Source organism: Myotis nattereri (assembly GCF_964212035.1).
Source record: "Myotis nattereri genome assembly, chromosome: 2".
NCBI classification, from domain to species: Eukaryota; Metazoa; Chordata; class Mammalia; order Chiroptera; family Vespertilionidae; genus Myotis; species Myotis nattereri.
In genome coordinates, this window is record NC_138076.1 from 123568305 (window position 1) to 123712483 (window position 144179).

Consider the following 144179-nt stretch of genomic DNA (forward strand, 5'->3'; position numbering starts at 1 on the left):
TGGGTATTTTTTTCTACCTTGTCTTCTAGCTCGCTGATACGGTCCTCTGCTTCTTCTAGTCTACTGTTGATGCTTTCTATTGAGTTCTTTATGGCAGTGATGTCGTTTTTCATTTCTTCTTGGTTTCTCTTCATTTCCTCTTGGTTCTTCTTCATTTCCTCTTGGTTCCTACACATATTGTTGAATTGGTCTTCCATTCTTTTCATCCACCTTATGACCATTACTCTGAATTCTTTCTCTGACAGGTTGCTTGCCTCCATTGCCTCTATTTCGTTTACTTCCTTTTCTGATGATGCCTGTTTTTCTTTCATATTTGGGTTGGTTCTTTGTTTCACCATGATTTCTCTTCTCAAGGTGTTTGGTTATGTAGATCTCTCTCTGTTGCGCTGATTCAAAGGCACAAAATACAACACAACAAGGCACAACGTACAAGGCACCAAACTAAATGCATTCACGATATTAATAACCCCAAATAAAAGTGACCCCCCCCCCCCCGAGCGAAGAGAATTAGGGGATAAAGAAGAAAAAAGAGAAAAATATTAGAGAGAAAAATAAAAAACAAAAAGGAGTGCCGAAATGAGATTGGGAAAAGGGAGAGAAAAAAAACAACTCAAAAAGACCAAAAAAAAACCACAAAAAAACACAACAACAACAAAAACAAAAAAAAATTAAGAGAATGAAATAGAGGTGGGGAAGAGGCTATTTGTATGGGGAGAGTGAGGGATTGGAAATTAGATATATAAGTAGGGTGAAATTTAGACAGTGGGTAGAAAGAAGGAATAGGTAAAATCCAAAGCAGGAATAGGGTAAGAGAAACAGGACAACAAAAGGGGGAAAGTGAGGAAGAGAGTTTTGGCTTAAGGGTAAATGTGAGATAGAGAGAAATGATGCTAAAGGAACGATGAAAATAGAGTGTAGAACACTAATCCCAAAATAAAATAAAGAAAAATAATAAAAAATAAAATGACCCTTGAAAAAATGGTAAAAGGATAGCAATAATACTGGTTAAAAAATGTAGTAATTAAAAAGGTAAAATCAGGTGATGAAAAAAAATAAATAAAATAGGTTCTTAATGAAATGGTGAAAAAAGAATTAAAAATATATATATATAAAAATATTCGGAAGTGAAGGTGCTTCAGATCTTCCACTCTTCTTTTTGGCACGCCTCAGTCCTGCCAGGCATTCAGGGGAGTGTTGAACTTCCCTGCAATACACTGTCCCTCCGTGTAGTAAACCACAGACCTGATTTTAAGGCAGGTTGTATTTTTTTACCAGACTGCCTTTATTTGTGATCGCAAAAGAGACAGTTCGTGGCTCTGCCTCTGGGTGGCAGTGTGTCTGGATTTACCTCCGAGGCTCTAAGTCCTCTCTATCAGTAGGGTTTTGTCCTCTATGGTATTTGGAACTGATTCTGGAAAGACCACTGCCCAGAGCTGGTTCCTTGCCACTGTCCGCTGTTTCCCAGGCTCCCCAAAAAGAACTTTCCCCTACAGGCTCTGCGAATGTCCCCAACTGGGGAATCCCATGCGCTGGGTTTAATAATCAAATGCACGGATCTAAGGGGAACTGTAACAAGAGCCTGATAGTTGTGCGAATTCGCAAGCCTCCACCTTCCAGGTCTGCGCACAGTCTCCGCGCGCAGTCTCCGCGCGCCCACTCGCCCCTGGCACCAAGCAGCCAGCAGATTGGCAAAGTCCAAGGCTGCTCCTTTACATCCAGTCCAGCTATGGGCTCATTTTTCACGTTCCCTTCTGCCAGCAGCCCTGTGGGGCCCCTTCCCCACTCGCGGGTCACGCTGGTCCCAACGGCTGCGGACTCTGTGGGGCGCAGATTCCGCCCCGCGCGCTCGCGAGCTCGGTCCTCCCTCCAACCCGAACTGCAAACCGCACCTTTAGGGGATGTCCAACCTTTCCATGAGAAGAAGCAGTGTTCCTCTGAGTTCACGCAGTCACGCTGCTTGAGATCCCTTGTTTCCAGGTTAGTAGCTGGTCTCTGGATGCCAGCAACAACCACCCAAGATGGCGCAGTCTCCGCTGCTTAGCTGGCACACCAGGAGAGGCTTCAGCCGCAGTCTCCAACCGTCCTTTTTTTTCCCCTGGGGGGTTCTCAGTCTTTCCTAGCTGCAGACAATCTCTCAGCTGAAAATCCTCTACCTATTCGGGCTGAATGTTACCCGTTTCAGCTGCTCACCCTTATCTGCTCCAGGACAAGGCACAGGACACGTCCGCTTATACCTCCGCCATTTTCCCTCCTTGACATTTCAATTTTTAATTTTTATTATTATTGTTTTGTTAGCTTTTTTTTTTTTTGCTTTTTTTTTGTTCTCCTTTTTATTTTTTAAAATATATTTTATTGATTTTTTTACAGAGAGGAAGGGAGATAGAGAGTTAGAAACATCGATGAGAGAGAAACATCAATCAGCTGCCTCCTGCACATCTACTGGGGATGTGCCCGTAACCCAGGTACATGCCCTTGACCAGAATCGAACCTGGGACCTTTCAGTCCGCAGGCCGACGCTCTATCCACTGAGCCAAACCGGTTTCGGCCTTTGTTCTCCTTTTTTTGGTGCTTTATTTTCTACTTCTTTTCACATTATTTTTTCATCATTCAATATTATTTTATTTTTACTTGTTATTTTCTATTTTTATACCATTTTTTAAAATCTTTTTTTGTAAATATATTATTTTATTCCCCTTCTCCCTTCTTATCTACTCATCCCTTTTCTACTTCCTCTATACTGAAGTGAGGTCCTCCCCATATTTATCCAATTCTTAACCTTATTTCCTGTATATTAGCTTAGCCTCTATAGATTCTGCCCACACCCTCTTTACTGGGTGTTTGGTGTTTGTATTTGTTTGGTTTTTCTATTGGTCCTCAGGTGTTTTCTCCATATATACATATATATATACATATATACATGTATGTATGTGTGTATATATATTTTTTCTCCTTTTTCTTTTCTCTCCTATCTTCTCTCTCTCTCTCTCTCTCTCTCTCTCTCTCTCTCTCTCTCTCTTATATCATTTGTGCTCTTTTTTTCTCTCCCCTAATTCTCTTTTCTCAGGTGGTCACTTATATTGGGGTTATCGGTGTCATGGGTACATTCATGCTTTGTTCCCTATTGGTCATACCTTGTTAAGGTGAATTTTATCCTGTCTGGCTAAAGTGCTAGAGAGCAAGCCACATAATCAGACACGTGGAGAGGAAACTTTAGTAACAAAGGGGTCAATTACACCCTAGACCCAGCTACAGCCGCAGGAAGAAGGCGGCAGTGAGGGTGCAAAAGAGTGTGTGTGTGTGTGTGTGTGTGTGTGTGTGTGTGTGACTGAGGCACAGTTAGACCCCGCAGGACCTTCGGGGGCAGGCTAACCGGGCTCGCCTAACTAGGTAGCCGCTGCTACCATTGCAAACAGGACCAGGAGGCCAGCTCTTCCTCAGAGGCCTCACCTTTTCAAAGGGGAGAGCTGATGTAACTGGGAGTCCAGCCTCACCTCCACCCAGGGTCCCCTCAGGTAACACCTGGGACTCTACAGCCACCCCTGCCAGGGACCTGATACTCTGGCTGTGGTCCCACAGTCACCAAGTCTCCAGCCACCCCTGGCACAGGTTCCTGTGAGTTCTGAACACGGTCCCCACTGACCAGCCCAACGCTTTAGTCCAGGGCACTGCAACCACGTGAGCAGCAGACACGTGAGCAGCACGCTCCTGTCCAAGGAGCATCAGCCCCGTGAGCAACCTGCTCAGGTCTAAGAGCATCAGCTTCCTGTGGCCTGCCCCTGTCCAAGGAGCAGCAGCTGTGTGAGTGGACCGCTCCCCTGTCCATGGAGCAGCAACCACGCGAGCAGCTGACCTGTCCAAGGGGCAGCAGCCGCACGAGCAGCCTTTCCAATCCGAGGAACAGCAGCTGTGTGAGCAGCCCGTCCCCATTCAAGGAGCAGCAGTTCTGCGAGCACCCTGTCCCCACTCGAGGTGCAGCAGCATCCCACCTCGGTCTGAGGAGCAGCAGCCACACGATCAGACTGCCCACGTTCGAGGAGCGGCAGCCCTGCGCAGCACACACTGGTCCGAGGAACGGAGCCACACACAGCCTGCACCTGTCCGATGAGCTGCAGCTGGATGAGTAGCCCGTTCCTGTCCAACGAGGAGCAGCCACGCATGCAGCTCACTCCCATCCAAAGAGCAGAAGCCGAGCAAGTAGCCCACCCCGATCCGAGGAGCAGCAGACTTGCAATCAACCAGTCCAACTCCAAGGAGCAGTAGCACCACAAGCATCCCACCACATCAGAGGAACAACAGCAGTGTGCAGCCAGCCCCCATTCAAGGAACAGCAGCCACATGAGCAGTCCGCCCCACTTCAAGGAGTAGCAGTTGGGTGTGTAGCCCGCCCCCATCCAAGGATCAGCAGCCTCGTGATCAGCACACCCTCTGTCTGAGGAACAGCAGGTGTGTGAGAAGCCTCTCCCCAACAGCCAGAGGAGCCACCACAGCTGTGAACAGCACCCACCAGAGAAGCTGCTGCCAACTGAGGAGCAGCTGCTACCACACCTGCCTGAGGAGCAACCGCAGACTGAGGAGCCACTGCCACCCAAGGAGCAGCCCCTGAAGGACTCAACATTAAAATTTGTTGGTGAGATCAAACATGGGTAGACAAAGAAACCCCCAAAAGGAAAGAAAAGGAGGACTCACCAGAAAAGCAGCTAGGTGAAACAAGGGATGCAACATGTCAGAAAAAGAATTCAGATTAAGGGTCCTAGAGTGCATTAACCGGATGGAGGAAAAAATCAACAACTTATGCAAGAATCAAGAAGAAACGGCTGAAAAAAAAATCAACAATTTATGTAAGAATCAAAAAGAAATGGATGAAAAAAATCAATAACTTATGTAAGAAGCAAGAAGAAATGAAGAGTGATATAGCTGCAATAAAAAAACACCATTGAAAGTTTCAACAGTAGACTAGGAGAAGCAGAGGACCAAATTAGCGAATTAGAAGACAGGGAAGCAAAACACACACAAACTGAACTGCAATTGGAGAAAAAAATTAAAAGACAGGAGGAGATCCTAAGGGAGCGATGGGACAACATGAAACGAAACAACATACAAATAATAGGGGTGCCAGAACAACAGAAAGAGGAACAAGAGTTAGACAACCTATTTGAAGAAATAATATCAGAAAACGTCCCTGAGATGGGAAAGAAAAAAGTCACACAAGCACAGAGAGTCCCAAACAAGATGAACCCGAAAAGACCCACGCCAAGACACAGCATAATTACCATGGCCAATGTTCAGGACAAAGAGAGAATCTTAAAGGCTGCAAGAGAGAAACGGAAAGTTACATACAGGGATCTCCCATTAGATTATGAAATGATTTCTCAACAGAAACACATCAGGCCAGAAAAGAATGGACGGAAATTTACAAAGTGATGCAAAGCAAACGACTGAATCCAAGAATACTCTATCCAGCAAGGCTATCATTCAAAATTGAAGGGGAAATAAGAAGCCTCACAGACAAAATAGGCTAAGGGAGTTCATCACCAAGTCAGCAATGCAAGAAATGCTAAAGGGACTGGTGTAAAAAGAAGAAATAAAAAGGTAAGAAAGAACACAGGCACAAAAAATAGAAATGGCTACAAACAAGTACATTTCAATAATACCTTAAAATGTAAATGGACTAAGTGCTCCAATCAAAAGACATCGAGTGGCTGAATGGACACAAAAAAAACATGACCCATATATTTGCTGTCTACAACAGACACACCTCAGAATAAGGGACTCACACAGACTAAAAGTGAAGGGATGAAAAAATATCTTTCAAGCAAATGGAAATTAAAAAAAAATAGCTGGGGTACCAATACTTATATTGGACAAAATAGACCTCAAAGTGAAGGCCATAACACGAGATAAGGAAGGCCACTTCATAATACTAAAGGGATTGATACAACAAGAAGATATAACCCTGATAAACACATATACACGCAATGCAGGAGCACCCAAATACATAAAAAAAAACCTCCTGGAAGATATCAAGGGAGACACCGACAACAAAACAACCATAGTAGGGGACTTTAATACACCACTGACATCACTGGATAAATCCTCTAGACAAAAATCAGCAAAGACACAGCAATCCTAAATGACTCACTAAATCAGATGGACTTAATTGACATCTTCAGAACATTTCACACCAAAGCCAAAGAATATACGTTCTTCTCAAGTGCACATGGGACATTTTCAAAAATAGACCACATACTGGGTCACAAGAAAAGTCTTCCCAAATTCAAGAAGATTGAAATCATACCAAGCATCTTCTCATACCACAATGGCATAATATTAGAAAAAAACTGAAATAAAAACATTCCAAAACACTCAAACACTTGGAAGCTGAATAGCATGTTATTAAATATTGATTGGGTTACCAATGAGATCAAAGAAGAAATTAAAAACATCCTGGAAACTAATGACAATGAAAACACAACAATCCAAAACCTTTGGGACACAATGAAAGCAGTCCTGAGAGAAAAGTTTATACCTCTACAGGCCAAACTCAAAAAAAAAAAAAAGAAAGAAAGAAAAAATGGTAGTAATCATCTAACTCTACATCTCAAAGAATTGGAAAGAGAACAACAAGAAAAGCCCAGAGTGAGCAGAAGGGAGGAAATAATAAACATTAGAGCAGAAATAAATGACATAGAGAACAAAAAAACAATACAGAAAATCAATGAAACAAAGAGCTGGTTCTTTGAAAGGATACACAAGATTAATGAACCTCTAGCCAGGCTCATCAAGAAGCAAAGAGAGAGAACCCAAATAAACAAAATCAGAAATTATAGAGGTGAAATACAAGAGACCCCACAGAAATATAAATGATTGTTAAAAATTACTATGGACAACGCTACTCCAACAAACAAGACTACCTGGAAGAAATAGACATATTCCTAGAAAAATACAACATTCCAAAACTCAATCAGGAAGAATCTAAAAATCTCAACAGGCCAATAACTATGGAAGTAATTGAAGGAGTCATCAAAAAGCTTCCAGCAAACAAAAGCCCAGGGCCAGACGCCTTCACAGGGGAGTTTTACCAAACATTCAAGGAAGAAATAAAACCTATCCTCCTCAGACTATTCCAAAGAATTCAAGAGGAAAGAACACTTGCAAGCTCATTCTATGAAGCCAGCATCACCCTAATACCAAAACCATACAAAGACAACACAATGAAAGAGAATTACAGGCCAAAATCCCTCATGAATATAGACGCCAAAAACCTCAACAGAATCTTAGCAAATCAGACCCAGCAGTACATCAGAAAGATCATACACCATGACCAAGTAGGATTTATCCCAGGGATACAAGGATGGTACAATATTTGCAAATCGATAAACGTGATATATCACATAAACAAATTGAGTGATAAAAACCACATAGTCATATCAATTCATGCAGAAAAAGCATTTGACAAAATCCAACACCCATTTTTGATAAAAACTCTCATCAAGGTGAGAATAGAAGGATCATACCTCAACATAGTAAAAGCCATATATGAAAGACCACAGCCAACATCATAATCAATGGGCAAAAACTAAAACCATTTCCCCTAAGAATAGGAACAAAACAGGGATGCCAACTCTCACCACTCCTGTCCGACATTGTACTGGAAGTATTAGCCATTGAAATTAGACAAGAAGAAATAAAAGGCATACAAATTGGAAAAGAAGAAGTAAAACTGTCCTTATTCGCAGATGACATGATATTATACATAAAAAACCTAAGGACTCCATCAAAAACCTATTAGACTTAATAAATGAACTCGGCAATGTAGCAGGATACAAAATTAACGCCAAGAAATCTATGGCACTTCTATACACCAATAGTGAACTCACAGAAAGAGAGACTAAAAAAGCAATCCCATTTACCATCGCACCAAAAAAATTAAGGTACCTAGTAATAAACTTTACTAAAGAGGTAAAAGACCTCCACTCAGAAAACTACAGGATGTTGAAAACAGAGGTAGAGGAAGACATAAACAGATGGAAGAACATACCATGTTCATGGATTGGTAGAATCAACATCATTAAAATGTCCATACTACCCAAAGCAATCTATAAATTCAACGCACTTCCCATTAAAATACCAACGGCATATTTCACAGACCTAGAAGGAACTCTCCAAAAATTCAACTGGAATAAAAAAAGACCCTGAAGCTGCAGCGATTTTGAGAAAGAACAACAAAGTAGGTGGGATCTCAATACCTGATAGCAAGCTGTACTACAACGCCACTGTTCTCAAAACTGCCTGGTATTGATTGGCACAAGAACAGACATATAGATCAATGGAATAGAATAGAGAGCCCAGAAATCGACTCAAACCAATATGCTCAATTAATATTTGACAAAGGAGGCAAGAACATACAAGGGAGTCAAGACACTCTCTTCAGTAAATGGTGTTGGGAAAATTGGACAGATACATGCAGAAAAATGAAACTAGACCACCAACTTACACCATACACAAAAATAAACTCAAAATGGATAAAGGACTTAAATGTAAGACGGGAAACCATAAAAATACTAGAGGAATCCAAAGGCAACAAAATCTCAGACATATGCCAAAGCAATTTCTTCACCAATACAGCTCCTAGGGCATTGGAAACTAAAGAGAAAATAAACAAATGGGACTACATCAAAATAAAAAGCTTTTGCACGGCAAAAGAAACCATCAACAAAACAATAAGACAGCCCCTGCATGGGAGAACATATTGGCCAATGTTATCACTGATAAGGGTTTAATCTCCAACATTTATAAGGAACTCATACAACTTAACAAAAGGAAGACAAAAAATCCAATCAGAAAATGGGCAAAGGACCTAAATAGACACTTTTCAAAAGAGGACATTTAGAAAGCCAAGAGACATATGACAACAGGCTCAAAGTCACTACTTATCTGAGAGATGCAAATCAAAACAACAGTGAGGTACCATCTCATACCTGTCAGACTGGCTATCATCAACAAATCAACAAATGACAAGTGCTGGAGAGGATGTGGAGAAAAAGGAACACTTGTGCACTGCTGGTGGGAATGCAGACTGGTGCAGCCACTGTGGAAGACAGTATGGAGTGTCCTCAAAAAGTTAAAAATGGAACTCCCATTTGACCCAATGATCCCACTTCTAGGAATATATCCCAAGAAACCAGAAATACCAATCAGAAAAGATATATGCACCCCTATGTTCATAGCAGCACAATTCACCATAGCTAAGCTCTGGAAATAGCCTAAGTGCCCATCAGCAGATGAATGGATTAGAAAACTGTGGTACATCTACACTATGGAATACTATGCTGCTGTAAAAAAGAAGGAACTCTTACCATTTGCAACAGCATGGATGGAACTGGAGAGCATTATGCTAATTGAAATAAGCCAGTCAATGAAAGAAAAATACCACATGATATCACTCATTTATGGATAATTAAGACCATTATAAACTGATGAGCAAAAATAAATACAGAGGCAGAGCAACATCGAGCAGACTGTCAAACTACAGCGGGAAGTCCGGGGAGGGTTGGGGTGGGTGGGTAAGAGATCAACCGAAGGACTTGTATGCAAGCACATAAGCATAACCAATGGACACAAGACACTGGGGGGTATGGGAGTCTAGAGGAAGGTCATGGGGAGAAAAAAAAAGGAGACATATATAATACTCTTTGTAATACTTTAAGCAATAAAACAATTTTAAAAAAAAGAAATATTCAAAGTGATGAAAAGGAAGAATCTACAACCAAGATTACTCTACCCAGCAAAGCTATCATGTAGAATTGAAGGTCAGATAAAGAGCCTCACAGACAAGAAAAAACTAAAGAACTTCACCACCACCAAACCAGGATTATATGAAATGCTGAAGTGTATTCTTTATGAAGAGTAGGAAGAAGATGATGAACAGAATAAACTGGTGAATATAATAGAAGCAGGGGCACAGAAAAGGAGTGGACTGACAATTCTCGGGGGGAAGGGGGTTTGAGGGGTGCAGGAAGAGATCGGACAGAAATACACCTATGGATGAGTACAGTGGTGGGGGGCAAAAGCATGGGGTGGGGTGGGAACCAGGTGGAGGGGAGCTATGAGGGGAAAAAAGAGGAACATCTGTAATAATCTGAACAATAAATATTTATTTAAAAAAGAAGCAAAAAAGGGCCCATATTTTTCTTAATGGTTAGAGCCTTGGCCCATGGACCAGAAGGGTCCGAGTTTGATTCCCGGTCAAGGACATATATTTGGGTTTCAGGCGTCACCAACCTAAGTTGGGACCTGTGCAGCAGGCAACTGGTCCATGTATCTCTCATATCAATGTTTCTCTCTTGTGGCCCCTCCCTCCCTTCTACACTATCTAAAAATCAATGGGGAGCTAGCCATTTTGGCTCTTTGGATAGAGCATTGGCCTGTAGACCTAAGGGTCCCAGATTTGATTCTGGGTCAGGGCACTTGCCCAGGTTGTGGGTGTGGGTTGTGGGAGGCATGCAGGAGGCAGCCAATCAATGATCCTCTCTCATCATTGCTGTTTCTCTCTCTCTTTCCCTCTCCCTGCCTCTCTAAAATCAATAAAAATATATTTATTTAGCCCTAGCTGGTTTGGCTCAGTGCATAGAGGGTTGGCCTGTGGACTGAAGCGTCTCAGATTTGATTGTGGTAAAAGGCACATGTCTGGGGTTCATATTCAAAAATATGTATATATTTACTTTTTAAAAAAATCAATGTGAAAATAATATCCTCGGGTGAGGATTAACCAAAAAATAAATAAATAAATAAATAAATAAATAAAAGAGGTTAGAGGGGCTTATAATCGAGATGGCAGCACAGGAAACACGGTACTCGCATCCTCCCACAACCACATCAAAATTATAACTAAACTACAAGACAATCATCATTCAGAATTATGCAAGAAAAAACTGGAAGGATATACATCAACATGGTAACATATCCACATGGTGCAGTATTCACACCTAGTAGTACATATACTATTCTGGACATTTCATATAAATGAAAGTTTGCAATATGTGTTCTTTTGTTTCTGGCTTCTTTCATGGAACACACATTTTCAAGGTCCATCATTATTGTAGTATGTATTAGTACTTCCTTATTATGGTTGAATAGTATTTCATTATATATACATACTACACTTAGGTTACTCTTTCATCACTTGATGTGGTTTTGGTTGTTGCCACAGTTTGGCTCTTGGGGTTAGCGCTTCTATGAATATTTAATACAATTCTTCGCACTTCTATAAAAAATCAATTGACTATAAATGTTATGGACCAATGTTCGTGATTGTAAGACCACCAACTCCAATTAAGTCTTAAGCAGCAAGTGAGGATTTATTGAAAGCTGGCCAGCGACTGCCGTAGGAGTGTTTTCCTATGACTGCGCCTACCCTGGTTCTGGGCCAGCCTTTTATTCCCCAAAACCATACAACGGTTGGCTAAACACACACAAAGTTACCTGGGATACATTAATAAACACTGCCCCGTTACCAAGGTATTCATTAATCAACTTGCCCCGTTTCTCTAGCTACTAATATCAACTTGCCCCATTGCCCCGACTACTAATATTAACTTGCCCTGTTGCCCCAACTACTAATATTAACTTGTCCTGTACCCTAGACCCTCGACCACAGTTGGTTCCATTTCCCCACTACAAGAGGGGCTTAACTGTAACATAAATATAAGGTTCAAATTTTTTTAATTTATTTATTTGAGAAGGAGAGAAATATCAAATTGTTGTTCCATTTATTTATGCATTCATTGATTGATTCTTGTATGTGTCCTGATGAGGAATCGAAGCCACAACCTGTGGCTTATTAGGGCAATGCTCTAAACAACTGAGATACCCAACCAGGAGCCAGGAGGAGGGGGGGCCCTCCCCTTCCTCTCCCCCCCCCCACCACCATCACCTTTCCCCCAGGACACTACTGGCCCAACCTATTGTTAAACAGACAGCAACCAGCAGCCCGCAGGTCCTGATCACCCAATCAGGTCTGGGCTGTAGGCTGACATGGGAAATTGGGGGTGGGTGGCAGCAACCAACTTCCCAAGGTACCTGAGCTGGGGGCTTCGACCTCTCACAGGCAGGGTGAGAGGGACAGAGGTGTGGTGAGAATGCGGGGTGTAGGCCAAACTTGCTCTCACTCCCTTTGCTACCCTCCCCAGGATGCCAGGGTTCACGCACTGGGGAAGCCCCTGCACTAAGGTGCCTGGTGCCTGCTCCACACCCGTGAGGCCTCTTCTGGGTGAGCCGGGACTCAAGCGCCGGGACCACTGGGGCCCGTCGGGCTCCCTGTGGGTTCATGCAGGAGCTGGTCTGTGAGGCCGGCCAGGAGAGCGTGTGCTGCCTTCCCAGCTTCTGTGTGGCACCGCTGGCAGCCTAGAGGCCCACGCTGTGCCCTGGCCTGCGGTGTCCAGCTGCACTCAGCACATCTCCACGTGGGGACTCGGGCACTGTGACTCAGCAGAGGGGGACGCGTGAGGGCCCAGGAGGCCCAGGTGCAGCCCATGGCCCACAGGTCACCTGGGACCCGTCCTTCCATGCCAGACACTTGTGCTTCAATCTCTGGCCAGGTCTAAGGACCGCACGCATGCAAGAATTTCTTGCACCGGGTCTCTACTTAAAGAATGAATGTGTGATCATGATACTCTGTTAGGTTTTTTTGAAGCAACTTTATCTTTTACAGATATATACTGAAGTGTTTATGAATGAAATTATATGAGACCTAGGATTTGCTTCAAAATAGTAAGAAAGGGGGGAACAGGATGGAGTATGTGTGACACATGATTGATTCTGAGTTAATAAATGGTGAGATTTGGTAATGAATACAAAAGGCTTACTATGCTATTCTCTTGACTTCTGCATATGTGTAAAATTTTCCACAAAAGAAAATTTTCCTAAAAATGTACTTCATAGGTTTGTAATGAGTATTATAAGAAAATGAATAGAATGTTTATCACCATGGCTTACAGTCCCCATTGTTTTCTATTGTTATACTAGAGGCCTGATTCACAAAATCCATGCAAGGGGCTCGTCCCTGCTGCCACTGTGGCTGCCTCTGCCTCAGCCCCTGCCACTGCGGCTTTGTCCAGAAGGTCACCTGGAAGGACATCTGGTCTAACTGGCATATGACACTTTTATTATTATAGATTTTCTTTCAATTAATCACACCTAGAAGAAGTACATTATTTAGACCGTGAGCCATGGCCCACATGACTTTGTCCACCTAGTAGAAATTTATTAAAACTTCAAGTTTAGAATTAGGAAATGCCAACCTATCATGCAACAGCAATCAACAATTTCAAAAGCCTCCCTACCACTTCTAGTAAATAGGATTGTCTTCTTATCACCTTGTAGAAATATTTGAGATCATTAAATCATTATTTTTCAGTCATTTATCATGAGTAGGTTCTGAGGGTGCAAATATTAACACAGTGGACCCTTGACTGATTGAATGTATTTCAAGTGCCAAATGAATTCAATAAAAAGTGCTAAGCAACTATTATTGATACATAACTCAGTAATCATTAACTCCCCTCCTAAAAGCTTTTTGATGTGCTTTTTGAGTGAGAGTTAGAGTTATTGCTGCTCCACTGTATGTAACCCGAAGCACGCCTTTTATGCTTTAACCTGAAATCTGAATACACCCGTGGAAATGTGTCAAACATGTGAATTTCCTGCAACCTGTACAGAGGTGGGGGAAAGACTGAAAACTAGGTGCCCTGTGATTCTACCACCCTGCTCCTCCCTTTTGCCATTTGAAACTTTACCTGAAGGTAGAAGGAACTGCTTCCAGAGCTGTTGCTGCCACTCAGGTTTACCCCCTAACCCCCAAACTAGGATGGAAGCCATTTTGTTTAGGATGAAAAAATAACGTTTATTTACAAATGTATATACTGATAGCTCACAGTACCCTAGGGGAGATAAAGAACAAGGACTATACTATCTCTTCTAAGATCAAAACTACCTATTTGGGGTTAAACCAAAGTTGCCCATCCAGTTGGAGAAAAAGTGGGAGAGACCACGGCAGAGTCCAGCACTGACTCTGAATAAACAACTGGAAAAGGCTTCAGCCACCGGCTCTAAATGTTCACAGTGGCTCAGGAGCAACTTGTTTCGGATTCAATTCAGTTTCCTCAGGGGGACTTTCAGACTCTGGTGCTTGTGACTGTGTTGACTTTTCTAAGTTGCCTACTAGAAGGGGAGTATTTTTTACCCTCCCTTGCACCAGCTGCACAGTAAATTTAGAGGGCCTAGGAGCCAATTCCTGGGCCGATCAGTATCATTATCTCCTTCCCGTCTGACAGTCTTAAATAGGTGCCTCTTTCTTTTTTGGGCTTTCCTGGCACATAATCCGAAGAAGCGAGTACTTATAATGGAAGTGGAGCTGTCCTCGGGATTAACATATTCCTCAATATTTTGAAGAAGAGTAGTCACCAGAATCTGGATAGATTCCACAGGATCATTCCTCATACTTTCTAGAGCTGAAACCAGAAAGGAAGTCAACTCAGATTCGCAATCTCCAAAAACTGTTTACCCAAACTCCATTGTTTTCCACCCCACATGTCACATTATGACTTCATTTAGAATACTTTTTTGTCATTGTAAAAGTGCTATTGTTTGATTATAGAAAATGTTTAAATACAAATTGTTTTTTAAAAAGGAAAGGAAGAAAAAGCACTCAACCCAGCAAAATATATATATTTTCATACCTGTCCTTGCAGTATTTCTTTAATATCTAACATAGACACTTTGTTTTACAAAAATAGGATTAACATTTTTCTCCCCATAAAATATTTCCCCATATAACTTAATATCCAATCACATGATTCTATCATAATTTCTTTGATGAACACCTTATTAGTAAACAATAAGGCTGCTTGCAATTTTTCACTGTTATAAACAATGATCAACAACTCTTAATTGAGATTTACAGTACTATCATCATGCACTGTGCTATAAACAAAGACTATATATCCCATCCTCCCTTGCAGCTAGGTGCGGTCATATAACTAAGTTCTGACCAAGTGGGTGTAAGGGAAAGTGGCATATGCAACTTCCTAGAGATATAGTAGTGAATAAGAAAGACAGATTCCCCACAGTCAAGAACATTCTAGCCCAGCCGGTATAGCTCAGTAGTTTAGCATCAACTTATGAATCTGGAGGTCACGGTTCGATTCCTGGTCAGGGCACCTACCCGGGTTTCAGGTTCAATCCCCAGTGTGGGGCATGCAGGAGGCAGCCGATCAATGATTCTCATCATTGATGTTTCTATCTCTCTCTCCCTCTCCCTTCCCCTTCCTCTCTGAAATCAATACAAAGAGATATTTTTAAAAATAGAACTTAATATTCTAGTGGAGAAAAAAAAGTAAACATAAATTAAGTGCAAAGAAGGAAATTTAACAGTATGATGAGAACACCTAACTGGGAAGGACCCCTTTAGATAGGCCAGTCAGGGAATGCCTCTCTGAGAAGGTGACATTTGAGCTGGGATGCAAAGAATGGGAGCCAGCCTCCAAGGCAGTCCCATGAAGATCAAGGGCAGAAAATGTCCCAGTGGAGTCAGGGATCGCGTCATCCTGCAGAAAATAGCCAGTGTGAGCTGCCCCTTCTAGTGAGGGGGACATGATGTAGGCTAAGGGTAGAGAGAAGTCAGAAGACATACTTTTCAGGGCCTGTGACCCAGGGTAAGGGACCAAACTTTGACCCAAAGAGCAGTGGAGAGCCACTGAAGGGGTTTAAGCAAAGGCGTGCCATGATCCAGTGTACATGTTTCAAGGAGATCCTGGCTGCTGCATGGAGAGTAGTGTAGAGAGAGGAACCGCATGTCAGGAGCTGACAAAGTGGTCCAGTTAAGGAATAGGGGTGCATAGTTCAGAGTTGAGTGGGAACAGAGGGATGGAGACAGGAAATTACTTACTAGTATTGCAAAGGAGAAAAGGGACAGGAAGAATGTGGGCTCAACAAATCTAAAAGCCAACCAGGCCATCAAAGTCTACAGCTTCACGTTGATCTCATTTAGAATAGAAAAAAAGAGAGTTGGGCTTGCACTATATAGAAAAATATACAATCCTTTAAAGAACCACTTCTCAACCACAGGTTTGCTCAGCACTAGACATGGGTGGAAGTGTAATTAGAAGTATTTGTGGGAAGCTGATATAGGGTTAAGCCTCAGACTGACCTGTGGGTAAAGTCACAAACAATTCCCAGCTTAGAGGGCACAGTCCTCTTAGCATAATTAGGCTTGACCTTATAACACTCTCTAGATCTTATCTGGGAAGCTAAGGGGCTGAGGAAGTGCAGGAAGTGTAACCATGGTCAAAACAAGTGAAACTCACAAGAACTGTGTAACTATGGTAACCACTACCTTGTTTACCTCTCACTATAAAAAGCTTGGTGAGACCTGAGCACAGTGGAAGTCCTTCTCCTTGAGTTGGACTTGCTCGCCTGGCCCCCAATATTCCCAAATTATCTCTTGTCTTTTCTATTTCATTTGTTGTGCGGCTCCTTTTCCAGACCCGAACCCTGAACCACGCAGGACTTGGAGGGAAACACGACAAGTATTTTCCTTTGGAAAAATGTCCTCCTATCTAGGTATTTGGGCATCTTTCTAGGAGGCTGGGTGGGAAGAGGAAGGCAAGGGGAATTCAATGATAGACATAGGAGTCCAACATTTCCATTCTGGATATACTTTCCCTGAAATTGAACTATGGTAGCTGGAATAGGTGTCTACTATTTAGTAGAAACCTCAACTGTAAAACGTAAGAGAAGGCAGCCAGCATACAAAATGTCAGAGCCAGAAATAAAGCCAGGGTCAAGCCCTCAGAGGGCAGATGCTACCAGCTGATGGATAATGTGCTAGCAGTAGCATGGTTTCTCTCTGGGAAGCAACAAATACAGTCCCTTACCTACAAAGATACTCCCTACCTGCCCTCCCACTACCACCCCTCCCCTGGCCTAGAAGCCTGAGTCAGTTCAACACGGATGTTTTGTGGGACATCTATGTGCCCAGCAAAGCTCAGTGCTTCCCATGTTTTGTGTTCAATCTTCAAAACAATGTTCAAGATCAGCACTATTATCCTCATGATGCCAATGGAGAAACTGAGGCACCCCAAGTTCACATGGCTCATTATCAAGAGATCTAGTATGTGACAGTGGTCTGAGTAATGCAGACTTTGTGGAAGAAAGTACCCTTAGAAGTCATTTACCATTTTACTCTCTGGACAAAGAGCTGTAAAGACAAGGACTTGTCTCTCTCCAGTTGTCTGCTAGGTATTTCCTCTTAGACACGATTCCACCACTACCTCACAAACAGCATCCCTCAAATATTACCTCACAGCAGGCACCAGGAAACTTTAACTGGGCTCAAAGTAGAGGGCAAAGCCCCTGAGGATAGGCATCTGCAACACCAGAACAGCAAGCCTGTGGCATTCATGCCAGGACTTTCAGACAAACACATAACACTCTCAACTACAAAAGGGCTGAGACATAGAAACAGGAGCTAGAAAAGCAAACATTCTCTTCATCTTGCCTCTACATCAAGGAAGGAAACTGTGGTATGAAAAATAGTGAAGAATAAGTAATTCAAAAATCCTTTCCATTTGGTCCTGGAATGAATTATACCACTCACCATTGATCACAAGCAACCTAAACTCTTCCCAGTGTCCATTAGCAGAGTTAAGAACTGTGTTCCATGCTGCACCCTACACTCAAGTAAAACCCTAAATCTTTACCATGGCTAAAGGCCGCATCAACATGGCCCCACTGCTGTTCTCTGATCTCATCACCTCCTGCCCGTCCTTTTGCTCACTCCATGCCATCACATTGCTCTTCTTGTTCTTCCTTGAACATGCCAAGTGCTTATCCCTCAAAGAGTCATAGGGTTCACTCCCTCATTTCCTCCGGCTGTCTTCTTAAATGTCCCATAGCGGAGGGGTACCCCGGACCCCACTCCGGCCCTTCTTACCCCTTGCCTTATGGAGATAGTGACCTCCACAGTGCTTATCTAACATCTACGTATTTGTTGAGGGGGTATTCCTCCCTTCCCGACTAGAATGTAAACTGCATGAAGGATAGGTTATCAATTTTGTTCACTGCAGTATCTCATGCTTAGAATAGGACATAGTATACAGTAGGTTTTCAATAATTAACAAATGTAATTACTAGAGAACAATGGCAGGGAGTCAGCAGAAGTACATCCTATATAAAACATAGGTGTGGCTCTTCAGGGACTGAAGGGAGCAAAGGGTTTTGAAAGGTGAGGTAAAACTTTCTCTTCTGATGGACATTGGGAATAGCAGCTCCTCTTTCTCCACACTACCAACTTCCATTCCTACCTCTTTTTTAGGACTTTGGTAAGATTAAAAATAATGGAGACCTGGCCAACATGGCTCAGTAGTTCAGCATAGACTCATGAACCAGGGGGTTACTGTTCGATTCCTGGTCAGGCCACATGCCTGGTTGTGAGCTCAATCCTCAGTAGGGGGCGTGCAGGAGGCAGCCGATTGATAATTCTCATCATTGATGTTTCTATCTCCCTCTCCCTCTCTCTCTCTCCCTCTCTATTCCTCTTTCTGAAATAAAAAACAACAACAACAGCAAACCACATATCTTTTAAAAAAGAAAAGGTGACCATGAATTGCTACTTGCTGAAATTGGAGTATGGGAACCTGGTTACTATATTACTAGAGGCCCAGTGAAAGAAAATTCATGCACTGGATGAGGCTCCTCTCACAGTCCAGGAGCCCTCAGGTGTGGGAGGTGACCCAGCAATCAGGGGCAGGCAACACCCCATCACACCTCTGCTGCTGCCCCTGCCGGCAGCATAAGCATCGGCTAGCCCTAATTCTTAGTCTCAGGCTGGACCTGGGCAGCTGAGGGGCTTAGTGGAGTGGGAGTCTCCGGAAGCAGGCAAGTGGAGCAGCTGTGCCCACTGGGGGCAGGCTCGGCCTTGCTGCGTACCTGCCGCCCTGGGGGGGGCTGAGGGGACTGGGCACCGCCATCTTGTGACTGTGGGTGCGGCCATCTTTGAGGGCGGGGCAGTCAATTAGCATATTCCCTCCTTATTGGCTGTGGACACTGCCATATTTGTGCTGGAATAAGGGTCAATTAGCATATTTCCTCTTTATTAGATAGATTCTCTATATTTTTAAATAACATTTTAAAAAATCTTAAAACAGCCACAGGAAAAGGAGAGATTACCTACAATGGAAAAAAAAACTAGAATAGTAGGCTTCTAGTTAGCAACAAAGAAAGCCAGGAAATAATAGCACAATGTCTTCAAAATGCTGAGAGAAATTAATTGTTGGTGTAGAATTTTAAAACTAGTAAAGCTATCTTGCAAGGATGAGGGTAAGAAGAAATTCTTACAAACAAAATCTAAGACAGTATATTATCAAGATACCAGCACTAAAATGCAATAACTTAATCAATAAAAATATTAATAAAAAGTGTGCAAAAAAAAGATACCAGCACTAGCCCTGGCCAGGTGGCTCAGTTGGTTGGAGTGTCATTCCCTACACCAAAAGGTTGCAGGTTCCATCCCCTATAGGGCACGTACAGGAGGCAACCGATGGATCTCTCTCTCTCTCTCTCTCTCTCTCTCTCTCTCTCTCTCTCTCTCTCTCTCTTTCTCTCTCTCCTACTCTCCCTTCTCAAGGCAATAAACATATCTTCCAGTGAGGATTTTTGAAAAAGATACCAGTACTAAAGAAACTTCTAAAAGGATGGAGAAAAATGACCCCTGAGGGATGGTCAGAGATATAAAAAGGAATGGTGAGCATATAACACTTTGTAAATCTATAGTTTGTATACAATAACAATAATCATAGCATATAAATTATGATTTTACAAAAGGAACTAAAATATTGGTTAATAAAAGTCTGTAATTGGGAAAGGCGGTGATTGAAATTCATGTCAACATAGTAGGAAAGATTAAAATGTTGTACTTTAAACTCGGTTAAGTTCAACATGCATAATAAAAGTCTACTTTTTAGTACCTAGTCTGGAGTAAGAATTACACTTGCATATAAGGAGGCATATATAAGAATGTTCATGGTAGCATTGTTTGAATAGCAAAAAAATTGAAATAACTTAAATATTAATATATCAAGGGCTCTATAAGTATAAATTAATTTTAAAATATTTTAAGGCAGTAAAAAAGAACACAAAACTGCATGTTCTTCGGGGGAAAAGGAACCATGTCTGCCTTACACACCTCTGCAGGGTCAGCCCAGAGCACAGGACAGAGGAGCAGTGACAAGAACGTGTTGTTAGCAGAGCTTTTATCTAACTGGTATGATGACAAATAATCTTATCTTTCTCTTACTTCTCTTCACTTAAACTTTTAGATATAACATTCATACTGGTAAGAGTAAACTTTTAAAATAATGGCATATGTACATCAGGAATTGCCCCTTCCTAATTTCTATCTTGCCCCATCCCCTTATGTAACCCAGAACCCAGGTGCGAGGCCCAGACTCACCATTTCGTAACAGCTGCACATCATCCTCATGTATGGAATGCAGGTTTATCTTCTTAGCTATTAATGCTAAAGACAGAACAGATGTAAAGTCTATCCAGAATTCCTTAGCCTTTGGGCCATCCCTTTCCCCAGGCTCGGTAGTGAACAAGGAAATTTATAAAATGATTTTAGCAAGGAATGTATGTAAGAGATGCCTTGCTGGCTACATGTCAGTGACCTAGTGAAAGAACAGCCCTCAGAGCAGCTGTGACCCAGCTGATAAGTGGAGCCTGCACCAAGGATGTTAAACTTCATGGGGCTCCTACTCCAACAGAAGGATGGACAGGGGGCACTAGGCAATAATTTGCAAAAATAAAATATGGATGGGCAATAAACAGGACAAAATACATAACCTAGCTGTTGATTAAAAAAAAATAATAATAACCAAAACAACAAGCTTCTTTGTTTTCACCTAGCAAATTGGTAATGATTTTAAAAACTTATTACCTAGTGTTGCCAAATGTTTGGCGAAATGGATACTCATATACATACTGGTGACAAGAGAAAATGAATCTAACTTTTTAGAGGGCAGTTCCAAATCCTTAAAATTCTGCATACCCTTTGGGTCCAGAAACTCTACTTGTGTGTGTGTGTGTGTGTGTGTGTGTTTGTTTTGTTTTGTTTTTTCTTTTTTTTTCTTCTTTTTTATTGCTTCAAGTATTACAAAGGGTATTACATATGTGTCCATTTTATCCCCCCGCCCTAGACAGTCCCCTAGCCTCCCCTATTCCCCAGTGTCTTATGTCCATTGGTTATGCTTATATGCATGCATACAAGTCCTTTAGTTGATCTCTTACCCCCCTACCTCCTGCCCCCCAACCCTCCCCGGCCTTCCCAATGCAGTTTGACAATCTGTTTGAGGCAGCTCTGCCTCTGTATCTATTATTGTTCAAAAGTTTATAATGGTCTCTATTATCCATGAATGAGTGAGATCATGTGCTGTTTTTCCTTCACTGACTGGCTTATTTTACTTAGCATAATGCTCTCCAGTTCCATCCATGATGTTGCAAATGGGAAGAGTCAGGAACTCTACTTTTAAGCAATGTATCTTAAAAAAATAATCATGATGACATGCAGAGATTTAACCACTATGTCCCTGTCTATAAAAACAAAAGATAACACAGTCTCAATATTCAAAAATAAGGACTGGTTTCATAAATCCATCTATACAATAAAATTAATATCATGTAGTCATTAAATAAAATGTTGATGAGTATGTAATGCATGTATTTGTGATAGAGCTATGTACCAAAGTTTACTTTTAAAAAGTTTGCCCTAACTTTTTGCTCCCAGGTTCCATTCTGGTCAAGGGCATGTACCTTGGTTGTGGGCACATCCCCAGTAGGGAGTGTGCAGGAGGCAGCTGATCAATGTTTCTCTCTCATTTTTTTTCTAAATCTCTATCCCTCTCCCTTCCTCTCTGTAAAAAATCAATAAAAATATTTAAAATAATCAAATAAATGGAAGTTCTATAGTTCTGCTCCAGTGGGTCAGTGATTGAGCATCGGTCAAGGACCCAAGATATTATGGTTCAATTCCCAGTCAAGGCACCTACCTGGCTTGTGGGCTCAATATCCAGTAGGGGGAATGCAGGGGGCAGCCAATCAATGATTCTCTCTCTCCCTTCTTCTCTCTCTAAAATCAATTAAAAACATATATTTTTTAAAGTGCTATATATATGTGTGTGTGTGCATGTGCATGTGTGTGTGTGTATGTGTGTGTGTGTGTAGCATATTTTTAAGAAAAATAATTCTATGGTGTTAGTAGTGGTTAAATCCAAATGATGTAAGTTCTGGCATTACTCATTGTCTTCTTTCAGCCAGTCTGAATATTTTATGCTTTCTAACATAAACACATACAGTTATAGTTTAAAACAAAAAATATTTTGAGAAATCCATGGGGTTCCAGTTGAAGCAACAGTTTTTTCCTTCCAAATGCATACATTTCTCTTCCTCACAAAGCAGCATGCTGACAAAGTGTGTAGATGCACACAGAGCCAGGACAAAGGCAGATAGCTTACTACTCCTCCCCAGGCTTTTCTAACACAAATTTTGGATTCTGACAGCATATCTCAAATCAGGTCAGAGCTAGGAAAGGATGTAACCAACTTCTTCATGCCATGGTTCTGGCTTAGCCCTTTAGTGAAAGGTCAAGGAGGGCTTTCCTGCTGGAGAGAAGGGAGGAATTGACAGGAGGGACCCCTTACCTATGAAATGGAGTGCAGCTGTCCGTAGGAAGGACTCGGAGCTCTTCAGGAAGCTGAAGCTCTGAAACAGTAACTCCCCCACTAATTGTCTTTTGCATGTATTCACCTGTGAAGTCAAAGAGGTGTAATGCTGACAAGGAGAGGGGGGCTGCTGGGAACTCTACTGAAGACCGTCTTGCAGCCTTGGCCCTCTCACCTTGTCCACAAGCAGCAGCATTTTCTGTCTTCAGTCCGCTTAAACGATGTGAACCTAGACACTCAGACACCCCCACCCCAGCAACAGTGCAGACTCAGCAGGAAGTTCAAAAAGAGAATTTTGCCCCTAGGAACCAACATGATAAGGGAGACAACAACTGATGTAGAGCCAGGAGACGCATGTTTGAATACTGGTCCTGACACTGGCCTCAGCTTTTTCATCTGAAGTGTTGAAATAAAACCTGCCGAACCTACCAGTGGCTCCAATGGGATAATGGATGTTAAAGTGTACAGGGTAAAGTGCTCTATCTATGTAAAACATTCAAATTCATAATATTAGAATTAATCATTTAGTTCCTAACCTACTTGCGTAGCCCTTAAATGTTTACTTTTCAACAAGGATTCCTGCTCTATGGCCTGTTCTTGACTTCACTGAAGTCACTGAAGCTACAGACCGTTACCACCATGATTGGTGATCTCAAGCCCTGAGGAATCCTGTCTATACTTCTTCCTCTAACCAGAAGGCTTCTATCCCATTGGCATCTATTCACCTTGCATGATGTCCCTAGCCTCTGAGGCAGTTTGGGATGCTAAGAGGATCAAATATGGAGATCCAGGGACTGGCATCCCAAATGTGGGTTCTCAGAGTTTGCTGATGAGAAAGAATGAGAATCAAGGAAAGGAAAGAATACATCTTCTGTCAGCCTTCTCCTCTTTGCCCACCAAGCCTGCCAGTGAGTCCATAGCATGCATATTGCAACCGGCTTCCTCAGAGACTCTCACTCACCAAATGGTTGCATGTTTCTTCCAACACCTGCATGTGATCACTGAGGGTGGTATGCTGAAACATCTGTGTGAAGGACGACCAGCCAATCACCTTAGTCCACTCAGTCAGGGCTGCTCCACAGGCCTATGGGATGGAGACAAGGAAATCCTAAGTCTCACTCCTATAATTCTAGAGAGCCAGGCCTGACCATGAAACTAGCCCACAAGGGGTTTGGTTGGGATTAGTTGCTGGGATCAGGGGCCTTGATCGTGTGAAAAGATGTAAATAACTTCAGGGAGGAGTACCATATCTGTCTAAGACTGATGGCACCCAGTAGAGGGTAAAAGTGCTCAGATTCAGCCCAGAAGATGATACCAAAGAGGTGTAGAGCAGCGGTTCTCAACCTGTGGGTCGTGACCCCTTTGGCTGTCGAACGACCCTTTCACAGGAGTCGCCGAAGACCATCCTTCATATCAGATATTTATATTACGATTCATAACAGTAGCAACATTACAGTTATGTAGCAGCAACGAAAATAATTTTATGGTTGGGTCACAACATGAGGAACTGTATTTAAATGGCCAGAAGGTTGAGAACCACTGGTGTAGAGTGAATGTAGATCCCAGACCAGGCTCATGAAAGAGGACTAAAGGGAAGGGGCTGTGCTCTAGCAGACAGGGGTTGTATCAGGCTGAGTTTGGCAGGACAGAGATCACCCATACCTTGACCACCTCTGTGTTGTCGTTCTCTAAGCTAAGCAGCAGCGGGACTAAAAAACTGTACAGATGTTTCTTGATGGCATATCCAGGCCTGAATTTGTTGACTCGATGTAGCATGTGCCCAAAGGCAGAGGTGGCTGTGATCCTCACCTGGTCCCTCTCCTGCCATGAAGAGCAAAACGGAGAATGAGGAAGCTATGGTTTCCCTCTGACCCTGCCTGGCTTGGCTTTCATACACCCACATTTCATTTTTCATGTCCAAAGGATGCTGCTTTTACATACTGGAAAGGCAACATGATTTGTGTAGCTGAGTAAATCTCTTAGCCCCCTAGAGCTAATAAGCCTCCTAGGGTTATGGCACTGTGCTAGGGAAACTAAGATTATAATTTCAGTTCTGCTCTGGATCATATCTACAACCTATCACTTTATTCTCTTCTGGGGATTTAGCTCAAGAATGCCAAATTTAAAAAAAATTTAATTGTCCCGGTTATGCTGTAATTGTTTAAATCTATATTAGCTTGTGTTAATTAGCAAGGATCACAAACAGCTAAACTTTATACACTTTCAAGAGTATAGTATATATTAACTGTACAAATATTTTTTAAGCACCTATTATGAGCTAGGCACTTACTAAATAGCAGACATGATGGGACAAGACAGTTCCTCAATTTGTAGGATATGGAAAACAGATATTTTAACAAGTTGAATTATATTTTGCACAAAGCACATAATGGCTATACAGAGGGATGATTCAATGTTAGTATTTTAATTAAAAAAAAACCCAACAGGATCCAATACAGTGGTGGAGTAGGTGGAAGTTACACTCACCTCCTCCCAGGATCAAACCAGAAGTACAACTAAATTTTAGAACAATCAACCTAAGTAACCAATTGAAGTCCAGCTGAACAGAAGTCTTATGACCAAGGATTTACAGAAGCAGCCACATGGAGACTGGTAGGATGGACTGAGGCTCAAAAAGAGGTGGCCCCACATGTGCAGCAGTAGAGAATCTGGAGAGATATTTCACCTACGAAGTCCTCTGTCAGGAGCAACGGGCTCAACGCAACACAGGCTCCTCAGCCTGGAGCACCACAAAAGGAAGAGAAACCCACCTAATTCCTGGCTGTGAAAGTCATCAGAGATTCCATCTATTAGGGAGAGAAGGGAGTCTGCTGGAATCCCAGGAGCCCCCTTAAAAAGTCAGTGCAGAAAATGTTCTTTGCAGCCTCTCGCCATGGACTCCAGCACAGGGAAGGTGGCTCAGGGCAGACTGGAGTCATACAGGGAGAGACTGGGTTGTGTGGCTTCAGGGAGAGAGCTAAAGGGACAGCCAGCAAGGTCCTTGTGTTGAATCCCTCTCCCACCACAGTCCACAGATGCCGTATTTCTTGGGTTGAGCATTCCCCTCCACAGGGCATCAGCCTGGTGGAATGTATTAGTACTCTCTCCCAAATACCTGTTTCCCTGCCCTGCCAAGCTCCCACCAGCCAGCCTGAGCTGGCAGTGCAGACTTTCTTGGAGGGATCTTTAGGATGTGTAGGCAGACAAACGGGATGTCAGATACTGAGTTCTGTGGCTTTAGGGTGAGGGTCATTTTCCCCCTCACATGCTGACTGGAGCCACCATTGCTGTGCAAAGCTCTCTATCCACATGACCAAATATTGGTCTGTTTTAGCCCTATAAACTCTGCTGGCCTCACCCTGATGACTCCCTTAAAAACCCACCCCACCACAAATGTCTGTAGGCCCAATGCAGGTGGCAGCTGGCAGCTGGGCCTGGTGTACAATGAGACATTTGCTGAACGGCCTCAGAAGTAGTACTGGCTTCAGGTTTGTATATGTATCAACCTGGTGAATACCACTGGCCCTAACATGAGAACCTACTTCAATTTGCATATTGCCAGAGGCAATTCCAGTGATTTGGTCTAACAGGAAGCCAGCAGGAAAGGCATATCTTGGAGTGCCTTGGGACTTCTGCTGACCCCTCCCATGGGTTTGGTGCTAGTGGAGCCTGGCCTTGGCATGCACTTTGGCTCCTCCCATATGCACCCCTGTCTTGCAGAGGCTTCCACAAAATGTGGATCTTTTGTAGCTCCTGACAGGTAGCCCAGGGCCAGTCACAGGCAGCATCTGATATTCACCAGCACCAGAGTCCCTCCCAAGAGGCCTCAGGACCTGGTGGCAGGCTTCAGACCACATTAGAGCACAACGCAATTAGCCCCACAAGTGGCACATTGAAAGGAAGATTTTGGCAGATACCAGACCCTGGTGGGGTGAATTCTACTTCATGGGGTTAGTCCCTGCCCAGCAGCTCATACAGTGAGATCAGGGTCAATCCTCATATTCAGCCAGCCTGAAGGTAAACCCCACCCATGGATGCACCAACATCAATAAGGGTCAACTACAGCCCTGGCTAGTGTGCTTCAGTAGGTTGGTTGTCTTCCTGTGCACTGAAAGATTGCCAGTTCAATTCTTGGTCAGGCCACATGCCCAGATTGTGGGCTCTATCCCTATTAAGGGAGAGTGCAGAAGGCAGCTGATCAATGTTGCTCTCATACTGATGTTTCTCTCTCTCTTTCTCCCTTCTTTTCTCTCTAAAAATAAATAAACATTCTTTTTCAAAAAGACCCTACTACAACAAGAGGGCTCACATAACACACTCCCAGAATACCTTGCTCTAGTGATCAGGGAGACAGCACTACCAAGCCCCGCAGGACACCTACGAAATAAATACCAAGATGGGGAGACATAGCAGATCTACCTAATACAATAAAGCAAATACAGAGAGGTACCCAACGTGAGAATACAAGGAAACACGCCCCAAATATAATAAGAGACAAATCCCCAGGAAAGGAACTAAAAACAATTAAGGCAAGCAATCTACTAAATACAGAGTTCAAAACAATGGTTAAAAGGATGCTCCATAAACGTATGGAAGAACGGATGAACTCAGTGAAAACAAGAAAAGATAGTAATAGAACACAGAAACTATAAAAAAGAACCAGTGAAAAATACAGAATACACTAGAAGGAACCAACTATAGACTAAATGAAGCAAAGGATTGAATTTGCAATTTGGAAGATAAGGTAGCATAGAATAGCAAATCAGAGCAGTGAAAAAAAAAGAGAGAGAGAGAATTCTTCTTGTTGTTAATCTTCATCCGAGGATATTTTATCTAGTAATTTTTAGAGAGAGTTGGAAGGGACTGGGAGAGACAGAGGGAGAGAAACATTGATGTGAGAGAGACACATGGATTGGTTGCGTCCCGCACACTCCCCAACCAGGGCCAGGTATTGAACCTTTGACCAGAATTGACCCTGTGACCCTTCTGTCCATGGGCCTATGCTCTAAACACTCAGTGAACGAGCCAGGGCTAAAAGAGAATTTTAAAAAATGATAATGCCATAAGGGGCCTCTGGGACAACATCAAGTATACCAATGTCTGCATTATCGGGGGCACCACAAGGACCAGAAAGCAAGCAAGGGATTAAAAACCTATTTGAAGAAATAATGATGGAAAACTTTCCTAACTTTATGAAGGAAAAAGACACACATGTCCAGGAAGTGCAGAGAGTCCTCTACAAGATAATCCCAAAGAGAACCACGCCAAGACACATCAAAATTATGATTTTAAAAAAACTCTCAGCAAAGAAGAAATAGAGAGAACATACCGTAACATAATAAAGGCCATCTATCACAAACATGCAACTAACATCAAACTCAACAGGGAAAAACTAAAAGATCAGAAACAAGACAGAGATGTCCATTTCCACCACTCTTAGGCAACATAGTTCTGCAATGAGACAAGAAGAAGAAATAAAAGGCATCAAAACTGGAAAGAAATAAAACTGTCATTATTTGCATATGACATGATACTGTATATTGAGAACACTAAAGATTCCAACAAAATAGACTACTAGAATTGATAAATTAATTCAGTAAAGTATCAGGATACAAAATAAATATTCAGAAATCCATTGCATTTTTTTCCTTTTTTTCCTTTGCAGTTGCATTTGTAAAAACCAATAATAAACTACCAGAAAGTAAACCTAAGAGAACAATCTCATTTACAACTGCATCAAAAATGATATAAAATAGCCGAAACCAGTTTGGCTCAGTGGATAGAGCGTCGGCCTGTGGACTGAAGGGTCCCAGGTTCGATTCCCGTCAAGGGCATGTACCAGGGTTGCAGGCACATCCCCAGTAGGAGATGTGCAGGAGGCAGCTGATCGATGTTTCTCTCGCATCGATGTTTCTAACTCTCTATCTCTCTCCCTTCCTCTCTGTAAAAAATCAATAGAATATATGAAAAAAATATATATAAAATAAAATACCTAGGAATAAATTTAACCAAGGAGATAGAAGAACCATTCTCAGAAAACTATGGAAGACATTAAAGAAATACACTGAAGAAGATACAAATAAATGGAAGATTATACTGGATAGGAAAAATTAACATAGTCAAAATATCCATACTACCTAAAACAATCTATACATTTAATATAATTCCTATCAAAATATCAATGTTTTATTTCCCAGAACTAGAACAAATAATCCACAAATTTATCTAGAACCACAAAAGACCCCAAATAGCCAATAACAATCTTGAGAAAGAAATACAAAGTTGGAGGTATCATGTTACCTGATATCAAAGGCCATAGTAATCAAAACAGCATGGTACTGGCAAAACCCCTCCCCGCCCCCCCCCCCCAAAAAAAAAATCAACAGAACAAAATGGAGAGTCCAGAAATAAACCCTCGCCTATATGGTCAAAGGAGGCAAGAACATACAATGGGGTAAAGACAGTCCATTCAATAAATGGTGTTGAAAAAATTGGACAGACACATGCAAAAAAAGAGAAAGAAACTAGACCACCTTCTTACACCATACACAAGAATAAACTGAAAATGGACTAAAGACTTAAACCCATAAAACTTCTAGATGACAATAGAGTAAAATCTCTGACACTTCTCTTAGCAATATTTTCCTTTCTGATATATCTCTTTGGACAAAGGAATCAAGAAAAAATAAACAAATGTGACTACATCAATCTAAAAAGTTTCTGTACAGCAAAGAAAACCATCAACAAAGTGAAAAGTCAGTCCAGCCGGCATGGCTCAGTGGTTGAGCATCAACCTATGAACCAGGTAGTCATAGTTCGATTCCCATTCAGGGCACATGCGTGGGTTGCAGGCATGTAGACATGCAGGAGGCAGCTTAACAATGACTCTCTCATCACTGATGTTTCTATTTCTCTCTCCCTCTTGCTTCCACTCTTAAATCAATAAGAAAATATTTTTTAAAAAGACAACCTACTGAATAGGAGAACATGTTCGCCAATGGGTTAACATATTCTGATAAAGGGTTAATATACAAAATTTATAAAGAATTTATACAGCTCAACACCAGGGGGGAAAACTGATTTAAACACTTCTCCAAAGAGGGCATACAGATGGAAAATAGACATGAAAAAATGCTCGTCACTAATCATCAGGGAAATGCAAATTAAAACCACACTGAAATATCACCTCACACAGTCAGAATGACTATCATCAATAAGTAACAATTATTGGCATGGAGAAAAAAGAATTTTCACGCACTGTTGGTGGGAATGTAGATTGGTGCATGGGAGTGGAAAAGAGTATGGAGATTCTCTCTTTGGCCCTGACTGGGTAGCCCAGTTGGATAGAGTGTTGCTGACTATGGCAAGGTTGTGGATTGATCTCTAGTCAGGGCACCTACAAGAACCAACCAATGAATCCATGAAGAAGGGGAACAACAAAACGGTTTTTCCCTCTCTCCCTTCTCTCTCTCTCTCTCTCTCTCTCTCTCTCTCTCTCTCTCTCACCAATGCTTCTCTTTTTTTAAAGGTTCTCCATTTTTAATCTTTTGCATTTTAATTATGTATTTTGGTGTGGGCTTCTTTGGGTTCATCTTATTTGGGCCTCTCTGCATTTTCAGGACTTGTATGTCTGTTTCCTTCCTAGGTCAGGGAAGTTTTCTGGTTTTTTCAAATAGATTTTCAATTCTTTGCTCTCTTTCTTCTAGTACCTGAATGATACAAAGGTTGGTACACTTGATATCACAGAGGCCCCTTAAACTATCCTCAACTTTCTGTGGATTCTTTTTTCTTTTTGCTGTGTTGAGGGGGTGTGGTCTGCTCCCTTATCTGCGAAATCACTGATTTGATCCACTACTTCATTCAATCTACTGCTAACTACTTCTAATGTATTTCTTTATTTTTCAAAGATTTTTAAATTTATTTTTAGACAGAGAGGAAGGGAGAGGGAGAGAGAAGCATTCATGTGAGAGCGAGGCATTGATTGGCTGCCTCCTGCATGCTCTCTACCGGGTATCAATCCTGCAAACCGGGCATGTGCCCTGAGTAGGAATTGAACCTACAACCTTTAGGTGTACAGGACACCATCCAATCAACTGAGCAACACCAGTCAGGGCTCTAATGTATTTCTTTGTTATTGTATGTTCATTTCCAAATAGTTCTTTTTTTATATTTTCTATCTTCATGGTTTTTGAAAATATATTTTTATTGATTTCAGAGAGAAAGGAAGAGGGGGAGAAAGATAGAAACATCAATGTCAGAGACAATCAGTGATTGGCTGCCTCCTGAATGTCCCCCAATGGGGATGGAGCTCACAAATGGGGCATGTGCCCTGACCAGTAATTGAACTGTGACCTCCTAGTTCATAGGTCAATGCTCAACCACTGAGTCATGGGGGTCAGGCTCTACCTTTGATTTTAGATTTCTTCTGCATTAAAGTTCTCACTGAGACCATTTAGCATCCTAATAACCTGTGTTTGGAATTCTGCATCTGGTAGATTGCTTGTCTCCATTTTATTTAGTAACTTTTCTGGAATTTTGTTCTGTTATTTCATTGGAACATGATTCTTTGTCTCCTTATTTTGGCTGTCTCCTTGTGTTTATTTCTATGTATTAGGGAGAGCTGCTACATCCCTCACTCTGGTAGAGTCGTCTTATGTAGTAGGTGTCCTATGGGGCCCAGTGACACAGTCTCCCTGTTCACCTGAGCTGGGTGCTCTAGGTATGTCCCTTCTGTATGTTTGTGTGCCTTCTTATTGTAGTTGAGCCTTGATTGCTGTTGCCACATCAATGGCAGAGATTGACCTTCAGGCAGATTGGGTGTGAGGACTGGTCATGACTCCAGTGGAGGAGCTATTGTGCAGGAGTGAACCTACAGAGCAGAATTTGCTTTAGCAGGACTCTGGTACCATGTGAGTCTGCCCTTTGAGTGTGTCATTATGGATGGAGTTGGGTGCTGCTCTGGTGTAGTCTGCATCTGACTACTGGGCGTGTTGGTTCTGGGGCCTATTGAGAGGTGCAGGTGAAGGTTATCTGTGGCTTGTGACCTGCCTGGGGCCACCTTGTATTAGTTACAAAGTTTGCCGCTTGTGGTGGACTGGGAGGTGCCGGGGAGAGGCTAAGATGCAAACTGAGGCCAGATGCTGCTAGTGCCAGGCTTGGAGCTGCTTGGGAAGTGGGGCAAGGCATGCCAGGGCCAGATGCTGCTTTTTTGGGGTTTGTGAACCTTTGAGATATTTCTAGGAATATTGGCATATGCCAAGACAAGCTTTTTGTATGGAACAGTGTTATCGAGGTTAGTGGAGACTCAGATTTGATGCTTGCCTATACATGCATGGGGAGGGCTTAGCAAAGGAACAGTAGCTTCTGCTAGCACTTCCTCTGGGAGACAGCTGCCCTTCCAGCCTTTCCTTGAAGCCAGATAAGTCAGTTCTACCTCTGGCATCCTTTGAGGTACTGCCCCAGGGCTGGAGATCAGAGCAAGTAAACCCATCAGCGAGTAATTCCATGCAAAAGCCCTTTAAGAGGAATGCTTGGGATTCCAGGAGCCTCACCCCCTCCACCTGCCAACCCCCTAACCCCCGCCTCACTGAGCCACCATCTCTACTGTTTTTCTTAGTCAGAAGTTAGGGACTTCTCTTGCCAGCACTGGAACTGGAGAGCCTGGTGTGGGGCTGGGACTCCTACTCCACACTGGGAGACTTCACAGCTGAGATCTCTCTCCCAATTTTAACCAGTACATGTGGGTGTGGGACCAGCTCATTCCAGGCCTCTGCCCCTCCTACTAGCCTTGATGTGGCTTCTTCTGTATATCCTTAGCTATAGGGCTTTTGTTCAGCTAGAGTTCAGGCAGGTATCAATGATGGTTGCTCGGAAGTTTAGTTGTTGTGGTCATGGGAAAAGGGGAGTACAGTGTTTACCGATGCTGCCATCTTGACTGGGAGCGAAAACTACAGAGTCTTAACCAAGTAAATGTATATGACTAGGTCAATGTTAAAGGAGCACCTAGAACCCAAATTTCACAGCCCTTGCCTTTCAGTTTCTAGGTTGCCATTGTGTATATAATGGCCATTTACTATTTTTCAGTTAGACAATAAATCTTGACTTCCCACTCCAGCAATATGGAAGATAACCTGAGAACCTTCCCATTATAGACATCTTAAAATGCAAAAGAAAATATACTAAGAAATATTTAAATAATTACAATTTCAAGAAAGGGAAATTCCCAGGGCCAAAGATAAAGAGGCTGCTGACACTCCAGCGCCCATGGGGTAGAGGGATATCACTGGTTTCTATGACCTAGGGGCCTGGCTTTTCCTGTCGATTGGTCTCCCCAACCTGCCCAGAAGGCAACCAGAAACTGGGAAGGAAACACCATAGGCTGACAGAATGCTCCAAGAGAAGTCGTCTAGTTAATCTCAAAGAGCCAGAAAGGGAACTCACACTGCTCAAAGAGAGGGGAAACCCCTCAGTTCTTTTTCTCCTACTGTTCTCTCATGCCACAGCCCCCACACAAACCTGGGGGAACCTATAGGAGGCAACACTCTGAGGGAGGGAAACCTTACTTTCCTTTTGAAGGAGCTGAGGCCCCAAGAGGATGGGCAACCCCCCATTTCTTTATTTCCTCTCTCTGCCTTCATGCCACTTGGCCCAAACATAGGCACAGTCACAGAAGTCCCTGGCATTGCAGGCTAACTAAAGCCTCAGCTTTGTGGCCGGGGAACCCCAGGGAACTGTAAAATCAGGGAGGTCACAGAGAGGGAGGACCTAGGGAAAGTGAACATTCAAGGGGGCAATGGCTGGCAATTCAGACTGACATGGAAATCACACTGTGCACACAGAAGGCTAGTCAGAACTTGCAGCCTGAAGTTAAATAGGCCAGTTGCCTTCTAAAGCAAAACTATAAACATCCTCCATAGGATTTCAATGAGACTCAGAGTCACATAACTTAATATTTATAAAGATACGATCAAAAATCACTCTGGCCAGTTTTTCTCAATGATTAGAGCATCAGCCTGTGGACCAAAGGGTCACAGGATCAATTCCTGGTCAAGGGCATGTACCTCCATTACAGGTTCGGTCCTCTGCAGGAGCAGGAGGCAACCAATCTACGTGTCTTTCTCATATCCATGTTTCTCTCTCTCTCTCTCTCTTTCTCCTCTCTCCCCCTTCCACTCTCTTTTATAAAAAAAATCAATAGAAAAATTATCCTCAGGTGAAGATTAAAAAAAAATCACTCTGTATATGAAGAGCCCAGAAAATCTTGACTCACATGGGAAAAGCCAATTGAGATGAAACAGTTAAGATGAAACGGATACCAGTTAAGATGAAACAAATGTTGGAATTATCTGATGTAAACCTTCAAGGAGTTATGATAGAAAATACTCCAAAAACAACACTGAATAACCTTGTAATCAATTCAGAAATATAAACCTCAGCAAAGAAGAAGACAAGATAAAGAAAAATGGGAAATATTTAAACTGATAAATACAAATTAGCAAAACACAGGTGTCAGAGGAAAGACACAGTGAACTTGAAGACAGATCAATAAAAATTTTCCAATCTGAACAAAAAAGAGAAAAATTATTGAAAATGAACTGAATCTTGGGACCGAGGGACAAGAGGAAAAGGTCCAACATTTCTGTCATCAGATTTCTAAAAGGAGAGGAACACGAATGTGCCGAAAATGTTTTGGAGAAATAATGGCTACACACTTTTAAAGTATGGTAAAAGACATAAACATAGAGATTTCCAAAAATTCAGGCTAAATCTCAAGAAATTCATGCCAACACATCCTAAACTGTTAAAAACTAAAGACAAATGTGAGACAAAATAAAGACATTTTCAGACCCGGACTGAAAACATTTGCTATTAACAGCCCCTCACTGATGAAGCCACAAAGAAAAAAGAAGAAAATGATTCTAGAAGGGAGGAGAGAGCTATAAGAAGGAAAGGTAAATGAAGAAATGTGTAAGCAACATATGGGAAAATCTAAATGAGTATTGACTGTATAACATAACACCAATGGTGGTGATTATGTTAAAGACCACATTTGGGGATTTTAAAAGAATGTGAAACTAAACTACTAGACAATATTAATTAATAAAACGGGGGCGGTGTAATCAAGCTTCTAAGGTTCTTATATTGTTTGGATGAAGGGTAAAGATTATTTTTAGGCTTTGTCAAGTCAAATATACATGTTGGGTTTTAAAAGTAACTGAAAAATGGATGAATCATGGAGTGAGTGTCCAGGCTCTTCGAGATTATGAGGCCGATACAAAAATAATTGAAATCCAAGGTTCAAATATTAAAAATTGATAGATCCCAGAACAGGAATACTGTTAAGTAAGCATACACTCAAATGTGAAGTCCCTTCAACTCAAAATGGCTCTGATCTGTAAAGAGGCTGAGACATGGAGTGGGCTGTTACTGGCCTGGGAAGTTCAGATTTCTGATCCTTTGGGTATTGTAACAAGGCTCCTAGCATTCTAGGGTCCCTGTGCTGTTGGGAAGGAGGGTAGAAGTTATGAGTTCTTCCCCCACTCTTTAAGTTTGCAGGAGAAGATCGTTGGAGTCAGAACCAATTTTACATCAGTATGTCACATTTTCCCCTTCAGTGGCTCCTTCAGGAAAGTTGTGGTAAGAGAGTAAGTGGATGAGTGCTACATCTGTATGGAATAGGGAATGAATTTTGCACCTGTCTAATGCACTGCTTCAAGTAGCCAAGTCTCCTTTTTTCTGCCCCTCAGTGATTTTAGCCTTCCACCAAGTCCCATAGCTCTGCCCCAGGGCCCTAAATTCAGCTTCCAGGGTTCACCTTCAGCCCCAGCCCATACTGTTCCCAACTAATCCTAGGGACTTAGGCCCATACATCATTGATGAGTGGACGCAGATGCTTGGAGATGCTGCAGAACATCACCTTGACCTCTTCTCCATACCCATGTACAACGATGTTCCGTAGGGCCTTCACTGCCTGAACTGTCACTCGTGCCTCACTCTTCAGGAAGTCTCGCAAGGATGGAAACACGTTCTTCACAGACTCTGACTGTTTGAAAGAAGGCAGAGATCACTTTCCACCTGGGCATCATGCAACACTTTAGGGATAGGGTTTTGAGAAAACAAGTGGTGCCTAAAAGAAACAGACGTAGGGAATCTAGGGGCTGGATGTGCAGAGGAAGTGGAAGGCTGGTGCTCAGGGTGTTTGGGAGGCCAGATGGCCAGGCTATGTAAGTCTATAAACTGGATGTTGTACTGCCCTAGGATGAGGGGTTGGGAAATTTACTAAGCTCTGAGTAATTAAGAGACCCCAAGGGAAATAAATTAAGTGGTCCAGAGACTAACATTTGATTCCCATTGGGCCCCCCCACTTTTACTTGACTTTCATGCAGTGCCAGGTTACTGATTCCACGGAGTCCAATTTCTTTCATGATGAGGTTGGGCTCCTTGGTCCACTTCATTAGATTGCCCACAAAGTCTTGTCCCAGAGTCTGAGCCACTGATTGATGCCAGAGGAGCTGTGGAAACAAGGTGACTATAACCATGGATGGAGAAAAGGTCATGGGTACCTGGTGCTTCCCTAGCTCCCCTCAGGCCCCATACTCAGGTAAGAACTGTGACCAGTTGAGAGCAGTAGATCTATGCACATGGGGTAGAGTCTACGGCAATGGTGGATAGCGCTGATAACGTTAGCATTTTGGGCCAGATCCTGGGATCCTAAAATCATTCTGGGAGGACTAATGCCGCTGATCCCCTCCCCAGGCTTTCCCTGCCTTTTTTATTTTAAAAAAAATATATTTTATTGATTTTTTACAGAGAGGAAGGGTGAGGGATGAAGAGTTAGAAATATCGATGAGAGAGAAACATTGATCAGCTACCTCCTTCACATGCCCTACTGGGGATGTGCCCGCAACCAAGGTACATGCCCTTGATTGGAATCGAACAGGGAACCCTTTAGTCCACAGGCCAACGCTCTATCCATTGAGACAAACTGGTTAGGGCTTCACCTGTCTTTTTTAAACCAGGCTCTGAAGTGGCAGGGAAGCAATCCCACTCAATTCTATTCTTTCCACTTTCTGGGGCAAGTTATTTAACATTTCTGTTAAATGTTCCTCAGCTACAGGAAATGAATGGCTAGGGCTGTGGTCCTCCCTCCAGGCTTTCACCTGTGCATAGACGGCCCTGGCCAAGATCTTCCGATGATTATCTCCGCTGTCAAGGAAGGTCTTGGCAAGCTTCATAATTCGGTGCAGCATGACTACTTCACAGTTCTTCACAATGCCACTGGGGTGGGGCAGAGGAAGCCAAGAGTTGCTGGGTGGGGAGTGGGCAGTGGTGGAGGGGAGGTGGCAAGGGAACAGTATGCACAGAACAGGGAAAATGTGAAGGCTGAGGTCTGGGAGATGAGCAAGGGAGGGTTAAAGTCTGCTGTATTTGAAAATTGGGATTGGGGGCTAGAGTGGTATTGGGCATGCTGGGGAAATGGTCCCACCTTGTCAGGTCCATGATGCCTATGTAGTAAAATTTAGAGGAGGACAGATGATCCCAGCACTTATGCTCATCTGCATAGACCACCACTCCATCATATGCGGCTGCGAACAACACAAGCTTCACCACCTCCAGGGCACAACTGAAGGCCCGTCGTCACGAGGTTTGTGAAAAGAAAGGAACAGAAGGATGGACAAGGTGTTATGCCCTAGTTTGCATCCTTGTCCTGGCAAGCCAGGAGACAGTTCTCTAATCTGGATCTGGTGCATAGCTGGATCCTGCTTTCCAGCTGATGAAAACCCATGGCTCTCTGAAACCCATCTCCAATTGTGTCTGCTCACCCCTTCAACCTTGGTGCTCATCCAACCACAGAGTCTTGTAAAAGAGACTATAGAGATGTGCTAGTGCCACAGCTTTCAAATTCAGCTCTCCAGAGTGTAGCAGGGTTAGGATACCTCTTCACCTCCACACCCACCTAACCAGAATGTCTCTGGTTACTGGTTTTATTTTTTTACTGTAAGATTTCACTTGAATAGAATACCCTGAGGTTTTTTAAAAAGGTCTGACAACCGCTTACTTAGGAGTTCAACACCCTAAACTGCAGTAGTAACTTCCATGAGATGGCGCAGTTAGTGACAAAGCTAAGCCAGAGGTGATCCAGATTCGAATGGCCACAGCTGCATGGAGAGAATTGAATCTTTCATGGGCCGAGTCATGAACAGAGACCTGAACCGCTGGGTGAAGCAGAGGAGTGCATGCAAGGAAAAGGATAACGAGAAACTTCAAAACACGTGGGAACATTCCAGCACGTGATGTTGGGGCACCCACACCGACATTCCAGCTCTGTGCTGCTGTCAGTCTCTTCTTCAGCTTCCCTAGGGGATTGGCATCCAGTTGTCCAGGGCCCTCTGGAGTTGACTAGTCTCATTTCTCCATCACACCAGGGTTAGGCTTACCTACTGGAGTCAAAGGCCTTGCCTAAGCCCCCATCCTTCCTGTAGACCACCACCTTCTGGGGGGTATTTTGTTCAATCACCCAGAAGAGATGACATAGCACAGCCAGCAATAGCCGGGGGTAGAGTTCCAGGATGGCCTCCCGGCACAGAGTCCCGGATAGCATCTCACACAAGGCACACGCCGCCTGGGGAGGACACGTGGAAAGGAGGAAGCAGAATTGACTAGGTCTGGTAAAGACAGAAATGGTCCCACAATCCCACACACTGCCCCTCCCTGTCACTGCCCATAGGTCACAGTGCACTCTGACTGAGGTTTCTAAGAAGCACTCAAAGACTGAATGCCCACAGCTCAATCCTGGGGAAATGAGGGGCCACACACATGTAATCTGCTCTCTCTTTATTGACAAACATTAAAAACAAAAAGGGAACCAACTCTAATTTTTCAGCAGAAAATAAATTGGGCCACCCAATTTCAGACAACCAAACTTCATCCTCTGCCCCAGCACCGCATGCCCCTGGCCAGGCCCCAGAAATATGGGCGCCAGACACAAACTCAGGAGATAGAAAAGCTGATTAACACTGAACATCAGTTTCCTTGTCTATGAAATGGGATTGATTCCTGCACTTTCTACATCATGCAGTTCTTGGATGTACAAAGTTAAAGTACTAAACGTATGTGCAGTATTCATGAGTCCAGTGTTAACAGTCTCCTCTTCACTGCTCCCTAACAACTGCTCGCACCTGACAGGTGCCCTTTAATCTTCGCCTCTGCACGCAAGTCCCAGACATAAGTCCTCCGCCCCCCGCCCGCCCTTCCCATGCTGACCTCCACGGGCTGCAGGGCTTGCTCCGTCGTGCCCTCTGTGGAGTGGTTTTCCAGGATGCCTATCAGCAGCTGCAGGACGTTGATTGTGGTCTCTCGCTCGGTGCCGAACACCTTCCACACGGCCAGAATGGTTCTGCAGGAGCCAGGGACAGCTATGTCATGGGCCCTGGTAATCATATTCTAGTACCAATCTGGTCTTGAGCCTATGAAAGGCCAGTTCTCCGGTTCTAGAGGGAGTGAGGCCCAAGAGGACTTGGCCAAAGAATATGAAGTTTGATTGGCATCAAGAAGAATGCATCGTTGTGCAGTGATTTTTAACATGGGCTTGGCTTGGAGCAGGGGAGGGTTTACTGGGATGGAGTGTGCTCCTGGGTGTGGGAGAGGTACCTATCCCAAGGGAGGGGCCTGTTGAGCAGCAGGGGCACAACGCTGTGGGTGCTGTTGCCTGCCAGCAAGCACAGGGCCCGAAGGGTCTCCTCCTTTGTGTTGGGATCCAGCTGCAATTTGAGCCTTTCCAGGATGCCCGCCACAATTTCCTCCACCTGCAGGGGAGAGCCAGAACACCCCGTCAGTCCTTCTTTACTTCCTTCCTTCCTCCTCCCTCTCTACTGAGTCCTCAAACTCAAGAGGCATAGTTGCAATCCTGTCCCTGACTCTCTTCTCAAGGAAGAGTTGCGGGGTGCCAAAGGCCAGAGCAGCAGGGCCCAAAAAGGGAGCTCGGGCCAGGCCCACTAGAGCAAATGCCTGTCCAGAGCCCCAATGTCCAGAGAGGTGGTCTGAGGTTGCTCAGGAGACAGAAGACCCTCCAGAAAGAAAGCCAAAGCCCTGGAGGCACTCAGGCCTTTCCCCCCAGCTAAGGTCAACTTCCAGTCCTGAAACTGCAGGGACAGTGGCACTGGATGTGGAAAGACCACAGGGTTCTCATCTGGTGCTCAGAGCTCTAAACTATGGACCTCTGGGAAGTCCATTTCATTGTAATATCTCAAGGACTGTCATGGTGCCCGCCCATTTCTGGTACCTAGGCCACGGCAGTCACATAAATGAGTGAAGGCAACCGGTGTCTGGGGATTCATAGAGAGAAGGGGGTGGACAGCCCATGACAGGGGATGATGGCCACTCAGTACTATGTGACCCGATTTTAAAGTTGTTTTTTTCTTAGTGATGTGAGGAACAGATTTCTAAATGCTAGGCCTTCCCATATTTATGCTAGCTTAAAAGAACATTTATGCATAGGTCAGTCATTCTGTGAACTTCCTTGTTTCCAATCCACAGCCTTACCCCTTCACAGAAGTCTAAGCTCCAGACACCCCAGCAGGTTGGGGTGAGTCCCCCAACAATGCCTACACCCCTGCACATGGCTGTCATTACTGAGGAATCGGCCGCCCAGATAGGAGGCACTGCAGTTACAAGCTCAGGATTACAAATGTCGGAGCTCAGTGGGACCACAGAGGAAATGTAGTGCAAGACTACATTTTAGAAGTGAATGAATTAAAGCCAGTAGAGGAGAGGGACTTGGCTACAGCCCTTTGGCTGCTTGGTAACAGAGCCAGGACATGAGCCAGTGCTCCTGACATTCAGGCCAGAGCTCCCACCCAGCACCATACTACCTTTATCAAATCTGAGCCCCGCTTTTTCATGACAGCGCTCATCAACTGGGCTGCAGCCAGAGACACGTTAGCCCTGCTGCCCGTCAGCTCCTCCATGGATGTCAGCACCAGGTTGGTGAGCTGCCTCTGGGTGAAGTACTCTGCAAAGGCCTGCAACAGGGTGGGATCACATGGTGCGATGAGTCTGGATGCAGGGCTCCCCCTGCCCGAGACAGCCTGTGCCATTCCTCCTGGTGAGGGAGGGCTTCTCTTGGGAGCTTCTGTGCTTCTGTCCTAGGCTTGTGCTGTCTGCCTAACTCCTAGAAGACCCTTTCCTGGGGACAGAGTCCTGGGGATGGAAGGGAGGAAACACTGGACTCAAGTGCAATGTGGGGCTCAGAGGTCAGGGGGTGCAGAGCAGAACCCCAGGAGAGGAGGGCTGGGGCTAAGATCCTCAGTGACATCTCTGAGTCTACACATTGCTCACAAAGCAGCATTAGCATGAAGCAAATGCTTCTGGGGGGACAGGGGAAGACAAGGATCAGGACCATTGATGCTCAAGGGGGGACAAATAGTAGCATGTGATAGGAAAATTTCCCCCAAAGGAAAAGTTCACATCCAGTAACAGAATGGGAAGAGAGACAGGGTAGGAGTCCCACCCCAGGAGTCTATTACAGCCTGTAAATGAGACGCCCAGGCTTCCCTCACTTTGTCTCTGGTCCTGCTCCCTCACCTCGGCAATTTTAAAGGTGTTGTTATAGAACAAGTTGGCACTATAGACTTCATTCATGTCCTCTTCTATCCACAAGCCTTCTATTTTCTTCTTCATCTCTGAAACAGAGACACCCGACCCCACCTCTCAGACACTCAGAAGGCATGTGAAACTCCCCCTTTCCCACCTTCTAGCCCAAAGCTCCTACTGAACTCAGTCAGCTTGGGGCTATGTATGTCCTTTGGGGCTGGGAGTAGAGGAATGGGCATTAAGATAAGAAATGGTGGAAGCTGAGGTAAAAGACAAACAAACTATCTTGCCTGCCTCCGAGCAGAGATAGAATTAGATAAAAGGATGGGGTTGAGCCAAAAAAGAAGAAACTAATTCTAAAGAAGTATTTCCTATGTAGGTATTTTTTCCCAAGAGATTATCTGTAAATGTTTGGGGGTAGGTTCCTCAATGGAAATGAGGTACTCAGGCAGCTTCTTGGCCCTCACTGTCTTGGGATGAGTGTGTGGGGATGGCCAGGCCTAAGTGTGTGGTTGGAGGGGGAGGGGTAAGAGCAGGCTCCTCATACGCTTTTTCTTCAAGAGGATACAGTAGAGGTGATACACAGCCTTGGAAGACAGGAAGCAGATGCTGTCCACTGGGTCCTGGCAGCGCATGGCCAGCAGCTTTACCAGGCGCCCCAGCCGGGTGAATTCAATTGCCATCTGGGGAAGGAAGCTGGAAGTCACAAGTTATCCCAGCCATTCCCTTAGGCCAGCCATGGGCAAACTATGGCCCGCAGGCAGGATCCAGCCCATTTGAAAAGAATAAAACTGAAAAAAAAAAAGTCCGTACCCTTTGTGTAATGATGTTTACTTTGAATTTATATTAGATCACACAAACACTCCATCCATGCTTTTGTTCCGGCCCTCCGGTCCAGTTTAGAACCCATTGTGGTCCTCGAGTCAAAAAGTTTGCCCACCCCTGCCTTAGGCTGAGCAATCACAGGAAGAACTCAGAGGAGGAAATGCATATACCAGAGACATGAAAGGTGAGACTATGTGAGGTTAATGGGAATGGAATTCGATAGATGAGTTGTGGCCATAAAGGACATCAGAGGTCATCGTTTTATAATTACCTTACTCTATCCCCCATCTTTGCCCCTTGACACCCCACTCATCTGTCAAGTCTAGTTCAATGCCTTCTTCTCTATGACGCATTCCCTGCCCCCTCAACTTGTAATTGTTTGTTTTGATCTTTTAATCCCACTATATTCAGTTTATCTATTCATTATCACCTTCTCTTTAAGTTTGTTCTATGCATGCCTCTCTCCCCAGTGGACTGTAAGGTTCATGAAGTCAGAAACTATCTTGGTCATCTGTGTATTCGCTATAGCACCTACCACAGCGCCTGGCACAAGGCGAGTGTTTAGTCATTGCTTGTTCAGACAAATAACATCAGACTGAACCAAGTGGGATGAAATAAAACTGATGGATGGAGAAAAACACCAAGTAGAAGATGACAGAAGGGGAAAAGGAGAGAACAGGATGGGATCCACAAGAGAAAATAGTATGGGCCAGGGAGAATGAGGATGAGAATGAGTGACTGAGGCTGGGTAATATATATGATGAAGGTAGGGATAAGGGCAACCAGACAGGGTATGATAATTCAGACTCCACGGCCGCCTCCCACTCACATTGAAGTCCTCCATTTTTGCTGTAAACTCCAAAATACGTGCAGCACACCACATGGCCCGTTCCCGCTCGTTATCCTTCTGGGAATTGAGCCAAGGATCCATAAGCTGGAGGAAGAAGATAATGAAAGGAGATGCCCATTCATCTGTGTCCCAGAGAACAGAAAGATATTCTTGAACCTGGCTTTTACAAAGTTTTAGGACAAGAGTTCTGACAGCAGGACCTCTTTTGCCAAGAGGCAGATTATATGTGGGTCTGGCACCAGAGGTTTCATTCTCTCCTCTTTCCTATCAAGTATACGCGGTATTAAATCCTCCAGCCCCATATTTTCCCTTCGTCTAGGTGATAGAAATCTCCTCAATTCCAACCCCCTTCCTTCAGGTTCAACAGTGGCTCTCAAAATATATCCACTCTATTCACTTCAGTGATTCAACATACCTCTGAGTTCTCCTACCCTCCGCCTCCCATTCTTCAGTAGAAAAAGAACTTGGTGATAAAAAATAACAGTCACTGTATTCACAGATTCCAGAGTAAAGTGTGTGTAAATCTATTTGAAAAATATCACTATAAATGGTTTCACATGAAACACAATGGAAAAGTGTCTCACCTTTGGTTAATTATGGGTACTAAATACCACTGCTACTTGTCAATCTACAGTCATCAATCTGACAATGATGCAACCACACAGACCATGATATATAATTGAAAAAGAAGAAGAGTAGCAGGTGAAAAATCCACAACCAACTCAAAAGAACACTGATGCTACACTGACCAGAAGAAACACGTCCTGCCCTAGTCAGTTTGGCTCAGTGGATAGAGCATCGGTCTGCGGTGGGTCCTGGATTTGATTCTGGTCAAGGACACATGGCCGGGTTGCAGGATCCATCCCCATTAGGGTGTGTGCAGGAGGCAGCCAATCAATGATTCTCTCCCATCATTGATGTTTCTCTCCCTCTATCCTTCACCCTTCCCCTCTGAAATCAATTTTTAAAAATTGCTGAAAATTGAATAAAGTCTATGTCTTAAAATGGCGTGTCAACACCAATTCGCTGGTTTTTTTTTGTGTTTTTAAATATATTTGTATTGATTTTAGAGAGAGAGTAAAGGAGAGGGAGAAAGAGAGAGAGAGAAACATTGATCAGAGGGAAACATTTATTGTCTGCCTCCTGCACACACCCTCAAACCCCCTCAATGGGGATCAAGCCTGCCACCCAGGCATGCGCCCTGGCCGTTAATTGAACCAGTGACCTCTTGCTGCATGGCCCAATGCTCAACCACTGAGCAATACTGGCAAGGAAATTCCGTGGTTTTAATAGACGCTTTATGTAATATTTGTGCAACTCCCAGTGAATCTACAATCCTTTCAAATTTAAAAGTTAAGAAGAAAACCAGTAGCAAAATAATTACAAGCAGTCCAACATCCATCCATAGAGGACTGATTTAATAAACTATATTACATGCACACAATATATAAAACCATAAAAAAAGGAATATATCGCCAAAACCGGTTTGGCTGAGTGGATAGAGCGTCGGTCTGCGGACTGAAAGGTCTCAGGTTCGATTCCGGTCAAGGGCATGTACCTGGGTTGCGGGCATATCCCCAGTAGGAGATGTGCAGGAGGCAGCTGATCGATGTTTCTCTCTCATCGATGTTTCTAACTCTCTATCTCTCTCCCTTCCTCTCTGTAAAAAATCAATAAAATATATTAAAAAAAAAAAAAGGAATATATCTGTGAACTGATGAGGATAAATGAAAAAAGCAAGGCCAAGAGCACTGAACAGAATGTGCTAACGACTGTGTAAAACAGAAAGGGAAATAAGAATACACCATAAACAGAGATTTGCTTATTTTCACAATAAGAAAAACAGGCAGGACAAACCAGAAGTTAATGAAAACGGTTATCTATAGAGGGTGAGTGCGAATAAGGTTAAGAGGATCAGCTTGGGAGCAAAAATCCTCTGAGTAAAGCTTTACATGGTTTTACTAGCAAGTTTTTAACTATGTAAATCTTTATATCATCAAGCCCTTCAGTTAAGTAAAAGAAAAGCCCTAAAATTTAAGACAAACAAGTCAAAATTATATCAATTGACAATATAATCATACAGAAAAAAATATTTCAAGTAACTTTTAAACGCAATACTCTGAATATAGTCCTCAGTGACCTATATTTTAATAACAACAGGAACTGCAAAGAAGTCTTGAACTCCCTGTGGTAACTGGGGAATAGCAATTTCAGGAGAAAGCCAAGTATCCCAATGACAGTAGCATAGAGTACATCAAGTCAATAAAAAGACAATTTTAAAATGGGCAAATCAGTTGTACCTGCACCTCACGTCTTTGAGCCAAGCACTTTGTAAACACCTCACTCGATTACCAAATGACTGTATTAACTAGGTGCTCTATGTCATTCCAGTTTCCAAGAGAAAACTGAGGCAAACAGACGTTAAACAACTTCCCAAGACCATACAGCAAACAGCAGAGCCACCATCTGGAACCATAGTGTATGGCAGTCCCCAGCCTGTGTTTTGAACTGTTAACTGCTATGTGGGAGCAGTGGGCAGCTGAGAGAGAAGCTGGCCACAGCTATGGCTGAAGGGGAAGAAGGAGGAAGCTTTCTCCTCTAAAGGCAAGACCAATATTAGTTATTTGATCTTAGCCCTTATTATCATTTCCCTAAAAGCTTTGCACCCAAATTTCATCAGCAGTTCTACTTCTTAGTTTTTCTGACTGTGAAAATAAGCAGTTCCTAGACAGTTCTCCTGGTCTGTTCCCAACTACACCAGGTCGATAGTGTCCCCCCAAAATTCATGTCCAGTCAGAAACTCAGAATGTGACCTTGTTTGAAAATAGGGTCTTTGCAGATGATTCAAATTAAGGTGAGCTCATACTGGATTTGTGGGTCCTAACCCAATGACTGCTGTCCTTATTAAGAGCCCTAGCTGGTTTGGCTCAGTGGATAGAGGGTGGCCTGCAGACCGAAGGGTCCTGGGTTGGATTCCAGTCAAGGACACATGTCCGGGTTGTGAGCTCAATCCACAGTGGGGTTGTGCAGGAGGCATCCCATCGATGATTCTCTCTTGTCATTGATGTTTCTCTCTCTCTCTCCATCTCCCTCCATCTCTGAAATCAATAAAAACATTTTTTTTAAAAAAAAGAAGAGAAACACACAAACACACACACACACACACACACGAATGCCCTGTGAAAATAAATGGAGGCTCAGATTGGAATGATATGTCTACAAGCCAAGAGATACCATGGGTTGCCAGGAGTTCCCAGAAGCTAGGAGAGATGCACTGAACAGATTCTCCTTCGGAGCCTCCAGTAGGAACCAAACCAGCCAATACTTTGATTTGGGACTTCTGTCCTTTACAACTTGAGAGAATGTATTTCTGTTGTTTGACGTCACTTCGTGTGTTATTTATTTATGGCAGTTCTAGGAAATGAATAAACTGACGTTCAGGGGCTTCCTCCCACGAACCTGCAAGCAGTTCTGGATCCGGGTGGGCATCTCAACAATAAGTGTCTCCATTAGTCCTAGGAGGGATTGCATGGTTCCCTCCAACAGATCCTGAGGGGGAAAAGAAACTCAAAAAATTACCGACCTATCAGCCCCAACCCTCCTTCTAAACTGCTCAGCATTCTGGCTGTCCCAGCCTTCCTTGAGAAAGCCTGCTCCAAAAACTTCCCTACATTCAAGCACTACTGGCCCATCATTCACTTCAATTAATTCTTCTGTTGTTTCACCAGAGCACAAATGTCTGCCTGGTGTGTAGTTTGTCCTGGTGGACTGGGAGTTCCCCTGCAACATAGCTACCCCCCTCCTCCATCCCCACTCCCTAACTTGAGCTCAGCTGGGACTCTGGTCCCAGGGATACAGCTTCAGTAAGCAGCCAGGACTGACAGGCTGACTGGCTCCAGGTGGGAGGAGGATTGGCCTGGCTGTCTGCAGAGTAACTGATTCACAAAATCTAGGACAGTGGGTTTCTCCCTCTTATCCTTGAATGAACCAAGTGGCCTTGCCCAAAGCCTTATAAAGAGAGTAGGTGATCTGCCAAGGAGGACTTCTAAACGTAGGGCCTGTTGGGAGAACCAGAGCAACATTGTGATAGATCCCAGCCACAAAAACTGAAAATCAGGGGGGAGAAAAAGAAAGGCAGCTCTCCCTGGAATAAAATACTCGGAAGAAACCTACCTAGGTGTAAAGCTATTTGTACAGGGCAGCTGGAACTCCCAGCTTGCTCCAAACACAGGGAAATCCTGTGAAAATAACTTCCTCATCCAAAGCAGATTCACACTGAGGGAGGCCAGAGAAAACCCACCTCCGCCTTTTCTATATGTACCAGTCTTTCCTTCATGACATAACTGTGAACTAAAAAATAAGGATTACCAGAAATCGGATAAAAGGAGGCCCAAGATGAACAAACCAACTGACCGTAAAGAAAATCAAGCTAATTTGGTAAATAATAGAAACCTGTATTTTTAAATTCTTTTTAATAGCTTCAAAAACATTTCAAGAGACTATGGCATCAATAAAACAAGAACGACCAGGCAAGATAAAGGTGTAATCAGAACACATGAAAGAATTCCTGGGAATTAAATATGTGAATATAAATTAAAAACTGAATCTCTCTTTCCTTCCTTAAGGAAACACTGCAGGCACTATAAGAAATAGACTCTGATTGCTTGCTCCTGGGATTTCCTGGCTTTACTTACCTGTCAACCGTTAGTAAAATCATATTTGAACCTTCTAGTCTCGTTTCAATCACACAGCAGTTATAAAGGGAAGGATCAAGTGTCTGCCTTTGGGCCAGAGTGTTAAAGTGGTGGCAGTGGTAATCAGCGGGTAGAAGGAGGAAGTTAGATCTCAGGAGTAGTGTTCAGACTACATGACCTACAACCTCTTCTTCACAGGAGGGCTTCCTTCCAATGATTTTGTGTTTTTATTAAAGAAGGCAGAAGACTATTACATAAAACTGCCAAACCTATAGTTCCTAACCTCTTAAAAAAAATAAAAAATGAGACCAGAGAGACAAACATCAAAGAGTTACTTACCACATTGGCCTGGCCCTTCTTGGGACTAGATGCCTCCTTTCGTAACACTTCTCTGGATGGCAGGCAGAACACACTCTTGAAGCATGTTCCCAGGAGCTCTACTCTTTCTTCTATCTCTAAGAGGGGCCTGAGCATCCTACGATCCAGGGAGAAGAAGTGTAACCAGTGTGCTCAGGAATAACAACTGAAAAGGGTATAGACAGAGTGATGGAGACAGAGGAATAAGTCGGAGGAAGAAAGAGGAAGATATCAGAAGAAAGGGTATTAAAAGAAGAAAGGGAGTAACAGTAAGAAAGGGTGAAAAGAGCCAGGAAGATGGAAAGAAAGGAACTAGGGAAAGAGAGGAGGAATGACTATTACAGGAAAGGGTACTGCTAATTTGGGATGATATATTATTACTTGTTAGTTCCCCAGAGCTTTTGAGAGAACGGGACATCACTGATGGAGATGGAGGTGCCTATCAGGGACAGGGCTGAAAGCAAAAGGATGCCTAAGGCAGAATTAACAGCAAGTGCCTACAGAGAAAGAAGGCCATCTCTACTAGGTCCTTTGAAAATCCAATTCAAAAACTCTTGGCCAAAAGAAGTGGCAGATATTGGCCAGTAAATTTCTACTATTCCCTTATGCTAGAAGCAGAAGCAGAAACTAAGAGGGGGGATCAACTAGGGAATAAAGACCTGCAATAGAACTGGGTCAAGGAAGACAGAGTGGATGGTGTGTTGTTACCTGAAGTTATTGATGATGTTCATTGCCTTCTGTCTAATAGAGCTGGAAATGGAGTTCAATGGCTCCTCCTTGATTAGGTCCTAACACACACACACACACACACACACACACACACACACACACCAAAAGGATGGTGAACATATTTTTCCTGTTTGCCTCTGCCTCCTCCCACTCCAGGCTGTGTTCATAACAAGGTGGAATTTAGAATGTTTAGTGACTTGCAAAGGCTCTGAGGACAGCACCTCTCTCCTACTCCCCACCACACCTTCCCTACAGTACTCACCCCAGCCTTGAGGATGGCAAAGGGAACACTAAGGCGGGAAAAGGAAACTAGAAAATCTGGGCTTTTACCTTCAGCTCCAGCCTAGGAGTGCCACCAATGGTTTCCCTGTGGACCCATCCTCCCTCCTCTCTGCATTCCGGCCTCCATCCTCCTGCAAGATACTTACCAGCATGATGGAAACAATTGCCAGCTTGTGGGGGAACTTGAATTGAAAGGCCACGTGCTGCTGCCTGCCCAGGGCTTTTGTCAGTATGATGAGGGCATTCAGGTAATCCAGCTTCAGGGCCTTATCCTGAATGAACCAGTATGCTCAGGGTTCTCCAAGGTGGCAATGGATCTGTGCCAGGGCACACTACCTACACAGTCTGCGGGGTGAGGACCTAAGCCTTCTTTAGCCTTCCTTAGGCTGATGCTCTGCACCTTCCCTCTGAGGGTAGACCAGTGCATCCCTGTGGTGGAGAGAGCCAGTCCTCTCACCAACCCCCTTCTGAAGCCACCCTCATGTTACTCTGTAACTAGGACACATCAAGCTTCCTGGTCTCTCAAGGTATTGTCTTTCCCTTGAACAAGTTTTACCAAAAGATAACTGACTTGGGAATGGAAAGGGATTCTTCTCCAACCCTGGGACCCATGCTTTGGACACATAGCAAAGGCAGGAGAGCAGTATGGCCACTCCGCTGCCTCTCCTGAATGCTTCTTCCTACAAACACTAGGGAATTTAGGTTTTACTCATCCCTTCATCAGAGAGGGCAGTGAAGAGCTCAATGGCAGGTTACGAAGCTCTGTCAGTAGGAAGGACACACTGTGAAACAGACCTAAAGTTACTGTGGTCTCCTCCTTGGGCCAATTAGAGTCTCCAAGTAGCAGGATTAAGTGAAAGGATTAAAATGTGGGAGAAGTCACTGTACTAGCCCCTGACTCCCATTTAAGGCCAAGCATCTTTTCTTGGGCGGTAAGAGAGGACATGGCAGAAATGCAAAGCTGGAGAAGTAGAGTAAGCAGGAAATACCTTTTCCAAAATGCAGTTGTGGTAGTGTTGCAGGATCAAAGCCAGCACGGCATCGAAATGCATGAAAATATCTCCCTTGCTCTCTAAAATAATCTTGCTATAGCTTAAGTAGATGGTGTTACAGACAAGCACCCATTCCTTTCGCTGATGTTCCTGTAGGGGGAAGGGGGAAACAGGTTCAGAGAGGAAAAGGTTGCTCAGACGATTTGGGAAAGAAGATGGGACTGTGGGATGGCGAGCAGCTTGGGGGACAGGGTGGGCATGTAGCTGGTGATACCAGGGCCTGAAATGCAGAGCAAGAGAAAAGGATCAAGGATGAAACGTTCCCACAGTTGTTTCCAGGGAAAGAGAAGCATTTATAGATGAGTCACAAGGCCTCAGAGAAATGGGAGGCTGGAGTGATGGGGATGCCTTGGAAGGATTTGTATGGGAGGCTGGTAGAGCACCCTGGGAATGACATCACCTTTGCCAGTGTGAGGATGGACGATGACTCCTTGTCAGTGAGGACAGCACTATACACTTTCAGTTGCTCCAGGACTGTCTTCAGATGTTTCTTGGACACGATGCTGAATGCCACAGCAATGCCCTGTAACAAAGAGAGCCTCAACCCCATGCCACAGTTCGGGGTGAGCCAGACACATGCTATGTTCCCCCACAAGCAGGATATACATAGAGGAAGGGGAAGGGGAAGGAGAGGAAAGAAATGGAAAGGAGATTTGGTTCTCCACGTTTGAAGTACTGAAAATCCAGGTGGAAAACCAAATATCTTTGCGAGAAGTAATTGAAGAAGTAAATTATTAAGAAAAATCATAGTCACAGATTTACAAACTCTTGGTATTGTCAAACCTAACCCTGTACATTTGAGAATGCTTTTATAGGCACTAGGAATTCAGAGAATGGTTACTCTGAGGAGGGAACAGAAGGAAGAACAAATCCCAGGCACCTTGCTGACAGGATTGGATAGCTAGTCAGAGAGGAGATGGAAGACAGGAAGACTTGCAGAGAATGCCAATATTTCTAGATTAGGAGAACAGGAAACATCAGTAACTCTGACCAAAACAGGCAGGTGAAACAGAGGATTGTCTACGTTGAAGAAAGAGAGAAAAGAGTGAGTTTCTGAATGTGTTGTGTGGGAGATCATGGCAAAACAACTCAGTGGTAATGTTGTCAGTGCCAGTAGGTTTGGGAATCACAACCTAGAGAGAGTCAAAAGCATGAAGACTTGGGGATTCTGTGGTTCCTGCCAGGAACAGTCTTTAACTTAACCCCTCAGCCTCATAGCAGGTCCTTTTGACTTCAGTGTCAGCTGAGTCTCTCCCTAGAGCTTATTGAACAAGGATGACTGGGCACAGAGCTAACAAAATGCTCAAGCAGACATTCAGGTGCCAGCTGTTAGCAAATGGGCTCATTTGTGCTGGAAGGGCCACCATTCGACTTTGCAGCAAGAGCAGACAGATGGAGGGACCCTCGGGACAGTGACAGGCTCCAGGACACAGATCCTGGAGAGGGAGGAAATTTTAGTGGGACTTGTAGACCATTGGATATCAGGTAGATAAAGGGAAAGATTTACCTCTTTAGAAAAGAGGGACTAGTGGAGCATCAGAAGGGGGTTCTATTCTGTCCCTCTTCTTATGTCCTCCCTTAGCCATGGCTACCACTCCTTCTGGTCATCATCATCATATGACATCATCATCATAACTGACATCATCAGAACATCAGTGCTTAATGTTTACCAGCCTTATACATGTTACTTGATTAATCCTCACTAATACATTGTGGTAAATATTGTCGTCCCCATTTAACAATCAGGGAAAATATGTTTCCCAAATCTAGACACGAAGCCCAGGTTTGAGTTCCTGGTCTACATGCTTCTGTACATGACCACCTGACACTCCAACCCCTCCCAGTCAAAAACTAAGTACATGTACTTCCTCCCCCTTTGTCCTGGGTTCCTGGCCTTAGGGAAGGATACCATTCTCCTCCCACTGGACCAGAAACCCAAGAATCATCCCAGAGGCCCTTTCCCCTCTTAACTTTATCTTTTTTTTTTTCAATATATTTTATTGATTTTTTACAGAGAGGAAGGGAGAGAGATAGAGAGTTAGAAACATCGATGAGAGAGAAACATCGATCAGCTGCCTCCTGCACATCTCCCACTGGGGATGTGCCAGCAACCCAGATACATGCCCCCGACCGGAATCGAAACTGGGACCTTTCAGTCCACAAGCCGACGCTCTATCCACTGAGCCAAACCGGTCTCGGCAACTTTATCTTCTGTATTCAATCTGTTCCCAAGTGCTAGCAAGAGGTCACTTTTACTTCCTTATCAAAGAACTCTGCACTCCATTCCGACTAGACCATTGACTGTTCTCTAGATGTGGTCCCCAAAGTCTTGATCCTGAATCTTGACTCAGAATGTTATGTCAACCGGGAATACCTGCCTCCCTCCTTCTCCTAAACTCGCCCCAACCAACCCAAGTCCCAGCCAGCCTCAATGCCACAATGACTGCTCATGTAGCCTTTAGAAGGCCATTGAGTATAGTTAGCCGTTTCCTTCCTGTATATGTCTTTCTCCTCATTGATACTGTTTGCAACTCAGGCTTAGTAAATACCTGTTGCTGATCGTGGAGCTGATGGATGCTCTGAGAATCTGGCAGGAGAAGGGCCCTGGAGAGGGAGGTCCTAGGGCATGAACACCAGCACTACCAGTAATCAGCAAGTAGAGAGTGCTTATGTACCAGCATTGCTCTTAGTGGTTTTACATTTTAATCCTCAAAAACCATCCTATAACACACATCACTTCTGTGGTATTCCACCAACAATGCACACTCTGAATCTAATCACGATGAAATATGACAGAAACCAAAACCGAGAGACATTGTACAAAATAAGTGGTCTGTGCATTTTTAAAATGTCCAGACCATGAAAGATAAAGATTAGGAACTTGTTCCAGATTAAAGAAGAATAAAGACAAATGACAACTGAATGCACGGCTTGATTCTGAATTAGACCCTGGAATAAAAAAAAAAAAATTTTCTTTTGCTCTAAAACACATTGATGGGACAATTGATGATTTTCAAACTGGGTCTATAATTTAGATATCAGTGGTGTAGCAATGTTAATTTCCTGATTTTGATCACTGTACTGTGCTTATGTAAGAGAATATCTTTAGTTTTAGCTAGTAGACAGTAAAGTATTTAGGGGTAAATGAGCTTCATGACTGCAGCTTTCATTTCAGATTCAAAAAATACAGTAATAATGCTAGGAAATAAATTATGTAATGTATGAGAAAGAGAATGATAAAGCAAACATGGAAAAACATTTATATTTTGGGAATCTGGGAGAAGAATAAATAGGAATTCTTTGGGATTTTTTCGCAACTTTCCTCTAAATATAAAATTATTTAAAATTCAATAAATCTTTTAAAGAAATATCCTATCAGGAAGGTACCATAGCCTTGTCTTAAAGAGGAGGAAACTGAGGCACAGAGAGGTTCGGTAACTTGCTCAAGGGCACATAGCTAGTAGGTGGCAGAGCTGGAACTCTCACCCAGGTGCTCTGGTTTGCCAGGCCCAAGTTTTAGCCACCTTGCCATCCTGACTCAACGTGAAAATGCTTTGCCAATGCACTCTGCCTCACCTCCCTCTCCTGCACGTTTTCATGGGAAGTTTGAAGGATGGCAGAGAGCATCATCTTCACCAGTTTCTCACTTCTTGAGGTCCACAGGGCGAAGCCAAAGAATTTATAGAGAAAAGCCTAGGAAAGGAAGGAGAGCAGGGTCACCCAGAGCTTGAAATGAGGGGAGGGCAGCATTTCCTATACTAGCCACCACCTTTGCCCACAGCCCCATCCTCCACCCTGGCCCTTGCTCTCTAGAGGCATCTGGATAAGGCAGTGATCCTATAGAGCAGGGGTTCAAGTTACAGCGAAGAGAAAGCTGCCTTTCAAATGTCTCAGCCTCTTAGGCATCATCCTTTGGGAACTTGCTCTGACCCCCATACCTCCCACTTACAGCTTGGAAATTAAAAAGTTCCTTAAACTTGCATAATTTTAAAACCAAAATTGTATAATTGAAGAAGTACTTTTATGTAATTCTTTCCCCCTCCTCTGAATGTCAGTGGCCTTTATCCTTGCTTACTGCACACCATCCTGCCCACCTTGTAATACCAGACTGTGTGGACTCACCACTCCCTTCTTCAGGGTCTCTGCACTCCCCATTTTCTCTGTGTAGAACCCTCTTCCCCAGGCTCTTCAAAATGTCTCATTCTCTTCCCCAAACCGGTTTGGCTCAGTGGATAGAGCCTCAGCCTGTGGACTTAAGGGTCCCAGGTTCGATTCCGGTCAAGGGCATGTACCTTGGTTGCAGGCACATCCCCAGCAGGGAGTGTGCAGGAGGCACCTGATTGATGTTTCTCTCTCATCGATGTTTCTAACGCTCTATCCCTCTCCCTTCCTCTCTGTAAAAAATCAATAAAATATATATTTTTAAAAATGTCTCATTCTCATCTTTCAGATATCACCTCGGGGAGCCTGCTCTGACCTCCGAAGTCCTTCTCCAGCTCATCACCCTGTTTCCTCCTTTCAGGACTTCATCATGATCACTCATCTTGTCTGTGGATTTGTTTCGTTACTTCCCAACTTGCACCAACCCCACATCTCAGGTGAGACTGGAGCTCAAGAGCAGTGTCTACCCAGTTCATTACTCTGCCCATTGCTATCAGTGCCTGAGGCAGTAGGCAAACAGGACATTCCTGCTGTTCAATGAATGCCTTAGCTCCCCCTCTTATGGGTATCCTTTCCCCTCTAGCAGATGCTCATGGTGCCTTGCCCAGACCTCAGGGTTCCTTCCCTTCAACTGGCTGCAGGAACTTTTCTGAACAGCTACTCCCTGCAGCCTTGGGGGAGAACTGTCCTGAGGTGACTGGGGCCTCCTTACCCCAGATGCTCAGGCGCTGCATTGTTCTCTCTCCCCTCCCTGCACAGGACCAACCTTGGAAACCTGGAGCCAATGACAAACAACCTGGGGGGCAAAGGGTACAAAAGCCTCCTCACTTGTCTCCAGGCAGGATAGACTGGGCAGTTTCCATCCAGGGCCCCCATGGGATCAGGCCACATCCTGGCTTGGCTTCTCCTCTCCCCTATCCTGTGTCCTTCACTCTATCACAAGTTCTCCTGAGAGCATTTCCTCGCCAAGTCACTTGATAAGAATCCTCACCTTAGGCTCTGCATCAATTAAACCTGGCCTATGGCACCTACTTTTCTGCTTCACTGGCAAAGACTACTCATCTTCCCAGACTTATCCCCTCCTCCGCAGGAGACTCATCTTTCCATTTTGCCCAGCACTGAGGGCTTCCCCGGACACTGAACTTTCAGCACTAACATCAACAGTCTTGAGCAAACCTAAACAGTGCATCGCCTCTGACAAAGCTGCTCTGCCCAGGCCCCTCAGGCCTCCTCCCTGCTCCCAAGCACACAGTGCATATTTCCACCCTGATAGCTACAGGCTTAGAATAATTGCCCACTTTCTTGTCTATTCACTCAAGCAGATGATGCTTTCCTGAAGGCAGAGGCTGGTTTCACATGAATACCTTGGGCCCAGCTCAGTGTCTGCTCTGCTCTAGGCATTTAGTGCACTTTGTTTTTAATCCTCACCCAAGGATATTTTTCCATTGATTTTTTTTTAGAGACAGTGGAAGAGAGAGGGAAAGACAGAGAGAAATATCCATGTGAGAGAGACACCTTAATTGTTGCCTCCTGCACACGCGCTGACCAGGGCCCAAGAAAGGGTGGAGTCTGCCACCAAGGTATGTGGCCTTGACTGGAATCGAACCTGGGAACCCTTCGGTCTACAGGCCAACGCTCTATTCACTGAGCCAAACCGGCTAGGGCTAGTGCACCTTTTAAATAACTGAATTAAAAAGATCAGAATTCTCGCTTGCTTCATTTTGTACCCCTAATCTACCAACCACAAAGATGTGCATACACTAGGTGCTTCATAAGTACTGTTAATAATGAGAGAGCAAACCGTCTTGGAAATAAGGCCTCTTTCCTGGAAACCTCCAGAGCTAAAATAAAGTATTTCTTGGTGACAGGAAAATAGGAATCGAAATCAAGAAACCTGGATTCAGGCCCTAGCCAGTTTGGCTCAGGGGATAGAGTGTTGGCCTGCGGACCGAAGGGTTCTGGGTTTTATTCCAGTTAAGGGCATGTATCTCGGTTGCAGGCTCCTCCCTGGCCTGGTCACTAGTCAGGGCATATGCAGGAGGCAACCAATTGACGTGTTTCTCTCACTTAGATATTTCTGTCTTTCTGACTCTCTTCCACTCTCCCTAAAAAATCAATGGGAAAATATCCTCAGGAGAGGAAGGAAGGAAGGAAGGAAGGAAGGAAGGAAGGAAGGAAGGAAGAAAGGAAAGAAGGAAGGAAGGAAGGAAGGAAAGAAGGAAGGAAGGAAGGAAGGAAGGAAGGAAGGAAGGAAGGAAGGAAGAAAAAAACTTGGATTCAGGTGTCAGTTTTACCAATAATTTTCTTAAGATTTTAAATCCTCCTGGCTTGTGTTTCTTCAACTTCAAGGTAGGGATGACCACAGCTATAGGTTATTTAGGCTAATATTTTAAAAATCTTTATTGTTGACACTTTATCAAGACTGAATTGGGAGCACATGGAAAAGCCAGGGCAGGACCCCAGGCCATCACCACCACCAACCTTGCACTCTGTGAGGAAAGGAGCCCATATTTCTTCCTCAACTCTGTATTCCCAACATGAAGCACAGTGTATGGGATGCCCTCAAATATTACTTGAATTGACTGCTTAAATAGGACTCTAAAATCAACAATCTTTCCACTGCACCAAGTACAAGCTCCATTCTATTAAGAATATTAGGAGATTTCAATGAAGACAATCGATGGCAAACTTCTTGATAAAGCCTAAAAGGCTAAGCAAAAGTAAGACACTTTGATATTTTTGTCATGCCAGTGTGACGACCAGTTTGTGGTCCTCTCCACCCCTTGATTCCCAGGATGCAGGAACACTGGTTTGTTCTTTCCCCAAGGCCTGTACTCATTCACATTTCCTCAGCCACCTGTGTGAGCACCAGGTTTCTTCAGCACCATCCTCCACCTTCAACGCACCCCTCCGCCCCCCGATTGCAACCACCACAAACTCAGACAAACCTTCTCATCACCATCATCGCCGAAATAACACATCCTCTCCAAGATGGCTCTGATGAGTTGCTCCTGCCAGCGGTCATCATCAATAGCCACTAAAGAGTGACTCAAAAACTGAGGAAGAAGAAGGGAGAAGAGGACCACAAAGGTCAGTGGTAGGCTGTTCTGCCCCACAAAAGTGGGGTCAGGAAGGAGCAAGAGCCGTAGCCCGTTGGCTCAGTGAATGGAGCGTCAGCCTGCGGACTGAAGGGTCCCAGGTTCGATTCCGGTCAAGGGCATGTACGTTGGTTGCAGGCACATCCCCAGTGCGGGTGTGCAGGAGGCAGCTGATAGATGTTTCTCTCTCATCGATGTTTCTAACTCTCTATCTCTATCCCTTCCTCTCTGTAAAAAATCAATAAAATATATTTTTTGTTAAAAAAAGAAGAAGAAGCAAGAGACAGGGGTTATGGCTTGTAAATATGGATAAAGAAGTGAAACACATGGTGGGAGTTAGGACTGAAGAATGATAATACAGTGACAATGATGGTAATGCCAATTACATGTGTGAAGCCCTTTCCAATTTACAACGTTTTCTCCGATATCATCATTTTTAATTCTAGAAGGCAGGAGTTAATTCCATTTAACCTATGAAGACCCTGAGACATGCAAAGGTTAAATACCTTGCCCAAGGACATACAGCTAGGGCCCTTTCCCTTACTCCCTCTTGATATAGGGTCGTAAGGTTATGGAAGGGGGCTCAAGACTTAGCACAGAGTCAGATACTCTGAGGCAGAGGCCAGGCGGCAAGGGGACCACAGAAAGAGGTTTGCTTGAGCAGTTAGGCCCTTCATCATGGCCTCAGTCTCTGGGGGGCTTGGGGCTATCCTCCCTCAGGTTCCTGAAGATGGGAAAGAAGGCAAGTGTGGAGGGAGAAAGGTCTTGGGGAGTGCTTACGCAAAACAGCCTGTCCTCCCACTCCTCCTGATTCAGGCTCTTCTCAGTATGATCTAGGAAAGGAGACAGCATGGGTACCGACTCAACCGGAAGGTCCCAGCCAGGGAGAAGAAAACATTTAAGTACTATGCGGCTCTCAGCCTACAAGGAAACTGCTCTCCCACTTTACAGAGGCTCCAGAAGATGAATGACTTTCCAAAGGTCAAAAACACACAGCTGACCAGTGTCAGAGCAAGGATACAAAACTGGTCTGTCTGTTTCCAAAGCCCACACTCTTCGTTGATCTTCTGCCCATCCCATAAGAAAGTGCATGAGTCATTCTGGGAACCCTGGAGCCACAGAACTTTGGACTGTGTTTCTGCACAGTTCACAACATTGCCCCCAAAAGCAGACCCATCCAATAGCACCTCAAAGGGACAGAGAGACTGGTTCCAGTTCTCCTCACCCCAAGGAAGGTCCATCCTGCACCTCGGGACACCATCTCTTTTTGAGTCTGGCCACTGTCCCAGCTTCATTCCTCTCCCTGCTAACCAAGCCCTTACCATCTAGTATCTCCAACATCTGTGGGATCTCCTTCCTCCACAGCTGGCCAACACTATGGTTTCTAACAGGATGCAGAGAAGTGATAGGATGCAGGGCAGATAATAGCCTCAGAGAGCTTCTACCAAACTCCTTTTCCCTGTAGGGCTTCCGGGAACACATCTGAGAAGCAAGCAGAAGGCAGAGAAAATATTTAAAAGAAGAGAACAAAGAAAATGAAAGCAAATCCATAGAATGGTAGAGCTGGAGCTTAGGCCCTGCCCATTCTTTGCCACCTGTTGAACTCCTACATCCTCCCAGATGCTCTGGAAACATCACCTCTTCTGTGATGCCTTCCTGCCTCCTGCTGACCAAGTCAGCCTGGTGCTCTTCTAAGTCCCGTTGCACCTTATGTATTCATCTATTAGTACATCTGTCACACTAGACTATAGATAGCTATTCCCACACTTGTCTTCCCCACTAAGTCTGTGAACACCTCAAGGGGAGGTCTACCTCTGTCATTCCAAGTGTGCATAATGTCTAGCACATAATGTCTGGGCTAACAGAGAAACTCAACACAGAGATCCAGAAAGGTATGTGGGCTTGTCCACTGTCAACAGAGAGCAGCTTACAATAAGGCCACATAGGAGAAAGGCAGGCCTTTCCCATTGCCCACATCCTCATCTCAAGGCCTCACCACTATACTCCCAGGTCCCTCCTCCACGCTCTTTGGCCCCTATCTCATTATTCCATACCCAGCATAATGCCTGAGACAAAGTAGTAACCAGCTCTTTGTGAAATAAGTGGATGGATGGGTGGGTTGATGAGTGGATGGAAGAATATATGACTGTGGAACTCATTCTGGCATCACTTACCACAAGATGGGTCAGGAGTCTCTGAGGGGAAACGTACTCGGTAGCTAAGTTAGAGAGAGGATAAAAGAAGAGGGCAGAGTCAGTGCACACTTCAGGATGCTCAACCCCCAGCCTCCACTGGCAGCTCCCCATCAGTACTTCAGAGGAGGAGAAAGAGCAAAGAGGAGAGGGAACATCAGTGTCAATGCCACGGGGGCTGTGACATTTTGATTCAGACTAAAACACAAACCATTACAACTTCAGCCTTTAAAAAACACACACACATCAATGATATGCTGAACAGACATCCTAACTCTAACCCTAAGTCCCACTGGGGTTAGAGGTCAGGGATGGGGTGAGCACAGAGTGAGGCTCAGAATTAGGGCAAAGGAAGAACTAAGGGTCAGGAGTGTGTGTATTCATTACTTTGTAATTAACAATGTTTGTACATCTTGAATCAAGTGTTTTATAATGAGGAGTGAAGGCAAGAAGGAACTGTGACTTTGAGAGGCATCCCCTTTACATTCATGAGGCCAAATGGCCTTAAGTAGTTGCCTTACTCTTCCCATCATGGCCCAAGCATGGGACCTACAACCCCGCCTCCAGCATCCTCTTCATCCTCTTCCCCACACCCATCACCCCTACAGTGTCTCAGTCAGCCCCCAACTCCAACACTCCATGCCCACAAACAGACTTAATTTCACAGTGAGCACCTCTCCACAGGCTGCCCACCCTTGTACTTACGATCCTGGTGAAAGCTGCTGAGGAAAGGAACCTGGCCCAGGGAACGGACCTTCAGAGCCATTTGTGTGGCTGCCTTACACAGAGGCACAAAGGCCAAGATGTTGTTGGGCTCACACACCAATGTGACCAGTTTGGGCAAAGATACCTGGCAGGAGAGGTGGCAAGAATTTCAATGCCAAGCCCCAAGTCAGCCCGTCATCAGTCTCCAACCCCAAGACCTTGTCTCCCTTTCCGAACTGAGTATTTGAGGCCTGTATACAGAGCCCCCTTAACCCATTCATATTCATTCTCTCCCTCCTCTTCCTCTTCTTTCTCTCTCTCCCCACCACCCCCACCCCCAACCCCTCACTTCAGGTTGGAAAAGTATAACCAAGGTCCTGATTAAAATTATAGCAGGCATAAGTTGACTTGATAGATGAGGACTTCTTGAAATTTGGAATGTGTGACTTGTAATCACCTTCATTGAGGAACCTTCCAGAGTCAGAGACATGCTGAAGGTCAGGAGGCAGAGCTCACAGGGAGGGAGAATAAATCTAAAGTCCTTTTCCTCCCACAACACAGCCCTTTCCTCAGTGCTGATGCAAATCAGTTCATATGAGCCTCCCAGAATCCCTGGAGGTTGCTGAGAACAGTCAGGAAATATAATCACCCCCTTTTTTATAAAAGAAGACACTGCGGCTGGGAGAACAAGTTATTCAAGATTTTACAGCTAGAAAACTGGCTGATCAGGACTCAGACTCTGGCTTCCAGATCCACACCCCGTGACCCTCCTTTGCTGCACTGAGCACTTCTCAGTGGAACCCCAGGCACTTGTATGGAATGAAATGTAGGTGGGCTGAGGTGACAGAGACACCACAAGGCATCTGATGCAGGGGGAAGGTGTGAGGTAGTTGGGGGTGGGGCCGGGGTCAGGGTAGTGATCTGGGGAGCCAGGGGAGGAGTAAACGAGAGGTCTGTTTGGCCCTAGCTGTTTATACCATCTGTAGGATTCTGGAACACATTATTCGGATGTCCTCTTCATTCTAGAATGAGAAAGGGAAAGATTTAAATCTAAAACCAATGCTACCTAAGTCTTGGGTTCAGGGCCTTCCCTGGCTCACTGCTTAGGGTTTTACAGGCCAAAGACCCTTCACATGTGCCAGGCATACCCTCTTGTTTCCCTCCTGCTCCCAACCCTGCCTTCCTCTTGTTCCATCCCCTGAGGTGTGCTCCCATCCTCGGTCCCCTCCCTGCCCAGCCCCTTGCTCACTGATGACTCAGACTCCACAAGCTTGATGACAAAGCTGATTAGAGTGTTCCCCTGGGGCAAAGCCAAGTAGTTATGCTGACCCAGCATCTCAATGAAGTGCACAAGGACCTTCGGCACCTGTGGAGTCACAGACCATCACATGACAAGACAGAAAGGAATGTCAGGGACTACCAGTGTGACCCTTCATAATCCAGGTGAGGACACAGAGGACCAAGGCAGGTGAGGGGATCAGATCTCCTGACACTAAACCCAGTGAGACTCTACAGTGGGCTCTCAATAATGACAGACCACAAGCCACTAACCCTGACCACTTCTGTACTTTGCCCTGAAGTTCTAACTGCTTCCCCTCCCACCACCTCCCTGGAGAACTCTAAGTACTTACCTTGCCCTCACCTTATTTCCCCAGAGATATGAAAATTAGCAGGAGTGTGGGATTGGGGGAGAATCTGAGTCCAGGAAAGTCCCATGGTCTGGCCTTTCTAGTGAAAGCCAGGAACAAATCCCTCAAGATTCCAAGCTTTCCATGGACCTTCTGGAATGTATTTTTAGGGATGATGCTATTGTCATGCATTTGGTACCCCAAACCACTGCTCCCCTACTCTTCTGTTCCCCTATTCTGTGTGATCCAGAACTGAAACAGTCTCTGCTGTCTCCAGCCCTGTCTGAAGAGCTTTTTAAAAAGAAGGTTTCTCAAAAAATATTGAGTCATCAATTTGAAAGGTAAGGTAGCAGAAAACACCTAATTAGAACAGCAAAAAAAAAATGAGGATAGTTTGGGGGCATCTGGGACAATAGCACACATACTAATATTCGTATCATCAGGTGCCAGAAGGATAAGAGAAATAGGAAGGAATTGAAAACTTATTTGAAAAAATAATGACAGAAATCTTCCTTCACCTGGTAAAGGAAATAGACATACAAGTTTAGGAAGTGCAGAGTCCCAATCACGATGAACCCAAAGAGGCCCACACTAAAACACATCATAATTAAATGCAGAAAGTTCAAGACAAAGAAAGAATTTTAAAGGCAGCAAGAGAAAAACAGTTCGTTACCTACAAGGGAGCTCCCAGCTGATTTCTCAACAGGAACTTTGCTGGCTAGATATATTCAAAGTGATGAAAAGCAAAGACCTACAACCAAAATCACTCTAACCTGCAAGGCTGTCCTTTAGAATTCAAGGAGAGATAAGGCTTCCAAGACAAGAAAAAGCTAAAGGAGTTCATCAACACCAAACCAATATTACAAGAAATGTTAAAGGGACTTCTTTAAGGAGAAGAAGAAAGGAATATCAAAAATATGAATCATTAAATGGCAATAAGTACATATCTATCAACAAGTACTTTAAATGCAAATGAATAAAGTGCTCCAATCAGCCGAAACCGGTTTGGCTCAGTGGATAGAGCGTCAGCCTGCGGACTGAAAGGTCCCAGGTTCGATTCCGGTCAAGGGCATGTACCTGGGTTGCGGGCACATCCCCAGTGGGGGTGTGCAGGAGGCAGCTGATCGATGTTTCTCTCTCATCGATGTTTCTAACTCTCTATCTCTCTCCCTTTCTCTCTGTAAAAAATCAATAAAATATATTTAAAAAAAAATAAAGTGCTCCAATCAAAAGACATAGAATGATTGAATGGATAAGAACACAAGATGCTTCCATTTGCAAGAGTCACTTCAGGTCAAAAGACACATACACGGACTGAAAATAAAGCGATGGCAAAGGTATTTCATGAAAATGGTAACAAAACAAAAATAGCTGGAGTACCAATACTCACATCAGACTAAATAGACTTTAAAACAAAGACTATACGGAGAGCCAAAGGAGGACCCAGCAATTTCACTTTTGGATATTTATCTCAAGAAACCCAAAACGCTAAATTGAAAAGACATATACATCCACATGTTTCTTGCAGCATTATTTATAATAGCCAAGATCTGGAAGCAACCTACATGTCCATCAATAGAGGAATGGGTAAAGAAGAAGTGGTGCATATATACAATGGAATATGACTCAACCCTTAAAAAGAATGAAATCTGGCCATTGGCAGCATGGATAGAGCTAGAGGGTGTTGTACTGAGTGAAATAAGTCAAACAGAGAAAGACAAATGCAATATGATTTCACTTAGTTGTGGAATCTAAAAAACAAAATAAATGAACAAGCAGAACTGAGCCAGACTCACAGAATGAGAAAACATTTTGATAGTTGGCAGATGGGAGGGGAGTGGGTGGATGGATGAAAAGGTGAAGGAATTAAGAAGTACAAATTGGCAATTATACAATAGTCATGGGATGTAAAGTACAGCACAGGGAACATAGTCAATAATTTTGTAATAACTGTGCTGGGTGTACACTAGATTTATTGGGGTGATCACTTCATAAGTTATATAAATAAATGTCTAATCCCTAGGATGTACACATGAAACTAATATAATATTGTATATCAACTGTAATTGAATAAAAATTTTAAAGAATTTACATATATATGTATATAAAGAAAAGATAGGCATATATTGATAATATATATATATCTTCTCATGCAAGATGTGATGTTTCAGGACTTCTCTCCCTAACCAAACTGTAGATTCTCTGGGAGCAAAATTAATATCTTTCAGAGCTCCATGTCCCTACTGGGCTCACCACAGTATTGCCCACAGAAAAAGCTCAGAAAATAGGAAGCAACCACCTTTCCACTTCTCAAACCTTTCTCAGGTTTTGACAAGCCCAAATGTAACCCAAGGGCAGAAGTCTGAGGCCAGAACTAGATTGGCAAGGGGGCCTTACCTCTCTCTTCATTCACCCAAACCTTCCCCTCTCCATCTTACCACACCTCAAGTTCTCAAAACAGCAATTGCCCTCCCAGCCCCATCATTCTGCCATTCTGCTCACTGGTTTGAGGTCCTCCTGAATCACCAGAATGGTAGAATTCAGTACCATGCGCTGCAGCTTCTTGGTCTGAGGCACTAGAGGAAAGACAGACATGCAGAGGGGTCAGTTTCCTCCCTCTCCCTTTGTTGCTTTGGGAGGCATGAGAAGACAGAGAGGCAGGAGAAATTTTAGATACAGTCCTGCTCTTCAAGGCCAGATCAAACCCGAAAGGCTATCTCCCCCACCCCCTGCTTCAAACCAGACTAGAAAGTGACCTAAAACAGTATTTCAGCAAGCTAGCGCTTGCGCCTCAGCGCTTGCCAGGCTCCCACAGCTGACCACACAAGTCTACCTCATTGGCGGAGCTCTTCTGCTCACCCTTTGCCTATCTCAACCTTTAGAACTGCCAGCACTGCTCTTCTGTGTGAATTCCTTCTACTCACTCACAGTCTCCTTTCTGCTCCTACACAGAGTCTACCCTATCTCCTGACTGACGCCTTCTCTGCATTCCTGTTGCCCATTGCCATCGCATTTAAGTAATTTATCACATATTATCCTGTATCCTTTTGCTGTGTGAACAGTCTCATCTTCCCTCCTTGACTGAGTTCCTCAGAACAAGGACCATATCTTATTTAAGTGTGTACTTTCTGTGCTTCGTACTGTAAGTCACACAGCAATGTTTTGATGGACACTTGATTGAAGTTAAAACCTACAATCCAAGATATGTTTTGTCTTTTAATTCTCACTAAAAATGGCTAAAGGTAGGATTTGTTACCTACATTTTTAGTTTTTATAATCCTCACCCAAAGGATATGTTGTTTTTTTTATTTTATTGAATGGGTGGGGGGGGGGGGGGAAGAGAGAGAGAGAGAGAGAGAGAGAGAGAGAGAGAGAGAGAGAGAGAAACATTGATTAATCACCTCCCATATGCCCCTGATCAGGAAACACACCAGTGACATAGGTATGTGCCCTGACGGGGAATTGATCTGACAGTCTTGGGGTGTATAGGATGACACTCCACCAAACTGAGCCACCCAGCCAAGGCAACTCCATTTTTCAAATGAGGAAATAGAGCTTCAGACTAAAAGTAATCTGCCCCAGTTTGCACAGCTATTAAGAGTCAAAATCAGGATTTGAACCCATTGAGTTTATGTTGAGTTTAAAGCTGCACGTTTAACTACTCAATGGGACTATCTGCCAGAGCAAGGAGATTTCCTGCGCAAGAAGATCCCTAGGACCAGGCTTGTTTCCTACTCACAATCCTGGAACACATCTGTGAACGCCTGAAGGGCTGATTCCATCTTGGCTGGATCACTGGATTCCATGGCGGTTAGTAATAGGGATACCATCTGATCCTGGTATAACTTGGCTATTAGAGGGCATGAATAAAGGGAGTCAGGGGTATGTTTAAGTGGGAGGTGGTATGTAGAAGTAAATCATGCTCACAGCAAACCACTGATGCCATGGGCTGGATAAATTAGGGTCTATTAGGCTGGAGAAAAGAAGCAGGAAGAAAGAGAGCCAGGGTTTGTCCAGCATTTACCATGTGCCAGGCTTGGGGGCAGATGCTTTTCCTAACCTAGGCCTGTCCCTCCCCTGCCCCGCCATGTGCACACCAATTAGGTCAGAACCTCCTTCGCGACCATCAGTGCTCTCTACACAGTATCACCTTTCTGAGCTCAGGATCACCAAAGGAGAACGGGAAGCCAACCATAGGGGAAGGGAGTGGTAACAAAAGGGATAGGGAAGGGAGAATGTCTGTGCCCTTGGAGATTCATTGAATTTCAGGATAACTTTACATGGATTACTTTGCATCTTGTCTGAAGGAAAGAAGGCTGTCTTGGGAACCTAGCCTCCCATGGAGTACAAGGTCCCCGGGCCCATACCTGGGGTTAGGAAAATGTGTGGACTTACCCAGGATGAAGATAGCCCTCAGGGCGAGGCTGCGGTTCTCCACAGAGTGAGGGTCTGCTGGGTTCACTCGCTCACAGAGCTGTGGGGAGACCAAGGGCATCAGACCTGGGAGCACTGAAAAATCTGGGGCTCTGGGCATGGATGGAGAAACTGAGGTATGCAGCCAGAAAAAGTGCGGCATTTGCCCATAAGGAGAACGTGAAAATAGGACCCAGGAATACACCTACACAGCCCCAAAGAAAAGAAGACAGTGGCCAGCAAATATATGGACGGTAACACCTTTTAGCAAAATGTTCAATTGTCCTCTTCCTCCTCTAGGCTACAACACAGAAGGCCTGCCATTTCCCACAGGCATAATGGGTCGGTTTGGACTCTCTGCCCTTAACCAGTTTAGAGGGAGCAACAATGGCCTCCACCCCCAGAAACATACAGAACTGTATCCAATTTACCTCATAGAGAATATCCACTCTGTGACTAGAATCCCGGGAGGGAAGCCTGAGGTGTGTGCAGTTACAGTCACCATGAGAAAAGCCCAGGGCCGTGTGGAGGTAGTGACCTGCCCTGGGGGAACCATCACCTCCAAACAAGAGGGGAAGACCAAGCCCAGGATACCTGCAGCCTCCAGCACTCACCTGCTGGAACAGCATGCCTGTAATGTTTTCCAGCTGGGATTCCAAGTTTACACCTCCACAGCCGCTGAGCGCCAGAGCCTCCACGAGTTGGTAGATACACTGTGTGTGTAAGGCCAGAGTCAGCCACTCAGCCAGCCCTTGCCACGGCCTCAACGGAGAGCCTCTGTCCTCAGATCTCCTCTTAGAGGTGGCCCAGTATCACAGTTCACATGCCCTCTGGGACCTTTGCAAGGAGGCCCAGGGGCTAGTTTTTCCACAGACAAATACAGCCATGACCTGTTCTTTCACCTCACCCAAGAAGCTACACTTACTTTCAAATAACCTCATTATTTCACGGTAACTTTTAGAGCAACTCAACATGGCAGGTGTTGGCTGATTTCAAAGAAATAGGATAAAGAAATCATGGTCAAAGAAAGAACTGCTTCTATTTTCCGACTTTCAAAATTCAGAAAACCACGTTTTAAAGCCTAAATATCTACCCTTCACCTAGTGAACTGTACTGTTTTATGGGTTATTCTTCTCACTTGTATGAGAGGCTACAAATAGCCTTACTTTTCACATGTGTAAGCAGTCCATTTTATTTTTTTAATATTTTATTGATTTCTTACAGAGAGGAAGGGAGAGGGATAGAGAGCCAGAAACATCGATGAGAAAGAAACATCTATCAGCTTCCTCCTGCACACCCCCTACCGGGGACATGCCCGCAACCAAGGTACATGCCCTTGAGCGGAATCGAACCCGGGACCCTTCAGTCCGCAGGCCGATGCTCTATCCACTGAGCCAAACCGGCTAGGGCCATTTTATTTTTTTTAAAACAGGCTGTATTGATGTCTAATCCTATATAATAAAAGGGGAATATGCAAATTGATTGAATGGAAGAACATCTGGTCACTATGATGTGCACTGACCACCAGGGGCAGCCGCTCAATGCAGGAGCTGCTCCCTGGAAGTCAGTGCGCTTCCACAGGGGAAGTGCTGCTCAGCCAGAGGCAGGGCTCATGCAGTTGCAGCTGTATTTGCAGGAGCCTCTCTTGCCTCCATGGCACGGGACATCCCCCAAGGGCTCCTGGACTGCAATAGGGTGAATGCCAGGCTGACGGACCACACCTCTCCCCCACCGAGGGCATGAATCTCCTGCACTCGGCCTATAGTTGATATATAATACACTGCACATATTGAAAATATACTATTTAATAAATGTTAACACCCTTGAAACCATCTCCACAATTAAGATAATAAGCATACTCATCATCCCCAAAAGTTTCCTCTGGTCACTTTCTAACTCCTCTTGCCCTGCCCTCCCAACACCGTTCTTTCCTCAGACAACCACTGATCTGTTCTCTGTCATTATAAATCTCTCACTTACTTTTTAAAAAATTGCCAAACTGTTTTCCTAAATGATTGTGCCAATTTACATTCTATCAGATGTATAGTGGCATCTCATTGTAATTTTTAATTTCCTAAATGATGTTTAGCAACTTTTCCTGTGCTAATTTGCTATCCCCATATCCATTCAATTTTTGTGCCAATTTTTAAAACACTTTTAAATTTATTTTAGAGAGGATGGCGGGTGGGAGGGGGAAAGGGGGAGAGAGAGAGAGAGAGAGAGAGAGAGAGACATCAATGTGAGAGAGAAATATCAATCAGTTGTCTTCCACATGTGCTCTGACCGAACCTAGGATCAAACCAAAACCTGGATATGTACCCTGAATGGAAATCAAACCCACAACCTTTTGGTGTACAGGACAGCGCTCCAACCAATTGAGCCACACTGGCCTAGGCAGTTTTTTAATTTTTTAAATTGCATTTTGAGAGTTCTTTATATTTTCTGGATACATATATATATGATTTGCAAATGTTTTATTCCAGTCTGAGACTTGTCTTTTCATTCTCTTAACAACTTTCAAAGAACAGAATTTACTCACTTTTGGAGGGTGGAGAGAGTGAAGGGGGTGGAGGAATTGAGCAAAATATTTTAAAACGAGAAAAAAAACTCATGGACAGGGACAGCAGTGTGAGGATTGCTGAGGGATGTGGGACAGAAAAGTTGAGGAGGGTATAGAGATGATAAGTGGTGATGGATGGAGACTTGACTTGGGATGGTGAACACACAATACAGTGTACAGGTGATGTGTTGTAGAATTGTGCACCTGAAACCTGTATAATTTTGTTACCCAATGTCATCCCATACATTCAATAAAAATGGAAAAAATTTAAAATAAAATTTAAAAATAAAGTATTCACTTTGATGAAGTCCAATTTATTAATCCAGGTTTTAAAAATCATGTTTTATTTTTCACCTTGGCCAATGTGGCATTGTCCCAGGCACTGAAAGGTTGCAGGTTTGATTCCTGGTCAGGCACATACCCAGGTTTCGGTCTTGTATCCTGATGGGGGTTGCATGAGGCAGCCCATCGAAGGATCAATGCTTTGCTCCCATTGATGTTTCTCTTTCTCCCTCTCCCTTCCTATTTATTATTTTAAATCTTTTTAAAATAAATAAATAAAATCATGTTTTATTTTTCATTTACAATTCACAACCCAGTCACCAGACATTTAATAACTTACAAAGTGGTCACCTCGATAAATCTAGTAGCCATCTGACACCCTACAGAGTTGTCACAGTATTACTGACTATATTCCCTATACTGTACTTTACATCCCATGTCTATTCTGTAACTGCCAATTTGTACTTCTTAATGCCTTCATCTTTTTCACCCATCATTCACCTGCCTCCTATCTAGCAATCATCAAAATGTTCTCTGTATCTATGAGTCTGTTACAATTCTGATTGTTTATTTTGTTTCTTAGATTCCACAAATAAGTGAAATCATATGGCATTTGTCTTTCTGTGACTGACTTATTTCACTCAGCACAACACCCTCTAGACCAGTGATGGTGAACCTTTTGAGCTCAGCGTATCAGCATTTTGAAAAACCCTAACTTAACTCTGGTGCCGTGTCACATATAGAAATGTTTTGATTTTTGCAACCATAGTAAAACAAAGATTTATATTTTTTTAAATATTTTTTATTGATTAAGATATTACATATGTGTACCCTCTACCCCCGCCCCCCCCCCCCCGCTCATCCCCTCACCCCCCCCCGTTGTCCGTGTCCATTGGTTAGGCCTATATGCTTGCATATAAATCCTTTCGTTGATCTTTCCCCCTTGGCCCCACCCTCCCCTACCTTCCCTCCAAGGCCCGACAGTCCAATCAAAACCTCTCCGTCTCTGGATCAGTCCTTGTTCATCAGTTTATGTTGTTCATTATATTCCACAAATAAGTGAGATCTTGTGGTATTTATCCGCTCTCCAGTTCCATCCATGCTGTGGCAAATGGTAAGAGTTCCTTTTTCTTCTTCCTCTTCTTAAAGAATACCTTTCAGCATTTCATATAATGCTGGTTTGGTGGAGATGAACTCCTTTAGCTTTTTCTTATCCGTGAAGCTCTTTATCTGACCTTCCATTCTGAATGATAGCTTTGCTGGATAAAGTAATCTTGGTTGCAGGTTCTTGCTATTCATCTCTTTGAATATTTCTTGCCACTCTCTTCTGGCCTGCATGGTTTCTGTTGAGAAATCAGCTGACAGTCGGATGGGTACTCCCTTGTAGGTAACTGACTGTCTTTCTCTTGCTGCTTTTAAGATTCTCTCTTTATCTTGTGCTCTTGGCATTTTAATTATGATGTGTCTTGGTGTGGTCCTCTTTGGATTCCTTTTGTTTGGGGTTCTCTGCGCTTCCTGGACTTGTAAGTCCATTTCTTTCACCAGGTGGGGGAAGTTTTCTGTCATTATTTCTTCAAAAAGGTTTTCAATATCTTGCCCTCTCTCTCCTTCTGGTACCCCTATAATTCTGATGTTGGTACGCTTGAAGTTGTCCCAGAGGTTCCTTACACTATCTTCATATTTTTTGAATCTCTTTTCTTTTTTCTTTTTCGGTTGGGTATTTTTTGTTTCTTTGTATTTCAAATCTTTGACTTGATTCTTGGGATCCTCTTGTCTGCTGTTGGATCTCTGTAAATTATTCTTTATTTCAGTCAGTGTATGCTTAATTTCTAGTTGGTCCTTTTTCATGTCCTCCATGGTCTCACTATACTCCTTGAGGGATTCATTAAATTTATCGGCGGTTTCCATAAAATTCTTGACAAACCTTATAAACGTGGCCTTGAACTCTATATCCAGTCGTCTGCCCTCCTCCATTTCTGCCAATTGTGACCTGTTTCTTTGTCTCCGCATTTTGGCTGCTTCCCTGTGTTGACAGAGTGGCCCTGCACGCCAGGTGTCCTGTAGGGCCCAGTGGCTCAGCCTCCCCAGTTACCTGGGGTGGACACTCTTGGTGCACTCTTGGTGCCTTGGTTGTTGTAGGATCACTGGGAGGAATTGACCTCCAGGCCAATTGGCTGTGGGAAGCAGCTGTGTCTGAAGTGGGAGAATGGTCCCCCTCTGACCACTGGGTACAGTGGCTCCTGGATCTAAGGAGGTGCTAATTCAGCCCCTGCCTGAGGCCACACAGCCGGAGCCACGAAGAGGCTCAGCTGTGAAGCAATGCAAGCCGCTGCGGGGCCTTGGGCCTTCTCTTGGAAGTTCCGGGTCTGCCTGGCTGGGCTGTAGTTAGGCACATTCACATGCAAAAGCCTCTGCCGCAGCCTGGGTGGGGCGGGGTCTCAGGGAGTCAAAAGGGCGGAGAAAGCAGCTATGGTGATTCTCTGTGCCGGAGTCGCGCATCTCAGTGTCCCTGTAACGGCTGCAAGCACCTCTGAGGGAAATCTGCCCTCAAGTTCGCCCGCTGCCGCCTGACAGACCAGCCTCTCCCTGTATGAGTCCTGGGTCCCCAGAGACTTCCCGGAACCGGAGTTCAGAGCAGTCGGGAGCTTGTGATTCAAAAAGACAGCCGCGTCCTCAGGTGCCACCCCCTTTCCGCGCGCGCGCGCATGTGAGCCGCCGCCGTACCTCTGCACTCAGCCTCCGCAGCTCCTCTGGTTCTCAGCCTGCTTTTCTTTTCTTCTAGTTGTAGAAATTACACTCAGCCAGCCTTCCTGTTGTTCTGGACGATGTTTGCTCTGTCCTTTGGGATATTTTTCAATTGTTGTGTGAGGCGACTATTTCCCGGTGTTTATCTATGCCGCCATCTTAGTTTCTCCAAGATTTATATTTTTGATATATTTTTTTTATATTTAAATGCCATTTAGCAAAGAAAAATCAACTAAAAAAATGAGTTGGCGTGTCACCTCTGACACGCATGTCATAGGTTTGCCATCACTGCTCTAGGCACATCCATGTTGTTGCAGATGTTAAGATTTCATTCTTTTTTATCATTGACAGTGTTTTTCTACAGGCCAGGCTGGCTTCCCTCTGGCCGCCTGTAGGCACCCCGGATGTGAGCTGGCTTCCTTCTGGCCCTCGCTTTGTCCGGAAGGATGTCCAGAATGATGTCCTGAAGGATGTCCAGTCTAATTAGCATATTACTCTTTTATTATAGATCTTCTCAGTTCCATTGTTTCCATTGAGAAATCTATTATTGTTATCATTATTCCTCCATATGAAACATCCTTTTGTGTATTTAAGATTTTCTCTTTTTCAAAACATATCCTTCTCAAATTCTACCAAAACATTGAAGAAAAGGCAATACTTCCTAACACATTCTATGACGCTAATATAACCCTGATACCAAAACCTGGCAAAAATAACACCAAGAAAGAACATTACAGACCAATATCTCTGATGAACACAGAGATATTGTGTTCAATATCTCTGATGAAAAGTCCTAAACAAAATACTAGCAAATCAAATACTACAGTATATCCAAAAAAAAAAAAATACATCACGGTCAAGTGGGGTTCATTCCAGAGTCACAAGTATGGTTCAACATACACCAATCAATCAATGTAATACACCACATCAGCAAAAGAAAAGATAAAAATCCTATGATCTTATCAATAGATGCAGAAAAAGCATTGGATAAGATACAACATCCATGTAGGATTAAAACACTCAATAAAATAGGAATAGAAGCAAAGTACCTCAACATAATAAAGGCCATCTATGATAAATCCTCAGCTAATATCGTACTCAATGGTGAAAACCTGAAACTTTTCCTCTAAGAACAGGAACAAAACAAGGATGTCCACTTTCACACCTCTTATTCAACATAGTACTAGAAATCTTAACCAGAGCAAAAAGGCAAGAGAAAGAAAGAAAAGACATCCAAATAGGGAAGGAAGAAATAAAACTATTAGTTTTTGCAGTTGACATTTTCCTAGTGTATATAGAAAACACTAAAGACTCCACCAAAAAAGCAAAACTATTAGGAACAATAAACAAATACTGTAAAGTTGCAGGATACAAAAATCAATGTGCAAAAATCCACTGCCTCACAGCCAATGACATGGGGATGACCATGTGCACCAGCCAATCAGGCAGCCACTACCCATGTGTGGCCACTGAGCACTGAAAACAGCCAGTGTGAGCTGAGACATGCCATAAGTGCAAAATACACAACAGGTTCTAAGGACTTAAAAACACTTTTAAAAAAGAATGTACAATATCTCATTAATAAACTGCCTGGAGGCTGTGGCGCAATTGGTGGAGCCTCCCCCCATGCACCAAGAAAAAATAAATCCATTGCCTTTCTGAATACTAACAACAAAACTTCAGAAAAGGAAATGAAAAAATAATTCCTTTTGCAATTGCAATCAAAAGAATAAAGTACCTAGGAAGAAACTTCACAAAGAATGTGGAAGACCTATCTACTGAAAATTATAAAGAAATATTTAAAAAGATTGAAAAAGACACAACAAAATGGAAAAATATTTCATGTTCATTGATTGGAAGAATCAAAAGAGTTAAAATGGCCATATTACCCAAAGCAATATACAGATTCCAATGTCATTTTTTAAAGAAATAGAATCAGAAATCGTCAGATTTGTATGGAACCACAGAAGACCCCAAATAGCCAAGACAATACTGACAAAAAAGAATGAAGTTGGAGGTATCAAACTATCTGACTTCAAATTATACGACAGAGCTATGATCATCAGAACTGCATGGTACGGACATAGAAACAGACACACAGGTCAATGGAACAGAATAGAGAGCCAGGCTATAAAACCACATGTATATGGACAGATAATTGTCAACAAAGGAGCCAGAAACACACCATAAAGATAGTCTCTTTAATAAATGGTGCTGAGAAAACTGGAAAGTCACATGTAAATGAATGAAAGTGGGTTACAGTTTGGTCCCACGTACAAAAATGAATTCAAACTGGATCAATAGGGGTGGGGAGAGCAGAGGGAACTAATATATGGTGACATGAGAAGATCTAACTGGGTAGTGAACACATGGAGCAATATACAGATCTTATAATACAGAAACCCACACCTGAAACCTCCATGTTCATGCTAACTAATGTCACTCCAATAAATTTAATTTTTAAAAATCCTTTTTTCTTTACCACTGGTTTTGAGAAATTTGATTGTAACATGATTTGGAGTACTTTTTTTTATTTCTTGTGTTGGGTTCATTGACTGTGTTGGATCTGAAGGTTTATTCTATTCTTCAGATTTGGGAATTGTTCAACCACTATTTCTTCAAATACATTTTCTGTCTCTTCCTTTATGAGGGGACTCACATTGCACATAAATTAAGCTGCTTAATGTTGTTGCATGCCTCACTGATGCTTTTTTTCCTAATTTATTGTGTTATTGATTTTAGAAAGAAAAGGAGAGGGAGAGATAGAAACATCAACCATGAGAGAGAATCATTGATTGGCTGGCTCCTGCATGCCCCCCACTGGGGTTCAAGCCTGTAACGTGCTCATATGCCCTGACCCGGAATCAAACCATGACCTCCTGCCTTATAGGTCGACGCTCAACCAGTGAGCCACTCTGGCCAGGCTGATGCTTTCTTCTTTATTTATTTTTTTCATTTTTTCTGTTTCATTTTGTGTAATTTCAATTGCAGTCTTCAATAAACAAGTACTGTCTTTTGCAATGTCTAATCTGTCATTAATAGTATCCAGTGTTTTTCATCACAGATATTCTAGTCTTTAACTCTAGAAGTTCAACTTGGGTACTTTTAAAATATATTTTCCTGGTTTTTACTTATTTACTTAAACTTTCTTCTAGTTTTTAATCCAATAGAACCAGTTATAAAACATGTTTAAATGTCCTTGTGTGCTACTTCTAACATTTGTGTGAGTTCTGGGTCAGTTTTTTATATATTTTTCTCCTTATTATAGGTCATATTGTCCTGCTTCTAAGCATGCCTGGTTATTTTTAAAAAAATTAATGTGACTCATTGTAAACTTCCCTTATTGGGTATTGGACATTTTAGTATTCCTATAAATATTCTTGAGTTTTCCCTGGAACACAGTTAAAGTCACTTGAAAATAATTTGATCCTTTGGGTCTTGCTTTTAAAATTAGTTAGGCAGGAACAGAAAAGCATTCAGCCTACCATTAATTTTGGTCCCCAATGCACCCATCTACCTAACGACCTATGAATTATAAGGTTTTAAGACTGGTTCGTGGGAACAGGTATAAGAATTGGCCCTGTGTGAGTTCTGGCTACTGTTCTTTCAGGCTTGGGAGTTTTCCTCACCTGGAACCATTTCCTCACACACACGGACTATTTAGTACTCCACCCTGTAAACTCTAGCTATGCTGGTCTCCCTGGCCTCTCAGTCCTATCTTCTCAACTCAGAAAGTCCATCAACTCTTCCTGGGGTTTCTTTTCCTCTGCCACTGACTGGAAATTTTCACAGAGAAGTAAATAGGGGCAACAATAGAGCTTATGCAATGTCTCCACTGTCTCTCAGGGACAGTGTTCTTTGTTGCCTGCTGTTCAATAGTTTGAGAACCATTACTTCATATATTTGCGTAGTGTTTTAGTTGTTTCAGAGAGGAGAGTATTTGTGGCCTCGGTTACTCCATCTTTGCCAGAGCAGAAATCCCTCCACTGGATTTTAAATATTTAACATTTCTTCCCCTTTGGTTTGCCGATAGACCCCCACATTGGGCCTGCCTCCCTAAGTAGAGCTGGCTAGTGCTAGTTAATTTCCAAACAAATTGTACTACAGATTGACAAATATCTCGATTCTTAATCACTATCCCCTGGAGTGATAGAGAAGGAGAGAGAAGGAGGAAGTAGCCAAAACATTTCCACTGTCCGTAAAATGTAGGGTACAATCTCTACCTGCACAATCTGCAGACTAGCGGGTAGGTTACAAATTTCATCCTCTAACTGGCTAACTGACCTCAAAGAGCAAACCTCTGCTCCAGGTTCACAGACCTTACCTGAGGCAACATGCAGACACATGACAGGAGGGTAGGTACTAGTAAATGAGAGACTGGCTGCTCCACTAAAGGAGAAAGCTCAGAGCACATACATGAGGAAGGTAAATCTTCCCACACCAAAGAAAGTGCATGTGAGGTGGTAGTGCAATGGTAGACCACAAATGGTGATCCCTGAAAACTTGATGCTAATGGGGGTTGCACTAAAAAGAAAAAAAATCTCTTGTTGGAAATTTACAAGTGCATACTAACATGTTGAGCAACCATGAAAAATGTGCCTCTCAGATGCCTATTCTGGAGGGCATAATTGAACGACATCTCCAACTTCTTTACTTTAAAATCCGTCACTGTTTAAAAGTGCGGCTAGATTCCCAAAGGTTTCTTCCAGCCAATGACTGAGTATGGCAGGCCCACTAAAGCAGGCCTACATATGCAAGATGTAGGACATTGGCTTGATGACTCTGTTGGCATTGACTCCCTGTTGGCATTGAGCTTTCTTAGAACGACACTCTAATGTAAAACTTTCCTTCCTTCTTCCCTTCTCCCCCTTCTTCCCCCCTTCTCCTTCTCCTTATCAATGGTCAGAACATCTCCTCAGTCTGATGGCTCTCCCAGCCTCCTCTGGCTCCTTCCCTGTTTTTTCCTCACAGGTGTCCCTCCAATAACTCTCTTGCACCTCTAGTCCAGGTTGGTATCTGCTTCTTAGAGAACCAGACTAACCCACATATTGAACACTCAGAGAAGTCCTACAGGTAAGAAATTTGTTTAATTTTAAACTCAACATTTCTCACCCAGTTTACTAAATAACACGCCTTCTTTTTGTGGAATACTCATGAGAAGTTGGGGGAACTCGGTTTGAGAAATGCCATTGAATTAGAAGGAAAACTGAAACAACAATCAGAACATTTGTGTTCTGGTTCTTGAAACTCTGTTCATAAAAATACCTAATATGTGTATAACATTTCTATCACAGGCATAATTCTGAAATGGCCTTAAAATCCCAGGTCCCTGGTGTACACACACCTTCTCCTGGTTTTTCAATCAAGCACTAAGCTTGGTGTTGATGTGAAAGGATTTTGCAGATAAAGGGTGTTCCAAAATTCACCCGAGATTTGAATTTTACACCATTGGTGCCGTCAAGTGTTGCCAATGGAAAAAGAAAAAAGATAGCGTGACAGCTGACAGTTCAGGGTTATTAAAAATGGAGCACTGCATGAAAGAACAACACGTTTTCATTGTTGAGCAATATTTTAAAAATAATGAAGCTTTCGCAGCTACAGTTAGCAATTTTCATGCAAAATATGGTCGGAATAGTGATTTTACTTCATCAACTGTGAAGAGATTAATTAAAAAATTTAGACAGACTGGATCAATTAGTGATCTTAAACACTCTGGCCGTCCTTCAACAAGTCGTTCAACACAAAACATCAAAGCACTTTGTGAGAGTGTAGCTGAGAGTCCAAGGACATGAATTCGGCACTGTGGTCAAGAATTGGACATTTCGAGAAGCCATTTACCCAATATGCTATTCTATACATAACCCTATACTGTATACTTCAGGAATCAATAAAAAGATTACAATTTTTAATTATAAACCTGTGTTTTCTATCAAAATTACTTCTTGCATCAATTTTGGGACACCATTTATAAGTAAGGTCCCATACCAGTTGACTTTAACATAGGGAGGTATTCCAGGTAGGCTTGATCTTATCTCATAGGCCCTTTCAAGCTGGCTCTAAAGGTCAGAGACAAGGAAGTCAGAGAGTTTCAAAGCATGAGGTGAATTCAACAAATGGACATGGCTGAGTTCCAGTAAAACATTCCTTACAAAAATAAGCTTCAGAATGGATTTGACCTATGGGCCAAGCTTTGCCCACTCCAACATTAACTACTCAATAAATATGAAATACATGAACGAGTCAAATTTCCCTCTCACGCACAACCCAATCACCTGGGAAATGTAGAAAGGTGTCACTTTCGTGGACATCAAAATCATTAACCATCGTGTTAACCGGTTTACTTGGTTCTTGAGTTTGGATGATGGCATAAGGAAGAAAAGGTGGCCCATTATCTGCAGAACCTGCACTGTCACCTGTGCCTACGGAGATATAGAAACTTGCATCAGCAATAGAATGAAGGAAGAAAAGTCCTCAGGGGTTGTGCTTTATTCATATTTGTATGACCAGGGTCCAGCATCATACCTGGCAAATGAGACTAATCATTAAATGTAAATTGAACACTTAACAAATAAGTGAATGGACAGTGCGGTGTTTTTTTACTCTATGTTTTTCTGGAGCATGGTAAGAGGAGCCTGAGGAGGAACACCTGCTCTCCCAGAAGACCCTCGTGAGTCAGCCTTCTACCAGCAAGTGGACAAACTTGAGCCCACCTGTGGCTCAAGCCATACCCCTTCAGCCCATCCACCCAACCCCTGTTATCTCCCACTCCCACCTTGTCCTTGCTCTTCAAAGACCAACGGTTGAGGAAGATGCGGAAGGTGATGTAGGCCTTCATGGACATTTCCCTTTGACTAAAGCCCGTCACCTTATCATCCCAGGAATCCAGGTGTTTCTGGGCACTGATGGCCAATCCATAGAATACTGTACGGAGGGAAGGGAGTTAGAGCTGCCCATCACCTTTCCCATCCCACAAAGTAAAGCATGCACACCTATAACTACAGTCCTCTCCTCCCCAACCCAAAAAGGGCTTTGGGGGTCCTGTTCTGGGAAAGACCCACCTGCCCACCACCTCCCCAACTATCATTCCTTTCTGACCTCACCTAGTTCCAGGATAGGCAGGGAAAGTGAAAGAGAAAGGCGGTCAACACCTACAGCCTCCCTATCAAGTTTGCTCCTTGCCCCAAACCAGGCCAAGAAAGGTCAGATGGAGAACAGCATCTACTCATACCTGGCCTGCTCTCAGCCATCATCTTCCCCTTCCATAGACTGAAGAGATCCAAATTCAGAGGGACCCAGTCTCTTCCTGGCCTTCTTTCCTCCCTCCCGGATTCCAATTAAGCCTTTCCCCAGACCCTCCTGACCCTTACCATGACATATCGCCAACATGTCATTCTTCTCTTGGGCCAACTTCAGAAGAGGCTGGATATATCTCCATATAGAACCAACATAGGAAACTGTATCTGGGAGGGAAAGTAAAAGAAAAACATCCCTATCCCAAGGAAAGGAGCCTCCCGCCTTAGTGTACAAAATCTTATGATTAGGGACCAGGAGGTTTGGGTTCTGCTCCTAGCTCTGCCTCCAAAGAGTCTGGGCAACCCAGAGTAAGATACTTAATTTATGCTAGTTTCCATGTCCTGAGCTGTTAAATAGGACTACTGTTCCTAATGTGCCCACCTCACAGGGCTGTTGGGATAATGAAGCTCCATAATGGATGCTAGCACAGCATGCAGATGCATGGTACTGCCACACCCTACACATGCACACTCCCTTCCAAGGACCCTTATGGAGCAAAGATCTGTGCAGCCTGAGGCTCTCTCACTCTTCTAAAGTGAGAACATTTGCCCTGATTAGATCAAGAGACACATTTCCAGCTTCTGTGCTGTGTCCTCTGAGTTTGCTATGCAGCCCAAACCATAAGCCTTGTCATTTTGAACCTAATGCCCAGAAGGCCAGCTGACTTCCCCCAATATCTCTCTGGCCCAAGGTCCAAGTGGCAAAGAAAGGGCAGGGTCTGGCATTTGCCTGATGACCTGATTTTTTCCTCAACACTTTTTGATTGAGGGAGGGGAATACAATGGGTAAGAGAACTAATGCTGTCACCAACAGCCACCAGGATGGAGATTGTATGGTGATTCTCTGCCTCATCCTACTACACTATTACCTTCCAAACCTCTAATCAAATTCAAAACTTCAGGTTCTCCTAAGCCAGCCGTGGGCAAACTACGGCCCATGGGCCAGATCCCACCAGTTTGAAATGAATAAAACTAAAAAAAAAAAGACCGTACCCTTTTATGTAATGATGTTTACTTTGAATTTATATTAGTTCACACAAACACTCCATCCATGCTTTTGTTCCGGCCCTCAGGTCCAGTTTAAGAACCCATTGTGGCCCTCCAGTCAAAAAGTTTGCCCACCCCTGCCCTAAGCAAAGCACTCCTCACTTCTCTTTTGCCCCTCCCCACCTCTGTTGAATGGGGGCTTTCTATTCAGCCTTCCCTCTAGTTCTCCTAGTCTTACCTCCAGCCCCACAGTTTCCTGAGCTTTAATATGCTCTCCTGTGAAACTCCTAGTCTCCAGGAACTCCCTCCTGAGTTCCCATTGGTCCCACAGGGATGCTAGTTTTACCCCCTCGCCCCTACACACACACCCTTGACTAATCTAAGTGGAGATATACTAGTACAGTGAAAGGAGTCAGGAGAATAAAGCTATATTCTAAATTCCATACAGCACCCCCACGACCTGTAGCCCCTGTTCCTTTCTCAGACAAACTCTTCCACCACGGGGACCAATACCTTGGGAAAGGATGATCTTCCCCACTGCAACCATGAGGCTCCTTGGGGGCAGACAGTATATATTTGGTCTGTCCCATAGCTTGACAATGATCACTTCTGGAAAATGTGACCCCAGAGCCATTAGGACCACAGTGAAGGCCTTTTCCAGTTCTCCCTTTGTCTCCTGGAAAAAGAAAGACTCAGTGTTCCAAGACTAATCTCCAAGATGAGTCCCTCAGCTTCTGAGAATTGGCTTTGCTCAGTAAGTGCTCTCCTCTATCTAGAGGGCAGTAATTATCCTATCTAATCCTACAACCACACTCAACATACACCTTTCCCATGATAGAGGGCAAGAGCTTCCTAGAGTATGCAAGAGGGCAGGAAATGAAAAACTGCAAAGTCTCCGGGCTTGTGTTGGGGTGGGAATGGGGCTTGGCATTTCCAGAGCACAGAGCTTTCCCTGAACCGTCATCACAGGTGTGGGTACATTATGGAGGTAACTTTGAAAATTTCTTGAAGGGTCAGGTCTTGATCAGTAAACAGGTGTGCCAAAGAAGGCAGGTAAACTGGAAGACACCTTGTATGTAGATAGTTAACCAAGAAAATCAGAAACCAGATTTACCCAGTACCAGGAAAATTAAGTATAAAAGTATCTGGATAGATGATAGGTAGTGGTCATGAATGTTCAGTCCAAAGTTGGGCTAGCAGGCAAGTGGGTGGATTTAAATAGGTTAGTAAATAAATTGATAGGGGACTGTCTAGGGCGGGGGGGAAAAAAGGGACACATATGTAATACCCTTTCTAATACTTTAAGCAAAAAATAAATAAATAAATAAATAAATTGAGGTGATTAGCTGAGTTGCAACAGCAAAGGTGTGACTGCCTAAAATATCCCAGGAGGAGGATTAGGACAGCTTAGATTTTGAGGCCCAAAGCCTAAATCCGTTTCCCCCTTTCCATCTCACTTCTTTCACCCTACCGCCTTACTTCATTACTTTAACTTTTAGGTCACAGTTCTTGAGACATGTTCAGGGTATAAGACATACGCTCTAGGAAACTGTTTAGAAACTTGAGGTACTCATCTCCCAAATACTACTTAACTTCAAAATGTCATCACCCACCAGAAAGGAACTCCTGGCTTTAGATCTGGAATCCTTTCTTTCCCCACAGCCCCCAACCCACAGGCATGAGCTCCTCACCATTCTCCTCAGGTAGTTGATAAGGACACCTGTAATTTTCCGGCAGAATGTATTAGGCATCTTAGTATTTAGAATTTTGACTTCCAGTAATTTGAGGGTCTTTATGATATCATCTTCTGACATCTAGAGGAGAGAAGGGATTCAAGAAGAAAGGAAGGTTGAAGGATGGAGGGTTAAAAGAAAGAGAATAATGATCCATGGTAGAGAAAGGAAGAGGAGGACTGAGTCTAGAGAGAAGATTAAAGCTGGACCCAGGTTTGGGGGGAAGTAGGTGGAGAAGTTTATGGGTTAACCTAGGGACATGGGAACCTGACCTGGAGCTGTGAAGGGACTGAGCCGAGTAGTGCTCTGCTGACTGGAAATACTTGCCCCCCTCCTGACAGAATGGGTATGCATCCAACCAGCTACCTTTATGGAGGTGGTTCCACCCTGGGGCCAGTGCCAGGAAGATGTCTGAGATGTCCTCACCTGACCTCCAACTTTGAGTGCCATCATAAATTTCTCGATGTCTTCTTTTGAGATATATTGGCTCAACTCCCCTTTCGAGTTAGCTGAGGAAACTGCCATAGCTCTAAATATCTCTCTAAGGAATAAAGAGGGTTGGTAGAGGGGAACTGTTTCTCTCTTGCTGAAATTGGGTATGTTTTTCTTCAAAAGTGGGTAACATAGTATGATGAAATCATGCAAAAAATAATGAAAAACCAGAAGAGACCAGTGTGGTTGCTGATTATGACTTTGCCCTTCACTAGCAATATATCCTTTGGCAATTCATTAAATCCTGGAGACTCTATTCATGTGAAAACTTACTGTAATAAAAATCAATATGAGAATCCTAAGAGATTGGATATGTGTTATTGGGTACCAACTTTTAGGATCTCAGCCTGCCCTTTGGATCACATCTTTTTTTAAATTTAAATATATATTTTATTGAGTTCAGAGCTGAAGGGAGAGGGAGAGAGAGCTAGGAGCATCATGATAAGAGAGAATCATTCAGCCCTAAGCGGTTTGGCTCAGTGGATAGAGCGTCGACTGCGGACTGAAGGGTGCCAGGTTAGACTCCGGTCACGGGCATGTACCTTGGTTGCGGCACATACCCTGTAGGGAGTGTGCAGGAGGCAGCTGATCGATGTTTCTCTCTCATCGATGTTTCTAACTCTCTATCCCTCTGCCTTTCTCTCTGTAAAAAATCAATAAAATATTTTTTTAAAAAAAAAGAGAGAATCATTCATTGGTCTGAGATGAATGTCTGAGATGCCTCTCAGACATCCTGCACACCCCCTACTTGGAATTGAGCACAAAACCCAGGCATGTACCCTGACTGGGAATTGAACCAGTGACCTCTTGGTTCCTGGGTCAACACTCAACACTTGAGCCACACCTGGCGGGTTTGGCTCAGTGGTAAGAGCATCGGCCTGCAGATCAAGAAACATCTATTTAAAGAATTATCATCTCGCTGGCCAATTTGAGCATTGGCCCTCAGACCAAAGTATCTCAGCTTTGATTTCCAGTCAAGGCCAGATACCTCAGTTGCAGGTTCTTCCCTGGTCCTGGTCAGGGCACGTGTGGGAGGCAACCATCTATGTGTCTCTCTCACAACAATGTGTCTCTCTCTCTCTCTCTCTCTCTCTCTCTCTCTCTCTCTCTCTCTCTCTCTCACTCACTCACTCGTGCACTCCTCCCTCCCTTCCATTCTCTCTGAAAATCAATGGGGGCAGGAGAAAGAATTCATTACAAGTTTAATAAAAATGAAACAACTGAAACCACACCAAGGTTCCATTTCTTCTCATATCAGATTGACACAATTTTTAAAGCATGCAATGCTGGGAAAACAAGCTCTGCCACACAGGACTGGTGAGAACGCACACCAGCACGACCCCCTGGAGTGAAGTATCATAACATCTAACATCAGATTTTATTCACTCTCCCCTCAGCAAACTCTCACTTCTAGAATTTACCCTGAAAAATCCCCCGCCATTAATATGAAACTATATTATGTCACTATAATGAGTAACTTTGTCCACATATCGTTTCATATTTGTAACAGCAAAATACTGAAAACAATGTAACTGCCTATGAGTTGGAGACTGGAGGAATATACTACGGCATATTCCCCAGTGGGGTATTATGCAATCAAAGTGTAAGTAAGATCTCTATGGAACAATGTGTAATTATGCTACCTTTAGAGTAATAAAAAAAATAAGGATAAGTGTACATTTGTGTGCACATATATATTCCTATTAATGTGTATAGTTTTATTTATTAGGAGGGGAGAGGACCACAGAGAAATAAAACCCAGAAATTAATGAAAATGATTACCATTGGGGTGCGTAAGAGGAGAACGGAAGGGCTAAGGATGGCATTAAAACTCCTCTGGGGGGGAGAACCAAGATGGCGGCATAGGTTAACACGGAGTTTGCTGCTTTGAACAACTACTTCAAAAGTGAAACCAAAAAACGGAAGGGACGTCACCCAGAACCACAGGAACGCTGGCTGAGTGGAAGTCCTACAACTAGGAGGAAAGAGAAACGCATACGGACACTCAGAGGAGGCGCAGTGCTGAAGTCAAATTCTGAGGTGCGGAGTGCGCGGAGCGGGCTGGCGGCGGAGGGCGCGGTTGGCGTTTTCAATCGGGAGGGAGTCGCAGACTCTGAGCTCCAGATACAGGCGAGTCTTTAGGGACCCTGACTCAAACGGGAGAAGCGGGACTGTCTGGCTTCTGTCAGAGCGAGTGGAGCTTTCTCTCCAAGGTTTGCAGCGGGTGCTGGGACTCAGAGAGGCAGAGCCTCTGGGGACAGGACTGAGAGCCGCCATAACTGCTCTCTCTGGCCCACCCTATTGATCCTGTGTGACCCGCCCCGCCCAAGCCCTGCACAGAGGCATTTGCCGGATAGCCTCAGGCAAAGGCTAGATTAGCACCTCCCTAGAGGACAGAAGTTCTCTCACTGCAGACACAGCTGATTCTCATAGCCACTTGGCCTGGAGGTCAAACCCTCCCTGGTATTAACTACAACAATCAAGGTTTAACTATAAGACTGCGCACAAAGACCACTAGGGGGTGCACCAAGGAAGCATAACAAAATGCGGAGACAAAGAAACAGGACAAAATTGTCAATGGAAGATATAGAGTTCAGAACCACACTTTTAAGGTCTCTCAAGAACTGTTTAGAAGCCGCCGATAAACTTAATGAGATCTACAAGAAAACTAATGAGACCCTCGATGTTATATTGGGGAACCAACTAGAAATTAAGCATACACAGACTGAAATAACGAATATTATACAGACTCCCAACAGCAGACCAGAGGAGCGCAAGAATCAAGTCAATGATTTGAAATGCGAGGAAGCAAAAAACACCCAACCGGAGGGGCGGAATGAAAAAGAATCCAAAAATGCGAGGATAGTGTAAGGAGCCTCTGGGACAGCTTCAAGCGTACCAACATCAGAATTATAGGGGTGCCAGAAGATGAGAGAGAGCAAGATATTGAAAACCTAGTTGAAGAAATAATGACAGAAAACTTCCCCCACCTGGTGAAAGAAATGGACTTACAGGTCCAAGAAGCGCGGAGAACCCCAAACAAAAGGAATCCAAAGAGGACCACACCAAGACACATCATAATTAAAATGCCAAGAGCAAAAGATAAAGAGAGAATCTTAAAAACAGCAAGAGAAAGAAACTCAGTTACCTACAAGGGAATACCCATACGACTGTCAGCTGATTTCTCAACAGAAACTTTGCAGGCCAGAAGGGAGTGGCAAGAAATATTCAAAGTGATGAATACCAAGAACCTACAACCAAGATTACTTTACCCAGCAAAGCTATCATTCAGAATTGAAGGTCAGATAAAGAGCTTCACAGATAAGGAAAAGCTAAAGGAGTTCATCACCACCAAACCAGGATTATATGAAATGCTGAAAGGTATCCTTTAAGAAGAGGAAGAGGAAGAAAGAGGTAAAGATACAAATTATGAACAACAAATATGCATCTATCAACAAGTGAATCTAAGAATCAAGTGAATAAATAATTTGATGAACAGACTGAACTGGTGATTATAACAGAATCAGGGACATAGAAAGGGAATGGACTGACTATTCTTGGCGGGGGGAAAGGGGTGTGGGAGATTCGGGAAGAAACTGGACAAAAATCGTGCACCTATGGATGAGGACAGTGGGTGGGGAGTGAGGGCGGAGGGTGGGGCGGGAACAGGGAGGAGGGGAGTTATGGGGGGGAAAAAAAGAGGAACAAATGTAATAATCTGAACAATAAAGATTTAATTAAAAAAAAAACTCCTCTGACTTTACCTTTCCATAAAGTTTTTACTTTTAAACCATGTAAATGCTGTACATATTCAAAAATAAACTAAATCCAGTTGGATCAAAAACTCAATACAACAGAAAAAAATGAATCTAACTGCATACAAAACTGATTAAATAGCAATGCAGAAAAAAAATAATTCAAGTAACTTTAAACACTACTCTAACTGGACATCCTTAGCGTGATATAATCTAAGGATAAAAATACTTGCAAAGAAGCCCTGAAACCAGCTTAATGAGTTTGTTATTGGTAGTGTTATTATGGTGGGAATGCTGCACCTATTGTGCATATTGTGCTAAAGGTAGTGATGCTTTTCAGGAAACAGGATTCTTGCCATGGAAAATGTGAGATGTAATGTGTAATGGGAGCCTTACGATGTTCCCGTTGTAATTGGAAGTGTGAATAAACATCCACCACTCATCGTTATCGCTGTTCACTGGAAAAGCCTAGAAGCAATGACACTCCAGCAGCAAAAGCACATCTACTGCCCAAATGCTGCTTCCCACACGCCGTCCCCACAGCACTCTGTAACAAGGACGGCTCCTTGGAGAAGGAGCTGACTACTGGTTGGGAGTAGGAAAAGTGCAATCTGAGTATCTTTTTATGCCAGAACTAAGGAAGTGCTCAACAACTAATGGGTACACATGAAAAGGACAGAAGTTTCCGATTAAAGGGTTCTCCCATTGGCGAAATGAGAAACAATTTGAACATCAAAACGAATAATGATGGGAATAGATTAAAGCCCATTGAATAAAATACCAACTCATGGCCCTAACTGGTTTGGCTCAGTGGACAGAGCATTCAACTCCAGTCAAGGTCATGAACCTTGATTGCGGGCACATCCCCAATAAGGGGTATGCAGGAGGCACCTGATTGATGTTTTTCTCTCTCATTGATATTTCTAATGCTCTATCCCTCTCCGTTCCTCTCTGTATAAAATCAATAAAATATATTAAAAGAAATACCAACCCATGAGTCCAAATTGGAACCAAAAATGCACGATGGCTGGAAGAGGGGATTCCACTCCAAAATATGCCAGCTAATAAATATAGAAGAAATGACAGAATTGCAACTACAGATGAAATAGTTGATGCAGACAAGAAGCATCAATGAAACAAGAGATAACCATGGCCTCAAGGTATCACCATTCATATTACTTACAAACTGCAAAAGGACAAAAGGTACTTTACAATGGGAAGACCTGATGGAAACCACTTTCACGAAGGGATCAAACTAGGCATCACCAATAATGGAACTAGCTGATATCATGTGCCTTCTGATGATGCAAAAGAAAATATATGACATCACCTATGCAGCACTTTGGCTCAATACATTTAACCTGAATCTCTAATGAGGAAACAATCACTGAAATCCAGATTATGGGACAGTCTACAAGGCAACTAAAGATACAAATTATTGGTGGAATGTTTTGCTAAAAGGGGAATGCAATCCATGATCTTCGTTGGAACTTATGTGGGGGAAACACAGCTATAAAGAAAATTTTGAGGAGATTTGGGAAATTTGACCATAGGCTATATTATATTGACAATGTTATTGTATCAGTAAGTTCCTGGAGTATAATAATTTTATTAGAATTTGCTTTTTTCAAAGGGGATGCATGCCAGAATACTAATAGTATCATAATATAAATCTGAGTTTACTCCAAAATGATTCAGACCTGTGTGTGTGTGTGTGTGTGTGTGTGTGTGAGAGAGAGAGAGAGAGAGAGAGAGAGAGAGAGAGAGAGAGAGAGAGACTGGAAAAGAACTAGAGAACACCAATATGGCAAAATACTTTAGCAATTTGGTGAATGTAAGTTGAAGAATAATAGGTGCTCATTGTACCGTTCTTTCAACTTTTCTATAGGTTTGGCATTTTCTCAAATCAAATTTGGGAGAGAAATTAAAATCTACTAGTCATCAAAAGACATCAATAGGTGAGTAAAAACTGGTAAACTACAGCATGAAAAAAGGGCAATGTCACCATAAAATCAACAAAGGCTTCACATCTAAAATATATAACACTTTCCTGCATATCAAGAAAAAAGACAAATAGAAAAATTGGATAAGAAGACACTTGTGAAGAATTCATAAAAGAGGATATACTAATGGTCCATAAACACTTAAAAAGTGTGGCTCAACCTCACTAGGGATTAGGGAAGTGGAAATGAGAGCCACAAAAATGTATCCTACACTCACCATAATGGCTGAAATTTAAAAGGTTTACAATGAAAAATGTGGCAAGGGTGTGGAACAATAGAAGTTTTCTTATACTACTAGTGGGAGTGTAAAACAAAACAGCCACTTTGGAAAACAATTTGGTATTATCTACTTTATGATCCTTTCCTAGCTATGCGCCTACCAAAAATGCATGTTCACTTGCAGCAGCAGACACACATGCCTGTTCATAGTGCCATTATCATAATAGCCCCAAACTGTGAGTCAAATTTCCATCATCATCATAACAGATAAATAAGTTGTGATATATTTATATATCATTCATCTGATGGAATCGTCTACAGCAATGAAAATGAACAAATGACAATCTTATGTAATAATATGTATAAATCTAACAAATGTAAAATGAATGAAAAAAAAACCATACACAAAATAACACAAACTTCATTACTGCATCTATAAAAAGCTCACAGCAGGCATATATAGACTACTGTGGTTAGGGATGTAAACTGAGGTAGTAAAACTTTCAAGAAAGGCAAGGGAGTGATTTTTATAAAGTTTTCATGGGCTATGCTGGGAGGGAATTGTGACTAGGAAGGATCACAATAGGGAATTCCAGGGTTCTGGTGATGTCAATTTTTTACCTAGATCAGGGGTCCTCAAACTTCTTAAACAGGGGGCCAGTTCACTGTCCCTCAGACCGTTGGAGGGCCGGACTATAGTTTAAAAAAAAACTATGCACAAATTCCTATGCACACAGTGGTGGCAAAAACACCCGGCGGGCCGGATAAATGTTTTCGGTGGGCCGCATGTGGCCCGCGGGCCGTAGTTTGAGGACCCCTGACCTAGATGGTGGTAACACTGATACCTTATTTGTGATAAATCATTGAGGTCTACACAATTGGCTCATGTATGTTTTTCAATGTTTATTTAACAACAAAAATATATATTTTTAATTTTTATCCTCCTCTGAATATATGTTTATTTAGAGAAAAAGAAGGGAGAGATAGAAACATCAATGTGAGAGAGAAACATCAATCAGTTGCCTCCTGTATATAAACCCCAACCTAGGAGTGAATCCCCAACCTAGGTATGTGCCCTAAATGGGAATCAAACCCACACCTTTTGGTGTACAGGATGATGCTCCAACCAACTGAGCCACCCAGCCAGGGCAGCAGTTACTTTTTTACATGACATATACAGAAAAGAAAAACATCGAGATGAATTAAACACCTCAGTAGAAAGATTTCATAGTACACTAGACACAGCTGAAAGTGAATTCGTGAATTGGAAAGTAGACTAAAGTGACTCAGAACATGGTACAGGTATAGAGAGAGAGATGAAGAAAAATGTTGAGAGAGATGAAAGATAGCATGAAAAACTCCAATAGATGCTTAATGGGAATTCAAAAATAATAGAGTGAATGGGCAGAAGGTAATAGTAGTAACGGCTGAGAATCTTTCAGAATTAAAGATATGAATCCTCAGATTGAAAAAGCACACCAAGTCTTTCACAGGATAAAAATAAATTCATACCTAGATACATTGGAATAAGATAAAAGATCAAGGAAAGTGAGAGAATCATAAAAAGTTCAGAGAAAAAAGATGAACTACAGAGGAGATAACAGACCAACGGCAGACTTCTTGTCAGCAATAGTAGATGAGACAATGCAATAATAGCCTCCAAGTTTTGAAGGAAAATATCTATCAATCTGGAAACTTATCCTCAGCTATAACATTCAAGAGTGAAAGGCAAAATGAATACATTTTCAGATATACGAAGACATGTATTACTCATAAGCCCTCACTGAAAAAATTCTAATATATTTTCTTCACCAAGAAATAAAATAAACCTGGAAAGGAGTAGTGGGATGTGAGAAATTATGTACTAGGAATTAGTAAAAACACATGGCACCCTGAATATCTTCTGTTGGCTCTCCAAATCTTCCCTACACCCTGCTCCACTCTAAGTGTCGTGGAGGCTGCCCAGTATGAACTACATCAACTAAGTTCCCTTATTCTCTTGCTTGCAATTGAGTTTTGCCAATGAGTAGCCCCAATAGGACACTGCAGAAAGGGAGGATGGTCATGTCAGAGAGTATGGTCTCATGGTTCCTCCTGGCATGATGATCCTTGGCTTGGGAAAAAGAAACAAAGAGGACGACAGATGGAGTAACACTGATGCCCCCATAATGCATATAAATTGCTGAAACTATCTGAAAGAGAAACATATGAGGAACCTTCCCTGAGTTATTATATCACTACGATTTCATGATGTTGATGAAATGCACTATGTTAATTCTCTGAGGCCACTGCTTCTCTCAAGATAACCCCGTACATACATCTCTTCTTTCAGGTTTCTACAACTGCTCCTTTCCCAAATCCCTTCAGGCCTAGCAGTGCTAAAACTCTGGTTGTTACAAGCTCTGGCACATTAAACTGCCTCTTGTGGGTTTCTTCTTCTCTACCCATACATACTCATTAGATAAAGCTGCTTTAATTAATTTCTTTGTTAAACTCTCCTGGAATTGTCCTAATTTGAGTATGTAATCTGTTTTCTATTAGGACACTGACTAAGAAGCTGGCAAATTTAAATAAGTTATTAACTGTTATGATGTAGTAATAATCACCTAATTTGAGAGAATTTAAGTCGTGATAGAACTAAAACATTAGCCAACACAACAGAAAAGATGAGAAAGGTGAATTACACGGCAATAAAGGGGTTGGAGACCCTTAGCTTGTTCAGAATGAATATAGAGAATTAGTGAAATTTAACCTTTGCTAGAAAAATATAGTCAGAATGAATGTTCAAAAATTTTTTAGAGTTACAAAATATATATATCTCCAGTCTTATTTAAGTTGCAAACCCTTCTCTCTATATTTTAGAATTCCTAACTTCTTACAGTTCTTCAAACTGAGTACATCTCACATTGAACTTAGTATCTGCTCTCCATTCAAACTTAATTTCTGTGGCTAGGCAGTGCTTGAGTCTTACTCCTTCTCTCTCGAACCACCCACAGCCCTTCAAGAACAGAAAATTGTACTTAGGAAATACCCCTTGAATCCATCCCTTTGCTATTCTGACACAGCCACTGTCCAACTTTATTTCTCACGTTCGAACTCACCTCCACTCTAGGCCTAAGCCTATTTCTATTCTCTCACCAACACCAATGCGCAAGTAGCACTATGAGAAAGCAGTCAGACGACACAGAAATGTCTCCTAAGACTACTGTTCAGCGGTTGAGTAATATTCGTATCTTAGCAACCAAGCCTAGAATGCCCAACTGTAACTGACCAATCAGCTCATATCTAAAGAACCTAAGGTGGAATGGAAAGCCCCTCCCCCCTATGTTGACTCCTGAGAGAAATGGCACAAAGCAGTTACTCCATAAATATCTGTTGAGAGAAAAAATGAGTAAATGAACTATTTTTTCTTATTTTGAATCAAAATTATGCACAAGGAGAGATATACAAATATATGTTCACGATGACATTATCCTATATAATAAAAGGGTAATATGCAAATTGACTGTAAGGGCAGAATACCCGCTGGACCAGTCACTATGAGGCGCACTGACCACCTCTTGGTCCCTTTCCCCGGCCAGCAGGCTCCCATCGCCCGATGGCCACCTGCGGCAGGTGTGGGGATAAAGAGCCAGCGGGAACAGCCTACCTCTCAGTCCCTTCCCCCAGCCATCAGGCACTGATCACCTGATGGCAAAATGGGAACGGGGGGGGGGGGGGGCTGGCTGCGGGCACCTGGGAAAATGGTCTTGACCACCGGCCAGGCCTAGGGACCATACCCATGCACAAATTTAGTGCGCCAGACCTCTAGTTTATCAATAAGTAAACTTCAAAATACTCGGCATTTCACAGTATATAGGTACATTACAGTTCAAATACATGATGCAATTCATTAAAATAATTTTTAAATACTTTTTAATGACATAAGAAAATGTTCATACTACATTAAGTTTCAAAAAAGAGGTTTCATGCCCTGGCTGATGTGGCTCATTTGCTTGAGTGTTGTCTCAGGCACTTCAGGTTACTGGTTTGATTCCCAGTCAGGGCACATGGTCAGGTTACGGGCTCGATTCCCCATCGTGTTGGGCATGCGGGAGGCAGCTGATTGGTGTTTCTCTCTCATGTTCATGTTTCTCTTTCTCCCTCCCTCCCTCTCTCCCACCCTGCCTCCCTTCCTGCCTCCCTCCTTCCCTTCACCCCTCCCTTCCTCTCTCTCATAAATCAATAAAAAAATATTTTTTTAAAGAGGTTACATTTGGAGACTTCCAAAATGGCGACCAGCAGGAAGGTAGGGAGGGAGAGAGTGTGAGAGCGCAAGGAAGTGATAGAGGAGTGTGTGGACGTGTGTGGTGTGTGTGTATGAGCTAGGGACAGTTAGATTCTGCAGGTCTTCTTAGAGTCTGCTAAACCGGGCAGTCCTAGGCGGCAGAGTCCCGCTTCCTGCACGGACACTCCTGGGCGGCCAGCACAGGCACGGAGACCACGCCATCTTGGGAAACAGAGCTGCTTGAGACTACGATCCTGGCCTCAGCACCACCCAGTCTGATCGCAGACGCATACCAGGACCCTGCAGCCACTGGGGACAGAGACCTGTGACCACAGCTACAGACCTGCGGACACCAAAAGTTCAGAAATCCCCACTGCAGATCCGTGAGTAACAGAGCCCATCCCCCCTTCCAGCAGGCTTGCAGGCAGTGCCAGAGTAACTAACTGATAGACCCACCCCTTGCCAGGGCCTCAGGGCTCCAGGAACTTTAGCCTGGAAGTGCGCGAGCACCTTGGATCTGATTCTACCCGCACTGCCAGCTTCTGAGCCCTGGGCTGGAAGCAAACGCTCGAACTCCAGGAAATGAGCCTAGGTGCACTGCCTTCTTCTGAGCCCTGGGCTGGGAGCAATCGCGCGAACACCGGGAATTTGTCCCACATATCACAGGCCCAGGGACCCCGATTCTCTGGGCAGGTGGAAGCACCAAGCACCAGTGACTTGACTGTGTTTCTTTTCACCTGTGCCTGAGATCCTGATTCCCTGTGCATTCATACTAAGAGCCAGTGACTCCAATTCCTGGTGCAAGGGCACACAGGGACCCTGATTCTCAAGGCAAGGTCGCGCGATGCAACAGAGACTCTGATACTGGATTCTGGGGAACTCTGACTCCTGGCACACGCTAGGGGGCTCTGGTTTTCAACACGCTTCAGGGGGGTCTCTGTTTCAGCACAGTGCAGGCAGGGTCCCTGATTCTAAGGGCACATACGAGGACACATTGAGCGCTGACAACACTGACTCTGAGCGAGCCTGGTTCCCACCAACCCACAACAACCACACATCTTAGTGTCAGAGCTCCTCAGTGACACTAGGGTGGTGGGAGGCTCCCACTGCACACGGCCCAGGCCCACGCAACTTGACATTTGAACCATCGGGAGATAATCAGAATGAAGAGACGAAACAACACCCAGAGGAAAGACAATGAGGAGTCACCAAGAAAGGACATTAATGAAGTTGAAGCACACAACATGACAGAAAAAGAATTCAGAATAATGGCTGTACAATTCATTCACCGGATGGATGAGAAAATCAACAACCTATGCAAGAATCAGGAAGAAATGAAAAGTGATATAGCTACAATCAAGGAAAGTTTCAACAGCAGACTAGAAGAAGCAGAGAACCGAATTAGTGAATTAGAAGATAAGGCAGAGAAACAAGCTCAATCTGAACAGCAACAGGAGAAAAAAATTAAAAAGCAGGAGGAGAGCCTAAGGGAGCTTCCGAACAACATGAAACGAACTAACATATGCATAATAGGGCTGCAAGAAGGACAAGAAGAGCAGCAAGGATTAGAAAATCTATTTGAAGAAATAACGTCAGAAAACTTCCCTGATATGGGGAAGAAAAAAGTTACACAAGTACAGAGAGTCCCAGGCAAGATGAACCCCAAAAGACCCACACCAAGACACGTCATAATAACGATGGCAAATGTACAAGACAGAGACAGAATCTTAAAGGCTGCAGGAGAGAAACAGAGAGTTACCTATAAAGGATCCCCCATTAATCATTATCAAATGATTTCTCAACAGAAACACATCAGGCCAGAAAAGAATGGACAGAAATTTACAAAGTGATGCAAAGCAAACGACTCAATCCAAGAATACTCTATCCAGCAAGGCTATCATTCAAAGTTGAAGGGGAAATAAGAAGCTTCACAGACAAAAAAAGGCTAAGGGAGTTTATCACCACCAAGCCAGCAATGCAAGAAATGCTAAAGGGACTGGTGTAAAAAGAAGAACTAAAAAGCCCAGAAAGAAAACAGCCACACAAAAAAATAGAAATGGCTACAAACAAGTACCTTTCAATAATAACGTTAAACGTAAATGGACTAAATGGTCCTATCAAAAGACATCGAGTGGCTGAATGGATAAAAAAAAAAAAACATGACCCATATATTTGCTGTCTACAAGAGACCCACCTCATTAGAAGGGACTCACACAGACTGAAAGTGAAAGGATGGAAAAATATCTTTCAGGCAAATGGAAATGAAAAAAAAGCTGGGGTAGCAATATTTATATCAGACAAAATAGACCTCAAAGTGAAGGCCATAACAAGAGATAAGAAAGGCCACTTCATAATAATAAAGGGATCAATACAACAAGAGGATATAACCCTGATAAACATATATGCACCCAATGCAGGAGGACCCACGTACATAAGAAAACTCCTGGAAGGTATCAGGGGAGAGATCGACAACAATACAATCATAGTAGGGGACTTTAATACACCACTGACATCACTGGATAAATCTGCTAGACAAAAACTAAGCAAAGAAACAGCAATCCTAAATGACTCACTAGATCAGATGGACTTAATTGACATCTTCAGAACACTTCACCCCACAGCCACAAAATATACGTTCATCTCAAGTGCTCATGGGATATCTTCAAAAATAGACCACATATTGGGTCACAAACAAAGTCTCCCCAAATTCAAGAAGATTGAAATCATACCAAGCATCTTCTCAGACCACAAGGCCATAATATTAGAAATAAACTACAACAAAAACAACTCAAAATACTCAAACACTTGGAAGCTGAATAGCACGTTATTAAATATTGATTGGGTTACCAATGAGATCAAAGAAGAATTAAAAAACATCCTGGAAACTAATGACAATGAGAACACAACAATCCAAAACCTTTGGGACACAATGAAAGCAGTCCTGAGAGGGAAGTTTATAGCTCTACAGGCCTATCTCAACAAACAAGAAAAAATGGTAGTAAATCATCTAACTCTACAGCTGAAAGAATTAGAAACAGAGCAACAAGAAAAGCCCAGAGTGAGCAGAAGGAAGGAGATAATAAAGATTAGAGCAGAAATAAATGACATAGAGACCAAAAAAACAATACAGAAAATCAATGAAACAAAGAGCTGGTTCTTTGAAAGGATAAACAAGATTGACAAACTCTAGCCAGGCTCACCAAGAAACAAAGAGAAAGGACCCAAATCAACAAAATCAGAAATGATAGAGGCGAAATAACAACAAATCCCACAGAAATACAAATGATTGTTAATAAATACTATGGACAACTCTACTCCAACAAACTAGACAACCTGGAGGAAATGGACATATTCCTAGAAAAATACAACATTCCAAAACTTGATCAGGAAGAATCTAAAAATCTCAACAGGCCAATAACTATGGAAGAAAGTGAAGCAGTCATCAAAAAGCTTCCAGCAAACAAAAGCCCAGGACCAGACGGCTTCACAGGGGAGTTTTACCAAACATTCAAGGAAGAACTAAAACCTATCCTCCTCAGACTACTACAAAAAATCCAACAGGAAGGAACACTTCCAAGCTCATTCGATGAAGCCAGCATCACCCTAATACCAAAACCAGGTAAAGACAACACAATGAAAGAGAATTAGAGGCCAATATCCCTCATGAACATAGATGCCAAAATCCTCAACAAAATCTTAGCAAATTGGATCCAGCAGTACATCAGAAAGATCATACACCACGACCAAGTAGGATTTATCCCAGGGATGCAAGGATGGTACAATGTCCGCAAATCAATAAACGTGATACATCACATAAACAAATTGAAAGAAAAAAACCACATAGTCATATCAATTGATGCAGAAAAAGCATTTGACAAAATTCAACACCCATTTTTTGATAAAAACTCTCAGCAAGGTGGGAATTGAAGGATCATACCTCAACATAATAAAAGCCATATATGACAGGCCCACAGCCAACATCATAATCAATGGACAAAAACTAAAACCATTTCCCCTAAGAACAGGAACAAGACAGGGATGCCCACTCTCACCACTCCAGTTCAACATAGTACTGGAAGTATTAGCCATTGCATTTAGACAAGAAGAAGAAATAAAAGGCATCCAAATTGGAAAAGAAGAAGTAAAACTGTCCTTATTTGCAGATGACATGATATTATACTTAAAAAACCCTAAAGACTCCATCAATAAACTATTAGAATTAATAAAAGAATTCGGCAATGTAGCAGGATACAAACTTAACACCAAGAAATCTATGGCATTTCTATACACCAATAGTGAATGTGCAGAAAGAGAGTCTAAAAAAGCAATTCCATTTACCATCGCACCAAAATAATTAATCTACCTAGGAATAAACTTAACTAAAGAGGTAAAAGAGCTCTTCTCAGAAAACTACAGGACGTTGAAAAAAGTTATAGAGGAAGACATAAACAGATGGAAGAACATACCATGTTCTTGGATTGGTAGAATCAACATCATTAAAATGTCCATACTGCCCAAAGCAATCTATAAATTCAACACACTTCCCATTAAAATACCAATGGCATATTTCACAGACCTAGAACGTACTCTCCAAAAATTCATCTGGAATAAAAAAAGACCCCGAGTAGGTGCAGCGATCCTGAGAAAGAACAAAGTAGGTGGGATCTCAATACCAGATATCAAGCTGTATTACAAAGCCACTGTTCTCAAAACTGCCTGGTACTGACACAAGAACAGACAGATAGATCAATGGAATAGAATAGAGAGCCCAGAAATCAGCCCCAACCAATACGCTCAATTAATATTTGACAAAGGAGGCAAGAACATACAATGGAGTCAAGACAGTCTCTTCAATAAATGGTGTTGGGAAAATTGGACAGATACATGCAAGAAAATGAAACTAGACCACCAACTTACACCATACACAAAAATAAACTCAAAATGGATAAAGGACTTAAATATACCACGGGAAACCATACAAATACTAGAAAAATCCAAAGGCAACAAAATCTCAGACATATGCCGAAGCAATTTCTTCACCGATACAGCTCCTAGGGCAATGGAAACTAAAGAGAAAATAAACAAATGGGACTACATCAAAATAAAAAGCTTCTGCACACCAAAGAAACCATCAACAAAACATGAAAACCCACTGTGTGGGAAAACATATTTGCCAATGTCATATCTGATAAGGGCCTAATCTCCAAAATTTATACAGAATTCATACAACTTAACAAAACGAAGATAAACAATCCAATCAAAAAATGGGCAAAGGATCTAAATAGACACCTTTCAAAAGAGGACATTCAGAAAGCCAAGAGACATATGAAAACATGCTCAAAGTCACTAATCACCCAAATCAAAACAACAATGAGGTACCATCTCACACCTGTCAGAATGGCTATTATCAACAAATCAACAAACGACAGGTGCTGGAGAGTATGTGGAGAAAAAGGAACACTTGTGCACTGCTGGTGGGAATGCAGACTGGTGCAGCCACTATGGAGTTTCCTCAAAAAGCTGAGAATGGAACTCCCATTTGACCCTGTGATCCCACTTCTAGGAATATATCCCAAGAAACCAGAAACACCAATCAGAAAGGATATATGCACCCCTATGTTCATAGCAGCACAATTCACCATAGTTAAGATCTGGAAACAGCCTAAGTGCCCATCTGTAGATGAATGGATTAGAAAACTGTGGTACATCTACACGATGGAATACTATGCTGCTATAAAAAAGAAGGAACTCTTACCATTTGCATCGGCATGGAAGGAACTGGAGAGCATTATGCTAAGTGAAATAAGCCAGTCAATGAAGGAAAAATACCACATGATGTCACTCATTTCTGGATAATAGAGACCATTATAAACTTTTGAACAAAAATAGATACAGAGGCAGAGCTGCCTCAAACAGATTGTCAAACTGCAGCGGGAAGGCCGGAGAGGCTGCGAGGGCAGGAGGGGGGTGGGTAAGACCAAAGGACTTGTATGCATGCATATAAGCATAACCAATGGACATAAGACACGGGGTGGTAATGGAGGGCAGGGGATTGTCAAGGGTGGGGGGAAAAAAGGAGACATATGTAATACTTTTTGTAATACTTTAAGCAAAATTAAAAAGAAACTTTAATACAAAAAAAAGAGGTTACATTTCAAACCTATATATTATTAACCAATATCACTACAATAATTTAAACAAAAAATTTAAAAAGCAAAAACAGGGAGAACCAATATGGCGGCATAAGGTACGTGCCACCCCCCACAACCACATTAAAATTACAACTAAAAGACAAAACAGCTATCATCCAGAACCACAGGAAAGCTGGCTGAGTGGAAGTTCTACAACTAGAAGGAAAGAAAAAAGCACATTTAGACTGGTTAGGAGGTGTGGAGGTACCAAGAGCAGAGGTACCGCAGCACGCAAAACAGGCTCCAACTCGGTGCGCAGTTTTCTTATTCGGAAGGGAGATACAAGCTTCCGACTGCACTGAACTCGTTTCCGGCGATACTCTGGGGACCCAGACTCCTATGGGGAGAAACTGGACTGTCTGGCAGTGGGTCGGAAAGTGAGGGTGGCTTTCTCGCAGAGCTGCTCGCAGTGATCATTGTTACTGTGGGGGCACGGGACACGAGGACGCGGAGTCGCAGAGATGCTTAGATGGCTGACGGACAGCCATCGTTGTTTGCTCCTCCCTGGTGATTCTCTGTGACCCCGCCCCACCCAATTTACAACCCCACCCACGCTGTGCAAAGAGGCGCAAATGAATCGCCTTTCCTTTTACAGCCTAACCTAACAAACTGCAGATGGATCAAAGAGCTCCAAAAACATCCAAACCCCAAACAAGGAGGAGAAATCTGCACATCTCCCTGTAGCTCCTGCTGGGTGGACTCACGCAGCAGCTAATTTTGTACCTCATTGGAGATCCAGGAGCCAGTGTACCCAGTGCTCAGATACCAGATTTCAACTCCTCACATCCACAAGTGACACACTCAAGAGGCAGACTCAGTGAGCACCAAAGCACCACTGAAGCAAGTCCTGCCCCATAAGGGTGTCTCCAGCACAGCAGTTCTTCCCCTATATACACAGCGGGTCTTTGCAGTCCATTGGCCTGGAGGTCATTTCTTCCCAAGGATACCAACAACAATCAAGGCTTAACTACAACAAGACTGTACAGCCAACCCACAAAGGGGTGCACCAAGAATGTCCACCTCAGGTGATTGGGGAGGCTGAGCCACTGGGCCCAATAGGACACATACCACACAAAGCCACTCTCTCAACATAGGGAAGCAGCCAAAATGCAGAGACAAAGAAACATGTCACAAATGAAAGAAATGGAGGAAAGCAAACTACTGGATATAGAGTTCAAAACCACAGTTATGAGGTTACTCAAGAATCTTCAACAAACCTCCGAGGAACTTAGTGAGACCTTCAAGGATCTTAATGAGAATGCCAAAAAAATGGAAAAGGACCAGTCAGAAATTAAGCATACACTGACTGAAATAAAGAATGATATACAGAGATCCAATAGCAGACTGGAGTATCACAAGAATCAAGTCACAGATTTGAAATATGAGGAAGCAAAAAACACCCATCCTGAAAAGAAAAAGAATCCAAAAATAAGAAGATAGTGCAAGGAGCCTCTGGGACAACTTCAAATGTACCAACATCTGAATTATGGGGATGCCAGAAGAAGAGAGAGAGCAAGATAGTGAAAACCTATTTGAAAAAATAATGACAGAAAACTTCCCCTACCTGATGAAAGAAATAGACTTACAAGTCCATGAAGCGAAAAGAACCCCAAATAAGAGGAATCCAAAAAGGACCACAACAAGACACATCATAATTAAAATGCCAAGAGCAAAAGACAAAGAGAGAATCTTAAAAGCAGCAAGAGAAAAGCAGTTAGTTACCTGCAAGGGAGTACCCATACAACTGTCAGCTGATTTCACAACAGAAACCATTCAGGCCAGAAGAGAGTGGCAAGAGATATTCAAAGTGATGAATAGCAAGAACCTACAACCAAGATTACTATACCCAGCAAAGCTATCATGTAGAATTGAAGGTCAGATAAAGAGCTTCACAGACAAGAAAAAGCTAAAGGACTTCATCACCACCAAACCAGGATTATATGAAATGTTGAAGGGTATTCTTTTTTTATTTTTTAAGCCAATTTGATTTTCAAATTTACTTAGCTGAATTTTTTTTTTCATTTTTATATTTCTTTATTGATTTCAGAGAGGAAGGGAAAGGGAGGAGAGATAGAAACACCAATGATGACAGAGAATCATTGATCGGCTACCTCCTACATACCCCCTACTGGGGATCGAGCCCACAACCCAGGCATGTGCTCTCAGCTGGAATCGAACCTGGGACCCTTCAGTCGGCAGGCTGACACTCTATCCACTGGACCAAGCTGGGTAGGGCTGAAGGGTATTCTTTAATAAGAGGAAGAAGAAGAAAAAGTTAAAGATAAAAATTATGAACAACAAAGAGACAACAAATACGTATCTGTCAACAAGGGAATCTAAAAATTAAGTCAATAAAAAAAATCTGATGAACAGAATAAACTGGTGAATATAATAAAGCAGGGACATAGAAAAGGAATGCACAGACAATTCTCGGGGGAAAGGGGGTGTAAGGGGTGCGGGCAGAGATTGGACACAAATCGTACACCTCTGGATGAGTACAGTGGTAGGGGGTGTGGTGGGAACCAGGTGGAGGGGAGCTATGGGGGGAAAATGAGGGAACATCTGTAATAATCTGAACAATAAAGATTTATTTTTTAAAAAAAGCAAAAAAGGGCCCATTTTTCTCAATGGTTAGAGCATTGGCCCATGGACCAGAAAGATCCGGGTTTGATTTCCGGTCAAGGGCATGTGTCTGGGTTGCAGGCCTCAGCAACCTGCATCAGGACCTGTGCAGGAGGCGACTGGTCCATGTATCTCTCATATCAATGTTTTTTAGTCTCGCCCCCTCCGCCCCTCACTTTCACGCTATCTAAAAATCAAAGGGGACCTAGCCATTTTGGCACTTTGGATAGAGCATGGGCCTACAGACCTAAGGATCTCAGGTTTGATTCTGAGTCAGCGCACTTGCCCGGGTTGTGGGTGGCATGCAGGAGGCAGCCAATCAATGATTCTCTCTCAACATTTCTGTTTCTATCTCTCTCTCCCTGCCTCTCTGAAATCAATAAAAATATATTTATTTAGGCCAGCTGGTTTGGCTCAGCGGATAGAGGGTTGGACTGCGGACTGAAGGGTCTCAGGTTTGATTCCGGTAAAAGGCACATGTCTGGGGTTCATATTTAAAAATATGCATATATTTAAATTTTCAAAAATAAATGGGAAAATAATATCCTTGGGTGAGGATTAACCAAAAAAATAAATAAAAAAGTAAGTAAGTAAATAAATAAATAAATAAAAGAGGTTAGAGGGGCTTATAATCGAGATGGCAGCACAGGAAACATGGTACTCGCATCCTCCCACAACCACATCAAAATTACAACTAAACTACAAGACAATCATCATTCAGAAATGCAGGGAAAAACTGGAAGGATATATATCAACATGGTAACATACCCACATGGTGCAATATTCATACCAAGTAGTACATATACTATTCTGGACATTTCATATAAATTAAAGTTTGCAATATGTGTTCTTCTGTCTCTGGCTTCTTTCATGGAACACACATTTTCACGGTCCATCATTATTGTAGTATGTATTAGTACTTCCTTTTTATGGTTGAATAGTATTTCATTATATAGACATATTACACTTAGGTTATTCTTAAATCAGTTGATGGGTGTTTGATTGTTGCCACAGTTTGGCTCTTGTGGTTAGCGCTTCTATGAATATTTAATACAATTCTTGGCACTTCTGTAAAAAAATCAGTTGACTATAAATATAAGGTTCAAAATTTTTAAATTTAATTATTTGAGAAGGAGAGAAATATCAATTTGTTGTTCCATTTATTTATGCATTCACTGATTGAGTCTTATATGTGTCCTGATGGGGAATTGATGCTTAAGAAAAAATAAAGTTGGTTGCAATTGAAAGGTATGAAACAACCAATTATCTTAAAATTGTAAATAAAAAGAATAAATCAAGCTATATACAGACTTTTACATATATATATATATATATATATGTATATATATATATATATTTATATATATAACCACTGGGTAACAAAACAGTTTATAAGGGACAGTATATCTTTATAGAAATATACCAGCTAATCAATGAAGAAATAATATAAGAATACCACCATTTTTCAATCCATAATGGATCAACAGTTAATATCACCAAAAAAAAAAGACAACCAGACATTGTGTACCTCCTGATAGAACTTAGCAAAATATTTGTTGTCCCTCCATATTTAACCTGAATTTGATCAAGCCTTTATTTATGTTTAAAAATATTTATAATATGTTTTCATTGACTTTAGAGAGAGAAAGGGTAAGAAAGAGAGGGACAGAAACATCAATGATGAGACAAAATCACCGATCGCTGCCACCTGCACAACCCCCACTGAGGAAGGAGCCCAAACCCCGGCATGTGCCCTGACCAGGAATCAAACTGTGACCTCCTGGTTCATGGGTTGACACTCAATCAGTGAGCCACACTGGCCAGGCCGATCAAGCCTTTGGATCAAACTACTAATTTATAGTAAATACAGAGAACAGAAAAACATGTTAGACAACTGCATGAAGACATAATTAGCAAAATCCAAAATATGGAAAAATGACCTCGTTTCTTCAATAAATAAATTTCAAGGGAAGAAAAACAAGAGATCAAAGTAGAAACCAAAGTTCAAAAAAATCCAAGAAGCCCAGGCGGTATGGTTCAGTGATGAGTATCAACCCATGCACCAAGTGGTCGAAGTTCAATTCCCAGTCAGGGCACATGCCTGGGTTGTGGGTTTGGTCCCAGTGTGAGGCATGCCGGAGGCAGCTGATCAATGACTCTCTCTCATCATTAATGTTTCTATGTCTCTCTTTCCCTCTCCCTCTCTCTAAAATCAATAAAACCATAGTTTTAAAAGTGTTTTAAAGTAAAAATAAATTAGAACAATTGCTTTAAAAATGCAAGAAAACAAATTCAAAAATCATAAAGTAGGACTTTATTTGGATCGTGGTTCAAAAAAATGCATTATATAAAATATGTCAGACCATTGGAAATTTGGAATACTAGAGTATTTGAAGATGTCGTATATAATAAAAGCATAATATGCAAATTGTCCCCTCAACCGGGAGGTAGACCACTCGCTATGATGCACGCTGACCACCAGGGGGTGGCGTGGAACATGGCAGGCTTCAAGGATGCATGACCTACTATATCCAGCAATCCACAGGGGGACTGAAAACTTTGCAATGATGACAATTAGTGAAGACATGAATCAACAAAAATAGTTGACAGAGACAATTCTTACATCTTTGAAAATATCTACATCAAATCTGTTTAAATAGATTTTCATCTGCATAATAGAATACATTCTGATAAGACCACCACTACCGTGGTCAGTGTTGTGCCGATAAACGTTTAGTAACTGAGGGAACCCCCAAGTGCACAAATTTTTGTTCACTGGGCTACTAGTATATGTATAAAAGCCTAAGCGACCGGAATGCCATAACAACTGGAATGACCAGTAGCTAGGACACACACTGACCACCAGGGAACAGATGCTCAATGCAGGAGCTGCCCCTTTGTGGTCGGTGCACTCCCATAGCCAACCCAGCTCTTGCCTGTCGCCTGGGTTTCCGATCACCGTCAGCGGCAGGTGGCTTCTTCCGTCCTTCTCCTTTCGACTCCTGGCATTGCGCCTACGTATGTAAATTAACCGCCATCTTTGTTGGCGGTAAACCGCCATCTTTGTTGGAAGTTAATTTGCATATTGCCCGGATTAACCAATGGAAAGCGTAGCAAAGGTACGGCCAATTACCATGTTTGTCTATTATTAGATTAAACTACTGGCCCGGTGCATGAAATTCGTGCATGAGGGAGGGTGTGTTCCTCAGCCTGGCCTGTACCCTCTCCAATTTGGGACCCCTCAAAGGATGTCCTACTGTCAGTTCACAGGGATCGGGCCTAAATCGGCAGTCGAACAGCCCTCTCGCAATCCGGGACTCCTGGCTCCTAACCGCTCACCTGCGTGCCTGCCTGATTGCCTCTAACCACTCTGCCTGCCGGCCTGCTCGCCCCCAACTGGTCGCACCCCCCCCCGCCCGCTGCCGGCCTGCTTGCCTCCAAATGCCCCCTGCCAGCCTGATCACCCGAAACTGCCCCCCCTGCTGGCCTGCTTGCCCCTACCTTCCCTCCCCACTGGCCTGCTCAACCCCAACTTTCCCCCTGCTGGCCTGCTCACTCCAAACTGCCCCCACCCCTGCTGCCCTGATCACCTCCAACTCACCTCCACTGATGGCCTGCTTGCCCCCAACTGGCCCCCCTGCTGGTCTGCTTACCCCCAACGGCACAGCCCCCCACAAGCCTGATCACAACTGCCCTCCCTCTTGGCCTCTAACCGCCTCTACCTCGGCCCGCCACCATGGCTTTGTCCAGAAGAACATCTGGAAGGTCTCCTGGAAAGTCTCCCAGTCTAATTAGCATATTACTCTTTTATTAGTATAGATATATTTGTCTGTAAATATGGTTATGATTGCAGATATGAGTAGGACCAGGTAAAATTTTATAGAATGGGCCTTTTATTACAGATGGTGCGCCATGTATGCATTTTTTCTAAAGAAGTAAAAATTACTTTAAAAAATGTTTCAGGAAGACTTTGAGAAATTTACAGTATCTGCTTTTCTTCCAAGAGAAGTTGTCACTTTTATGCCAGAGTGAGAATTATTTGTATGCTTTGTATGTCAGCATTGGGCCACTGTGATTGGGAGGCACTTAGCTTGACTTAAGAGTAATTATCTTGCTCACTGGCTGGGAGGGAGGGTGTGTGGCAGAGGAGATAAATACTGGGTTCTGGATTATTCATAGATTGCTGACTTTCTGAATTGATTGTGCAAGCCCTCCTTTTATTGATGTCCACCTTCTGTTGACAGACATCTACCCTGGGAGAGAAATGAGATGAAACTCTCTTTCTTTTCATTGTAAAAAGCATTTGAATTCCTAAGGTGTGATAAGACCACCCAGCCATCCACATCAATGTGCACATTTTCATGATGTTCCCACTTTTGAATAAATTAAAACAATTTTTTTCTTTTAATTTAAACTTTCTTCTATAACTGTTTTCTTGTTACTTAAAAGCTAGTTTTTTTGAAACTACTTCCAAAGCTTTTCAAGCTGTACATGTCCTTGGAATGAATTTATGAATAAGAATTGAGCCCAGCCGAAACCGGTTTGGCTCAGTGGATAGAGCGTCAGCCTGCGGACTGAAAGGTCCCAGGTTTGATTCCGGTCAAGGGCATGTACCTTGATGCGGGCATATCACCAGTAGGAGATGTGCAGGAGGCAGCTGATTGATGTTTCTCTCTCATCGAGGTTTCTAACTCTCTCTCTCCCTTCCTCTATGTAAAAAATCAATAAAATATATTTAAAAAAAAAGAATTGAGCCCAGCCAGTGTGACTCAGTGGTTTAACATCGACCTATGAACCAGGAAGTCACAGTTTGATTCCTGGTCAGGCCACATGCCCGGGTTGTGGGCTTGATCCCCAGTACAGGGTGTGTAGGAGGCAGCCGATCAATGATTCTCTCTCATCATTGATGTTTCTATCTCTCTCCCTCTCCCTTCCTCTCTGAATCAGTGAGAATATATTTGAGAGAGAGAGAGAGAGAGAGAGAGAGAGAGGAGTATATATGTTTGTAAATAAGAAAACATGTATTTGATGCTCTTAGAAAGTCTTATTTTCTTTCATTAAAACTTGGGCAGTATAGGGAACGCCATAGATTCTCTTAATTTGAAGAAAGTTAGAGGGAAAGGTACTAATTCAGAGTTCCTTGGGAAAATGTGTCACATATTTTTTTACATTTATTTTTTTAAAATCAAAAACTGAAATATTTTCTATTCAGAAAATATATTTGGATCTAAATATCTTCTACAATTTTTAACCCCAAAATGTCAATTTAAATATTTTAAAAATGGTTGGGATGTTTGTTTGTTTTAAATAAGTTAGGTTACTGGAGTTCTACATGTTACTGGATCACCTGGGGTAATTTTCTGATTGGAAAATTAAGAATTATAGTCAGAGGGGAGGACATGAGAAATTTTAAAGAACATATTCAATTTACTTTAGAAGCCAAAACTCTCTTATCATGTGACTTGTTTTGTGTTTGTTAAACTATATTATCACATAAGCATTGCTGCTATTGGGACAAACAGTGACAGTTGATTTGGGTCATTTGAATGTTCACTGTCTTTATTTTTTTTTTAATATATTTTATTGATACTTTACAGAGAGGAAGGGAGAGGGATAGAGAGTCAGAAACATCAATGAGAGAGAAACATCGACCAGCTGCCTCCTGCACATCTCCTACTGGGGATGTGCCCGCAACCAAGGTACATGCCCTTGACCGGAATCGAACCTGGGACCCTTCAGTCGGCAGGCCGACGCTCTATCCATTGAGCCAAACTGGTTTGGCCCACTGTCTGTTTTAATTTGTCTGTTTGTGTTGACTCTGTCATATGCTCAAACTTCAGTGGAAGTCATGAGAACCTATTATTTTTGCCTGCTCCCTCCTTTACTTTGGAAATATTCTTTTTTACTCAGAGGGACCTTCACTTCGATGTAAGGGATTGTTTCCGTTGCCAACTGTTTTCTTCCTTGCCAAGTAAGACGGTTGTTGTGAACTCTTCAGTGATGCCTTCCCCAGGATATTTGCAGATGTGGTTGGGAAAAGTCATTTCACCCCCAACCTTTGCATTTCAGGTGCTGAGGTGCCGGGGTCTCCATGGCGATCACGGGGAAGCAGGCCAGCCAGCACCCCGCCCCCGGGGGATCTGGGGATGCCAGCTGGCCTGCGTCCAGGCTCTCTCTCCCTCTGATAGCCATGGCGATCACGGGGAAGCAGGCCAGCCGGGCTCTCTCTCCCTCTCATCCACACTGCGATCACAGGCCACGGGCAGCCCGCACTCCCAGCCTGGGGTTGTTGCCTCACCTGCCGCCAGGCTTTCCAATGGCGATCACCTGCTGGGGGTGGGAAAAGCCTGCCGGCAGGGCCGCCTTTGCCCAGCCCCCAGCTCTTGCCTGCCGCCCGGGTTTCCGATCCCTTTCGCCTCCCATGATTGCGCCTATGTATGCAAATTAACCGCCATCTTTGTTGGCAGTTAACCTCAATCTTGCTTGGCAGTTAATTTGCATATCGCCCTGATTAGCCAATGGGAAGCAGGTCGGAGGTACGGTTAATTACCACGTTTGTCTATTATTAGATAGGACTAGAGGCCTGTTGCAGGAAGAGATTCGTGCAATAGGCCTTCCTTTCCGCTGGCTGCTGGCACCGGTTTGCCTCCAACACCCAGGATCCAGGCCTTCGCTCTGGCCGGGCTCCAGCCGGAGCCGGCCCCGGAAACGTCAGGCCTCGCTGCTTCGCTGGCTCCGTAGCCATGAGGCCTCGCGGATCCTCCGGCCCCGGAGAAGTCAGGCCTCTCTGCTCTGCTGGCCCCGGAGCCGTGAGGCCTCGCTGCCCCACCGGCCCTGGACACATAAGGCCTCTCTGCTCTGCCGGCCCTGGAAACATCAGGCCTCGCTGCTTCGCCGGCCCCTGGGGCCGAGAGGCCTTGCTGCTCCGCCAGCCCCTGGGGCTGTGAGGCCTCGCTGATCCGCCAGCCCTGGGCCATCAGGCTTCGCTCCACCGCTTGGAGCATACGTATGCAAATTAACCACCATCTTTGTTTACTTAATTTGCACTCTCCTGATTGGCTGGTTAGCATAGTGAAGGTATGGTCAATTTACATGTTTGTCTATTATTAGGTAAGACTAGAGGCCCAGTGCACAAAAATTTGTGCACTCGGGGGGGGCGTGGTCCCTCAGCCTGGCCTGTGCCCTCTCGCAGTCTGGGACCCCTTGGGGGATGACCACCTGCTGGCTTAGGCCCGATCCCCGGGGGGTTGGGCCTAAGCTGGCAGTCAGACATCACTCTGGCAGCCCAGGAGCCCTCGGGGGATATCCACTTGCCAGCGGGGAGGAGACCTAAGCTGCAGTCAGATATCCTTAGCGCTGGTGAGGAGGCAAGAGAGGCTCCCACCACCAACACTGTATGGGCAGCCATCAGCCTGACTTGTGGCTGAGCAGAGCTCCCCCTGTCGGAGCACAAAGAAAACCAGGGGACAGCTCCTGCATTGAGCGTCTGCCCCCTGGTAGTCAGTGTGTGTCACAGTGGCCAGTCATTCCCAGTCATTCTGCTGTTAGGATCGATTTGCATGTTACCCTTTTATTATATAGGATAGAGGCCTGGTGCATGGGTGAGGGACGGCTGGTTTGCCCTGAAGGGTGTCCCAGATCAGGGTGGGGGTCCTGCTGGGGTGCCTGGCCAGCCAGGGTGAGGGGCTGATGGCTGTTTGCAGGCTGGCCAAAGCCCCTTCAGGGTGGGGCTCCCTGCTGGGGTGCCTGGCCAGCCTGGGTGAGGGGCTGAGGGCCATTTCAGGCTGGCCACACTCCCTTCAGGGTGGTGGGGGGTCCTGCTGGGATGCATGGCCAGTCTGGTTGAGGGGATTATGGCTGTTTGCAGGTTGGCCACGGCCCCCAGCCACCCAAGCTCCCAGTAGAGCTCCCAGTAACTGGAAGCAGGTATCTGGGATTTATTTATCTTCTATAATTGAAACTTTGTTGCCGTGAGCAGAGGCCACAACCGACCAGGGCAGGCGGGAAGCTGGCTTCCTCCATTGCCGGGGCAACCAAGTCTCCTGCTTGCTCCAGCTCCATGGCTGCCAGCCGCCATCTTGGTTGGGTTAATTTGCATGTAATCGCTCTGATTGGCTGATGGGCATGGCTTGCGGCATAGCAGAGGTTCAGTCAATTTGCATGTTTCTCCTTTATTAGATTAGAATAGTGACCCAGTGCATGAAATTCGTGCACATTGAGAAGGAATTAATTAGAGGAAATATTTTAATATTGTTATTTGCCCTTTCTCTATAGTAAAAGTGTGAGAAATAAAAGGAAATGAGTACATTCTATATGAAAATAATACATAACTTTATTAATAAATAATAACAACAAAGTCACGATATAAAAACAATATTGATGCAAATAGTGACTGATAAAGTGATTAAACTTATTCTAATATCTCCCTGTATACCACGTTAAGAGTGAAAACACTTTCAGAGTGCTTGACTAATTTCCCCTGGGATAAAGTATTTAAAACTTTAACATCCCACGCTCTTCGAACTTCAGAGTATGCAACATATAACTGCCCATGTGCGAAAATGGGTTCAGGTAGGAATATTCATACTTTGTCTAGAGTAGCGGTGGGCAAACTACGGCCTGCGGGCCGGATCCGGCCCGTTTGAAATGAATAAAACTGAAAAAAAAAAAAAAAAGACCGTACCCTTTTATGTTATAATATTTACTTTGAATTTATATTAGTTCACACGAACACTCCATCCATGGTTTTGTTCTGGCACTCCGGTCCAGTTTAAGAACCCATTGTGGCCCTGAGTCAAAAAGTCTGCCCACCCCTGGTCTAGAGTTTGTCCTTGTGATTTATTGATAGTCATTGCAAATGCTGGCATCATGGGAAACTGTCGTTGAATTAATTTAAATGGTAGGCCAGTGTCAGATGGGGACAAATCAATTCTTGGAATCAGAACAACCTCTCCCTCTGCAGATCCTGTTAATACTTCAGCTTCAATAATGTTAGGTCGTAATCTTTTGATAATAAATCTGGTACCATTACAAAGACCCCATTTACTATTACGATTTCTCAATAGCATGATGATTGCACGCACTTTATATTTTAATTTAAGACACGGCATTCCTGAAGGAGTAATACTATTAAGAAATTCAATGCGAATGTTTTCCTTTTCAGTATCATCTGTTGAGTCAACGGAATCATCACTCAAATATGTGTGAAATTCTCCATCAAGTATATCCAAAATTTCTTCATTTAATTTTTGAACATGCTCATTTTTTGAACAAAAAATTGCATGTTTAGATATATTTTTAATATTATCTATAGATATACTATTTCCAAAGGTGGCTTCAATAATAGATCCGTTACAAATCATTTCATGGGGGATTTCAATAATATCCATTCCTAAATGAAAACTGCTATCAAGTTTTCCTTCTCCAACTTTGACTAACCATTCACTATAAGCAGAATCCTCTGATCTCATATTTGTTTTAAGAGACAACTTTCTAAAACATCCCTAATCATCACAGTACTTTGAACTTGAGTGTACTATGGCCGATCGCATAGCATGTGGTACAGTACTGAGGCATTGTTGAAAATCCCCTTTGAGAAGGAGAATTTCCCAACGAAATGCAACATTCAAATTCATAATTTCTCTTAGTAATCTGTCTATGGCGATTATAGCATGACTAGATGCCATCGTGCATTCATCAATAAGAAGAAGTTGGGCCTTTTTAATGGTTTTAGCAGCTTCATTCTTTATATCAAGTCTAGAAATTGAAGTTTCATTTAATGGAATGGGTAATTTATATGTGGAATGAAAGGTTCTTCCACCAAGAAGTAAATTTGCAGCAATTCCTGTAGATGCTGTGGGCAAAACAGTACCACCACAACCTCTAATATAATGTGTTAAAACTTTTTACAGATATGTTTTTCTACTACCACCTGGACCATCCAAGAAAAAGCACTTGGGGTGTACAGTTTGCTCTTTGATGGCTGAAGTTATAGTCTGAAAGGCTGCCAACTGTTCATCATTCAGAAAATTTATCAAAACCTCTGCCTGTTGTTGCTCATACAATTCATCACATGTATTTGCATTCATTAATAAAGGACAGTCCTGAAGTTTGAAATGTGAACATTTCATTCCATGCAATGTGAATACCTCCTGAATTTCGTTAAGGGCATGAATTTCACAGTTCACACAGGCACCTTCTCTTCAGTGTAATTTCCAACAGAAATCTTCAATAAAATGAGATTTAGTCTCAACTTATAATTTGTCTGAGCTGAAGGACATCCAAACACACATATGCATGCAAAAAGTTGCCGTAGTTGTTTAGGCATATTAAGGAAGATTGCATCGTCAGTCGTATCTTTCCAGATACTGTTGTCAAGTAATAATCCTTGGTGTTTAGCAGCTTCATGAAATGTATCATAAGTTAAACCTCCTACAGTTCGCAGATCCTCAAAACTTATCGCAACTTTTACATGCAGAAGCAAAAGTCTAAAGTAATATCGTTCTGGTTCTCTAAAGCTCACAGTGAACAGTCTACTGATACTTTATTCCCACACTTTCGGTGTTTTGTCCACAAAGAATTATTAAACACATAATGCTGTGGAACCTCCCAAAATAATAATTATGTGCTTCAGAGTCTTCTCTATTCAATAAGAACCAAGCCATCAAAGTCGACTTATGCCTTTTAGCCCTATCCAAAACTTCAGCAAAATCATCGGCATGAAAATACAAATGCTGATCATTTGGCAAATGAATAGCTAATCTTGTGACTGCATGAGATTGGACATGCATTTGCATTCCAAAAAGTCTACAAACAGCCTCAGGAGTGCTCACATACCTGGAATCAATGAAATCCTGTACTTCGTCATGATTGATAATATTTTTTTTTCAGAAATTTGAATATTTGCACAAGCATGCCCTTTATAGATGTATTTAAATAGATATTTGAGACTTCTCATTGATGCACACACTTCAACATTTATATGACAGTTATATTAGAGACACAAATACAGGTTATAAGGGACAATCCAAGTATTATCGACAATTTTATTTCCAATAGAAATGGTACTACCAGATCTTTGTTTGTATTTGGGATATCCATCAATATTTCCAATGGTCGCATTTTGAAATTCTTTTGGATATCCCTTTGAACATTTTCCATTTTCCATACATGAACTATTTGGATTTTGTATTCCACATGGTCCATGTACCATATTTGATTTTACAATTTGAAAAAGTCGAGGACACTGGTCCTCATCTGGAATTTCTGCCTTAACTATACGGTCAATGTCATCTTCTGAATGTAATTTGGACTCACTATCTAATATCAATAATATGTGAGCGTGAGGCAGTCCACATTTCTGAAATTCAATGACATGAATCTTAGCTATTACTTTGCCAAATAAATGGAATTTACATATATCATTTAAAAGAGCGCTCCGCTTAATATTAAAAACTCTGGCTACCAGGTCAGGTCCGTTTTCAACTTTTTGCCAGCGCTGTAAATTGTTTGTGATATCTGCCCATTTGGGGTTGCATGTCATGGTTATAAATAAATTGGGCCTGCCATACTTCGTTACAATTGCCATAGCATCCTGATATCGCTGCTGCATATTTCTGGGACTACACTGAAGAGATGATGGAAGTATTATCATTTTACCAATCGGCACATTGTCACTTTCAGATCTAGATTTGAATAATCCATCAAACCACTATATTTTTCAACTCTCAACTTAGATTGGTTTGCTTTGATGAAATTTATCCGATTGGCCTCCATTTTTGAATACGAATCCACAATAAACTGTTAATTTTCCTGCATTTAAAATAGAATTGAACGTATCCCTCACAGAGAGATGAAATCATAATACTGCATTTGTTTGACCCGTGTCCTTACATTTTGCCTAGTATTATTGTCGATTACACTGTTGTCTCTAAGTCTTAATGCAGTATCTGTTCCCCAGCCTTTTTCACCATGAGGAAAAAGAATAGAATATGTCATTGCATCTAATGTAGGAAACAGGATACTGATTTGTTTCATTTTAGTGGCACTTGGATTATTGGGATCTGGTTTACAATGAATGAGCAAGTCCCTTTCAAAAGGAGGTTCTCCATCTTTGTTTCTGAATATGACAGCAACCTCGGTTACACGGGGAGAATTATATCTACCTGGGTCACAGTTATGATCGTATTTAATTGCCATTGTTACTGCTGTGGGAGCAATACCTTTTGCTGCTACTTCAGACTGGGCTTCCTATTCTACCTCATGTAGCATCTTGTACGATTTTGTTAATTCATTTATTTCATGCATGAGGTTGTTGATGTTGATCATGAGTCTTTCTAAGCAGCCCTGATTTTCTGGCATTGCTAATCTTTTACTTGTAGCTTCGGCTGTATCCAAAATATAGAGTTGAGCAAACTTCCGAGAAACACCATCCAAAGGATGTAAAGTTCCAGTATGGTGATAAACTTTTCCAGGTATTCTAAAATAGTACAGCCCATACCCTGATAGCGATGCAATATTTGCACCCATGGAAGCAAATGCAAAAGAAATATTTATGGATCGAATATTGTTCATGAAATTTTTACGGTCAGAATCCTCATTTGTCATTAATCTTTTTAAATATGCCAGGTAATCTGGAAAATGTGTATCATTTGGACAGACTTTCCCTTTGCTACAACATCAAGTAAATTTCCCATCAGATGGTTTTTCAACAGAGAAATTTAGGGATCGGCAAAATTCACATTGAACAGTCATTCCACCACACCTGTGTTCGAGAATTGCATCCTCATGTACAACATTTTTGCTGAGAAGGCAGTTCCTACCAGTATTGGTAGTACTTGTTGATGACTGTTCTCTAGACTGTCATCACCACCGCCTTCTTTCAACCTGAAAGGCACGTGGTCTTTAGACATTTTCTGTCGATGACATCAGTGTTTTTCAGCTTCACAGTGATGTTTTTCCAGTAGCTGGTCTTCAGATATATTCTGTAGCAGGCGCAGCCTTCTTTCAAGATCAGACGCAGGTTGCTCTTCAGACATTTTCTATCGATAACGCAGGCATCGTTCCGCTGCAGAACTACCTTGTATCAACAGTTCTTCTTTGGACATAATCCCACCTCTCTACTGTCATGGTCTGAGACACAGGGGAATGAGAGTCTTGGCTGTCAGGCCGCTGACAGCTGTGTGACCAACGGCTGATTCTGGCTAATTCTGTGGGGGTGGGACTTCCTCCTCCCTGCTGTCAGTTTCCACAGCTGTGATGAGGAAGCTGGATGACAGAGGGAACCACGCCACCCAAGACACCAGTTTACTCGCTCTACTGGACCCTGTGAGCAGCATCTCGCCCATCCCCGATCTGGGACCCGGACCCCGCAGGTGGTGTCTGGCGCTACCCGGCCTGACTCCCGGGTGGTGTCGGGTGCTGCCCACCCAAGCTACCCTTTCCCCGGTCTGGAACCCGCACCACGTGGGTGGCTTCTGGAGCTTCCCACCCACCTCCCCAGGTCCTGATCTGGGGCCCGGACCACAGGGGTTGTGTCTGGCACTGCCCGCCCTGCCTTTCCCGCATCCTCAATCAGGGGCCCAGACTCCACGGGCAGCATTTGGAGCTGCCCGTCCATCTCCCCCGTCCTCAATCTGGGGCCCGAACCCCGCGGGTGGCTTCTGGCGCTGACCGCCCTGCCTTCCCGGGTCCCCGTTCTGGGGCATGGACCCCACAGGCGGTGTCTTTCGCTGCCCGGCCTGTCTCCCTGGGTCCCGTTCTGGAGCCAAGACCGACTGGCAGCGTCTGATGCTGCCCGCCACACCTGGGTATGCAAATTTAACTGCCATCTTTGTTGGGTTAATTTGCATAGTCACTCTGTTTGGCTGGTGGGTGTAGCAAAGGTACGGTCAATTAGCATCTTTCCCTTTATTAGTGTAGATAGATGACTTAGTATTTGCACATAACCTATGCACATCCTCCCATATACTTTAAATCATGTGTAGATTACTTATGATAATATAATGTGAATGTTATATAAATAATTGCTATACTATATTGTTTAGGGAATAATAATAAGAAAAAAGTCTCTACATGTTCAGCAACTGTCATAGGTCTAACTACATAGTACATGTCAGCAACAAGGTAGCTTTTTCCCCCCAATATTTTTGATCTGGAGTTGATTGAACCCATGGGTGCAGGACCCACAGACAAGGGCCAACTGTAGTTTTGGACAAGGTGAACATCTGCATCATATTGACAGACTACTGGATGATGTGTGTGGAATTAGCATAAGCATATTAAAAACTAAACAAGCTTTTAAAAGGCAATTACTATCTCTAGAAAAATAACATTATTCCATGAAAAAACAATCATAGTATAATGACTTAGCAGAGACTAAAAACAGCTAATGACATCAGGAGTGACAGGGAAAAGGGATGGTAAGAAAGCTATATCTTATCCATCACAAGAGGAAGGTACCAATCACTAAAATCCACAAATCAGGAAACAAGAGCACATAGGTTATAATTTCAAAATGTGCTATGAGAAAAGTACATTTCTTAAGAAACAGACAAAAGAATTAAAAGCACCAGCCCATCACGCCAAATTTGATAAATTTGACTTTTTTTAAAAAAATGTTTTCATTTATTTCAGAGAGAGGAATGGAGAGGGAGAGAGAGAAACATTAATGAGAAAGAAACATTGATCAGCTATTTTCTGCATGCCCCTACTGGGGTTCAACCCACAAACGAGGCATGTGCCCTGACCGGGAATCAAGCCAGTAACTTCCTGGTACATGGGACAATGCTCAACCAACTGAGCCCAACCTGGCAGGGCAATAAATTTCTATGTTGCTCCCTGAAGGAGAACCACTGCCATTCAAATTCTCCTTAGCCTGTAGCCTAACTTCCCTTAGAACCCGGGGTTGTGTTTAACAATTTAATAGAGGGAAGTGAGCATTACTCAGAAAGGTAAACTGAGAAAACTACTTTGCCCAACTCCAAACCATGAAAATCTCTGCAGAGGCAAATAAACCTCTGACTAGTCGTAATCAGGGTCTCCCAAGAGCCCTCTTGGGGCAACTGTTCATACTTACAGTGCCAGCTGGACTCTCAAATATCCCAATCTTGCCATCCTCCAACACCTGGTACAGCACTGTCATGAAGTCTATCTGGATGGAATAGGGTGTGAAGGGAAAAGGGAAATGGATGCCACCGATCTCCTGGTTTTTATCAGCCGTGATCCTAAGGGGAGAAAAATATCTGGTAGTTCGCTGATGAACCAGGAAGAACGGGCTTGAAATCTAGAATAGTTCTTAAGAGCAGTCTCAATACTGATTACGGATTTTCTCCTTAGGCTCTACATTATTTGGCAAGCAGAGATCATGTTCTCCATCATGTGCATATCCCCATGAAGCCACACCAAATCATGCAATCCACCCAGCGACATTTATCACAAAGGGCTCTAGAAGAATGCAGAATACGAAAGCCCTTATACAGAAACTCCCTGCATTTCACCTGAGGTACTTTTGCTGCCTGGATAGCCTTCTAATGCCTCTTCGAGAGGCTTGGAGATTTCCTCTCAAAGACCTGTGCCCTGGGATCAAAGATGTTGCCTGTATTCACTTCTGCAGCAGTCTTCCCTCACTTCTGCACAGGGCGGTAATTGCATGACGAATGCTGCTTTATCCTGATGGGAGACCTGGAAATAGAATCATGACACACAGGCAGAGAATTACAAGTACAATTACAGTTTTTCTGACATGGCACAGGTTAATGTACATAACTTTATTTTACAGACACCATTAGTTTGCTGCTTAGTTCATTCTACCTTCCATTTCTGTACAAACCAGAGCTGCCTCCAAAATATGTTTTGGCCTCAAGAATCAGAGGGAACCAAGATGGCGGCATAGGTTAACACCGGAGTTTGCTGCCTTGAACAACTACTTCAAAAGTGAAACTAAAAAACGGAATGGACATCACCCAGAACCACTGGAACCCTGGCTGAGTGGAAGTCCTACAACTAGGAGGAAAGAGAAACGCATACGGACACTCAGAGGAGGCGCAGTGCTGAAGTCAAATTCTGAGGTGCGGAGTGCGAGGAGCCGGCTGGCGGCGGAGGGCGCGGTTGGCGTTTTCAATCAGGAGGGAGTCGCAGACTCTGAGCTCCAGATACAGGCGAGTCTTTAGGGACCCAGACTCAAACGGGAGAAGCGGGACTTTCTGGCTTCGGTCAGAGCGAGTGCAGCTTTCTCTCCGAGGTTTGCAGCGGGTGCTGGGACTCAGAGACGCAGAGCCCCTGGGGACAGGACTGAGAGCCGCCATAACTGCTCTCTCTGGCCCACCCTATTGATCCTGTGTGACCCGCCCCGCCCAAGCCCTGCACAGAGGCATTTGCCGGATAGCCTCAGGCAAAGGCTAGATTAGCACCTCCCTAGAGGACAGAAGTTCTCTCACTGCAGACACAGCTGATTCTCATAGCCACTTGGCCTGGAGGTCAAACCCCCCCTGGTATTAGCTACAACAATCAAGGTTTAACTATAAGACTGCGCACAAAGACCACTAGGGGGTGCACCAAGGAAGCATAACAAAATGCGGAGACAAAGAAACAGGACAAAATTGTCAATGGAAGATATAGAGTTCAGAACCACACTTTTAAGGTCCCTCAAGAACTGTTTAGAAGCCGCCGATAAACTTAATGAGATCTACAAGAAAACTAATGAGACCCTCGATGTTATATTGGGGAACCAACTAGAAATTAAGCATACACGGACTGAAATAACAAATATTATACAGACTCCCGACAGCAGACAAGAGGAGCGCAAGAATCAAGTCAATGATTTGAAATGCGAGGAAGCAAAAAACACCCAACCGGAGGGGCGGAATGAAAAAGAATCCAAAAATGCGAGGATAGTGTAAGGAGCCTCTGGGACAGCTTCAAGCGTACCAACATCAGAATTATAGGGGTGCCAGAAGATGAGAGACAGCAAGATATTGAAAACCTAGTTGAAGAAATAATGACAGAAAACTTCCTCCACCTGGTGAAAGAAATGGACTTACATGTCCAAGAAGCATGGAGAACCCCAAACAAAAGGAATCCAAAGAGGACCACACCAAGACACATCATAATTAAAATGCCAAGAGCAAAAGATAAAGAGAGAATCTTAAAAACAGCAAGAGAAAGAAACTCAGTTACCTACAAGGGAATACCCATACGACTGTCAGCTGATTTCTCAACAGAAACTTTGCAGGCCAGAAGGGAGTGGCAAGAAATATTCAAAGTGATGAATGCCAAGAACCTACAACCAAGATTACTTTACCCAGCAAAGCTATCATTCAGAATGGAAGGTCAGATAAAGAGCTTCACAGATAAGGAAAAGCTAAAGGAGTTCATCACCACCAAACCAGGATTATATGAAATGCTGAAAGGTATCCTTTAAGAAGAGGAAGAGGAAGAAACAGGTAAAGATACAAATTATGAACAACAAATATGCATCTATCAACAAGTGAATCTAAGAATCAAGTGAATAAATAATTTGATGAACAGATTGAACTGGTGATTATAATAGAATCAGGGACATAGAAAGGGAATGGACTGACTATTCTTGGGGGGGAAAGGGGTGTGGGAGATGCGGGAAGAGACTGGACAAAAATCGTGAACCTATGGATGAGGACAGTGGGTGGGGAGTGAGGGCGGAGGGTGGGGTGGGAACTGGGAGGAGGGGAGTTATGGGGGGGAAAAAAGAGGAACAAATGTAATAATCTGAACAATAAAGATTTAATTTAAAAAAAAAAAAAAAAGAATCAGAGCCTTCTGTCTGGCTCCTGCCCTTTTAAAACAGATCAATGGTCAGCCTACAGATATCTAAGGCATCCAGCCTGATCTTATCAGCTCTGCACTTTCTGTCCCTCCCCAGGGGATGAGGAGTCCTCAACGACAGCTCAGCTCCTCAGGAAGTCCCTCCCTTTAGTTGGCCCCCATACAGTGCTCAAACACCCTCCCTCCAAATACGTGTGCATGCACACACGCAGGCCGCTCTATGGAAAGTCACTCTTTGATGTCATTACCCTGCATTTAATTTCTTCATAGTTCTTAGCACTCAACTCAATTCATTTAGTCCTCCCCACTACAGTATAAGATGCATAAAAGAAAGAACTCTGTCTGTCTTGTTCTTGCCTGCCCCGAGCACTCACCATGCCAGGTGCTGTGACAAGTAGCAGGGATTCAATAAAAATTTGATGAATATACAGCAAGCTTGACATGGGGGCTGTAGGTGGAGGTTTCTGTTATAGAAACCTCTTCAGAGGTGTCAGTGGAGGATGTCCCATAACTTAAATATCTAGTGCAAGGCCAGTTCTTTAGTCGTTTCAAACTGTCTTCATATAACCTCACAACAACCATGTGGTCAGTATTATTACTAGCTCTATTTTACAGATGAAGAAACTGACAGGAAGATTAAGTCACTTGCCCACTTGGTGTGGCTCAGTGGTTGGGTATTGATCTATGACACTAGGAGTCACGATTCAAATCACGGTCAGGGCACATGTCTGGGTTGCAGGTTCCATCCACAGTAGGAGGTGTGCAGAAGGCAGCGATCAGTGATTTTCTCTCCCTTTCCCTTCCTCTCTGAAATCCATAAAAAATTTGTTTTCAAAACAAAAAGTTAAGTGACATGTTGATAGTCACATAGCAATTGCCTGAATCCAAGATTTGAACGCACATCTGCCAGACCTTCAAGCTCCTAAGCTTTGTATTTCCTCATTCTTCTCTCACCAGGGTAAGGTGAAAATAGACTTGTTTACCAAACTTTAGGAATAACAACAGGAAACAATACAGAAAAAAAGTAATGACTGACCTAGCTGGTTTGGCTCAGTGGATAGAGCGCCGGCATGTGGACCAAAGGGTCCCAGGTTTGATTCCAGTCAAGGGCACATACCTCAGTTGCAGGCTCTTCCCCGGCCCAGGCCCTGGTTGGGGCATGTGCAGGAGGCAACCCATTGATATGTTTCTCTGACATCGATATTTCCCTATCTTTCCCTCTCTCTTCCACTTTCTCTAAAAATCAATGGAAAAATATCCTCGGGTGAGGATTAAAAGAAAAAAAAAAGTAATTATTATTTCACTCCCCGTGGATGGTAATTATGGATCTCATTATTCCAGAAACAGCACAAGCTAAGTCAGAAGTTAAAGAAGGTTTTAGATAAATCCACAAATAGTAGATACACTATGTGTGCTTTAAGAATGCTTGGTGTAGCTTTTTCTGACCTCTTCAGATTGGCTGCCTGAAGGACAACCATGACCTTCCACACAAGTTCTCCCTACAATTCCCCACCAGTGCTAAGGCACAAACCTCATGCTCATTAAATGAGGTAATAAGAGGTTATGTGGAAGTGTAAGTTTTGAAAGTGTTCATTTTCTTCAGTCTTCAATTATCACTTGTTCTTTACTTGGGGATAAACTATCGCTACAGACTGAACTGTGTCCCACCCTCCCTCAAACTCATGTGTTAAAGCCCTAACCCCCAACATGAGACTCTATTTTATTTGGAGGAGGGCTTTTAGGAGGCAATTAACATAAAATGAAAAGGGTGATTAAGATTAAATTAAGGTATAACAGTGGGCCCTAATCCTTATTAAAATTGGTGGCCTTCTTGGAGTAAGAGAGAGCTCTCTCCTTACCAGCCATGTGAGGACAAGTACTAGTAAGAAAGGAACCGACCTTCTGCAAGACAGGAAAAGGGTCCTGGACAGGGAACAGAATAGGCTGGACCTTAATCTTCGGCTTCCCAGCTTCTAGAACTGTGAGGGGAAAAAAACAAAACAAAACAAAGAACTGTGGCCCTGGCCAGTCTGCTAAGTGGTTAGAGCATCAGCTTGCAGCCCCAAGGGTCCTGGTCAAGGGTACCTCAGTGGCAAGTTCCCCAGCCCTGGTAGGGGCGGGAGCAACCAATCTGTTTCTCTCCCATGCTGTTTCTCTCTCTCCCCCTCTCCTACTTCCTTTCCACTCTCTCTAGAAATCAATGGGGAAAATATCCTCGGGTGAGAATTAAACAGAACAAAAACAAACAAACAAATACTCTGTTGTTTCAGCCACCCAATGTATGGCATTTTGTTATGGCAGCCAGAGAAGACAGAAACAATTTAAAAGCACAATCCCCATTTTAAGCCCCTAAAATGCTTTAACTTCACACACCTGGGAGACAACACAGCCCCAAAAGAACACGTTTTCTGCACCTACAGTTAATCCAGGCACAGCACCAGCGGGGCTGCAATGCTCCCACAGCAGGGGACATGGCCCGGCCTCCCACCTCCAGCCTCAGAGCTCTCACATCCTGTAGAAAAAACCTGCTACTTGGTGTTTTATCCACTTTTCATTGCACATCCTCCAACAATCTGGTCAATTCCATTCAACCGAACCCTCTTGACTGGACCCCACTCCACCTTGCTTTTCTGAAGGGCAGAGCCATTAACAGTATGGGCTCTGAGGTCAGGCTTCTAAATTTGGGACCCCAGCTGTATTCTTGCCTAAGTTAATAGCCCTAACCCTCAGTTTCCCCGCGTGTAAAGGAGAGACAGATAAAACTGCATATCCATAAGGTTGCAGTGACCACTAAATAAGTAACTTATAAAAAGCGGTTAGCACAGATGGGTTACTGAAGTCCCTGGTGCGTGTTAGTTATTATTACTCCAAAGCACCACTCCAGTTCAACTGCAGATCCCGCTCTCACTCACCTCCCATTCGCCCTTGCACGGGTTTCTCGCCTATCAATCACACGTTAGCTCCGCCCCTCCGTGCCGGAAAGGTTTTCCCCGCTCCCGACGCCCCCCGCCCCTCCGCAAACAGCCACTGGTTAGCACTTACACCGGAGGACGTCCTTTCTCATGTAGGTTCTCCTCGTCCTAAGCTTTGTTACCACGCGACACCGTGACCACTCTCTTCTCGGGCAAGACAGCTTCGCTTCAGGCCAGGCGGCTGAGGTATGAGAGATGAGGTCGTGGAGCTTAAGAGGAGCGTGCAGCGTTGCCACGCCCCGCGCCACTGCGCGTGCTCCCTTGGGGACTTGGGCGTGGTCTCTTTTTGCACCACTGCGCTTGCGCGGCTGGCCCCTGCAGTGCCTGTTTCCTGGAGGTAGGAAGGCTGCAGGTGGTGGACCCTGGGCCAGCCTTTCTGACCACACACAGCCTTTGGGGTTCATGCTAACCTGCGACCTCCCTTGCAGTCCTGCCCTGTGCAGGATGTTTGATCCTCCGCCTATTGGCGCAGATGTTCTAATCTCCACAGATGATTGGCTGGAAGAAATGGGCTCATATTTACCAAACACTGCAGGCAAAAAGGCTAGCAGAAAATTGAGAAACCAGTATTCTGATCCTCGCTCTTGCCAGGCCTTAATATGTGAACGTGTTATTTTTACCTCTGAATGGACAGTACTCGCCTCAACTGGGTTGTACAGTAACCTGGACGTCATTTTTTTCCAATTTCAATTGTCATGCAATATGATATTAGTTTCAGGAGTACAACAATACTGATTGGACATTTATGTGACTTACCTAGTGATCACACAATTAAATCTAGTACCCTTCTGACACCATACTTACCTATTAAAATCTTATTGACTTTCCTGTATGCTCTACTTTACTTCTCCTTGACTGTTTTTATAACTGGCAATTTTTTAAATATATATTTTTATAGATTTCAGAGAGGAAGGGGAGGGAGAGAGAGACAAAAACATCAATGATGAGCATCATTGATTGGCTGTCTCCTGCACTGGGGATCACCTGCAACCCAAGCATGTGCCCTGACTGGGAATCGAACCTGGAACGCTGAGTCCAAAGGGGGATGCTGTATCCACTGAGCCAGACCACATAGGGCTATAACTGGCAATTTGTACTTAATTTCTTCACCTTTTTCCTGAACCCCCTTCCATCTGGCAACCAACGATTTGTTCTCTATGTGATTTTGTTTTGGTTTTGCTTGTTTGTTCGTTTTGTAAATTCCCCATATGAATGAAATCCTGTGTTGTTTGTCTTATTTCACTTAGAATAATACCCTCTCGGCCTATCCGTGTTGTTGCAAGTGGCAAGATTTCATTCCTTTTTATGATTGAGTCATATTCCATTATATATGTACCACATCTTCCTTATTCATTCTTTATCAATCTATGGATGGACACTTAGGCTGCTTCCATATCTTGTTTCTTGTAATAATGGTGCAATGAACATAGGGCTGCATATATCTTTTCAAATTAGTGTCTTGGATTCCTTTAGATAAATATCCAGAAGTGGATTTTTTGGTCATAAAGTAGTTCTATTTTAAATTTTTTTGAGGACCCTCAGTACTGTTTTCTACAGTGGCTGCACCAATTTACAATCTTACCAATAAAGCACAAGGATTCCCTTTTCTACATCATTGCCAACATTTGTTTGTTGATTTAATGATGATAGCCATTCTGACAGGGGTGAGGAGATATCTCATTGTGGTTTTAATTTAATTTACTTTGCTTTCCCAGACGATTCATGATGTTTATTGAGCATCTTTTCATATGTCTAATAGCCATATGTATGCCCTCCTTAGATAAGTGTCTAATGAGGTCCATTGCACATTTTTAAATTGGGTTGTTTGGGGTTTTTTGGTGTTGATGTATCATTGGCAAATATGTTCTCCTGTTCAGTGGGTGGCCTTTTCTTTTTGTTGGTTGTTTCCTTTGCTGTCCAAAAACTTTTTGTTTGACAGTCCCATTTCCTTTTTTTTCTTGTTTCCCTTCCCGGACGAGATAACCACCCCCCTCCCCGCCCCCCTGCCACACACACACACAAAATCATTAAGAGCAATGTCAAAGTGTTTACTGCCTATGTTTTCTTCTAGATGGTTTATGGTTTCAGGTCTTACATTTAAGTCTTTAATCCACTTTAGTTTATTGTTGGATATGTTATAAGAAAGCAATCCAGCTTCATTCTTTTGCATGCATCTGTCCAGTTTTCCCAACACCGTTTATCGAAGAGGCTGTCTTCACCGCATTGAATATTCTTGAGTCCACTGTGTTAGATTAACTGAGGTGTGGGTTTATTTCTGGGCTCTCTATTATGTTGCATTGATCTATGTGTCCTTTTATGCCATAGCATGCTGTTTTGATTACTGTAGCTTTGTAGTATAGTTTGATATCAGGTAACTTAATACCTCATCTTTGTTTTTCTTTCAGGATTGTTTTGGCTCCTCAGGATCTTTTGTGATTCCATTTAAATTTTAGGCATACTTGCTCTAATTTTGTGAAGAATGACATTGGTTTAACTAATAATAATAATAATAATAATAATAATAATAAAAGAATGACATTGGTAATTTGATAGGGATTGCATTGAATCTGTAAAATGCTTTGGGTAGTATGGGCATTTTAATGATGGTAATTCTTCCTATTTATGAGCGTGCTATACCCTTCCATTTCTTTGTATCTTCTTCAGCGCATTTCTTCAATGTCGTACATAGTTTTCTGAGTGCAGGTCTTTTACATCCTTGGTAAAATTTATTCCTAGGTATTTTATTTTTATTTTTTATACAATTGTAAGTGGGATTCTCTTCTTAATTTCTCTTTCTGATAGTTTGTTATCTATCTATTTATGAAAGACTAGTATGCAAAGTGTCCCTTCAGGAATTCAACCAGGAGTTCACTCACTCACTATGACATGCACTGACCACCAGGGGGTGGCACAGAACATGGCAGGCAACCAGTGTCAGGGCACTGAGGGAGCAAGAGAAAGCAGGAGATAGGGACCCAAACAGTGACAGCAAGCAGGCAGTGAGGGAAAGAGGAGGCAGGAAGGCAGGGAGACGAGGAACCTGATGGGCCCTGATCACTGGCCAGGCCTAGGGACCCTACCCATGCATGAATTTCATGCACTGGGCCTCTACTTGCTGTATAAAAATGCAACACATTCCTGCATTTCTTTTTTTGTTTTGCATCTTACAACTTCACTGAATTCATTTATTAGTTCTAATAGTTTTTTAGTATATTCCTTAGAGTTTTCTATATATAGTATTCAGCCACTTGCAAATAATGACAGTTTTACTTCTTCCTTTCCAATTTAGACGCCTTCTATTTCATTTTCTTGTGTGATTGCTGTGGCTAGGACTTCCAAGATTGTGTTGCATGAAAGTGGTGAAAGTGGACATCCTTCTGTTGTTCATGATCTTAAAGAAAAAGCTTTTAGCCCTAGTCAGTTTGGCTCAGTGGATAGAGTGTCGGCCTGAGGACTGAAGGGTCCTGGGTTCAATTCTGGCCAAGGCACATGCATGAATTGCGGCCATGATCCCCAGTGTGGGGTGTGCAGGAGGCAGCTGATCAATGATTCTCATCATTGATGTTTCTATCTCTCTTTCCCTCTCCCTTCCACTCTGAAATCAATAAAAATATATTTTTTAATTTTATCAGATATTTAAAAATTTTACAAAGAAAATAAAAAGCTTTTATCTCTTCACCATTGAGTATGATGTTAGCTCTGGGTTTGTCATATCTGGCCTTTATTACATTGACATATGTTCCCAATATACCCATTTTGCTGAGATTTTTTTTTAATCACAAATGGATGTTGGGTTTTCTCAAATGATTTTTTTTGCATCTATTTGATATGATCATGTGATTTTAATATTTCATTTTTGTTTTTGTGGTATATCATATTAATTGATTTGCAGATATTAAAACAGCCTGATGGATTAAATCCCACTTGATCATGTTGTATGATCTTTTTAATGTATTGCTGAATTCTGTTTGCTAATATTTTGTTGAGAATTTTTTTTTTAAATATATTTTATTGATTTTTTACAGAGAGGAAGTGAGAGAGATAGAGAGTCAGAAACATCGATGAGAGAGAAACATGGATCAGCTGCCTCCTGCACATCCCCCACTGGAGATGTGCCCGCAACCCAGGTACATGCCCTTGACCGGAATCGAACCTGGGACCTTTCAGTCCACAGGCCGACGCTCTATCCACTGAGCCAAACCGGTTTTGGCGAGAATTTTTGTATCTATGTTCATCAGATGTTCATCAGAGATATTGGCCTATAATTTTTTTCTTTCTTTCTTTCTTTCTTTCTTTCTTTCTTTCTTTCTTTCTTTCTTTCTTTTTTTCTTTCTTTCTTTCTTTTTTTTTTAGATCTTTTGTCTGGTTTTGGTATGAGAGTAATGGTGTCCTCATAAAATGAGTTTAGATCCCTTCCCTGCTCTTCAAGTTTTTTGGAATAAATTATGAAGGCTAGGTATTAATTCGTCTTTGAATATTTGGTAAAATTTGCCTGTGAAGCCATCTGGTCCAGGGCTTTTGTTTGTTGGAACTTTTTGGTTACTGATTTGATTTTGTAGTTATCAGTCTTTTAAGATTTTCTGTTTCTTCCTGATTCAGCCTTGGAAGATTGTATATGTCTAGGAATTTATAATCTCTTCCAGGTTGTCCAATTTGTTAACATAAAATTGTTCATAGTATTTCCTTATAGTGCTTTGTTTTTCTGTGGTGTTGATTGTCACTTCGCGTTCATTTCTGATTTTACTTATTTGGGCCCTCTATTTTTCTTGATGAGTCTGGCAAAGGTTTACCAATTTTATTTATGTTTTCAAAGAACCAACTCTTGGCATTATTGATATTTTATATTGGTTTTTTTTTTTTAGACTTTATTTCCACTCTGATCTTTATTATTTCCATTCTTCTACTTACTTTGGGCTTTGTTTCTTGTTTTTCTGGTTCCTTTAGGTGTCATGTTAGATTGTTTTATTGAGATTTTTCTTGTTTCTTGAGGTAGGCTTGTATTGCTGTAAGTTTCCCTGTTAGAACTGAGTTGGCTATGTCCAATAGAATTTAGGTTGTTTTGTTTTCATTTCCACTTGTCTCAAGGTCTCTTTTGATTTCTTCTTTGATGTCATTCTTAACCCATTCATTGTTTAGTATCACGTTATTTAGCCTCTACATGTTTGTGTTTTTCAGTTTTCTTCTTGTAATTGATTTCAGTTTCATACTATTGTAATTGGAGAAGATGGTTGATATGATTTCAATCTTCTCAAATTGATTGAGACTTGTTTTGTTGCCTAACATGTGATCTATTTTGGAAAATGTGCACTTGAACAGAATGTATATTCTGCTGCTTGGGGTAAAATGTTGTAAAAATATCAACCAACTCCAGCTGGTCTAATGTGTCATTTAAAGCCACTGTTTCCTGGTGCACGAATTCATGCACCGGGCCTCTAATAGTGTGATAATGTTGAGTAGGGTTCCGAAATAACCCAAAAAAACCATATATGGTATAAGCTCACTAGATGGGGGTCTTGGTTGTTGGGGACTATCTGAAGTAGGAGGGAAGATGAAGTAGAAGAAGGAAAAGTTTTTTCTTTCCTATTTCTTGGAATAAGATCTTTTAGATCATCGAGATCATTATATCTCTGCAAGAACTTTTTGGGTTGTGATTGAGGAATGTGACCAGCATATCATGAGCAGCTGAGATATGCTGATGTCATGCAGTTCCCAGAATAATTTCACTCAAAGAAGCATTATCATTTGTCTTTTTCGACTTTGGAATGTTGTTGATGGTTATGTGGGTGAATTACCTGTTTAGATTACATAAACCTAGAATCCAACTGTTTTGCATATAAACACAAAGTATTGGCACAACTTTAAACTATAGTGAATTCCAGGTCTGCAACTGGGGGAAGATTGTTTTGAACTTTCCCAAGTGTTTGTCACCATTTTAGAAAATGTAATTCTTGGCAATACCATTCCTGGAATTGAATCTGTTTGGGTAGAGAACCACTGACTTAGACTAAATTCTGAAACAGCTGAAGTTTGCTCTTGATACACTCTCTTTTCTCTCCTTTATGTCTCATTTTTACTTACTAAGGCCCCTGTTCACATGCACCCCATTTGTGCTGATTCTACCTTCACCCATCTGCTACCATACCCTCTCTCCCAACCAGGTGGACATGCTCTGCTCATCTCACTTTCTCACCAAAATTCCCAATTCTTTAGACATAGGATTTTAGCTAAGTCAAAGGGGGAACAGTAGAGTACATATTTTGGAGCAGGAATGCTATTCTAAGTAGACCAACTCTAATTCAGAATAAGTCCTACAGGGTCAGCTCACCTCATCTACTCTTCTTTTCATAGCTTCTGAATCCACAGGTACTCTGGAAGTTCCTAGTTTGTTTTTGATTTTCCAAAATGATTTCTGTTGCAGTGGTAGTGGGCATGGGATAGGGTCTGGGCAGCTGTTTGTGGTATGTATGAGTCATTTGAAAGTTGGGGGATTCCAATATGTAGAAAATCCAAATTAGGGTGGGCTAAGTTCATTCAAGTTGGCTGCCTCTAATCATCTGGTCTAGTGCTTTCCCAGGCAGAGCGGAAAACATACATTTTCCTTTTCTAAGAGAAATGTTTTTTCCTTTCTTCCTTCCAGGCAGAGGAAGATCGTACTGATTTGAGAGGTTATGAGACTGCATATGGTTTTGTGTCACTGGACTGTAGAGTTTGAGGGTAAAGTACAGCTAGAAACGGTATTGGAGAGATAGGCTAGATAATAGAGGCCTATGTGCTATGTCAAGGGATCTGAATATAAGGCTCAGTTTGGTCTCTGTTGTCATTGACCTGGACCTGAGGCAACTGGAATTTCTCTAAACCTCTATACCTTTGTTAATTTTGTTGAAAAGTAGATGGTAAAGTGTAGTTAAGTTCTTGAGCCAGGTGGCTTTTTTCTTTTCTGTTCTTTTCTTTTTTTTTTTTTTTAAGCCTACAGCACCCGGTATTCCCAGGCAGTCTCCCATCCAAGTACTAACCAGGCCCGACCCTGCTGGCTTGTTTTTTTAAAAATCTTTTTTTTCAATTACAGTTAATATACAATATTATGTTATATTCAGGAGTATACCCCAGTGATTAGACATTATATAACTTACTAAGTGATCATCCTGGTAAATCTCACACCCATTTGACACCATACATAGTTTATCAGAATAATATTGACTATATTCCCTATACTGTACTTTACATACCCATGACTATTCTGTAACTACCAATTTGTACTTCTAAATCCCTTCACCTTTTTCACTCATCCCACTAACCCCCTTCCCATCGGGCAACCATCAAAATGTTCTGTTTCAGTGAGTCTGTTTCTGTACTGCTTGTTTGTTTATGTTGATTTTTAGATTCATTTGTTTTAAAATATGTATTTATTGCCATTTTATTCATATTTTTTTCTTCTTCTTAAAGAATACCCTTCAATATTTCATTTAATACTGGTTTGGTGGTGATGAATTCCTTTAGCTTTTTCTTGTCTGGGAAGCTCTTTATCTGTCCATAGGTTCTAAATGATAGCTTTGTTGGGTAGAGTAATCTTGGCTGTAGGTCCTTGCTTTTCATCATTTTGACTATTTCTTGCCGCTCCTTTCTGGCCTGCAAAGTTTCTGTTGGGAAATCCACTGACGGTATTATGGGAGCTCCCTTGTGGGTAACTAATTGCGTTTCTCTTGATACTTTTAGGGTTTTCTCTTTGTCTTTAACCTTTTGCACTTTAATTATGATGTGTCTTGGTGTGGGCCTCTTTGGGTTCATCTTTTTTGGGACTCTCTGTGCTTCCTAGACTTGTATGTTATTTCCTTTTCCAGGTTAGGGAAGTTTTCTGTCATTGTTTTTTTCAAATAGTTTTTCAATATTTTGCTTTCTCTCTTTTTTCTCCCAGCACCTCCATGATGCAAATGTTGGTATGTTTAAAGTTTGTCACAGAGGCTCTTTACATTATCTTTATATTTTTGGATTCTTTTTTTCTTTTTGCTGTTCTTATCGGGTATTTTTTTTTTTTTGCTTCATTATATTCCAAATCACTGATTTGAATCTAGGCTTCATCTACTGTGCTGTTGATTCCCTATAAATTATTCTTTGTTTCAGTTAGTATATCCTTCATTTCTGACAATCTAGATGAAATGTGCAAAATTAATTGAAAAACATAACTTACAAGACTAACAAAATGAAATAGAATATCTTAGTAACTCTATATCTATTAAAGAAATTGCATTTGTTGTCAAAACCTTTTTCACAAAGAAACCTACAGGCCCAGATAGTTTTATTGGTGATATCTATAGAACACTTAACGAAAAAATAGTACTTAATTAACACAGGCTATTTTAGGAAATAGAGAAAGGAAACACTTCCAAACTTGTGTTGCTTTTTACATTGTTGTTTGTTTGTTTTAATATTTTTATTGATTTCAGAGAGGAAGGGAGAGGGAGATAGAAACATCAATGATGAGAGAGAATCATTGATTGGCTGCCTCCTGCATGCCCTCTACTGAGGATTGAGCCTGCAACCGGGGCATGTGCCCCTTGACCAAAATCAAACCTGGGACCCTTCAGTCCACAGGCCAACACTCTATCCACTGAGCCAAACCAGCTAGGGCTTTTTGTTTGTTGTTAATCCTCACCCGAGGATATTTTGCCATTGATTTTTAGGAATAGTGGAAGAGAGAGAGAAAGACAGAGAGGAACATCGATGTGAGAGAAACACATCAATTGTTCGCCTCCCATATGAGCCCTGACCAGGGCCCAGGCCGGGGAGGAGGCTGCAATCAAGGTATGTGTCCTTGACCAGAATCAAACCCGGGACCCTTCAGTCGATGGACTGACGCTCTATCCACTGAGCCAAATAGGGAAAGGCTTCAAACTCATTTAATAAGTCTGTCATAATTCTGGTACAAAATCTTGACAAAGATGTTATAGGCAACATGAATGAATGTCTATGTTGAAAAAAAAAAATAAAGCCACTGTTTCCTTTTTGATTTTCTGACTTTTTGATTGATCTATCCATTGATGTCAATGGGGTGTTAAAGTCCCCTCCTATTACTGTATTACTGTCGATATCTTTCTTAATGTCTGTCAATATTTGCTTTATGTATTCAGGTACTCCCACATTGGGTATAGACAGTTACAAGAATTTTGTCTTCTTGTTGGAGTAATCCCTTTATCATTATGAAGTGCCTTAGTCACTTGTTACAACCCTTGGTTTAAAGTCTATTTTGTCTGACATAAGTATTGCTACCATATTTTTATTTCATTTCTTTTCCACTTTTATGAAATACCTTTTCCCCCCAACCCTTTATCTTTAGTCTGTGTGTATCTTTCCATCTAAAGTGGGTCTCCTATAGACCATATACTATGGGTCTTTTTTATCCATCCCGCCACCCTATCTCTTTGATTGGAGCATTTAGTCCATTTAGATTTAGAGTATTTATTGGTAGGTACATAGTTATTGCCGTTTTATTCATTGGTTTCTAATTATTTTTGTTGTTCTTCCCAGTTTGTTTTTATTCCCTTGCTTTCTCTCTTGCATGTTATTGACTTTCAATAGTGTTATACTTAGATTTCTTTATTATTTTTTATATCTCTTGTCAATTTTTGGTTTGTGGTTAGTATGTGCTATACCAGTGGTCTTCAAACCGCGGATCGCGAGCCCCATGCAGCTCTTTGGCCCCTTGAGTGTGGCTCTTCCACAAAATACCACGTGAGGGCGCACATGTACAGTGCGATAGAAACTGAGGCCTATGGGCAGAAGTGGGTTTTCAGCCTGGGCAAGTCTATTTTGAAGAAGTGGCATTAGAAGTGAGGGGTGTCAGTCTGTCAGGGGAAGGGAGACTAGGCACAGGCGGGCCGCGGATACGCAGCGCTGGGGAGGCGCGCAATTCATGCAGGAGTTGAGTGAGCCAGTCAGTCAGCAGTCTCATTGTGCAGTGGTTAGTGCTAGTCCTGGCCGCAAATCGCGTGCGGGTGACAAAAGATAGGCGAAACAAGTATACAAGAGGAGTGTGGATGGGAGAGTTGGAAGGGGTCGACCTCAGCGAATGTACTTCAATCAGATTGAGGACGTTTTTAGCAAAGGCCAGTTTAGGAGTACCCTAATTAAGTTAATAACAATGTACCTACCTATATAGTTTAAGTTTAAAAAATGTGGCTCTCCAAAGAAATTTCAGTCATTGTACTGTTGATATTTGGCTCTGTTGACTAATGAGCTTGCTAACCACGGTGCTATACCAAGCTATGTTTTTTTGTTGTTGTTGTTGTTTTTTGGGGTTGGATTATTTTATTTTATTTATTTTTTTAATTAAATCTTTATTGTTCAGAATATTACAATTGTTCCTCCTTTTTTTCCCCATAGCTCCCCTCCACCCGGTTCCCACCCCCACTCCACCCTCACCCACCACTGTCCTCATCCATAGGTGTACGATTTTTGTCCAGTCTCTTCCCGCATCCCCTACACCCCTTTCCCACCCAAGAATATTCAGTCCACTCCCTTTCTATGCCCCTGATTCTATTATATTCACCAGTTTATTCTGTTCATCAGATTATTTATTCACTTGATTTTTAGATTCACTTGTTGATAGATGCATATTTGTTGTTCATAATTTGTATCTTTACCTGTTTCTTCTTCTTCCTCTTCTTAAAGGATACCTTTCAGCATTTCATATAATACTGGTTTGGTGGTGATGAACTCCTTTAGCTTTTCCTTATCTGTGAAGCTCTTTATCTGACCTTCAATTCTGGATGATAGCTTTGCTGGATAAAGTAATCTTGGTTGTAGGTTCTTGGCATTCATCACTTTGAATATTTCTTGCCACTCCCTTCTGGCCTGCAAAGTTTCTGTTAAGAAATCAGCTGACAGTCGTATGGGTATTCCCTTGTAGGTAACTGACTGTCTTTCTCTTGCTGCTTTTAGGATTCTCTCTTTGTCTTTTGCCCTTGGCATTTTAATTATGATGTGTCTTGGTGTGGTCCTCTTTGGATTCCTTTTGTTTGGGGTTCTCTGCGCTTCCTGGACTTGGAAGTCTATTTCTTTCACCAGGTAGGGGAAGTTTTCTTTCATTATTTCTTCAACTAGGTTTTCAATATCTTGCTCTCTCTCTTCTTCTGGCACCCCTATAATTTGGATGTTGGTACGCTTGAAGCTGTCCCAGAGGCTCCTTACACTATCTTCGTATTTTTGGATTCTTTTTTCATTTTGCTTTTCCGGTTGAGTGTTTTTTGCTTCTTCGTATTTCAAATCTTTGACTTGATTCTTGCGATCCTCTAGTCTGCTGTTGGAACTCTGCATAATATCAGTGTATGCTTAATTTCTAGTTGGTCCTTTTTCATAACCTCAAGGGTCTCACTAGATTTCTTGAGGGTCTCACTACATTTATCGGCAGTCTCATCAGTCTTTTTGAGGGTCTTACTAAATTTATCGGCGGTTTCTAGAAAGTTCTTGAAAACCTTCAAAGTGTGGTTTTGAACTCTATATCCAGTCATTTTCTTTCCTCCATTTTCGTCAGTTGTGACCTGTTTCTTTGTCTCCGCATTTTTTATGCTTCCCTGTGTTGGTAGAGTGGCTTTGTGTGCTAGGTGTCCTATAGGACCCAGTGGCTCAGCCTCCCCAATTACCTGAGGTGGACACTCTTGGTGCACCCCTTTGTGGGCTTTGTGCATGGTCTTGTTGTAGTTAAGCCTTGATTGTTGTAGGTATCACTGGGAGGAATTGACTTCCAGGCCAATTGGCTGTGAGATTCAGCTGTGTCTACGGTGGGAGAACTTCTGTGCTGAAGACACCCTTATGAGGCAAAACTTGCTTCAGTGGAGCTTTGGTGCTCACTGAGTCTGCCCACTGAATGTGTCCTTTATGGATATGAGGAGATGTACTTGGATTGTCCCACTCTGACCACTGGGTACACTGGCTCTTGGATCTAAGGAGGTGCTAATTTAGCCTCTGCCTGAGGCTCCCCAGCAGGAGCTACGAGGAGATCTGCAGATTCCCCTTCCTTGTTTGGGGTTTGGAGGTGCCCAAATGAGGCCCAGCTATGAAGCAATGCAAGCTCCTGTGGGGGCTTGGGCCTTCTCTTGGAATTTCTGGGTCTGTCTGGCCCAGCTGCAGTCTTTTAGGTAATTTTCAGGTTGCAAAGGGCCAGGGCATTCATATGCAAAAGCCTCTGTCACAGCTTGGGTGGGGCGGGGTCTCAGGGAATCAACAGGGTGGAGCAAGCAGCTATGGCTGATCCTCAGCCCTGCCCTAAGAGGCCCCACGTCTCAGTGTCCTGGTAATCTCTGCAAGTACCTCTGAGAGAAAGCCGCCCTCGAGTTCAGAGTTCTGCCCACTGCCAGACAGTCCAGTTTCTCCCCGAATGAGTCTGTGTCCCCAGAGTCTTACCCGCAACTGGAGTTCAGAGCAGTTGGAGGCTTGTGACTCCCTCCGAATTCAAAAAGAAAGCCGCATCCTCAGTTGCCAGCCCTTGCCCCATGCGCCTCCGTACCTCTGCACTTCCGCACCTCCTCTGAGTCTCAGTGTGCTTTTGTCTTTCCTTCTAGTTGTAGAATTTCCACTCAGCCAGCCTTCCTGTGGTTCTGGATGATGTCTGTTTTGTCTTTTAGTTGTATTTTTGAATTTGTTGTGGGAGGCAGCAATTTCCGGTGTTTACCTATGCCGCCATCTTGGTTTTCCAGGGTTGGATTATTTTAGTTGTCCCAAGCTATGTTTATAGCAGTCTATTTTAAGTTGATAGTCACGTAAGTTCAAACACATTCTAGAATCACTACAATTTTTACTCATCCCCTCTACATTTATGTTTTTATCATTACTTTTAGTTCTTATGTGTCTCTTAATTTATTGTTGTAATTATACATGATCTTCCTACGTACCTTTTAACCTTTGTACTAGCTGTATAGTTGGTTGATCCACTGCTTTTATTGTTTGCCTTAATCAGCTTTGTCTTTCCTGTATTTTCTTTTTTTAAAAAATTTTTATTTTATCCTCACCTGAGGACATGTTTTTGTTGTTTTGTTTGTGGAGTGTTTTCCTTTTTTTTTTTTTTTTTTTTTTTTTTTTTTTAGAACGAGAAGGAGAGAGAGAAACATCAATTGGTTGCCTCCTGAACAGGCCTGGAATTGAACTCATAACCTAGGTACTAGTATGTGCCATGACTGGGAATCAAATCCATGACCTTTTGGTGTATATGGGACATTGCTCTAACCAACTGAGTCATACCAGCCAGGGCTTCCTTATATTTTCTTATTCATATTTTTGATCTTTTCTCTTCTCCTTAAAGAAGTCCTGTTAGCCCAGGCAGTGTGGCTATAGAAGAAATGGGCTCAGGAAAAAAAAATAGGCAATAGACAGGTTCAATTAAGGGAAAGATTCTTTTGTCAGGGAAGATTCTAGCCTAAGACATGACTACCTGTCAAGAACTGCTTTTGCTTAGAGTTTTAATTTCAGACCATCCTATGTGGTTACTTCAGGTCTCTGAGTTTGTAAGGCCTCCCGTGAGCTTGTCAGGTTTAGATGTGGCCCCTTTTTGTCCACATCAGGGGTCCTCAAACTTTTTTAACAGGGTTCCAGTTCACTGTCCCTCAGACCGTTGGAGGGTTGGACTATAGTTAAAAAAAAAAATTATGAACAAATTCCTATGCACACTGCACATATCTTATTTTGAAGTAAAAGACCAAAATGGGAATAAATACAATATTTGTATTTGCATGTGGCCCGCGGACCGTAGTTTGAGGACCCTTGGTCCACATAATTTACAAATATACTTTCTATCACTCAACAGTGAGAGCTATTTAAACCTGTTATGTATTCCTCTTTGCCTTTTTTCTAGTAATCACAGAGTTAAATTTTGTGTGTCTTTTAAATTCTTCGTTGGCCAGCATTGTTTCTTTTCCTGTTCTCATTACTTCTTGCTAATTTTAAGTATTGGTGCTAGTAAGCGTCACACTGCTTGGATTCAGATCCCTCCTCTACGAGTAACTGGTTGGGTGGCCTCGGATGTTGTTTAAACCCTCTGAGCCTCCGTTTTCTTAGTTATAAAAGGGAGATAATGATAGGACCTGTCCTAGAGATCTCCCTCCTGGAAGCACACCTGTGCCTTTCCCCTCCCCTTTCCCTCCTCTCTCTTCTTCCCCCCAGGCTGGTCCTCCTTGCCTCTCTCTTTCTCCTAAGTTCAAAGTGTCCTTTTCTATTGCCTCCCCAACTTGTTTCTGGAGCCCATTTTTCTATTGCTCATTTCTTCTACCTCTGCGACTTTCGAAATAAGTTTTCTCTTAGAGCTTGGGGGCGGGAGGGAAGGACCTATCCTATGGGATTTTTGTGGGATCATTGAAATTCTCTTGGTAACATAAAGGGCTTAGCACCTTGCATGCTGCATTATAAAAGCTAAAAAAGGTTAACTATCACTAATATCAATTGGAGTTAGTTAGTGGACAGAGACAGGGCCCACAGCAGTCTGCCTCAGGCAGGCCAGTTGTATGTTTGTTCTTGACTTGCTGCAGGAAAGATTTCACAACACAAATCCAGGTATTTCAAGAGCATATTTATTAACGGTGGGGATAGTAAAAGAGGAAGGGCTTAGGATAGAAGAAGCAACAGGAGAGACCTAGGCGGTCTGCTTTGGCCTCTGGAAATGTTATAGGAAAGAAATTAGCTGAGGCAGGGCTACTTTGGCTCAGAGTAAAGGGGCCTTGGAGACAGATTGAGGGGTTAGCCCGGGATGAGATGTCGCTGCCCATTGCTCCCCTGGTTGCAAGTCTCCTGGAGGCATTTGAGTTTAGGAGTCGCACACCTGTGGGGAATGAGGAGGGCAAAGGGAAAGGCACAGGCACACTCCCTGCGAGCTGGGTCCTTGTCTTGAGGGTTTTAAAGGCTGGGAGTTTAGGGGAGTTCTTAGAGAAGGGTCTCAATAGAATATTCATCTGCTTTTCCAGGCATATCCTTTCAGGGTCATGGTCTCCACTGATTGGTCAATGCCAGGGAAGGGGGTCATTCGTTAGCTGGTCCTGGCTTGCCCCCCTTGTTTTGCTGCTTTTCTGGCCCTGGAATTGAAATAAAACTGAGGCCTAGATGTTATGTCTAGGGAGGAAAGGTCATGGTATCTAAACCACATGACCAGCTATAGGAAACGTCATTAACTGAGCATCAGTCCAGAAACTGAATTATCTTAGCAACTCAGAAAGTATCAGGTTCACGACAGATACATAATCACTCAATTTATATTTGCTAATGGATGTGTATTTATAAAGGAGCCCTTTCCAGTGAGCATAAGCTAATTTTCTACTTGGGAAGCGGATGTGAGTTGGAATTGCTTATTGACCATAGACTCAAAACCAGGAAAACATATGGATTTGAGTGAGACATATTACCTAGGCCCGAGAAAGTCCCATGAAATCTGCCTGTCCTGTAAGAGAAAACACCTTTCTAGAGACCAGTTGTTCCCATCCCCCAAACCCAATGTGCCTCTCCCTGGAACAGTACAACGTGTACCCTAATAATACTTGTCTCTCTGGACCTCAGTTTCTTTGATAACTGTCCAGTGTACATCTAATACACTACTTCTGCTCATTACGCCACACTGTAGTGGGCATGGGACATATTCTCTTTCCTCATGTAATAGTCAATAATTAATCAAACTGAATTTCCAGGCTGCCCCACTTTCACTGACTCCAATTGGTATTCCATGGTGTTTAAAAATGGGGGACTAGAATTCAGGAAAGAGGCAGTCTAGATGTATGGATTTGGTCACCCCTGAATAAAAGAACTAAATCTATGGTAAGTGATAAAACTAAACCTATGGTAAGTGATTTCTAAAGAGTGAATAGCTTAAAAAAGAGGGGGGGGGGAGGTTATATACCCATGGAAAAGAATAAAGTTGGAACTTACACCATTTATAAAACTTAAATGGATTTAAACATAACTATAAACTATAAAAGTCTTAGAAGAAAATGGGGGGAAACTTCAAAATATTGGATGGCAATAATTCTTGGATATAACAAACACAAAGGCTAAAAAAATAAAAATCGGTAACTTGAACTAAAACAAAATTAAAACTTCTGCACATCAACAGACACAATCAACAGAGTGAAAAGACAGCATATGGAATAGAAGAAAATATTTGCAAATCATATATCCAATAAAAGGCTACTACCTAGAATATATAAAGAACTTGTACAACTCAACAACAACAACAAAATCAGATAACCCAATTAGAAAATGGGCAAAGTAGTTGAAAAGATAATTCTACAGAGAAGATATACAAATGGCCAGCAAGCACATAAAAAGGTGCTCAACATCACTAATCATCAGGGGGATGGAAATCAAAACCATAATAAGATACCACCTCATGCTCATTAGGATGGCAGAAGGAAGGAAGGAAGGGAGGGAGGGAGGGAGGGAGGGAAGGAGGGAGAAAGAAAGAAAGAAGGAAAGAAAGAAAGAAAGAAAGAAAGAAAGAAAGAAAGAAAGAAAGAAAGAAAGAAAGAGAGAGAGAGAGAGATGGAGGGAGGGAGGGAGGGAGGGAGGAAGGAAGGAAGGAAGGAAGAAAGAAACCAGTAAGGGAGGAGAATAAGAGGGAAGGAAGGAAGGGATGGAAGGAGGGAGGGAAGAAGGAAGGGAGGGAACAAGGGAGGGAGGGAAGGAAGGAGAGAGAGGAAGAAAAACAAGGGTTAGCAAGGATGTGGAGAAATTGGAGCTCTTGTGTCTGCTGGTGGGAATGTCAAATGGTGCAGCCACTATGGAAAACAGCATGGCAGTTCCTCAAAAAATTGAGAATAGAATTACCATATGATCCAGCAATCCCACTTCTGGGAATGTACTCAAAAATGTGAAAGCAGAGACTTGAGCAGATTTTTTAATCTCCGTGTCTTTAGACACATTATCCACAACTAGAAGCCCGTGCACAATAATTTGTGCACTGGCGGGGAAGGGGGGGTGTCCCTCAGCCCAACCTGTGCCCTCTCACAGTCTGGGACCCCTGGAGAGATAACCACCTGCCTGCTTAGGCCCACTCCCCTGGTGGCAGATGGCAGGCCGGATCCTGCGCTGGGGCGGGTGTCAGCTCGGGATCGCGCTGAGGTACCTGTGGATGTTCAGGCTCCAAAAGCGTAGTTTTTCTTTCTTGGTTTTGTTTTTACTTCTTGAAATTGAAATGTGTTAAAAATATATTTTTAAAAGAATTGCTCAAGCACCCAGTGAGGCCTTAAAGCCTGGGGTGCTTGCTTGTGTTGTCCCAGTCTAAGCTCGCGGCGCTGAAGCGCCCCCAGGAGACAGGACCCTGGCGTGGCTCTGTCTCCTTCCCACAAACCGCATGCACTGCTGCTGCCAGGTGCCCCGCTGTCCTCCTTCACTTTTCGTCCCAGACTTGCGGGTCACTCCCGGTCTCTGTCCACCTCTGGCCAATGTGGGGGGGCACGTTTCTTCCTGAGGAGCCATCCTGGTCCTGGCCCTGGGCCTCCACTTCCTCAGACCCACCCCCCACCTGTTATGGGTTGGCACAGCGAGATAGACCACCGACTCAGAATTTAAATTTAAGAGCCTTTATTAAGCTGGCCAGCTGACCACAGTCCCAGCACTCTGCCGAAGCAGAGGCTGAACTGCAGTAATGACTGCAAGAGTTACAGCCTTTTTATTTGCAAAAACCACAAAGTTACAAAGCCTTGTTTACGCAATTTGTTCCCAACACCGTATAGCATTATCACCTTCCTATCTATGTTTTCCTGGAACAGAGAGCACAGCATATTGAGGAGGGACCCTGAGACCATATCTCAAGGCCTGACCTGATGTCAGTACCTTCCTATCTATGTGTTCCAGGAACAGACAGCACAGCATGACCTGTCTGGCCAAAGCACCAGATATGCAGCCCAGTACATTCCCCCCTGGTTTTATGTACATGAGTCAAATCATTGACTCTTTTGGGTCATTGTTAGGGAGGGAGTTATATTGACCCCTGAGGACTGTAAGTCTTTGCCGAATAAAGTCTGTGGGCCTGTTTATAAGGGCCTGTAATGAGGGTCCAATGAGTCCTGGACATCTCTATTTTGCCTGGGCTGTCTTAAGCCAGGTGTGATGAAGCCATGTCGGGATCCCGTTGATCTTGACTGCCGTGGGGGTGGTCCTTTCCAGGTAGGAGTCAGTCCTTGGGTGGCAAATTTCTTTACCCAAACAGAGTCACCAGGTTGGAAGGGATGAACCGGCTACAGGCAGATCATCTCTGATGTGCTTCTGGTCTGCTTTCTGGGTAGACTGTAAAACCTGAAAGAACTTGAGTAAACTGGTGAGATGAGTAGTTCAGGGTCTGGAAGAGTCACTAGAACCTGTACAGGCCCCACTGGTTTTAGGGCAGCCTCCTGGGCTGCTTCTTCTGCAGCCAAGTTCCCTCTTGCTTCTGGGGAGTCAATGCTAGTTGGCCCATCGTCCTTGCTCTGCTCATGTCTGTCTAACTGCCTACTATTACCTCAAGGATCCTGGCTCTGAATTCTTTCAGGGAAAATGGGCATTGAATTCTCTTCTGTAACTACTTCGAGCAGAGGAGGGTCAGAAGTTTCTTTCAGAGCCAAGAGATCCTTGCTATCTGTCAGAGGGACGATGAGGCCTGGGCATAGTAGGAGGTGGGCTTGTGACCTGGCAGAGACAAACTGTAACAAATGGTCTGGTGGGAGGGAAAGAAAACATTTCAGTTTTAACCTCTATTAAAATAGGATTTTTCTCCTTAAAATTACCCCTCCGTTCATTAAAATACCAATTTATTTACTGTATTCAATTTGGCCTGATTGTTTGCATAAACACAACAAGAATGGTAACTGACTACCTTTGCTGGAATTTCATGATTGAATCAATGTGCCCCATAGGACCAGGAAGCCAAGCCATCCAGCTGCCTGCCTGCAGTATCTGCTGCCCATTGACCTTGTTTTAAGGCCGATCTCAGCAGCCCTCCTACTCATCGTGGCCCAGAGTGAATGGCGGTTCCGTGCTCCCCTTCTACTCTGACCAACCTCCAGTGATGGTAGGGCATGGGCCTGACGCTCCAGCGCCAGCTATTTTCAGGGCTACCAAGCAAGATACCAGGCTTTCTCCGTGGCATTCTTATTGGCTTCAAGTCTTCAGAGCTCAAACAAGGCTCTCTAAAACATGATACTCCAGTCAAAGTTTTCATTCAATAAAATCACTATTGGAACCCGGTCTTATTGAATTTATGCAAAGAAATGTATTGCCATGATTTATTAAGCATTGCCAAATTTCAGAGGACTTACATAAGGAGAAAAAACCACTGACCTGCCTTAAGATCTTCTGATTTTCCTTGCCAGTCCTTTTTATGGACTCTCCAGAATTAAAACAATAACTTAGATTTCTTTTATCAGTCACCCCTAAGTACTTTGGCATAACTATTTACCCTCTGTTTAGGGAGGCAGAATGTAAATTATTTCCTCTCTCTGGCTTACTGGCCTGTACTATTTGATTAATTTCCTTTCAACATTTCTCTTCTCCTTCTTATCACATACATAACCTTTATAAATTTCATACTTTTAAATTAGCCTTTAAACCTTCTTTCCATGTCCTTTAAAAATGCATAACCATGCCTCAGATCTTCTACTCAGTAATTCCTTATTCCTAGAAACCTCAATCCTTTAATGATTACTATAAAGTAAACAGCCAGTATTTCTTAGATTACTAAGAGCAGGTGCTTCCTTCCTTATGCAATTTCAAGTATACTGTATCAGTCTAATTTAGTCTTGTAAGGGTTAAAGAGAACAAAACAGGGCAGAGAAAAACTTACTGTGCTTAGCAGCTTGCGGCCTTGAGTCCAGCAGATAAGTAAAAATCAACAAAACTTCTGGTCTGCTTTCCCTGCTTACTCGCCCCCCTCTTTTCTGCATTAACTATTTCCTCAGCTGCTCTCTCCCTCCTAGATTTTTCCTTCTTTACTCTAAGCCCCAGAGACTCAAATCCTTCTCCTCCTCTGCTACTTTTGACCTCTTTGACTATACTCCTTTAGATCTAAAATAGTATAGAACCGGTGTTCTGGCTTGAGGAGGCTGAGAAGAATGTAAGGGTTCGGAACCGTGGGATGGATAATCTCAACCCTCTTGTTTACTTCCCTTAAGTCCTGTACTGGCCTGAAATCCTCAGTCCTTGGTTTCTGTACTGGCAACAGGGGAGTGTTCCAAGCAGATTGGCAAGGAATCAAGATTCCAGCCTCTTTCAGTCTCGTATTGTGCTTGGCGATTCCCATTCTCGCTTTCTGGCTCATTGAATATTGCTGGACTCTGACTGGGGTGGCACTGCTGGTCAGCTGGACTACAATTGGGGGCCGGTGTTTAGCTAACCCTGGCAGATTGTCCTCTGCCCAAACTCCTGGGATAGCCTGTCTTAGTTGTTGAAGATAGGCATCTGCGGAGACTTCCCCCGGTTCCTCCTCATGTAGTAAATATTCCTCCTGTAAGGGTAGTGTGAGGAGATATATTCCTGCAGTCCCTGGGTTTTGTAATTTGACCTCAGGTCCTGGCCCCCCAAAGGAGATTGTGGCCCGTAATTTCCTCAGCAAGTCCCAGCCTAGCAGAGGGTAAGGGCACTCTGGCATTACTAGGAATGTGTGAGTCACTGAACTGTTTCCTAGGTTACTGATCTGACCTTCAGTTTATGGGTAAGATTTTACTTTTCCAGTTGCCCCTTTGATGGGGATTTTGGTCGTAGAGACTGGACCCACTGCCTATTTCAGGACAGAGAAAGTGGCTCCCGTGTCCACGAGGAAGTCCACCTCCTGGCCCCCCACTGTCAGAGTTATCCTGGGCTCTCAGGGGCCAGCTGAGCCCTGACAACCCTAATCCACCTCCTCCACCAACACGGGAGTCGGTTTCCCCGCACGTTTAGGGCACTCCCTTTTCCAATGTCCTTCCTTTTTGCAAAATGCACACTGATTTTTTCCCAAGCCGGGGTTGGACTCGTTTTCTCCCGCGAGGCTTTCCTTTGTCCTCCTTATCTCTCAGGCCCCTTTTTCCTCATTTATGGCCAGGAGGATCTTTGCCATCCGGGCGTTTAAACCTGCAGTCGGGTCCTCCCGATTGTTAGCAACCTTCTGGGCCACCTCAACCAATTCAGAGATTGATTTCCCCTCAAAGCCTTCTAACTTCTGCAATTTTTTCCGAATATCTGGGGCCGACTGGGAAACAAATGCTACAATGACAGCCCTCCAATTTTCCGGGGCATTAGGGTCAATGGGGGTATACATCCGATAGGCCTCGAACAGCCTCTCAAGGAAAGCTGCCGGGCTCTCATTAGGCCCCTGGACTGTCTCTGTCACCTTAGAGAGGTTTGTGAGTCTCTGAGCAGCAGCTCGGATACCCCCCAATAGAGTCTGGCGATACCGATCGAGAGCCTCCTTTCCCCTCTCACTATTGGGATTCCAGTTAGGTTGCCTGGAGGGAAACACAGCCTCTAATCTATCTTGGTCAGAGCTAGGCTGCCCATCCGGACCCAGTACAAATCTCCTCCCTTCCGCCTTGTCTCTCTCTCTCTCCTCTGAAGTGAAAAGAGTTTGCATCAACTATTGGCAATTATCCCAGGTAGGTTGATGGGTAAAAAAAACACAGACTCTAAAAGAGAGATTAACCCCTGTGGGTTCTGGGAGAAAGAAGGATTCTGGTTCTTCCAATAGTACAGGTCACTGGTAGAAAAGGGGACATAGACCATGAAAGGTTGCCCGTCTGGACCCAAATCTAACGGGCCTGCCTGCCGTAGTGGCAGCATAGGAACTGCAGGACTGGCAGATGCCGCTGGGTCCTGCCGGTTCTACCCCTCTCCCTCTCTCTCTCCATATGCTGTCCCTTGCCTAATGTGAGGAGGGGAGAACGAAACTGGGTCCTGGACTGGTGTTTTTGGAGGAAAGGAAACCGGCTGTGGAGGAG

At 43.1% G+C, this 144179-nt stretch overlaps 2 protein-coding genes and 1 long non-coding RNA gene across 3 annotated transcripts; all 3 read right to left on the reverse strand.

Annotated features, from left to right (window-relative positions):
* Positions 1-13882: 13882 nt before the first annotated feature.
* On the reverse strand, positions 13883-36175 carry LOC308514841 (maestro heat-like repeat-containing protein family member 7). Its single transcript, XM_081085177.1, has 6 exons — positions 35641-36175; positions 24435-24593; positions 23734-23856; positions 22752-22857; positions 20507-20572; positions 13883-14507 (listed from the first exon to the last, which is right to left on the reverse strand). The coding sequence occupies exons 1-6, from the start codon at positions 35683-35685 to the stop codon at positions 14236-14238; spliced, it is 771 nt and encodes a 256-aa protein (XP_080941303.1). The 5' UTR covers positions 35686-36175; the 3' UTR covers positions 13883-14235.
* A 606-nt stretch (positions 36176-36781) lies between these two features.
* On the reverse strand, positions 36782-82473 carry LOC308513848 (maestro heat-like repeat-containing protein family member 1; the record flags this gene model as incomplete). Its single annotated transcript, XM_081083949.1, has 31 exons — positions 36782-37049; positions 37258-37395; positions 38210-38394; positions 39036-39168; positions 39423-39577; positions 40643-40792; positions 41355-41452; positions 41911-42046; positions 43018-43122; positions 46474-46587; positions 48072-48207; positions 48471-48586; positions 49247-49372; positions 50090-50242; positions 50553-50675; positions 53729-53845; positions 57262-57369; positions 58192-58244; positions 58734-58893; positions 61286-61330; positions 61558-61674; positions 64439-64512; positions 65676-65786; positions 66332-66410; positions 66964-67062; positions 77876-77992; positions 78709-78857; positions 79304-79396; positions 80729-80891; positions 81907-82029; positions 82375-82473. 31 exons carry the CDS (start codon positions 82471-82473, stop codon positions 36782-36784), a joined length of 3843 nt encoding a protein of 1280 aa, XP_080940075.1.
* Positions 82474-116106: 33633 nt separating this feature from the next.
* On the reverse strand, positions 116107-122519 carry LOC308510773. The gene is made up of 4 exons (XR_013995432.1): positions 122339-122519; positions 121196-121275; positions 116995-117178; positions 116107-116721 (listed from the first exon to the last, which is right to left on the reverse strand). It is a non-coding gene; the product is annotated as an uncharacterized lncRNA (long non-coding RNA).
* Between the last annotated feature and the right edge of the window lie 21660 nt (positions 122520-144179).

Coding starts and splice junctions, on each gene's coding strand:
- LOC308514841 (XM_081085177.1), bottom strand. CDS start 35,685: ATGTTCTGCAGCATCTCCAAGCATCTGCGTCCACTCATCAATGAT. Junction 24,594..35,640: donor TGCGTCCACTCATCAATGAT/GTATGGGCCTAA, acceptor TCTTCATGGCAG/GAGAGGGACCAGGTGAGGAT. Junction 23,857..24,434: donor ACAACACAGAGGTGGTCAAG/GTATGGGTGATC, acceptor TCCATCCCATAG/GCCTGTGGAGCAGCCCTGAC.